This window comes from Entelurus aequoreus, linkage group LG11 (genome assembly GCF_033978785.1).
Source record: "Entelurus aequoreus isolate RoL-2023_Sb linkage group LG11, RoL_Eaeq_v1.1, whole genome shotgun sequence".
Lineage (NCBI taxonomy): Eukaryota > Metazoa > Chordata > Actinopteri > Syngnathiformes > Syngnathidae > Entelurus > Entelurus aequoreus.
Genome location: NC_084741.1, coordinates 42,043,654 through 42,183,653, shown reverse-complemented (window position 1 = coordinate 42,183,653; position 140,000 = coordinate 42,043,654). Strand labels below are relative to the sequence as shown.

The window sequence follows — 140,000 nt, the reverse complement described above, 5'->3', positions numbered from 1 at the left end:
ATTTTATATTGTTTTATATATTGGTTTTATATGTAATTGTTTTTTCTTTTTATTCAGTCATTGGTGGAGCTAAGGATAATATTTGAATATTGTTTCTAATATTGTTGTTCAGCACTTTGGAAACATTTTGTTGTTTAAATGTGCTATATAAATAAAGTGGATTGGTTTGTCACACCTGCCAGCTTGTCCCATTTCAGTCCTAACATGTCCAAACACGCATTTACCTATGTGAACAAGTCATTACCTGTGGTTGTCTCTTTAATTGACTGCATGGCTGCCAGCTACTCCGTGATTTGAAAGTCTGCAGTTATCCCACGTAAGAAGAAGAGCAGTTGGGCGGTGTCACATACATCACAGCTCTCATCCAAAGTTAGCGAAAAACAGTCCATGTCTCCGGGCATATCAGCGCAACAGAGTCCAATAAGCACTCCTTAATAAACTCTCCGTCAGAAAACGCCTTACTTTTTCTGGGGCTTTTGTGAGAAATGACGATACTTGTCCTGATGGCTGCATCTCTGGGGGTGTGAAATTTGGCTAAAAGTCCTTGTTGGGTTTGCAGTTTTACATCAGCCTCCCTTGCGCGAGCTTCATCAGACACATTCCGGTATTTTCCCTCGTGTTTCTTCGTGTAGTGGCGATTAAAATGATATTCTTTAAACACAGCAACCTGTGTACCACACATTAAGCACACGGCTTTACCATTAATTTATGTAAAGAAATACTTGGCATTCCCTGTCTTGTTGAAAACACGCCATTCGTCATCAACTTTTCTTTTTTTAGCGTCTCATCACTTGTCTCTATGCACCTTCACTCACAGGTTCCCCCCGGACATACGGCATAAATAACACATTTCAAAATAAAAGCAGCACAGTTGTATTGCGCGCACGACATAGATGTTTTTTAAACTTTATTTTGTAATTTGTGATTGCGCCGTTCAATTCACTCACAATCGCAGACGCGCATACGTCCACACGGAAGTAATACAAATAACGCTTTTCAAAACAAAAGCAGCACCGTTGTATTGCACACTCGACATAGATACTTTTTGAAATTTATTTTGTAATTTATGATTGGCCTCACGCGGGCCGGACAGGGATGCGCAAAGGGCCGGATGCGGCCCGCGGGCCGTACAATGCCCAGGTCTGGGCTAGAGTATACAAATGAGTTTTAATATGGGACTTAATGCTTCTACTGAGGTAGCATCTCTAACTGTTACTGGGAGGGTATTCCATAGTACTGGAGCCCGAATAGAAAACGCTCTATAGCCCGCAGACTTTTTTTGGGCTCTGGGAATCACTAATAAGCCGGAGTTCTTTGAACGCAGATTTCTTGCCAAGACATATGGTACAATACAATCGGCAATATAGGATGGAGCGAGACCGTGTAGTATTTTATACGTAAGTAGTAAAACCTTAAAGTCACATCTTAAGTGCACAGGAAGCCAGTGCAGGTGAGCCAGTATAGGCGTAATATGATCAAACTTTCTTGTTCTTGTCAAAAGTCTAGCAGCCGCATTTTGTACCAACTGTAATCTTTTAATGCTAGACATAGGGAGACCCGAAAATAATACGTTACAGTAATCGAGACGAGACGTAACGAACGCATGGATAATGATAATAACTGACACATAAGAATGATGCCTCCTTTGACAAAGGTGTAAAGCTGCAATGTTTACTAGGACTTCCTTCAATAAGTTTTAGGGCACATTGCAACAAACCTGTTTGTAAAACGGGCTGCAAAAAGTAGGAATGTCAGGACTACTTAAAAACATAAGAATGACTTGTTTGTATAAGCAAACACATACGAATGATGCCTCCTTTGACAAAGGTGTAAAGCTGCAATGTTTACCAGGACTGCCTTTAAGAAGTTTTAGGGCACATTGCAACAATGTTTCTCATTGTCATCCCACTGGGTTGAGTTTTTCCTTGCCCTGATGTGGGATCTGAACCGAGGATGCAGCCCTTTGAGACACTTGTGATTTAGGGCTATATAAATAAACATTGATTGATTGACTACTTCAAAACATGAGAATGACTTGTTTGTATAAGCAAACACATAACCTCAATCAAGTCCCCAAGACAGAAACAGGTTTTCTATCACAGCAAAGCATACCACACCATTAACTTTATTAGCCACTTTTATTCACTCACAAATCAAGTGCTGTGTAAGTTTAGTAACACTTCTTCCTTGGTTAATGTAAAAATGTGTCATCATATAAAGATGAAAATCTGCATTTATGAAACAATTTGACGTTTAGTAGTGCAGCAGTGAACCTTCCTCATAATGACTAAAGAGTTTGGATTTAGTCGTGTTCTGATTGGCTGGCGAATGACAGGCTCCAGTGTCACGCGTTCTGATTGGCTGATCGCCACAGATTGACACTGGGTGCTGACCAATGGCAGGCTGCCACACTGTGGTAAGGCGTAGTTCTCGCATCTCTTCCGCCTTCTCTGTGCTTTTTGCTGTCGATCCTCAGCGGCTTGCGCTTCATCTCCGCCGAGGAACAGTCGCCCTGTGTCCGACACGCACTTGTTTTTTTCCCCTTCAGGTTCACCCGAGGACGTTGTAAGCGGAGCCGAGTGCGATGCTGAGGCTGCTCTTCCTGGTTGCGCTCGCCGGGTTCGCCCGAGCGAGCGACGTGCTCGACTATACGGACGACGACTTCGAAACCAAAATTGGAAGCCACGACCTCGCCCTCGTCGAGTTTTTTGCGCCGTGGTGAGTCGTTAACTCTTAAGTTTAATTCCCACACATCTTACTTCTACTCTTATCGCACATTAGTTTTGCTCGCAAATTCCAGTTATACGCGGCTAATGGGAAAATGTTAGCATGCTACTAGCTAGCACGACGATAAAATGCACAATGTCTCGTATATATTAATATTCAATTTAGCTCAGGATAGAAATGAAAGCTGTTTTGTTTTTACATGTAAGCATTTGATGTCATTCCGCGTCATTTTCACTTTATAATGCGCTGTTTAGCACGTATTTCATTGAAACAACCAGCGATGAAGGAAGTTGGGAGGCGGGACCTTTACCTGTTGTCACGTTCTGATTGGACGGGGGAACTTGGTCGCGTTCTGATTGGACGGGGGAACTTAGTTGTCCGCCGCTGATTGGCTGACGTGAACTGTTGGGTGCTTTTCGCATGTACCGAAACTTAAATGCGTTGCAAGTGAAACAAAAAGCATCTTTAAGGAAACGCCACGCATCAGTAAAAAATACAGGCCTTGTTAAATGCGCAGTATGTTTTTGTCGGTGATGGTTTTTTTGATTGATTGATTGAAACTTTTATTAGTAGGTTGCACAGTGAAGTACATATTCCGTACAATTGACCACTAAATGGTAACACCCGAATAAGTTTTTCAACTTGTTTAAGTCGGGGTCCACTTAAATTGATTCATGATACAGATATATAATATCAAATACTATCAAATATATACTAACATCATAATACAGTCATCACACAAGATAATCATCAGAGTATAAACATTGAATTATTTACAATCCGTGGTGTGGGATATGGAAGGGGGGGGGGGGGTAGGTTTGGTTGGTATCAACACTTCAGACATCAACAATCAACATCAAAACCGCAATAAAAGTTCACCTCCAGGCAGCTACAACCCTAAACTAACACCCTCCCCGGATTGCTAATAATCAAATGTAAACAATCAAATGCAGATACTTTTTCTTTTTCTTATGCCTTCTGATCTCTCTCTCTCTCTCTCTCTTATGTCCACTACTTGATGTCCATATCCCCTCCACACACCTGATTGTAAATAATGTAAATAATTCAATGTGATTATCTTGTGTGATGACTGTATTATGATGATAGTATATATGATAGTATATATCTGTATCATGAATCAATTTAAGTGGACCCCGACTTAAACAAGTTGAAAAACTTATTCGGGTGTTACCATTTAGTGGTCAATTGTACGGAATATGTACTTCACTGTGCAACCTACTAATAAAAGTCTCAATCAATCAAAAAGCATCAACAATTGCATCATCAGAGAAATGGATATTGAAACAGTGTAGGACTGACTTGGTAGGATATATATAGCAAGTAGTGGTGCGGCTTATTAGTTAGCTAATACATAATTATCAACTCAGTGGCCTAGTGGTTAGAGTGTCCGCCCTGAGATGTCTAGGTTGTGCGTTCAAACCCCGGCCGAGTCATACCAAAGACTATAAAAATGGGACCCGTTGCCTCCCTGCTTGGCACTCAGCATCAAGAGTTGGAATTGGGGGTTAAATCACCAAAAATGATTCCCGGGCGCGGCCACAGCTGCTGCTCACTGCTCCCCTCACCTCCCAGGGGGTGATCAAGGGTGATGGGTCAAATGCAGAGAATAATTTCGCCACACCTAGTGTGTGTGTGACAATCATTGGTACTTTTACTTTTTAACTTAAATATTTTGACTTTACTTTGCGGCAGAAAAACCCATCCACTGTCTATGCCAGGCCTGGGCAATTATTTGACTCGGGGGGGCCACATTTAGAGAAAAAAATGTGTCTGGGGGCCGGTATATCTATTTTTAGGAACACTAATACAAAACCTGACAATAATGTTTGATTGAATGCTAAAAACTTAATGACAGACCGCCTTAAAAAACATAATGGAATTTTAAATTTTTCTATGAACGATAAAACACTGAATATTGACAAAATATGAATGTCACACCCCCTTTCGATCGACATATTTTACAATCAAGTGAAACGCAACAAAAATGCAACAAACAGTAAAATATGAACGCGGAGGGTACAAAATAAACCAACCTACAATCTGATATATCTGATACATCACTAAGCTTTAGAACTTTGTTGTGAAAATGTCCTGGAAACGCTTCCCGCCCACACTCACAGCAGCTCGTCTGAGCTGCTGTGACGTCGATTACCATAGTAACTAATTAGATTACCATAGTAACTAGTATATCATCCAAAAGCGCAGATTCCAACTATTGAAATACTTAGTATAGTGCAGAACATCACTGCACATCATAATGGCAGCTACACTTTCCATCTTAAACATCTAAAAAAAATTATTTGGGAATGTCCGGCGGGCCAGATTGAAAAGCTTAACGGGCGGCATGTGGCCCCCGGGCCTTAATTTGCCCAGGTCTGGTCTATGCAATGTCGTTAGCTAATCAAAAGAGTAAATAATACATTTAACGCCCATGACTGCAGAGAAAGTAATGTGTATTCACTCCTGTACAGCTATCTAAATATTCCCAGCCAAGCAAATACTTCCTTTAGTCTATTTGTCTTTCTAAAGTCTTTGGTCCCTTTTAGGTGTGGCCATTGTAAACGTCTTGCTCCAGAGTACGAGGTAGCGGCCACGCGCCTGAAAGGCCTCGTCGCTCTGGTCAAGGTACTTAACGGGACACGTATATCTTTGACGTGTTCTTTTTTTCAGATCGTAAACGTTGTTTACATTCCTTCCAGGTCGACTGCACAGCCAACAGCCAAATCTGCGGCAAATATGGAGTCAACGGCTACCCCACCCTGAAGATCTTCAGGGAAGGAGACGTCTCCGGCCCCTATGAGGGTCCCAGAATTGCAGGTACTTGGTTTTAGCTTAGAAATCCAGACCACGGGTGTATGGGTGTCAACAGTAGTTTACTGGTCTCTTGTAGACGGGATTGTCAGTTTCCTGAAAAAGCAGGCTGGCCCCGCCTCTGTGGAGCTCAAGACCGAGGCGGAGTTTGAGAAGTTTATCGCAGACAAAGACGCAAGTGTTGTTGGTAAGTTGACTTTATTCATTATTCTTGATTGGTATGAACGGTGTTTGATGTTCAGGCAGATATTTTTGAACTTATTCCATGCACAACCGCATAGGTAAAATAGTGAAGGAATTGCTCAAAAAGGTTAATTGTCTTCTTATTCATATACTTTTAAAATGTTATTGTAATCAGACAATATTTTCGGTATATTAGATAAAATTACAATAACATTTGAAAATTATATTGTATTGACTTACCACATTTTTGCTCAGCAAAATGTAAAAATGAATGGAAAGTAGTTCAAGAACTGAAGCAGTGACATAGCATACATAAAAAAAACTGCAAAACCTGGACATGATGCACCCAACACATATTTTTCTATCATTAAAAAACATAAACACTCAAGTTAAAATAATATGGCTCCTAAGTAGCCAGAACAACTTTATTATAAAATGTTTCCTCTGCCAAGAAAGTATATTGTGTGGGTACCGTATTTTTCGGAGTATAAGTCACTCCGGAGTAGAAGTCGCACCGGCCGAAAATGCATAATAAAGAAGGAAAAAAACATATGTCGAACTGGAGTATAAGTCGCATTTTTGGGGGAAATTTATTTGATAAAACCCAACACCAAGAATAGACATTTGAAAGGCAATTTAAAATAAAAAAAGATTAGTGAACAACAGGCTGAATAAGTGTGCGTTATATGACGCATAAATAACCAACTGAGAACGTGCCTGGTATGTTAACGTAACATATTATGGTAAGAGTCATTCAAATAACTATAACATATAGAACATGCTATACGTTTACCAAACAATCTGTCACTCCTAATCGCTAAATCCCATGAAATCTTATACGTCTAGTCCCTTACGTGAATGAGCTAAATAATATTACTTGATATTTTACGGTAATATGTTAATAATTCCACACATAAGTCGCTCCTGAGTATAAATCGCACCCCCGGCCAAACTATGAAAAAAACTGCGACTTATAGTCCGAAAAATACGGTATATATTGTATTTCATTTTTTAAAAAAATCATATTTGGTTATAAGTGTTTGAGTAATTTTTGAGCACATTTACCAACACTGTTATAATAATAACGTGATCATTTTGGTGACAATAACCATGATATTAAAAATCGGTACGTCCTTACTGTAGATAGAACCAAGCATTATTTTAGGGGTATCCCGATCCGATATAATCAGCAAAACAATTATATCCGCTTACATCTAAAATGTTTGCTACAAACAGTCCTGCGGCCTGTTTACTTGTGCAAAGCTGGACAGCCAGTTAACATCTAAATGTCCTCCAATAAGCACACAAAGTGGGTCTTTTATTGTGTTTGTCATTTACAAAGGTAAACATGGTAGGCTGTAGGGTACTAGCAGCTACACAACAGCACACAAGCTAGACATACGTGTCCTTGATTGAACAATATTGCAGCATTAAACAGCACATTTGTCAATATAAAGAAGTATCAGATAATTATAGTTGCATATTACTTACACATACAAAATGTCTAATCCAGAAGCCTATTAGAAAGAATCCATTAACAAACTTGTCCGCCTCATTCATCGCTTTAGGTGTCACCAAAAAACAATTATTCAACTTAAAGACAGCATATGTCTACTCCAGTCGGTTTATGATAAATCAAGCAATGGTAGGTATAAAAAAAACACTAACCTTTGACATATTTTACTTGATCAAACCTTTTACCATACCATATCAACTTTATTTATAAAGCCCTTTAAAAACAACCACAGTTGAAGAACAAAGGGCTGTACACCACAAAGAAATAGAGGCAAGGGACAGACTACAAAATAACATTTAAAACAGAAGTAAAAAACACATTGACAAAGCAAATACAAATTACCCTAAGAACAATTTGTTAGATAAAAAGCAGTTACAAAGTTAAAAACAGTTAAAAAAGTTAAAAACAGTTTAAAGTCTCATGCTGGGTTAAAAGCCTGTGAATAAAAATTGATTTTAAGAAGGGTCTTAAAAGTAGCCAAAGAAGGGGCCTGTCTCACATGGAGAGGGAGATCGTTCCAGAGTTTGGGACCCGCAACAGAGAAGGCTCTAACATTCCATACTACAAAATAAAAGTATGTGATTCCTGCTGATAATGAATCAATATTAGTATCGGCCAATTGTCTTGGCTCCAATATCAGTATCCAATGTAAAAAATTAAAATAAAAAATAGAATCAGGACACCACTTACTGATTTTGTTGAAACAGTCAACAAAAGCAACTTGGTCTGGCTATAGATTCCATTTCCTGGTGTGAACATGGTCCTCTTTTCTTGCCAGGGTTCTTTGCCGACCACGAGAGTGCCGCAAACACAGAGTTCCAGAAGGCCGCCAGCACCCTGAGGGAGAACTTCCGCTTCGCCCACACCTTCTCCGAGGCGCTCCTCAAGAGCAAGGACGTCGACCAAGAGTGAGCGGCGCGTCCTTTCTCTCTTTTCGCTCTTTCAGAAGATCACTGCCAACACTTTTCACTTTAAAAAAATTTTTTTTGTTATCTTCCAGTGGCGTCATCCTGTTCCGCCCGGCCAGACTCAGCAACAAGTTTGAAGACTGCTCGGTCAGATTCAGCGAAGAAAAATTCACCAGCAACAAAATCAAGAGATTCGTTCAGGACAGCGTGTACGTGTTTCTGTTATCATTTAGGGTGGGGGTGACAGCAGGGGTGTCCAAACTATTTCCACTGAGGGCTGCACACTGAAAATAAAAGCATGCGGGGGCCATGTTAAAGTTTCTATTTTTAAAACGAATACAAAATAAGTTTTTTTTTCTCCCCTTTTAGAGCACTTAAGTGTTGTCCCAAGGACCTGGAAGGGTTTCATTCATAAAAATTTTAAAAATAGGTCTTATACTATTTAATTTATTTATTCAACGCTTAAGTCTGTAGATCAACTTAAGGTCTATTGACATAAGTAAAACCATGTTTTATGCCCTTTCAGTCCAAACCCTGTTTTTTATGACCAACACAAAATTTGCAATATTTTCCCCAAAGTGAAATATTTGATGTGAAGTAATTGGATTAAATAATCCATAACACCATTGACTTTATTCATTATTTTTTGAGCAATGAGTTTAAAGTAAAAAAAGAAAAAAATCCACATTCTTAGGGTTCCAAAAGAGCCCCACTCATTAATGTTAAAATGTCATACATGTTTTTTTTACTTTTTTTTTTTTTTTTTTTTTTACTTTACATCAAGTTCAGATCTATCCATTCATTATAAAAAAATTTTGTTTTTTATACGGCCAAACGGTGCAATATTTTCCTCCCAAAATATTTCAAAATGCAATATTTGATGTGAAGTAATTGAAGCCTTGAATCGGTCAATAATTCTTAACATTGATTTTGATTCATTATTTTTTTTTAAGCAATGACAGTTGGGGGAAAAAAAAACAGCCTGCATGGGAGCTGTGTGTTATTAGTGTCAACATTTCACCTGTTTTCACTTTCGTTCCACTTTTCATGTTTTTTTTTTTTAATAGTATTTGTAAAGTGCGCCACAGGCCATCAAAAAATTAGCTGTTAGAGATTTTGATCCGTCATCACCTTTAGCGTGATTATTTTGAAGAGTTGTGTGCGTTTTTTGCTAAATATTGTGCAAACGGTCTCTGCTCAGATTTGGAATCTGCCCTCACATGACCGACGACAACAAAGACCAGCTGAAAGGGAAAGACCTGCTGGTGGCCTATTATGACGTAGACTACGACAAAAACCCCAAAGGCTCCAACTACTGGAGGAACAGGTACCACACCAAGGCCTACCGGGCTGGTTTTTCTGTGGGTAAAAAGCTGACTCGGTATTTACGAGGTGTGCGTGTCTTCGCAGGGTGATGAAGGTGGCCAAGACCTTCCTGGACCAGGGCAAGCAGCTCAGCTTCACCGTGGCCAACAAGTTCTCCTTCACCCACGACCTGTCCGAGTTTGGCTTTGACAACAAAGACGGAGAGCTCCCCCTGGTGGCCATCCGCACCACTAAGGGAGACAAATACGTCATGGCCGAGGAGTTCTCGTACGTTCACACTTTCAGTCAAAAATGTTTTCCCAAGTCGAGCTTAAATTTCCTGCGGATTACTTCAAACTTTCTTTTGTTTCTCCTCCACAAACAGCCGTGACGGAAAAGCCCTGGAGCGTTTCCTGCAGGACTTCTTTGATGGCAAGTTGAAGCGCTACCTCAAGTCTGAGCCCATCCCCGAGAACAACGACGGGCCCGTCAAGGTGAGATGAACACCCAACACACCTTACACCTTCATAATAAAAGCACCGCGTTGCCGCTCGTCAGTCACCACCCCGCCTGCGCTTGTCTTCAGGTTTTGGTGGCCGAGAACTTTGATGCCATCGTCAATGACGACAGCAAAGACGTGCTCATCGAGTTCTACGCCCCATGGTGCGGACACTGCAAGAGCCTGGAGCCCAAATACATCGAACTTGGAGAGAAGGTGAGCCGAATTAGGGATGTCCCGATATATTTAATTGAATATTAGTCCACTATCTGAAAAAAAAACTATCGAATAATATCGGCTTGCATGTAAAATCTCCACTATAAGCTGTGATACAAGCAATCCTTTATCGTGTTTGCTTGTGCGAAGCTGGACAGCCAGTTAACATAGAAAATATTTCAGTATCCTCCAAGTGTGGCCACAAATGAACGGCCTCGTGCTGCGTAGGAGTTCCCGTTTTTGCAAACAGGAACGCTGCGTTCCTGTCCAGTTTCAAAATAAGATCTGCAGCCTGTGTGTTTAGACAAGCAGATGTGTGTATGTGCGGAAGTTAAATAACGTTGCTAGCTTCGGACAATATAGATCAGGGGTGTTCAAACTTTTTGACTGCTGCATTGGGCGGAAAAAAATTTGGCTGGGGTCCGAAAGCCGACTGCATGTGAAGTGTAAATATACATACACAAATATATGTTCATAAAGGATATATAATTAATAATCAATATACCGTATTTTTCGGACTATAAGTCGCTCTGTATTATACGTCGCACCGGCCGAAAATGCACAATAAAGAAGGAAAAAAACATATATGTCGCACTAGAGTGTAAGTCACATTTTTGGGGGAAATTTATTTGATAAAATCCAACACCAAGAATAGACATTTGAAAGGCAATTTAAAATAAATAAAGAATAGTGAACAGGCTGAATAAGTGTACGCCATATGACGCACAAATAACCAACTTGAGAACGTGGCTGGTATGTTAACGCAACACATCATGGCAAGAGTCATTCAAATAACTATAACATATAGAACATGCTATACGTTTACCAAACAATCTGTCACTCCCGATCGCTAAATCCCATGAAATCTTCCTCCCCGGTGTCGCCTCTGGTATGCGCCGTTTCCTTTCTTTCTGCTGCTCGATCGCCGTTTTCTGCTGCATATTTCACTACGTCCGGCTTGTAATCTGCAGTATATGATTTCCTTTTCGGTGCCATTTTAGTTCAGCCCTTCTCAGTTTTTATAAGTTACCGCCAATGTTGAAATAAACAATTTTAATAGCTACGGATGTAGCAGCAGTTAGCATCCCATGACCCACAATGCACTTCTGCCATGACCCGCCCCCGCCGAATTCTTATTGGTTGACGTGTGTGACGATTGCGGACATTTGCTTCGTTTCTTACGCGAATGAGATAAATATTATTATTTGATATTTTACGGTAATGTGTTAATAATTCATAACATACGTCGCTCCGGAGTATATGTGGCACCCCCGGCCAAACTATGAAAAAAACTGCGACTTATAATCTGGAAAACACGGTAAGTGGATATTAAGAGTATGTGAAAGTTTGACTGCTACCATGTTTACTTCTGTGACGACCTCCTTTTTAAAGTTTTGTAATCAAGCAGATAAAATGCGCCAAACATGGATTAGTGTGGAGAGTGTTTTGCGTTTTTCCCATCATGCATTGTAATCGATTGGTGCAACTTTTTATAGTGCTTGATCTTTTTTTTTTTTAATAACGGTTCAGTGAGCAAGTTGTGTGACCACATCTGTTGACTTTTTGTTGCTTGCAATTTTTTTGGGCCCATGACTAGGGAAGGTTGTTTGGATTGGGTGATAAGTAAATACTGTGCTGTTGATTTTTTTTTTAACATACAATTCATGGTCATTGACCTCATTTACTCATGTTGTTCACAATATGGCGGCAAATATGCAACAATCAGATTGTCAGATATTTAAAAGCCAGATTCCTGATTTACACTCACGTCTCCCAGGCCAAACTGAATACACGAGCGGGCTGTGTTTTGGGCACCCCTGACATAGATGAGTAGAACAATAATTCATAGGTGAGTTCCTTGAAATAAAGGAAACGGCTCAATGCAGTAGTCTAGGTTTAAGGTTACATCGTGCATCTGCTTATATATTAAAATAAAAGTATGAACACAACATGACAGTACTTTGACAGGCTGCCTGGGACCAGGACCAGGCAAAGAAGAAAGACAAAGTCAGTTAATAAAAGACAGTAATATTAAACTCCCATGAATTCATAATTATATGCAGTATAGCTACAATTAGTTTGAAAGAATAATGAAGTCTTGAATATGAATAGATTTAAAGTAATTTGTTGTAAAAGGGAGGGAGGTAAGATTGTACCATTGCTCTTTGAGTAATTTCACTTAATCGTACCTTTTTAACATTCCACATTAAAATAAATAAACATAAAAGTACCGTATTTTTCGGACTGTAAGTCAGTTTTTTTCATAGTTTGGCCGGGGGTGCGACTTATACTCAGGAGCGACTTATGTGTGAAATGATTAACACATTACCGTAAAATATCAAATAATATTATTTAGCTCATTCACGTAAGAGACTAGACGTATAAGATTTCATGGGATTTAGCGATTAGGAGTGACAGATTGTTTGGTAAACGTATAGCATGTTCTATATGTTCTAGTTATTTGAATGACTCTTACCATAATATGTTACGTTAACATACCAGGCACGTTCTCAGTTGGTTATTTATGCGTCATATAACGTACACTTATTCAGCCTGTTGTTCACTATTCTTTATTTATTTTAAATTGCATTTCAAATGTCTATTCTTGGTGTTAGGTTTTATCAAGTAAATTTCCCCAAAAAATGCGACTTATACTGCAGTGCGACTTATATATGTTTTTTTCCTTCTTTATTATGCATTATCGGCCGGTGCGACTTATACTCCGGAGCGACTTATAGTCCGAAAAATACGGTATGTAAGATTTGTGCTCATATTGTGTAGGGTTAATATCGGTATCGGCCAATACTCAACTCCAATATCGGTATTGTATCGGATTTGGAAAAAGTTGAACAATGACTTAAAAAGAACTACGCTGATTAATTGTGCAAATGTTGAAGTTTATTTTTGTTTTGTTTTTACCCGCAAAGCTCGCCATGGATCCTAACATAGTCATCGCCAAGATGGACGCCACAGCCAACGACGTGCCGTCACCTTACGAAGTCTCTGGGTGAGTCGGGGCAAGATATTGCTGCTTGTTCGTCTTCTTTTTGCAAATGAAAGCGAAGGTCTAAAAAGCCTTTTTTTTCTTTCCTCCACCCAGATTCCCCACAATCTACTTCTCGCCGGCCGGCCAGAAGACGAAGCCAAAGAAGTACGAGGTAAGTATCGCCCCGACGACGATGTGCGCTGGCGACCGATCGCGAGGCTGACGTTATCGCTCTTCCCGCCTTGCAGGGAGGTCGCGAGGTGAGCGACTTCATCGCCTACCTGAAGAAGGAGGCGGCCAACCCCTTGGAGGTGCAGGAGGAGCCGAAGAAAAAGAAGGATCCCAAGATCGACCTATAAAAAGTCCAATGAGAAGACGGGAGGCACCACGGCATCCCTGCCACCATTTTGGGGGAATCCACAGAACTCAATTCTATTCCTCTGTTAGTGAACTACAGAATGCTCTGAAGCCAAGTTGAAAGGCAATTTGGTCCTCTGCTGCTTTGGAAATACCGTGGAAGAAGCAGGGGATATTTTTTCTTTTTTTTTTTTTTTAGCAAAAGGGGACGGCTTTTCAAAATTCCTGCGATTTTTTTGTTTTGTTTTGTTAAGAGATTTCCAGTCCTGGCGGATGCACTTGGATATCCGACAGCAGTGGAGAGCGTCAGGATGTTGGTGAATTGTTTCTTTCTGTTTTTGTACATTTGGAAGGATTGTGAAATAATAAAAAAAAAAAAGGCCCACAAGAACCAAAACTAATATCTGAACCTTTATTGACTGCGTCACACTGCCGTGAGAGTTTGTTTTGCAACATAAAATGCAGATAAGATTAAAGTACCAATGATTGTCACACACACACTAGATGTGGTGATAGAAGCTTGTGTAAAGTCCTTTCAACTAGGGATGTCCGATAATGGCTTTTTGCCGATATCCGATATTCCGGTATTGTCCAACTCTTAATTACCTATACCGATATATACAGTCGTGGAATTAACACATTATTATGCCTAATTTTGACAACCAGGTATGGTGAAGATACGGTCCTTTTAAAAAAATTTTATAAAATAAGATAAATTTAAAAAAATTTCTTGAATAAAAAATAAAGTAAAACAATATAAAAACAGTTACATAGAAACTAGTAATTAATGAAAATCAGTCAAATTAACTGTTAAAGGTTAGTACTATTAATGGACCAGCAGCACGCACAATCATGTGAGCTTACGGACTGTTGATCTATATTGATATATAATGTAGGAACCAGAATATTAATAACAGAAAGAAACAACCCTTTTGTTTGAATGAGTGTAAATGGGGGAGGGAGGTTTTTTGGGTTGGTGCACTAATTGTAAGTGTATTTTGCGTTTTTTGATGTTGATTTAATAAAATAAAAACGATACCGATAATAAAAAAAACTATACGGATAATTTCATCTCTACTTTCAACGCTAACGTTTTCATTTCAACATCGGAGGTGTCCAAAGTGTGGTTCGCAGCTCATTTGTAACGACCCCGCGGCACATGAGTGGAACAAAAGAGTTAGCAGGTGTGATGTAACAAGAAAATGTTGCAATACTGACTAACAAGTCGGTTAAAAAGGCGATTATTGAATGACTCATGATTCCTATTTGCAACGATTCTTAATCAATTTGTGTAATATGTCCCGTACAGCCCCTCAAGCAACTCACATTGTTGCTGTAGATCATATCTGCTGTATAGGTTAACTTAGAAAGAGGAACTGCATTAATTTTTTAAAATGTTGCCTAGTCATCATTAAATGGCCCTGATATGTCAAAAGGCATTAATAAATCATGTTCTTTTTTAATACCTCTATAACTGATATAACAGTAGTTCAGTTGGGTTATGCTCATTTCAAAATGAGATTTACAGCCCCGAAATATTTTCATTTCTATGCCCCGCCCACCTTTTGACCAATTAGAAAGTCTGAGTGTCACATCCAGCTTGCCAGTTACGCACCGCCATCTTCGTAAAGTTACTAAACATGTCAGACCTTAGTAAATCTATAAGGCGTCGTTACGATTCTCAACTTATTCATGACAAAGCCAGGAACAAAACTAGGATTTCTATCGGGGAGGCTTTTGAAAGATGGAGACCATTAAGGCGGAGAATATTTTTTCATCTGACGCCAAACTTGCTATCCTTGATAGGTAAGTCAGGCATTTACCTTTTCTTATTACTTGTAATAAATGGAAGTAGACATTTGGTGTGAAAACTATATTGTCCAATACAGTCTATGACCTTGTCTAAAAAAGCTAGTATGTTCGTGGAACAAATGCTTAGTCACACTTGTGTAGCTTAGCATGCTAGCCCGGTCAATGACACATCGACATAGGCTAACTGGGGGAAATATAACATAACCAGTTTTCTTTGAAGTAATATACAAACCCCGTTTCCATATGAGTTGGGAAATTGTGTTAGATGTATATATAAACGGAATACAATGATTTGCAATTAATTTTCAACCCATATTCAGTTGAATATGCTACAAAGACAACATATTTGATGTTCAAACTGATAAACATTTTTTGTTGTTGCAAATAATCATTAACTTTAGAATTTGATGCCAGCAACACGTGACAAAGAAGTTGGGAAAGGTGGCAATAAATACTGATAAAGTTGAGGAATGCTCATCAAACATCCCACAGGTGAACAGGCAAATTGGGAACAGGTGGGTGCCATGATTGGGTATAAAAGTAGATTCCATGAAATGCTCAGTCATTCACAAACAAGGATGGGGCGAGGGTCACCACTTTGTCAACAAATGTGTGAGCAAATTGTTGAACAGTTTAAGAAAAACCTTTCTCAACCAGTTATTGCAAGGAATTTGGGGATTTCACCATCTACGGTCCGTAATATCATCAAAGGGTTCAGAGAATCTGGAGAAATCACTGCACGTAAGCAGCTAAGCCCGTGACCTTCGATCCCTCAGGCTGTACTGCATCAGCAAGCGACATCAGTGTGTAAAGGATATCACCACATGGGCTCAGGAACACTTCAGAAACCCACTGTCAGTAACTACAGTTGGTCGCTACATCTGTAAGTGCAAGTTAAAACTCTCCTATGCAAGGCGAAAACCGTTTATCAACAACACCCAGAAACCTCAGTCGGTTTCCTACTTATTTCAGCAAGACAATGCCAAGCCACGTGTTACATCAACGTGGCTTCATAGTAAAAGAGTGCGGGTACTAGACTGGCCTGCCTGTAGTCCAGACCTGTCTCCCATTGAAAATGTGTGGCGCAGTATGAAGCCTAAAATACCACAACGGAGACCCCCGGACTGTTGAACAACTTAAGCTGTACATCAAGCAAGAATAGGAAAGAATTCCACCTGAGAAGCTTCAAAAATGTGTCTCCTCAGTTCCCAAACGAGTGTTGTTAAAAGGAAAGGCCATGTAACACAGTGGTGAACATGCACTTTCCCAACTACTTTGGCCATGAAATTATAAGTTAATTATTATTTGCAAAAAAAAAAAACGTTTATGAGTTTGAACATCAAATATCTTGTCTTTGTAATGCATTCAATTGAATATGGGTTGAAAAGGATTTGCAAATCATTGTATTCCGTTTATATTTACATCTAACACAATTTCCCAACTCATATGGAAACAGGGTTTGTACTAAGACCCTGTACGTATAATATACATGTCCATAAATATATTATGGACATGTATATTTAAAAATACATGTTCATAATCTATTTTTACAGTTTGATTGACATTTTATTTTTCTCAGACCACAATAAAGTGCTTACTTTTTGGGGTTTGTTTTTATTAAGCAATTGAACACACAATGTATATTCACAATGTACGGCACTTCCAATACATTTCAATATTTTCAAACTTTCTTATACAAACATGTTAAAAGTTCAAGTAAGTTACAATAAAATAAATAATTAAAAAAAACAACTTAAATCAATCCAAAAAAGACATTATTGTTAACTATTTTTGGGTTTCACCTCTAAAAAATTTGACTTTTATGTATGAAAAATGTAGCTTGTGTCATAACAATTTTAATAGATTAATATAATTCATAAATATGCCAGGTATAGCATTCCAAAAATAAATGATTGGCATTTTCTATAGTATTACAGGTTTGTCAACCATAGTGTGCAATACATTTTCATAACATGGTCACTACTGCCTAGTTTCTCTTGTTATATTCTTATTTTTACTGTTATATTTTTATTCTTCCATCCATCCATCCATTTTCTCCCCCTTGTCCAAAAATGGGGTCGTGGGGGGGTGCTGGAGCCTATCTCAGCTGCATTCGGGCGGAAGGCGGGGTACACCCTGGACAAGTCGCCACCTCATCGCAGGGCCAACACAGATAGACAGACAACATTCACACTCACATTCACACACTAGGGCCAATTTAGTGTTGCCAATCAACCTATCCCCAGGTGCATGTCTTTGGAGGTGGGAGGAAGCCGGAGTACCCGGAGGGAACCCACGCAGTCACGGGGAGAACATGCAAACTCCACACAGAAAGATCCCGAGCCCGGGATTGAACCCAGGACTGCTCAGGACCTTCATATTGTGAGGCACATGCACTAACCCCTGTTTCACCGTGCTGCCTATTTTTATTCTTAATGTAATATTTTCTATTTTATTTCCATTTATACCGCCATTATTTACTTTTTACTTTTTAAATTCGATCTCAATTCTGTACACTGCTGCTGGAATTTTAATTTTCCTGAGGGAACTCCCCTGAAGGAATCAATAAAGTACTATCTATCTATCGATCTAATGTAAAAAAAAAAAAAGGTTTAAACTCATTAACAGGATATCTTCCATTGATGATCAAAACAATTGTTTTTCAATAACTAATATAGATTAAAATAATCAAAAAAAATAAAGGGGAGCTGGAAATCCGGCATAAATATAAAAACAGCACGCGTCTGGTTGTGATTGGCTGGGAAAAAAAGCCATGCGTCATGACGTCACGTCCCCGTGACCTCGCAGGCAGACGCTGAACCCGCCACGGCAGCCAGACAGACTCCTCCCCGAACATCGTGCACCTTCCCCCCGCTACGTTATAAAGCGACCAGCGCCGGCTTGACGCTCCCTGGCCGCTAGTCTTTTCGTTGATGGTTAGACTCTGCGAGAGGAGGATGAAGTTCCTTGTGGCAGCCACCATCATCGTGGGTTCCGTGATTTTCCTCGCCTTTCCCGGCGGTTCGTCCGCGGACGGGAAGAAGTTGGGCCCTAAAGTAACCGCTAAGGTATGTTAGCATCACAGCTTAAAGAACTAATGCGAAAGCTAATGCTAACAGCCACGTCACATCCAAGCTAGCTAGCTAATGCTAACATTCCTTAGCATTAGCTTAACATTTTAGCCTAATTGAACATTTAGACAGCAGGTATGCAGTTGTCATTAATCGTGCCTTGTTTACATTTCTGTTCTTGTTTTCCTACATGTAATACAATGTCATTATGACCACTTTAAGATTTAATACTGGTTACTACCCAGCTTTAACAATCTCCCTTTGTTAGTGCCAGTGTTGCATTCATGGCTGCTGGGAAATTGGACGCATTTTCTTTGGATGTGACGAGGCATTACTTCAATGCTCCCAGTCAAATGAAAACTGTTAAGCCTTATCTTTTTGGCAGCATAATACAAATATATGGAGTTTAATTTGTTTATTTATCACGAAAGCTTTATTTTTGACACTCTGTGAAGGGATTTCTTTACATCAAATTGTAGGTATATTAAATGGTAAATGGGTTATACTTGTATAGCGCTTTTCTACCCTCGAGGTACTCAAAGCACTTTGACACTATTTCCACATTCACACACTGATGGCGGGAGCTGCCAACCACGACCCATCAGGAGCAAGGGTGAAGTGTCTTGCTCAAGGACACAACGGGCATGACATGGTTGGTAGAAGGTGGGGATCGAACCAGGAACCCTCAGTTTGCTGGCACGGCCACTCTCCCAACGGCGCCACGCTGTCCCGTACTTTAAATAGTCTCTTAGAATTCAGTGCATAAATATTTGTTGCTTCAAGACTCACAAATATTTCTCCACTGATTTTTTTTTAACATTGATATATATATATATATATATATATATATATATATATATATATATATTGCATTGCTATGAAAGGGAAATTCAGTTCACAAAATTAAGTAGCAAAAAAGATTATTTAAATTAATTCCACATACAAAGCATGTTATTATGCCGCTTAGTGGCTGGGAGGTGTCATTTTTAGTCATTTTCAACTTTTGAGTGTTGACTCCACCTTGCCAACAGGTCTACTTTGATATGAGGATCGGGGAGGAGGACGTCGGGAGGGTCGTCATTGGGTTGTTCGGAAAGACCGTCCCCAAAACGGTGGAGAACTTTGTCGCCTTGGCAACTGGAGAGGTGAGAAATGTTTCTTTCAAATTCCAGGGGTTGTTCAAAAGACTTAAGTTTCCTATTATTCTTGCAAATAAATGTGGTCTTTTTTTGACAAGCAAAAACATGCCAATACAATGGACAGCCAAAACAAATGGCATGTAGCTAAGGTTGTTGTTGTTGTTCATGTGGGGTATCCAATGTGTGTTTTTTATTGGCCTGCGGACAAAATTAAACACCGCCTTACTCAAACTGCCCCTAAAACAGCACCTGCAAACCAAAATGGCCGCTGACCTGCACCTTATTTTCAAAGACTCTTTATCGGCAATCATTCCATACATGGTCTTTGATGTTTTTTTAGGCATGGAAGAATTGTTTATTACCTTCTAAACACTTAAATATAATTACAAACCTCTAAACAAAAAATAACACCTATATAGTCACCTTTTGGCAGTCACCTGGCCACTACCTGGAAATACTTAGTCACATCCTGGGTAATTCCTGTAAGTTAGTACTGGGCTTTTTTGCCCTGAAACCACGGGCGTAAGTTGTTTTGCCAAAAATTGGTCATCATGACGATGATTAGCAGTGTTATTAGCATTGCATGTCACATGTCGGTGTTCCGTATTGTTCACGTCAGAGGTTCACCAATGTCATGTAAAGCTGATGTCGAAGATGAAGAGTTTACTAGGGCTGGATGATTATGGCCAATATAATAATCACAATTATTTTGATTGATATTGTAATCACCATTAATTGTACGATTATTCATTTTGAAAACAAGACTATTTATTGTACCACCAAAACTCAACTTCAAATATAGTTAAACGGATATGAATTAGTAATGAATAAACTAATAAAGGAAAACAATAGTAATAATATATCTAAATAACAATAGCAACATAAAAAAACAATATAATTCAGATTTTACATTAAAAAAAATTTATTTCCCTTTTTTACTTTTTACACTTATTTTACCACCGTATTATGTATGGTGTGTGCTTTTTGTGTCAAATAAAATTTTATAAAATGTTTAATTAAATGCTAAATCTTTCAAATTTAATGGTGCAATACATCTTTGGACATTTTTTACCAGTATTTTAGATCAAAGCATAATTGTGTAAATGTATCAATAAGTGCAATAATTTAATTACATTGTGCTTGTGCAAGGTAAATTTTTGAAACCTTTAATTTGTTAGCGCAGTCAGACCGGATGTGGCACACAGCGCTATTATTGTGAAGGAGTGAAGTGGGTTGCTGTTCTCAGCTAGACGTGTGGAGGCGACTTGAAGCTGTTTGAAAAAAGAGAGCGCCTCCCAAGTTGCGACCGCTGTTGTGTTTGTAAGTTGATGTGACATCGATGATGTCGTTCACAACAACACAAGCAGATGAGATGAGATGTGTTGTGGGTGTATGGATTGTTCTTGCTAGCTTTAGATTCCTAGTTTAGTCGCCTCGACATCAAGGTGGTTGCAAGTTTAGGGGATGAATGAGTCGTCCCCAATAATATTAGTAAATATTATTTGTAAATTATAATTAATATTGGTTATAATAATAATAGTGTAAATGGTAATACATATTAATTAATAATAATAATGTAAATAATACAAAAATATTAATAGAAGTTACAGTATATAATACAATTCTCAAATAAAAATAAGTAATTAGTAAATAATATTATTGGCAAATAGTGAATGATAACAGTAGTAGTAAATACCATTTATAGTGTTAATAATAGCAGATAGTTGTAAATAATAGTAAATAACACTTGGTGGTGGTAAAGAATAATGTTAGTAAGTAAAAGTTTTCATAAATAATACAATTAGTGTACAAAAATGGTGAGTTAGAATAACATTTTTAAACATTGTTTTGGTAAATATTTATGATAGTAACAAATTATAATAATAAAAGTAAAGCGAAACATTTTGGAGAGGTTTACTTGTCACTTATTTCTCAAAGCTGAGTTTTCTGGTTCTTTTATTCACATTTCATATTTTTGCATATCTTTTGACCCACGTTGTATTGTCGTTAGTGTGTTTAGCACATTAAATCTATTGTTATTAAAATCTTCAGTTTTGGTTTGGCGGCCCCAAGTGTTGCAGAAGATCATGGCGGTTGTGTTTTTGTTTCCATCCCCACAGAAAGGATTTGGCTACAAAGGCAGCAAGTTCCACCGCGTGATTAAGCAGTTCATGATCCAGGGAGGAGACTTCACCAAAGGAGACGGAACTGGAGGTGTGTCTTCATCCTTCCTCGTGCTAACTGGCGATACTCGGTCGTGCTAATCTTTCGTCTGCGTGTGTCCGTGTAAAGGCAAGAGCATCTACGGCGACCGCTTCCCCGACGAGAACTTCAAGCTGAAGCACCACGGCCCCGGCTGGCTCAGCATGGCCAACGCCGGCAAAGACACCAACGGCTCGCAGTTCTTCATCACCACCGTGCAGACAACCTGGCTGGACGGCAAACACGTGGTCTTTGGCAAAGTGCTGGAGGGAATGGTGAGTCTGAAACATGTCACTCGTCCATGCCGCTGTCCTCCTTTTCATTCCTGCCAAATACATATTTATTCAAATATGTATAGGATGGATGCAACTATCCATTTTAGTGATCAAGGAATCTATCCAACACACTTTATAGCTTTGATGCATATTTTCAAGGGAAAATAGTTAAAATAAACTGATTTTTGTACTTGCCATACTCTTAATTACCTTCTTTGGTTGTTTTTTACCTTCTATTTAACTTTAACTTTTTATTTACCCCCTTCTGTGTAACTAATTTTACCTTGTTAATTCCTTTCTTACCTTTTTATACACTCTATTCAACTTTTACCTTTTGATTTACCATCTTATACTGTTTCTTACCTTGTTTTATCTTCTTTAACCTTCTATATTCCCTCTTTTACCTTTTATGTACCTTCTATTTAACTTATTTGATGTCTTTTACCTTGTTTTACATTCTACAATTCTATTTAAAGTACCAGTAAAGTGGAAAAACAAGTTGACTTTATATGCGCATTTGTTTTTCATTGTATCCATTAAACCATATCCAATTGGGGCGATGTAGCTCGGTTGGTAGAGTGGCCGTGCCAGCAACTTGAGAATTCCAGGTTCGATCCCCGCTTCCGCCATCCTAGTCACTGCCGTTGTGTTCTTGGGCAAGACACTTTACCCACCTGCTCCCAGTGCCACCCACACAGGTTTAAATGTAACCTAGATATTGGGTTTCACTATGTAAAAGCGCTTTGAGTCACTAGAGAAAAGCGCTATATAAATATAATTAAACTTCACTTCAATTGTATTTACAATCTGCAAAGTATGTGAAAACACTGTTTAAACATCACAAAATGCTACAAATTTAGTCAGCCATTTTGAATATTGCACTGTGAATACCATTTGGCTATTTTCGGAGATTTACATCACAGTAGTAACGCTTCTGCACTCTGACCATATTATTAGATCAGTCATACTGGAAACACGCAAAACCTGAAAAAGCTGTTTATCATTCACAATCTTTATGTAAGACAGGAACACATATATGCTTGGCTTTTTTTATGTGTTCAAAATCGTACATAAATAGCTAACAGTTGAGTCAACAGATGGAGGGTCCTCTGTTGCGCTCATTATACTATTTATAAAAACATCCAGAAAGCGCCAACAATATTCCATTTACATATCATGACCTGAAAATTAACCAAATATGAGTGATATTGTTATTATAAGCACCAACAGACTATTTTAGCATTTTGAAGCTATTGTTGACACACCGACGGCTGCTTCTGCTTCATTTCAAACTTGCTGAAAGTAAATTCTAGATTATAAATTCATGCATCGCTCACCTGGCAGTAGACAAATGTGGCCATGGACCAACAGGTTCGTTCACTTTAACATTCCCCGATGTCAAAAAGACGGTAGTGGCATCTTTTTTTTTTTTAACCCTTTGTGAGGATTGTGATTGATTCTTAATCTAAACGGGATTATGTGAGCGTCCCGTCGGTCGGCATCCCAGCGAGAGTGAAAATAATACACAAAGTTTTTGTTTTATTATAGTTAGTTTGTATGTTTAGCACCTGGCAATGCTGCGGATGCTATAGTGTCACAATGAAACTGCATCCATCACTCAGTTTCTGAAATGTATTGTTCATCCTCTGTGTCCAGGCTCAAAAATATAAGGATCTTGATCATAATTTTTTTCCAAAGTAATCGTCAGCTCTCATAAAGTCTGCATGATTGGCATTGTTGTTGATGGGGAAGGGATCTGCAGTTCCTAACTCTACGTCACGGATCACGTGACTGGCTTCCTCATTATCTCTCAAAATGGATCGGCAATCTCCGTGAGATTAATACTAATTTGATCATATCTATTTTTTTCGCAAACTTCGGAAGTCTTTTGGTGTCATAAATAAGACATATGATAATAGCTTCAATATAGACAACTTGTTTTTCCACTCTACTGGTACCTGAACTATCCATCCATCTTCTTCCGCTTATCCGAGGTCGGGTCGCGGGGGCAGCAGCTTAAGCAGGGAAGCCCAGACTTCCCTCTCCCCAGCCACTTCGTCCCGAGGCGTTCCCAGGCCAGCCGGGAGACATAGTCTTCCCAACGTGTCCTGGGTCTTCCCCGTGGCCTCCTACCGGTCGGACGTGCCCTAAACACCTCCTTAGGGAGGCGTTCGGGTGGCATCCTGCCCGAACCACCTCATCTGGCTCCTCTCGATGTGGAGGAGCAGCGGCTTTACTTTGAGCTCCCCCCGGATGGCAGAGATTCTCACCCTATCTCTAAGGGAGAGCCCCGCCACCCGGTGGAGGAAACTCATTTCGGCCGCTTGTACCCGTGATCTTGTCCTTTCGGTCATAACCCAAAGCTCATGGTACCTGAACTTATTTTACCTTATTTATTCCTTTTTTACCCTTTATGTACTTTCTATTTACCTTCCTTGACCGTCTCTTACCTTGTTTTATCTTTGTAAACCTTCTATTTTCATTCTATTTAACCTATTTTACCTTTTATTTAACTTATTTGATGCATTTTACCTTGTTTTACCTTCTATATTCCTTTTTTTACCTTCTATTTAACGTTTATTTAACTTGTCTTGCCTCTAACCTATTTTACCTTTTATTTACCTTGTTTTATTGTCTTTTACCTTCTGAATTCCTTTTGACCTTTTTTCTACCGTATATTACAATTTTTACCTTCTATGTAGCTTGTTTTGCCTTCGTTTACCTTCTATTTGACTCATTTGAGCTTTTATCTTCTTTTTCCTTTTACCATATATTCAACTTATTATACCTTCTATATTCATATTTACCTTTTTGTTACTACTTTTACCTTATTTTACATCTATTCGTCATTTTACCTTCTATTTAACTTTTTTGTAGTTTACTTTGTATTTACACTTTTTACCTTCTATTTACCTTTTCAATTACTTTTTTGTTTCCCTCTAATTTACTTCTATTACCTTCTGTGTATTTACTGTATTTTACCTTTTTATACCATCTTTTAATTTCTATGCAACTTGTTCTACCTTCTTTTATGCGGTCTGGATTTTATAAAAACATTTTAGTTCCACTCATTCGACTAATTGAAGCAACTGATTTATAAGTCAAAGCTTTTTTCTAATGGGTTTCATGTATTAATGGCTGCAGCTCGAGATGAAACATTGCATTAGTGAGATATTTTTAATGGACTAAAGTGGTGCAATGAGGCAAGACGCATGCTAACGTGCTGTCGTTTTAGGATGTGGTGAGGAAGATTGAGGACACCAAAACAGACGGCCGCGACAAGCCTCTCAAAGACGTCGTTGTCCACGATTGCGGCAAGTTGGACGTGGACGTACCTTTCGCTGTGCCCAAAGAATAGATGACTTGGAACAGCAGACTGCTTTTGGGGGGTGGGGGGGGGGGGGGCAAAGGAGTAAACGTGCAGGCCACCTTGTTTTTGTGACCTTCTGTCCTGGAGAAGATGCACTGGACCACAAGTAACACTCACCATCGAGCATTCCAAGGTACATGTCATCTTTTGTTTTTGTAAAGAACAAATAAAGTTTCCAGGTTTTCTTAAACCCTTGTAGGGTTTTCATTTCAACTGGTTAATAGATGCCCTTTTTCTATTTTTAACAGTCAACCAATAACTAAAGAAAGTTTATACATGTGAAATTAAGCTTTAAAGGCCTACTGAAACCCACTACTACCGACCACGCAGTCTGATAGTTTATATATCAATGATGAAATCTTAACATTATAACACATGCCAATACGGCCGGGTTAACTTATAAAGTGACATTTTAAATTTGCCGCTAAACTTCCGGTTCGAAACGCCTCTGAGGATGACGTATGCGCGTGACGTAGCCCGACGAACACGGGTATGCCTTCCACATTGAAGCCAATATGAAAAAGCTCTGTTTTCATTTCATAATTCCACAGTATTCTGGACATCTGTGTTCGTGAATCTGTTTCAATCATGTTCATTGCATTATGGAGAAGGAAGCCAAGCAAGCAAAGAAGAAAGTTGTCGGTGCGAAATGGACGTATTTTTCGAACGTAGTCAGCCACAACAGTACACAGCCGGCGCTTCTTTGTTTACATTCCCGAAAGATGCAGTCAAGATGGAAGAACTCGGATAACAGAGACTCTAACCAGGAGGACTTTTGATTTGGATACACAGACGCCTGTAGAGAACTGGGACAACACAGACTCTTACCAGGATTACTTTGATTTGGATGACAAAGACGCAGACGTGCTACTGTGAGTATGCAGCTTTGGCTTTTTTTTGCGTATGTACGTAACTTTTTTAAAATATATAAGCTTTATGAACCTTGGGTTAGGTGAACGGTCTTTTGGGCTGAGTGATTGTGTGTGTTGATCATGTGTTTGAATTGTATTGGCGTGTTCTATGGAGCTAGGAGCTAGCAGAGGAGCTAGGAGCTAGCATAACACGTACCGTACCGTAAGTGCGCGTCACGTACGTAACTTTTTAAAAATATATAAGCTTTATGAACCTTGGGTTAGGTGAACGGTCTTTTGGGCTGAGTGATTGTGTGTGTTGATCGGGTGTTTGAATTGTATTGGCGTGTTCTATGGAGCTAGGAGCTAGCAGAGGAGCTAGGAGCTAGCATAACAAACACGCAGGTGTTATTATGCAGGATTAATTTGTGGCATATTAAATATAAGCCTGGTTGTGTTGTGGCTAATAGAGTATATATATGTCTTGTGTTTATTTACTGTTGTAGTCATTCCCAGCTGAATATCAGGTACCGTGAGTATGCAGCCTTGGCTGCTAAACATTCGATAACTTGACCGTATGTGCGCGTCACGTACGTAACTTTTTAAAAATATATAAGCTTTATGAACCTTGGGTTAGGTAAACGGTCTTTTGGGCTGAGTGATTGTGTGTGTTGATCAGGTGTTTGAATTGTATTGGCGTGTTCTATGGAGCTAGGAGCTAGCAGAGGAGCTAGGAGCTAGCATAACAAACACGCAGGTGTTTTTATGCAGGATTAATTTGTGGCATATTAAATATAAGCCTGGTTGTGTTGTGGCTAATAGAGTATATATATGTCTTGTGTTTATTTACTGTTGTAGTCATTCCCAGCTGAATATCAGGTCACCCCCGGCTCTCACAGCATCTTCCCTATCTGAATAGCTTCAACTCCCCACTAGTCCTTCACTTGCACTTTACTCATCCACAAATCTTTCATCCTCGCTCAAATTAATGGGGAAATTGTCGCTTTCTCGGTCCGAATCTCTCTCACTTCATGCGGCCATCATTGTAAACAATAGGGAACTTTGCGTATATGTTCAACTGACTACGTCACGCTACTTCCGGTAGGTGCAAGCCTTTTTTTTATCAGATACCAAAAGTTGCAATCTTTATCGTCGTTGTTCTATACTAAATCCTTTCAGCAAAAATATGGCAATATCGCGAAATGATCAAGTATGACACATAGAATAGATCTGCTATCCCCGTTTAAATAAAAAAAATTCATTTCAGTAGGCCTTTAAATACTCTGGGAACCATACTTTGGGATGAGCCTTAAAAATAATGGAAGCCCATGTTTGATCACAAGGGGGCGACATTGTGCCGTGACTTCGTGCCTCCAGAGGTATAACTAAAACATGTTGTACATGAAAGTTAACACAGACGACGTGACATTGCGGTGGTATTTTTGTGGCATTGTTGCATGATAGTTGGGGACATTAAAGTGATCTAGTGTGTTTTTTTGTGCTGCTCGATGTCAGTAAAAAAAAAAAAAAAAAATCTTTTCAAGTGAACATTGCGTTGATTTGCAACATCATGCAACTTCCTTCCTTTGTGTGTTCTTCCTGGCTCGCCCTTGCAGCATATATCCATACTCATTTTGGTGCTTTAATAAATGTTTTATGTCTTCCTGAAAGCAATATACAATATATTAGCTGAATATGACATGGTGCATGGATGAACCAATGAAAACTGCACATTTTCAAAATTTGGTCTTAAAGTCAAGAGACCACTGCCTTGGGTATAAAGTATGTCTTGTTTAGCTACATTTTACGACTGTGCAGATAACGGTATGTATCATACATATGACAACATTATTGAATGTATGTGCTTTTCCATTTCTGTTACAATTTACTTATTTGACAATGTTTCTTATTTTTTGCTTTTTTAATTTATTTTATTTTTGTATTTGACAAGTGTTTTTTTTCTTTTATAAACCTTTTATTTATAAACTGCAACATTTACAAACAATCGAGAAATAATAATAATCAAAATAAATACCAAAAACAGTACAAATCTTGTTCACGAGTGAGGGAAGAGTGGATCGTGAGGTCGACAGGCGGATCGGTGCGGCGTCTTCATTAATGCGGACGCTGTATCGATCCCTTGTGGTGAACGAGGAGCTGAGCCGGAAGGCAAAGCTCTCAATTTACCGATCAATCTACATTCCCATCCTCTATGGTCATGAGCTTTGGGTTATGACCGAAAGGACAAGATCACGGGTACGAGCGAAAAGTAAAGCCGCTGCTCCTCATCGAGAGGAGCCAGATGAGGTGGTTTCCGGCATCTGGTCAGGATGCCACCCGAACGCCTCCCTAGGGAGGTGTTTCGGGCACGTCCGACCGCTAGGAGGCCACGGGGAAGACCCAGGACACGTTGGGAAGACTATGTCTCCCGGCTGGCCTGGGAAGAGCTGGACGAAGTGGCTGGGGAGAGGGAAGTCTGGGCTTCCCTGCTTAGGCTGCTGCCCCCGCGACCCGACCTCGGATAGGCGGAAGAAGATGGATGGAGTACAAATCAGCGCCAGGGGGTTGCAAACTCAAAGTAACTAAAATAGAATGCGATATATATATTGTGCAAAGCCATAGGCTCACACAAGTTCAGTAAATAATTTGGAACACAGCATCATCGTTTTCACAGCTTTTTGGTTGTTAGAGGTAGAGAGTGTTTTAACGTAGAGTTCTAATTCTTTTTTAAAGGCACAAAAACCAGGTCGAGTATTGAGAAACGTACATTTATGAATATAAAACTTAGCCAATAGTATAATGAGGTTGCAAATGTAAAATTCATTTTTAAAAAAGTTTTCATACAAATTTGACAAGATTTTATTTCTAGGAAGCATCGTCGCTACTCGTCACGTTTTGTTTTTTTTCCCCGCCAGCCAATGGCTGCAAGAATTACTTCGATGTCGCACGCCAATCACAAACCGAAGAAAGCGGTGGCGTTGATTGGTTGTCGGTGTGAGACGCCAAAAAAATCAGGAAGTAAGATACGTGGTACAAACAAAAGCATAGCTTCGACGACATGAGTGACTTTCTTGACTAAGTTGTCATGGGTATAAATGACAAACCTTTTAATTAACTTTTCTAGTTATGTCAGAATGTATTTTTGACTTATTTCTAGTAAGTATTATCGCTACTCGTTCCCCTTTTCGTTGTATCTCAGCAGCCAATGGGTGCACGAAGTACATCGACGCCGCGCGCCAATCAACAAACTGAAGAGGAAGGTGGCGACGTGTGATTGGTTGTTGCTGTGAGGCGCCAATGTAAACAGGAAGTACGCTACAATGTTCAGGTAAAATTACGTCTTCGACAACATGAATGCTTTTCAACTAAGTTATTTTGTATATTGAGCATGAGTCGCCGAGTTGTTAAATATTAAACTTGTTCTGTAGTGGCTGCTAAGCGTTAAAGATAAGTCAAATCCCTCTTTTTTCAATTTGGTAGACAGTGTGTGTAGTATGTCGAAGTGAGGCTACATAAACTTATCCTTTAAAACATGTTATATATTTTTTACTTGCACATTTACTTTCTTAATTTAGTATCAAAGAAATACCAAACAAATGGAAGGATCATTAAAATATATTTTTTATTTTGACTTCAATATGTGGTTATAGACTTAGACTTGCATTTTATTGTCATTCAAATTTGAACTTTACAGCACAGATAAGAACAACATTTCGTTACATAAGCTCATGGTAGTATGAGTAATAATTGTAATAATAGTAATAATGGTAGTATGATTTATAATGTGAATAAAATGCAGGAAAACAAACACATCTTTGTGCCGAAATGACATTGGTCTGAGAAGACACGCACAGCCCAGGTAACGTGATGTCTTATTGTTGTCTTCACCGTTTGTCCTGTATGAACTGCAGCAGCAAGGAGAAGTGAAGCACGTCCACAAAGATAAGGACGGACAAAGACATTGTGACAGAACAGAAAATAACAGAGAGCTGCAGCGTGGGAAAGGTCACTGTGGGAACTCGGCCTTTTTTTTTTTTTACAATTTCTGGGCCACAACAAACGTGTCCGTACGTCGCCATTGTTCTCTCGTTTCCTCTCCGCTTTCTTTTCCGTCTTTTGCCGCGCACTTTGTCAAGTTGAGAAGTTCCCACGCTCTCCTGGAGGTCTTCATGCAGGCCTGTTGGACCTCTCCGTTGTCGTCATAGTCCTTGGCCGTGGGAATCACAATGTTGACTCGTCCAAACCAAGGTTAGGATTTTCCATTCAAGACTTCCGCTGAGAAAAAAATCAGACTTTTTTTTTTTTTTACATTTAATGTTTAGTTTTTGCTCTGCTTCCCATTTAGGAAGGGACTGTTCCCTGTCCACCAATCAACACACTGCACTCTGCCTAGCTCCGCCCCTTAAGTCATGGCCTTACTGTGACTGGTATGTGATGTGTCTTTAGTGAGAACTCAAAAGTCATGTGATATTGTGCAAATACAGTGAAACCTTCGTAAGTACAAAAGTTCATATAGTGAAGCAAACTTCTCGATAAGAAACAATGTAAATATGAATATTGGGATCCAGCTTTGGCAAAAGCCCCTATTTTAGTTAGGGTTTGTACACTTTGAACACAATTAGGGCTGCAACAACTAATCGATTAAATTTGATTATAAAAATAGTTGGCGATTAATTTAGTCATCGATTCGTTGGATCTATGCTATGCGCATGCGCAGAAGCAATTTTTAATTTTTTAATTTTTTTTTATAAACCTTTATTTATAAACTGCAACATGTACAAACAGCTGAGAAACAATAATCAAAATAAGTATGGTGCCAGTATACTGTTTTTTTTTCCCAATAAAATACTGGAAAGGATAGAAATGTAGTTTGTCTCTTTTATCCGATTATTAATCGAAGTAATAATCGACAGATTAATCGATTATCAAATTAATCGTTAGTTGCAACCCTAAACACAATACAAAGTGCTATACAGTACTATCAAATAAACATAAGCTGGTGAGGATTAAACTTCGTCTTTATCAACAAGCCAAAGCAACAACAATGACAAGCTGAACTGTTTTGTATGCGCTGCTCTGCCAACAGTCGCGCACACACACTGAAGTCCCTTTGGCGGCTTCACAAACTATCAGAAATCACAAAAGTCCTTAACTTTGAATGAATGAATTTATTTATTTCGGCAGACAGACGTATATAGCAACACTTCATTGCTCTTTGTAGTTTGACAGACATGCAACGGCACCCACTGAAAAGGGATACGGGAAAAAAAGTGAGAATGCTTATCCATGTCCCGCCCCTAATTTACAAACAACTCATATGTTGGTTATATAGTCCAAGTTTCAACAGCAGATTTGATGGATACATGACCATTTCAGAACAAGTATAACATATGATAATGGATGATAATGACAAGTCAGTATACATACACCAATTAAATAGGAAGTTCATCTGGAGATTTAGGACTTAAAAAAAAAATGTAAACACATTTTGATCCCTGAGAATTTCAGTGGGATTTTTTTTAAACTGTCATTGCTCAGAACATTCTAATTAGTCAAAATCAATGTTATGAATTATTGAAACAATTTAAGGCTCCAATTACTTCACAATAGGTCTGCAACTAACGATTAATTTGATAATCGATTAATCTGTCGATTATTACTTCGATTAATAATCGGATACAAGAGACAAACTACATTTCTATCCTTTCCAGTATTTTATTGAAAAAAAACCCCAGCATACTGGCACCATACTTGTTTTGATTATTGTTTCTCAGCTGTTTGTACATGTTGCAGTTTATAAATAAAGGTTTATTAAAAAAAAAAAACAATCCAAAAAATAAAATAATAATTGCCTCTGCGCATAGCATAGATCCAACAAATCGATGACTAAATTAATCGCCAACTATTTTTATAATCGATTTAATCGATTAGTTGTTGCAGCCCTACTTCACAATACATCAAATATTCCACTTTGAAATATTTTCTGGAGAAAATATATTGCATATTTAGTGTGTTTGCCATAATAAAAAAAAACAAAGTTTTATTTCACAAAAAAGGGCATTAAACAAACAAAAACATACATTTTTTTTTATAAAAACAGATAAGAGACATACTTGTTGAAAGTAAAAAACAAAAAATGTGTGAAATATTTTTAACACTTTTGTGAGTGGGGCCCTTTTGTATCCCCAATATTTATTTTTTTTAAACCGTCATTGCTCAAAAAATAATGAATTAAAATCAATGTTGTTATAAATGATTGACCTATCTACGGTTCCAATTATGTAACATCAAATATCCCACTTTGAAATAATTTTGTGGAAAATATTGCATGTTTTGTGTTTTTTCCATTTAAAAACAAAAAGGTTTTTGACATAAATAACATAAAACAACAACAAAAAAACATATCGGCAGATAGACCTGAAGATGATCAAGAAATTAAAGCATAAAAAAAAATTACTTATTTTAAAATTTTTAAGACTGAGATTGGGGCCCTGAAGGTAAAAAAAATAAATCTAAATATTGTATCTGTTTTGAAAATGAAAAATATAAAAACGGTCCCCGCATGCTTTGATTTTTCAGTGTGCGGCCCCCAGTGGAAAAAGTTTGGACATGCATGAGTACGACTGCATGCATGCATGTCATTGTCTTGCATAATGTGGTGGCTAAATCTTAATGGAGACTATTTTAAGCTCACCTTCCTGACATTACTCAGCAACGCTTTGCTCTTCGGGAGAAGCCATTAAAAGGATAAAGTGGAGTTAGTAAGTCCGACCACAGGGGAAGGGAGGACAGAAGCTAATTGGAGTCGCTTCCTGCAGAACTATGACAACTAAAACGTGCTGACTGGGCGGTTTCAGGCGGGTACAAGCAGATGTGAAGTACTTATTTTTCATTTAAATATTGGTGTTAGTCCACGTCCAACATCATGCGTTAAAAGCCCTTGTGGACCCTTCAGTGCGTTGCTGGTGGAAATGTTGGCGTTACGTAACAAAGTGCCAGCTGGGGGTCAAGATGAGCTTCTTTTAGAAACCCTGCTAGCCTCTGAAATGAACAGATTAACTGACAGATTATTCCTATTTCCATCATTTCCTACTGGGAAACTTGTTTTTCCGCCCATAAGACGCCATTATTCATCAGATGACGGGGACAATACCACAAATATAGGAGACTTTTGTGATGTTTTAAAGGGAAATTGCACTTTTTGGGGGAATATTGCCTATCGTTCACAATCTATATGAGAGACATTGCGACCAATGTTCCCTCTAATTTTTCATGTGTGTGAGCAAACGCAAAAACTCCCTGAGCATTCAGCGGAGCCCATGTGAGCAACATCAGACGTGCACACTGTGGCTACACCAGCAGCACACCTGTCCCAAACCTGACTAAATAACAAGTTAAATCTCCATCCATCCATCCATTTTCTACCGCTTGTCCCTTTCGGGGTCGCGGGGGGTGCTGGAGCCAATCTCAGCTGCATTCAGGCGGAAGGCGGGGTACACCCTGGACAAGTCCCCACCTCATCGCAGGGCCAACACAGATAGACAGACAACATTCTCTTATTATTATAATCAAATGACAGCAGTCATTTCCATGAGGTTATTTTCTAATATAAGTGTTTAGGCCCACTTACAATGACAATAACAAAAAATATTGTTTTTCATGAACTGTGTACTTGTATTGTTTGTCTGGGTGGAGGTCCTGCTTTGGAAATAATTTGTACCCCTTTCAGACATTGCATTTAGTTCCCATTAAAACATTCACATGTTGCACAATGAGATGTAAGCAGGGGATCATGTGTACATTCCTGCAACTTCCTGTTTGTAAAAAATATTTTTTAATTAGTATTTATTTAATATACTTACAGCATTTCATGATTAATATTTATAAATTAAGATTCCTAATAAATGACACTAGAATAAGCACACATTTGATTGGTAAATCATAGTGTAACGACCTGGAATGGCACTTTATGTGTGGTGTTGGAGTTGTCCGACTTTTTGTGTGGCTGTAAACGCATCACTGGCTAAGTGCCATATGTGCATGTGTTGGCGCAAGTGAGAAAGAGCGAGCGGCTGCTGTTGATCTAACAAAGTTGCTTTTGGTCTGGTTTGTACTGCAGAAAATGACCACTTTTGCTAGATATACTTTTTTTTTACTAATGTTTTGGTGATGTGTTTATGGCCGACAATAAAGAGTTTTGCTCAGTAAAGTGATGGATGGAATTCATGTCCTCAAAGCGTATCGACAGACGTTACAATATTTGAACATTGATGACGAAAACTGTTTTCTCTGTCGTGTCCGTGTCGTGTCGAAAAGTGTTATGCGCTTATTTTTTTATTTGATTTTGTGCGTGGCTTAGATTTGCTGTGCGCAGAGGATGCTTGAGCAGTGCGCAATTGCACAGGCGCGCACCTTAGAGGGAACATTGATTGCGACGGATGTATTTTTTTTTAATGCATTGTAACTCGTAAATAAAAGTCAAATGGAAGGTGCCCTATTCCGCCGATAGAGCCCAATAAAAAAAAATCCAAAAAGCGGCAACAATACTCCATTTACATTTTGTGACTTGAATATTAACCAAGTATTAGTGATATTGTTATTATAAGCGCTAACGCAGACAAACTATTTATGGCGGCACCGTGAACACAAGCTTGTGTAGTGACATCATCGAGTGCTAAAATGCTTCCTTGCTTGTGGAAGATGATAAATCATGCCTCTCACATGGATACTAGAAGGATGAAGACATATTGGCACACTTTGACAGCCAATTTAGACACAAAAGATGCTTGGTTCCATCCCCCTTTTCTTCGAGGGGTTTATGAGTCACTCTTCATCTAAACAGGGATATAACAAGATTCTGTCAGTCGGCATCCAAATGACAGCAGACATTGTACAGTAAGTGATGTTTTATTATGTTTGTTGGCTCTCATAGTCTGCAGTGACTAGTAATCAGTGATGTTTTTAAAAAAAAACGCTGTGGTGCTTTTTTTTTTTTTTTTAAATCAATGGGTCATGTATGCTTAAAATAAGGAAAATACGTAAATATTAAATGTTATTATAAATGTGCTACATTACATACATACTTACAGCATGTATATAAAACCTTAAAGGCCTACTGAAATGAAATGTTTTTATTCAAACGGGGATAGCAGATCCATTCTATGTGTCATACTTGATCATTTCGCGATATTGCCATATTTTTGCTGAAAGGATTTAGTAGAGAACATCGACGATAAAGTTCGCAACTTTTGGTCGCTGATAAAGAAAAAGCCTTGCCTGTACCGGAAGTAGCGTGATGTCACAGGTTGAAAGGCTCCTCACATTTCCCCATTGTTTACACCAGCAGCGAGAGCGATTCGGACAGAGAAAGCGACAATTACCCCATTAATTTGAGCCAGGATGAAAGATTCGTGGATGAGGAACATGAGAGTGAAGGACTAGAGTGCAGTGCAGGACGCATCTTTTTTTGCTCTGACCTTAACTTAGGTACAAGCTGGCTCATTGGATTCCACACTCTCTCCTTTTTCTATTGTGGATCACGGATTTGTATTTTAAACCACCTCGGATACTATATCCTCTTGAAAATGAGAGTCCAGAACGCGAAATGGACATTCACAGTGACTTTTATCTCCACGACAATACATCGGCAAAGCACTTTAGCTACGGAGCTAACGTGATAGCATCGGGCTTAACTGCAGATAGAAACAAAATAAATAAACCCCTGACTGGAAGGATAGACAGAAAATCAACAATACTATTAAACCCTGGACATGTAAATACACGGTTAATGCTTTCCAGCCTGGCGAAGCTTAACAATGCTGTTGCTAACGACGCCATTGAAGCTAACTTAGCTACGGGACCTCACAGAGCTATGCTAAAAACATTAGCTATCCACCTACGCCAGCCAGCCCTCATCTGCTCATCAACACCCGTGCTCACCTGCGTTCCAGCGATCGACGGAGCGGCGGAGGACTTCACCCGATCATAGATGCGGTCGGCGGCTAGCGTCAGATAGCGCGTCTGCTATCCAAGTCAAAGTCCTCCTGGTTGTGTTCCTGCAGCCAGCCGCTAATACACCGATCCCACCTAAAGCTTTCTTCTTTGCAGTCTTCATTGTTCATTAAACAAATTGCAAAAGATTCACCAACACAGATGTCCAGAATACTGTGGAATTTTGCGATGAAAACAGAGCTTTTTGTATTGGATTCAATGTGTCCGAATACTTCCGTTTCAACGATTGACGTCACGCGCATATGTCATCATACATAGATGTTTTCAACCGGAAGTTTAGCGGGAAATTTAAAATTGCACTTTATAAGTTAACCCGGCCGTATTGGCATGTGTTGCAATGTTAAGATTTCATCATTGATGTATAAACTATCAGACTGCGTGGTCGGTAGTAGTGGCTTTCAGTAGGCCTTTAATGGAGGTGTTTGGATGTTTTTTTAAGGGCTTTTATCGGCAGAATAGAGCGACTCTCATCGGCTCTATTGTAAGCTGACTTTTGATCGCATTCATTTACTATTTCGAATTCATTAAAAAAAAAAAGAAAACGGTAAGTTTTCTTGTATTACATAAGATTGTGAATAAGCAAAATTCCAAAAAAAAAGTGCAATTCCCCTTTAAATAAAATACGAGAAATTCATGTCAGTTATGTTATTGTTCATGCTAAATGTATTCTAACGTGAACTAAAAGAACATTTATTCATTGAAAATACAGTGGAACTTATACAATGGTACTTTATTTTTTTTAATTTTGTCATAAAGAAATACAATCATGTGTGCTTACGGACTGTATCCCTGCAGACCGTATTGATCTATATTGATATATAATGTATATATTGTGTTTTTTATGTTGATTTAATAAAAAATAAAACAATTTTTAACATTTTTAAAAATTTGTTGTGCGGCCCGGTACCAATCGGTCCACGGACCGGTACCGGGCCGCAGCCCGGTGGTTGGGGACCACTGGCCTAGAGTACATCGCATCCATTACTCTGTCGCCACTTCTCAGCGCTTCACCGTGTTTTTTTTCTTTTTCTTTTCTCGCCATTGACTGAGTTTTGTCTACTTTGATAGGTCCAAAAAGAGCCTACAAACCAGCCTGGAAAGAACGAGGGAATTGTTGTGGACTTAGACTTAGAGAGGAGAGGAAACCCACACCCACTCTTGTCTTTGCCCCCACTCTCTTCTCCATCTCGTGTCTTCGCCCTTTGCTGACGGCAAGGTAAACATTATTGAACTTTTTTTGATTAGTGTCGCAACTTGGTTGTTAACGTTTTTGAGAGCACCAAAGGGACAGTTCAAGTTGCCGTTGTTGTTGTGTTATTTTGGTCGGTCTTTTACTAAAAGAGGGACTTTTGTCGAGGCCAGAACCAATTAATTATGTTCACATTGTTTCTTATGGGAAACTTTGCTTCACGAGCCATGTTCAAAAACCAATAAAGTTCATAAAGTGAGGTTCCACTGTACAATGGTAGCTTGGTTTTTATAAGCAAAAGGTCGGATGTACATGGAATCGTACCAAAACTGACGCAATTTTTCCCCATAAGAAATAAGATGAATCAAATTAATTCATACCAGACACCCAAACATATGAACACAAAACATGTTTATAGTTTTAAATGTAGAAAATAATTTTGAAATACATATAAATGAAGAATTAACATTTAACTTAACTTTTGCTGTAATTAAATACGTTTGGTGGCAAAGATGTTTTGTTTTTTCTTCAATTGGAATGTGTTTCTCACCTTCTTTATCAAAGCGCTGACACGCACAACTTTCTTTGGCTCCACGGTGGCTTATTTTGCAGACGTACTCAATAAAAAGTATACAGAGACTGAGTCAGCAACAGGTAAGATTCTTTGGGCACTTGATTCCGCGGAAAGATGGACAAGTTTGTTAGGCGCAAAGTTTAGCCGTTTCAGAAAACCGGTGCAAGGTTTCGACGGAAAAGCAAGACATATACAAAGTGGGTCATACAAAGACCAAGGTAACCCTGTAATACAAAACAGAATGTCTAATTAGCGTTCTTGCAAAGTTTTTTTTAGCTTTATATAGCAATTTTATAGTAAAAAAATCCAACATTTTCCAAACTTGTTTTACATAAATAATAGAAGAACTATAGTAAGACCAAATTAATTGTTATATTTGACACCTGTGGCAGTTCCTCTGCCGTGGGTTCCCCTGACCACCACACACTGCACAAGTATTCTGGATTCAATAATGTTTTTATTTAGTCCACTCTGCGGCAAACGCGCTCGACTTTTCAGCCTCAGTCTCTCTCGCTCTCTCCCTTGTGCTCTCCAGCGTGTGTCTTTTTCTCTCTCCAACTCAAACAACGTGTCTCGGTCCGGCTGCTGCTAATAAGGGCGACAGGTGATTAGATAGCCTGTCCCAGCTAGGCAATCCACTCACCTGCCGCTGGCTTCAAGGCCGGTTCTTACACACCCCGCTCCACGGCAGGCCCGCAGACCACGCCCCCCTCCACAACACCTTATCAAAGCATTAGAGTTGTTAAATATATTCAAAAATTAATTTTAACGGGGGTGGATAAATACGATACTAAAAGTTAGTTTACCTGACAACACAGTAGGATTGTCCCACTACCGATATTTTGGTACTGGTACCAAAATGTATTCCGATACTTTTCAAAATGAAGGAGACCACAAAAACATTTCATTATTGGCTTTATTTTTTTAATTTTAAACTTTATTGTTAGTTTTTAAGCTAAATGCGTCCATTCTTCCATTTTTTTTTTCTCCACACTGTTTCTGTTTGCGTTTCCTCTGCTCGTTTTACCAGCAATGTCACGTCGTGTCCGGTGGGAAAAAAAAGTACTGGTGTTTTTCAGAAGCAGTATAGTACCGTTTTAATTAATTAGTACCGCAGTACTTTATTAGTACTGGTCTACCGTACAACCCTACGACACAGATATTTTTTGGAAGCCATATTGGTTATGACAGCCTCTCTAAAATGTTTCCGATATGTCAATTATATATTGATTAGAGTGTTTTGAGGGGTTTGGCAGCAAAAGGAAGGAATGAAGAGTGGGTCAATGGTGTTGGTCTCAAACAACACGGTGATGACCGCTTGAAACACGAGAGATGTGCTTTTGTTGTTGTTTGTCTCGTGTGCAGGTGGACTCTTTGTCCCCCCCCCCCACCACCACCCAGGTCACATGAGCTCAGGTGACCCTAATATCGTAGGACATAACAAGAGACTGCGTGCTTTTTCAAACAGTTGGCATTTAAGCAAGCTAGCAGGTGCAGCAATCGATCAAACACGATTGATCGTATTATTTTTCCTGATCATGTTTGTGATAGTTCTTGTTGCTAGGCAGCGCGCCATTATAACGGCCCTGTAGGCCAATGAAAAAACGGGCCTTAGTATAGTACCACACCATCAGCCATATTAGTGATAATAAAATGCACATATTCCTTATAAAAAGTAAATATTTAATAAAAGCACCGTCTACTAACTGCAGTTTTGCTTGATTTAAAATAATTATTGAATATCCAAACAACTTTTTTTTTCTTCTGGTCTTTTTTTTAATATATATATATATATATATATATATACCTAATCACTTGGCCCGGTGTATAAAATCAAGCACTTAGGCATGGAGACTGTTTCTACAAACATTTGTGAAAGAATGGGCCGCTCTCAGGGATTTCCAGCGTGGAACTGTCAAAGGATGCTATCTGTGCAATAAATCCAGTCGTGAAATTTCCTCGCTCCTAAATATTCCAAAGTCAAGATTATTATAAGAAAAGTGAAGAGTTTGGGAATAACAGCAATTTAGCCACCAAGTGGTAGGCCACGTAAACTGACAGAGAGGAGTCAGCGGATGCTGAAGCGCATAGTGCAAAGACTTTCTGCACAGTCAGTTGCTACAGACCTCCAAACTTCATGTTACCTTCCTATTAGCCCACGTACAGTACACAGAGAGCTCCATGGAATGGGTTTCCATGGCCGAGCAGCTGCATGCAGTGGTGTAAAGCACGTCGCCACTGGACTCTAGAGCAGTGGAGATGACTTCTCTGGACTGATGAGTCACGCTTTTCCATCTGGCAATCTGATGGACCAGTCTGGGTTTGGAGGTTGCCAGGAGAACGCTACATTTCGGACTGCATTGTGCCGAGTGTGAAATTTGGTGGAGGAGGAATTATGGTGTGGGGTTGTTTTTCAGGAGTTGGGCTTGGCCCCTTAGTTCCAGTGAAAGGAACTTTGAATGCTCCAGGATACCAAAACATTTTTGGACAATTCCATGGGATGGCACTTTAAGTTCATATGTGAGTAAAGGCAGATGGCCAAATACTTTTGGCAATATAGTGTATATATATATATATATATATATATATATATATATATATATATATATATATATATATATATATATATATATATATATATACCCCACGGGCCAACAAAAGTACAAAAACAAGCTGCGTAGCACAAATGACCCCCCAGTCTGGACTCTCAACGATCTTATTTCATTTTCGTAAAATCTGGGATAGGCTCCAGCCCCCCCCCCGTGACTCCAAAATGGAGAGGCGGTAAAAAATTGAATGGGTGCAAATCTCTGTATTAGAAAATGCGGCGGGAAAAAATGGCATCAGCATCAGCCAGTCCCTGTGGGGCACTGCCTGCCTTGCCCGTACCGCAGTTGCTGTTGCTGTGAAGCACAAGGACACAGCAGTAATCTGCAACACTTGTGATGTAATCCGTCACAAATGAGGGCACTGGAGCAACTTTGTATTTCAAATAATGAGGTCAAATATTTAAGGTGTGCCGCTGTGCTTGCTCAGTGGGTCTCGAGTAAACACAAATGAGAACATTGCAACACTCTAGCAGTGCTTTTTTTTTCTGTGGCGTGAACACACGTAACATATTTTTATGTCTTTAATGCAACGGTGCACAACTGCACTGCTGTTGTAAAATACATGTCATATTTGGGCCCGCTCATGTCCGAGCTAAAGTGTACGCGCCGCCATCTTTGCTGACATGACATGACCTGAGCAGCTCTGTCACGATGCGAGTGAATTTCCACAGTGCCCGCAGCATGGCGAGAGAAATGCAGTCAAGTAGCCGCGACGCTATCTCGTTACTAATCACATAATCTGTTTGGCACAAACACGCTTTTCCATTCCACCTTACATAACGAGGGGTCTATGTGCACTCCTGTTCTGGCTTGTTGCTAATATTTTCTATAGAGCAGGGGTGTCAAAGTCAAGAAGGAATTATCTATGGCCCCCGGGATGATATTTAATTAGTAGTAGAACCAGCCCGCAGGCCATCGCCCGCCTGCTGCTGTTTTGCACGCACCAATACTCCATCAGTGTTGGTGGTAGGAATTTTCAAAACGGGGTTCCAGGGACCCCATCAAGTCATAAAAATGGGGTCCCGCTGTCAGGTTCAAACACTGATGACATCTATTAAACAGGACAAGAAGCAAAGAATCAAACAGAGACAGAATTAAATGTGGCTCAATTTGAGGAGAAACGTCTGGTCTGTACTCTTGTACAGTCTCCAGCACGCTCTGCCAAAAGATTGCACGCCTCCTTCTTCTATTTCAGGGGTGGGCAATTAATTTTTACCGGGGGCCGCATGAGAAACCCGAGCACTGCTGGAGGGCCACATCGACAATATTTCAATTAAATTTTGCTCAATATTATTTTTGATATATACCGTAAGATAAATAATAATAATAATAATAATAATTAATAATAATAGTAATACTTCAACATAGTGTATGTAACAGCATTCCATGACTAATATAAATAAATTAACATTAATAATAAATGACAGTAAAATAAGCACACGTATGACTGAGGAGTCATAGTGTAACTTTGTGTGATGTTTGAGTTGTCCGACTTTTTGTGTGGCCATAAACGCACCAGTGGTTTAGTGCTATGCGTGTTGGTGACAGATGACAAGTTGGTTTTGGTCTGGTTTGTACGGCAGAAAATGACTAGTTTTTCGAGATAGAAGTGTTTTACTTATGTTTTTGGTGTGGTTATGTCCGAATATAAACAGTTTTGCTCAATAAAGTGATCGATATAATTCCTGGCCTCGAAGCATCTCGATAGACGTTACAATAATTGAACGGTGTTCAATTGAACGGTGTTGACGAACACCGTTAGGGCCGCTTGTTGTCACTGTCACTCAAAGTTGCATTGCAAAATTACATAGAATAAATATGTTTATTTTGTTTAGAATTCAGATGGGATTTGATTTGGTGCGCGGCATATATTTGCTGTGCGCAGCAGACGCTTGAGCAGTGCGCAATTGCGCAGGCACGCACCTTACAGGGGACGTTGCTTTGCAGTTCATGTCTTTTTGAAAACACGCCATTCCTCATCAACTTTTCTCTTTTTAGCGTCTCGGGTGTAAACCGTGCATCACTTGTCGCTGCATGTGCACCTTCACTCGCAGGTTACACACTGACACACGCCCATAAATAATACTTTTCAAAATAAAAGCAGCACAGTTGTATTGCGCGCACGACATAGATGTTTTTTCAACTTTATTTCGTAATTAATGATTGCAGCTGTTCACATTCACTCACAATCACGCACACGCATACGTCCACACGGAAGTAATACAAATAACGATTTTCAAAACAAAAGCAGCACCGTTGTATTGCACACTCGACATAGATACTTTTTAAAATGTATTTTGTAATTTATAATTGGCCTCACGCGGGCCGGACAGGGACGCACAAAGGGCCGGATGCGGCCCGCGGGCCGCAGAATGCCCAGGTCTGCTCTTCTTCTATTTGGTCCTTCCCTGACCACATGGCCACAGCTGTTTCTAAGGGACGAGGGTCGTAAACAGTTCACAGAAAAGGTCGGTTCAAAAAAGAGGACGTAAAAGAGTTCAAAAAGAGGTTCGTAAAACAGTTCAAAAAGGAGGTTCAAAAAGAGGTAGTCTGGAACTTGGGCAGATTTGGGCATTCTATATTGTGTTTTGGGAAAAGGTTGTCATAAACGTTATTTAATTCATTAAAAAAATATATACAAAAGAAAACAAATGTTTCTGCATATATGTATTCAATTATAAACATTTATTCACTCTCTTCTTCCCTTCACGGATCTAAACTTTACCACTGGCGGTATTTTTTCCTATATTTTTATTGTATAATTTTCAGAATGTGTTTGTTCTATTTTTGGCCAAAGTAAGACAAAGAAAACAATCTGAAGTTGTCTTTAATTTTTTGTTTTAAGGCCATGATTTTAATAATCCGGCCCGCGTGTGCACAGATTTTCCTCCATGCGGCCCCTGAGCTAAAATGAGTTTGACACCCCTGCTATAGAGGCTCACTCGGCGTCATATATTGGGAGGCATTAGAGTTTTTTATTTTTTTGTTTTTTTTTATTTTTATTTTTTAAATAATTTATTAATCAATCAAACAAAACAATACACAACAATACCATAATAATGCAATCCAATTCCAAAACCAAACCCGACCCAGCAACATTCAGAATAGCAATAAACAGAGCAATTGAGAGGACACACAAACATGGCACAGAACAATCTAAAAGTAGTGAAACAAAAAATTATATTATCAACAACAGTGTCAATATTAGTAACAATTTCAATATAACGGTGATTAAAAATCCCTCATTTACATTATCCTTACAGACATGAATAAAATAATAAAAAATAAAAAAAGAACAATAGTGTCACAGTGGCTTACACTTGCATCGCATCTCATAAACTTGACAATACATTGTGTCCAATATTTTCCACAAAGATGTAATAAGTCATATTTTTGGTTCATTTAATAGTTAAAACAAATTTAAATAATAGATCCCATATTCCAATATATGACTCATTATTATCTAAACTAAATGCAGTTTTTTCTACTGATATCATCTCCATAGCTTGTGTATACCAGTCAGAATGTGTTGGACTATCAACATCTATCAATTTTTTTAATATTACCCTTTTTGTTATTATGCATATTGAAAGAAATGCATTTTTACTCTTTGATGACACGTTACTAAATTGATGGAGATCCCCAAGAATACAAGTTTGCAGTGTCATTGGGATGTTTATATTAAGGAATGTGATTGATTACACACAAACTGTATACACATACTGTACATATACATTCACTGTACAAACACACATATACACATGCTGTACATATACATTCACTGTACAAGCACACATATACACATACTGTACATATACAAGTACATATGCACACATACACTCATGCACATAATCACGTTTCATCAAACATATATTAACGTTGTTGCCCTAGGGCAGGGGTCGGCAACCCAAAATGTTGAAAGAGCCATATTGGACCAAAAATACAAAAACAAATCTGTCTGGAGCCGCAAAAAATTAAAAGCCATATTACATACAGATAGTGTGTCATGAGATATAAATTGAATTAAGATGACTTAAAGGAAACTAAATGAGCTCAAATATAGCTACAAATGAGGCATAATGCTGCAATGTGTACATATAGCTAGCCTAAATAGCATGTTAGCATCGATTAGCTTGCAGTCATGCACTGACCAAATATGTCTGACTAGCACTCCACACAAGTCAATAACATCAACAAAACTCACCTTTGTGCATTCACGCACAACGTTAAAAGTGTGGTGGACAGAATGAGACAGAAAAAGAAGTGGCATAAAACACGTCCTAGAAAGTCGGAGAAAGTTATACTTGTAAACAAACTACGGTGAGTTCAAGGACCGCCAAAATTAGTAGGACAAAACGGCGCTCGCCAAATACTCGAATCAGTGAAGCATGTTTAATATAAACAGTGTGCTTTATAACAATTAGGGAGGTTTGCGTCATGTTTGTCCTCCTACGGAAACCATATTAAAACAAAAACTTTTTTTTTTCCTCATCTTTTTCCATTTTTCATACATTTTTAAAAAAGCTCCTGAGAGCCACTAGGGCGGCGCTAAAGAGCCGCATGCGGCTCTAGAGCCGCGGGTTGCCGACCCCTGCCCTAGGGTAAACTGGGTATAACACATGGCACACTGACAAAGCTTAACCTATTGTTACTATAACAATCTACAAGGTTAATGTAGGTTGTTTCTCTTTCTTCCCCTCCATTTTTCTGCATTCTTTCGTATCTCACGTTATCATTACGTATATGTATTGTTGCATTTGAGCAATTGTATTGTTGATAATAAAGGAAAAGTATTGGTATTGTTTATTATCAATAGCACTATTTCTATTGGTATTCATATTGCTCCATTTTTAGTGTAATAATGCTCATTGTCATTTCTGTATTATTTTTTATTTTCGCTAACTGCTTATTTGCTATTACTTTTACCATCAAATTTGTACATGTCGTATTTGCTGATGTTGCTCTGTTGTTGTTGTTGTTGTGTTTGCTGTTGTTGTTTTTGTCTCTCTGTCTAATCCCCCTCTTGTCCCCACAATTCCCCCCTCTGTCTTCCTTTTTTTCTCTTTCTATCCCCTCCTGCTCCGGCCCGGCTGCACCAAATGATAATATAAATACATTTAATAAAGTCAAAATACAAATAAGGCAACAAGAGAAGTATCCTACACTTCTCTTTTTTAAAGTAAATCTGAACAGCCGATATGGGCATCTACATCTGCTATATGATTTGCCTGAGAAGCTGGGCAGGACAAAAAAAAAAGAAAAAAAAAAAAGGAATGTGATTGCTTCTTTTGTTGTTTTCAACCATAACTCTTTTATTCTCTGACATTCCCGGTTGTTGGGGTTTAAGGAAGTATACTTCGTGGGCTGAAGCAAATATACATAATTTTAGAACAGTGTAGCCGGGGAAAAAAAAGTAGCTTCAAAGTCTGCATTTCCAACGATGACTTGTACTTTAGTAGTAATGGTAGAAATCTGCAAACTTATCCTGGATCAGTCATTTAGAGTTGAAAAAAAAGCTCAGGAAAAGTAGGTCAATCCCTCGGGACAAAGCAGCACTCGCGTATGAATCAAGAAGCGTAGAGCTTGCTATGAATGAACGCTTTCATGTTACGTAGAAACGTGGCGGTCTGCTGTTTGCTTAATTTTTCAGACAAATTGCACATTAGAGATGCAATCCCAAAAGTAGTTATTAGTATTGGATCAAAACCAATGTGATAAAACTGATATTTCTGATGAGATTGATAATTTACAGTTTATTTTCTCCTATGGAGGTTTTTCAAAATTGTTATATTTACAGTCAAGCCACAGATTTTGACTTCAATTTTTTTACATTTAAAACACTTCCTTGTGGTACATAACATATAATGCTGTTTTTTGGTCAAAATGTTGCATAGAATATGATTTGCAGACCATCTCTAAACGGCGGCCTTATTTACGTGCCTCCGCTTTGACTGCGTCTTCTCCCCGCCATCTTTTGTTGTAGTTTTTAAGCACTTCCATAGCCAGTCTACTGACAGATATAAGTTAGAACAATACGCTACTTTGTGTTTGAAATGGCAACAGCGGAGGATGCACGTGCACGTACGAGCCAGTCCGCCCCACAACAAGAGGATAGCGCAAAAGGAGATTATTGACTACAATGGCGGATCTCCATTGGGTAAATTTAGACCACATAGGGATAATTCGCTGACCTCATCAATCTGGCAAATTCCAAACGGCTCGTTTCCCGGAAGTATGAAGCAAGGCAAGATTGTTTTATAAATATCTCTTCGATACCTCCACGGTTCGATTTAAAATTTTCGGGACTTATGGTGCGTTCCATTTAAGTTAAGTTAAAGTACCAATGATTGTCATTGAAATTTGTCCTCTGCGTTTGACCCATCCCCTTGTTCACCCACTGGGAGGTGAGGGGAGCAGTGGGCAGCAGTGGGCAGCAGTGGTAGCCGCGCCCGGGAATCATTTTTGGTGATTTAACCCCTAATTCCAACCCTTGATGCTGAGTGCCAAGCAGGGAGGTAATGGGTCCCATTTTTATAGTCTTTGGTATGACTCGGCCAGGGTTTGAACTCACAACCTACCGATCTCAGGGCGGACACTCTAACCCAGGGGTCACCAACGCGGTGCCCGCGGGCACCAGGTAGCCCGTAAGGACCAGATGAGTAGCCCGCTGGCCTGTTCTAAAAATAGCTCAAATAGCAGCACTTACCAGTGAGCTGCCTCTATTTTTTAAATTTTATTTATTTACTAGGAAGCTGGTCTCGCTTTGCCCGACATTTTTAATTCTAAGAGAGACAAAACTCAAATAGAATTTGAAAATCCAAGAAAATATTTTAAAGACTTGGTCTTCACTTGTTTAAATAAATTCATAATTTTTTTTACTTTGCTTCTTATAACTTTCAGAAAGATAATTTTAGAGAAAAAATACAACCTTAAAAATGATTTTAGGATTTTTAAACACATATACCTTTTAAATTCCTTCCTCTTCTTTCCTGACAATTTAAATCAATGTTCAAGTAAAAACATTTTTTTTATTGTAAAGAATAATAAATACATTTTAATTTAATTCTTCATTTTAGCTTCTGTTTTTTCGACGGAGAATATTTGTGAAATATTTCTTCAAACTTATTATGATTAAAATTTAAAAAAAAAATTCTGGCAAATCTAGAAAATCTGTAGAATCAAATTGAAATCTTATTTCAAAGTCTTTTGAATTTCTTTTAAAATGTTTGTTCTGGAAAATCTAGAAGAAATAATGATTTGTCTTTGTTAGAAATATAGCTTGGTCCAATTTGTTATATATTCTAACAAAGTGTAGATTGGATTTTAACCTATTTAAAACATGTCATCAAAATTCTAAAATTAATCTTAATCAAAAAAAATTACTAATGATGTTCCATAAATTCTATTTTTAATTTTTTCAAAAAGATTCGAATTAGCTAGTTTTTCTCTTCTTTTTTTCGGTTGAATTTTGAATTTTAAAGAGTCGAAATTGAAGATAAACTATGTTTCAAAATTTAATTGTCTTTTTTTTTTTCGTGTTTTCTCCTGTTTTAAACTGTTCAATTAAGTGTAAATATCTTTAATTATTAATAATATCATAGAGTTAAAAGGTAAATTGAGCAAATTGGCTATTTCTGGCAATTTATTGAAGTGTGTATCAAACTGGTAGCCCTTCGCATTAATCACTACCCAAGAAGTAGCTCTTGCTTTCAAAAAGGTTGGTGACCCCTGCTCTAACCACTAGGCCACTGAGTAGGTACTAGGAAGTCCAAATTCTGAGTCGGAATTTCAACTGGAACGCCCCTCGCGGTCGGAGCACTCTCACCAAAGGGTGGCTGCTCTGGATGTAAACAATAATATAGTCTCCTGTAATATCCATTATTAACATTTTTGATTCGTTTTTGTCGCACTAAGTCAGCCACATACGACGTGATCTGTTTTTATATGATAACGTTACTGTAGTGTAAATTCCGTTTTTTTTTTTCCATTTTCCATTTCCGCTACAACGTTCTACGCTGCTAGCAATAGCGTCCGTGTTTCCTCTTAATCCGCCGTGTTTGAATGTTGCAGAAGGAGTGCATATTTTCCCATAAGTTGTTTACGTTTGGACAAGGCCAGCACAAAAAAAAAGCTTTGGCGGCTGTAGCCATCATGATTTCAGACCTCGTAACTAGAACGCTCACAACGTCATTCCCAGCTCCGACTTCCAACTTCCCAGGTAAATGGAAGGCACCATTATGCGGATCCCAAATACACGACAGCAGGTACCAATAGGTAAGAAAAGTTGGTTTTGCATAATAACAGGTCCCCCTTTTTGTAATCAGCAAGTTTTTTCTTGATTGGAAATGACACTGTACAATAGGGGTGTGGGGAAAAATCGATTCGAATTCGAATCGCGATTCTCACGTTGTGCGATTCAGAATCGATTCTCATTTTTAAAAAAATCAATTTTTTAAATGATTATTTAAAAACATTTAAAAAAAATTTTTTTAATTAATCAATCCAACAAAACAATACACAGCAATACCATAACAATGCAATCCAATTCCAAAACCAAACCCGACCCAGCAACATTCAGAATAGCAATAAACAGAGCAATTGAGAGGAGACACAAACATGACACAGAACAATCTAAAAGTAGTGAAACAAAAATGAATATTATCAACAACAGTGTCAATATTAGTAACAATTTCAACATAGCAGTGATTAGAAATCCCTCATTGACATTATCCTTACAGACATGAATAAAATAATAAAAAAGAAAAAAAGAACAATAGTGTCACAGTGGCTTACACTTGCATCGCATCTCATAAGCGTGACAACACACTGTGTCCAATATTTTCACAAAGATAAAATAAGTCATATTTTTGGTTCATTTAAAAGTTAAAACAAATTTACATTATTGCAATCAGTTGATAAAACATTGTCCTTTACAATTATAAAAGCTTTTTACAAAAATCTACTACTCTGCTTGCATGTCAGCAGACTGGGGTAGATCCTGCTGAAATCCTATGTATTGAATGAATAGAGAATTGTTTTGAATCGGGAAAAAAATCGATTTTGAATCGAGAATCGTGTTGAATTAAAAAAAAAAATCGATTTTGAATCGAATCGTGACCCCAAGAATCGATATTGAATCGAATCGTGGGACACCCAAAGATTCACAGCCCTACTGTACAATGTAAAAACTGTCATGATCCGTGGCCGGGTCATGTTTTGTTTAGTTATGTTCTGTTAGTTTTGGACTCTCTGAGTTCCTGTTTTGTGCACCTCTGGGTTTGTTTTGGTTTCCATGGGGATTAATTGGGTTCACCTGCCTCTGGTTAGTGGTCAGCATGCTCACCTGCTGTCGACCACTAATCAGAGAGCTATTTATTCGTGTTGCTCGTCACACTCGGTCTGGCTTCATTGTTTGCTACACGCAACATGTTACGTTGGTATTTCTTGTCTCCTAGCTTCTATGATTCCTGTGCGATCGGGACGCATCCCTTTTGTTTTTGCCTGTTTGTATCTTCGGTGTATGATTTATGAGAAATAAATCACCTCCTACCTCACGCTGTCGTCCGGAGTTGTCCGTCTGCATCTGGGAGGAAGGACCCCGTAGTAAGTTGCGACCCCCAAGAGACACAAACGGGATCATTGTGGAAAGAATTGTCTTCGCTTTAGTTTGCATAACAACAAAAACTTTAAAGAGGTCATTTGATTTTTTTATAATTTTTTTTTTTTACATTAAAAATACTTCCTTTGTGGTCTACATAACTTGTAATGCTCAAAATGTTGCACAGATTGTTTTACAGACCATCTTCAAGCCGCCTTCTGATTGTGTCTTCGGAATGCAATGTTTTGTGGGCGGTCCTTTTGATTGATTGATTGATTGAGAAGTTTATTGACATCTTAAAGAATTGAATACATGTAATGCTTTAAAAAGGCAAATGGATGGCACAAAAAGCCAAAAGGCTTGTTTCCATTGTGGTCCATTAAATATTCATCACATTTGATACATTCAATAATAGAACATATATAACCTGTAACATGTATATAAAAAAATAACGTTACATTTTTTAAAATAAATTATGTACATATATACACAGTATACATGTCAGGTGATTTGAAAAACAATATATACAAAAAATAGGGGGTGGGGGGGGGGGGGGTTATATACACTATGTACATGACACTATGTACATGACTATGCACATGTTGACTCCAAGAGTGTGCAAAACAGAATGAGAAAATATATATACACTATAACCACATATACACCTGTTTGATGCTTCGAAGAGTTGCTGGGGATCCATTTTGGTTCGGATCAGGTAGAGGTTGAGCTGAGCCATGATTTTATGGTTTTAAAATTCAGTAGGGAAGTTCGAATTTTATGGTCTGTTGGCAGTGCATTCCACTGGGTGGTGGCAAAATAGTAGAATGCATTTTTTCCCATGAGAGTCTTGAATTTGGGTGGGGGCGAGGTCTGAGGAACTCCCTCTCGTGTAGTACCTGTGAGCATCACTTACTCTGGTGGTCCCAAATTACGTGCCGAAGTCCTCCTCCAGGCCTTAGACTGCATCTTCTCCCCCCGTCAGCCATGTTGTAGTTTTTAGCGCTAACAGAAAAAGTTCAAACTATACGCTACTTTTTATTACAAAACCCAAAACCAGTGAAGTTGGCACGTTGTGTAAATGGTAAATAAAAACAGAATACAATGATTCGCTAATCCTTTTCAACCTATAATCAATTGAATAGACTGCAAAGACAAGATATTTAACATTCAAACTGAAAACATTGTTATTTTTTGCAAATATTAGCTCATTTGGAATTTGATGCCTGCAACATGTTTCAAAAAAGCTGGCACAAGTGGCACAAAAGACTGAGAAAGTTGAGGAATGCTCATCAAACACTTATTTGGAACATCCCACAGGTGGACAGGCTAATTGGGAACAGGTGGGTGCCATGATTGGGTATAAAAGCAGCTTCTATGAAATGCTCAGTCATTCACCAACAAGGATGGGGTGAGGGTCACCACTTTGTGAACAAGTGCATGAGCAAATTGTCGAACAGTTTAAGAACAACATTTCTCAACGAGCTATTGCAAGACATATAGGGATTTCACCATCTACGGTCCGTAATATCATCAAAAGATTCAGAGAATCCGGAGAAATCACTGCACGTAAGCGATAATATTATGGACCTTTGATCCCTCAGGCGGTACTGCATCAAAAAGCGACATCAGAGTGTAAAGGATATCACCACATGGGCTCAGGAACACTTCAGAAAACCACTGTCAGTAGCTACAGTTGGTCGCTACATCTGTAAGTGCAAGTTAAAACTCTACGATGCAAAGCCAAAGCCATTTATCAACAACACCCAGAAACGCTGTGCCAACTTTTTTGCAATGTGTTGCTGCCATTAAATTCTAATGATTCATTGCAACAACAACAAAAACAAAAAGTTTCTCAGTTTGAACATTAAATATCTTGTCTTTGCAGTCTATTAAATTGAATATAAGTTGAAAAGGATTTCCAAATCATTGTATTCTGTTTTTATTTACCATTTACACAACGTGTCGACTTCACTGGTTTGGGGTTTTGTAGAATTGGCAACAGTGGAGAATGCATGTGCATGAATGAACCAGTCTGTCCCACAACAAGAGGATGGAGAAAAAGAAGGAACTTATTGACTTCAACTGGATAACAAATGGCGGACTCGCACAAAGCTCTGACGTACCTAAATTAAAAATACATCACTAAAGTCTCAAATTCCGAGTGGCTTGTTTGGAGAAACTATGAAGGAAGGCAAGATTGTTTAAAAAATATCTCCGCCATACCTCCATGGTTTGATCTAAAATTGTCAAATCAAACCATGGAGCCATGACAAAGACATGTATGAAACAATATTGCCTTTTTTCGTACTTCCTTCAAACGAAACCATCTGGAATGTTCCCTAATTCTGACGTTTTCCCCCAAGTGTGACGTCAGTGGATTATCCATATATGGTGGAAATTTACCCAAAGTGATTTGCGCACGTCGGCGCTGTACAAGTAAATTGAATTATTGTGTTGATTTTGTCAGTGAAATAGCAAAGAATTCTATTATCTTGAACATTTTCATATAAAACGTATAGCCTACTAGCGGTTTACTTGGTCTGATGGATGCCATACCGTGTTGTATCTTCCACTTATAATTAAATGTGTCAGAGTAAATCATCAAAACAATAGTTTCATAGATAGTAAAATAAAAATGTTATTTTTGGATAGTCTTACTATGTACTGTATGTATGTACATGTATTTATATACAGTATGTATATATATATATATATATATGTGTGTGTGTGTGTATATATACTAGGGGTGTAACGATACGTGTATTTGTATTGAACCGTTTCGGTACGGGGGTTTCGGTTCGGTTCGGAGGTGTACCGAACGAGTTTCCACACGAACACATTAAGTAGCCGCCTCCGCCTCATAAACTTTATTTTATTTTTTGCAAATAATAATTAACTTAGAATTTCATGGCTGCAACACGTGCCAAAGTAGTTGGGAAAGGGCATGTTCACCACTGTGTTACATGGCCTTTTCTTTTAACAACACTCAATAAACGATTGGGAACTGAGGCAACTAATTGTTGAAGCTTTGAAAGTGGAATTCTTTCCCATTCTTGTTTTATGTAGAGCTTAAGTCGTTCAACAGTCCGGGGGTCTCCGCTGTCGTATTTTACGCTTCATAATGCGCCACACATTTTCAATGGGAGACAGGTCTGGACTGCAGGCGGGACCAGGAAAGTACCCGCACTCTTTTTTTACGAAGCCACGCTGTTGTAACACGTGCTGAATGTGGCTTGGCATTGTCTTGCTGAAATAAGCAGGGGCGTCCATGAAAAAGACGGCGCTTAGATGGCAGCATATGTCGTTCCAAAACCGGTATGTACCTTTCAGCATTAATGGCGCCTTCACAGATGTGTAAGTTACCCATGCCTTGGGCACTAATGCACCCTCATACCATCACAGATGCTGGCTTTTCAACTTTGCGTCGATAACAGTCTGGATGGTTCGCTTCCCCTTTGGTCCGGATGACACGATGTCGAATATTTCCAAAAACAATTTGAAATGTGGACTCGTCAGACCACAGAACACTTTTCCACTTTGCATGAGTCCATCTTAGATGATTTCGGGCCCAGAGAAACCGGCGGCGTTTCTGGGTGTTGTTGATAAATGGCTTTTGCTTTGCATAGTAGAGCTTTAACTTGCACTTACAGATGTAGCGATGAACTGTATTTAGTGACAGTAGTTTTCTGAAGTGTTCCTGAGCCCATGTGGTGATATCCTTCAGAGATTGATGTCGGTTTTTGATACAGTGCCGTCTGAGGGATCGAAGGTCACGGTCATTCAATGTTGGTTTCCGGCCATGCTGCTTACGTGCAGTGATTTCTCCAGATTCTCTGAACCTTTTGATGATATTATGGACCGTAGATGGTGAAATCCCTAAATTTCTTGCAATTGCACTTTGAGAAACGTTGTTCTTAAACGGTTTGACTATTTGCTCACGCAGTTGTGGACAAAGGGGTGTACCTCGCCCCATCCTTTCTTGTGAAAGACTGAGCATTTTTTTGGGAAGCTGTTTTTATACCCAATCATGGCACCCGCCTGTTCCCAATTAGCCTGCACACCTGTGGGATGTTCCAAATAAGTGTTTGATGAGCATTCCTCAACTTTATCAGTATTTATTGCCACCTTTCCCAACTTCTTTGTCACGTGTTGCTGGCATCAAATTCTAAAGTTAATGATTATTTGCAACAAAAAAAAAAAGTTTATCAGTTTGAACATCAAATATGTTGTCTTTGCAGCATATTCAACAGAATATGGGTTGAAAATTATTTGCAAATCATTGTATTCCGTTTATATTTACATCTAACACGATTTCCCAACTCATATGGAAACGGGGTGTGTAATATTATTATTTAGGAACAAGTCAATACAACCAGTATTTGCAGTTTCGTGCAAACGCATTGAATGAGAAGGTGTGTATGTATATATATACGTATATACATATATATTTATACCTTCATTGAATGAGGAGAAGGTGTGTCCAAACTTTTGGCCTATATTATTTAGGAACAAGTATTTGCAGTTTCGTGCGTGGAGCGAGTGTACTACCCACAATGCATTGCGGCGGCTCCTGCCATTTAAATAGCGCCTCTTACCACTCAGATCAGCAGATTCCCAGCGGCAGTCAAGCGATGATCATAGCCAACTTTGTACCTGTTTTTAAAAAAGACAAAAATAAACGAACAGCCAAAGACTCTGCTTCAAGGGTTTCGCTTCTTCCTGCCGGATGGTGAACTTTCCTGAGCGTCTTTTTTGTTAAAAGATTTTCCAAGGACGTGAAAAGGCTGTCATGTTGAAAACAGAGCAAAGGTAGGAAGCCTCATGTTTTCATGCTAATTGTAGCACTCTTTTAGCTTCGTGCGTCTCCGTCTTTACCTGGAAAAAACATCCCCCCTTGTTAATGTCGCTAAATATTAAGCTCAGGCTGAGCAACGACCGTTTAAACGCAATGCAAACAATTATTGGGTGTTTTTAAATATTAGGTAACGTGACTTCCGGTTGATGTCGAGCACATTGAATGTTTCCAACTTTAACTCGTTTCAATTGTTCAGCAGTTGTGAAAGTGAATGTTTCGTCATCTGTGTTATTTAATGTGTTTTATGACGACATGACTTACATTATGTTTTGGATTGTAGGCAGAATAAGAGCTAACTTTGGATGTGTTTTATATTCTAATAACATATATGCATGCCATGATTAGCATGTTTCTACGGTTCTCAAAACATCTACGGTGGCCGACAGGGTTGATTGAGTCTTAAAGCGCCTGCGCACAGAAATTAATCAGAAGCTCACAAACACCGTAAATCAAATGCAACCGGAAGATCCTGCAACTTTAATAAAACTGAAAGCACGTCAACCCTGCCAGATAAAAAAAAAAAAAAAAAAAAATTCTGTTTGGCATTTAAAGCGAAACTGCATTTTTAAAAAATTGTGCCTAACATTCACAATCCTTATGTAAGACAAGCACACATGTTTTTAATTTTTATTATGCATTGTAACTTGTAAATAAACGCCAGCAAAAAGTCAGCTAGGCCTTTTTCCACCACAGGACCTTTCCCACTTACCCAGGTAAATTAAGTTCTCCCTGTGTTTCCACCAAAAACTACCCAGGTGGATTTTTAGTTCTTCAGGAGCCTTTTCGGAGTTCCTCCTCGCTCGGTGGGACTTTTCGAAGCGACCCTGAAGCCTTTCGGGGGGCTTTACTGTCAAACGCTGATTGGTTGATCACAGATGGGAGCGTTCCTAAAACTTATTTTTTAAACACACCACCACCACGAGGATGACTTGTTTATTTCTTGTGTATTTCTATCACAACAAATGGAGATAAAGAAGAACGAAAGGAGCTTTCGACTTGCAGCAACTTTTGTGGGGCGTCTTTGTGCTGAAGAGCGCTGATCAGTGGAACTATCACCTCCTGGGAGGCGAGGGGAGAAGTGAGCAGCAGCGGTGGCCGTGCCCGGGAAATAATTTTTGGTGATTTAACCCCCAATTCCAACCCTTGATGCTGAGTGCCAAGCAGGGAGGTAATGGGTCCCATTTTTATAGTCTTTGGTATGACTCGGCCAGGGTCCGGACTTACGACCTACCGATCTCAGGGCGGTGATGGGTCAAATGCAGAGGATAATTTCACCACACTTAGTGTGTGTGACAACCATTGGTACACACACATCTTGCAGTGTTTTTATGCCGCTGTATTCTTTAAACAATATACAATGTAGCTGCTGACAGAAGCACATTGTATTATATGTTATATAATTTCATAGTTGGTTAGAGTAAATAAATACAATGTATAAATATAAGTTCATATTTACATATAATGTGATTTAAAAATATGTATTTTCTTTGGTAATTTCATGCAAGTATATGTTAACTTTATTTTTGTTACAAAACTCATGTAAATTGGAGAGGACCATATTTTTTGTTCCGGTTTGGTCACATGGTTGGGGGGACAATTTATATGTGACGGAATAAGGGAAGCAGCATGAGACAGCAAACATTTGATGGAAGAGGTTAATAGAGTCTCGGCTTCAAAATAAACTTTATTCCCTCTGAGTTTGTGAGGCCAATGAGGTATGATTCTTTCTGATAATGCATGTGAAATCAATGTTTTCTTTTATTTGATGTCAGACTAATTGTAAGTTCTGTTTTTCTTATTAGTTCTGACGGCATTATTTTGGCATTGTGTTGGCATTTTGTTGGCATCGTTAACGAGAAGAAGGCGTGGCTGAAATAAATGTCTGTGAGGAAAAACGAACAATTTGAGCCTTGATTAAGACCTCGGAGGGAGTAACATGCAGTTTAATGTTTGTATTTACAAGCTTCATTTTGATACACAAAGCTACGAGAAGTGGACACTCTTTTAAACGTTTTTACGGAAGAGTATGAAGCCGGACTCGAAGCAACGACCTAAGCTGCTTTTTAGTCTGACTTTGTTGGATAAATGTGAAATAAAGCAGGCAGCACACGAGTGGAACAAAGGTAAATAACATCAAATGTGAACTATTTACCTTAATACATGTTGTAAAAGTAGTCAGTGACAGTCCATTTGTGTAGTTATTAGCCTCAACTTGAGTGAACAGAATGCTAACAATAAATTCGAAGTGTTTGCGTTGACATTTATTATTTATATATTATTTACAGATGAAATGGACTAAAATGAATTGTCTGACCCTAAGGAATTCATAATTTACTGAGAGGACGATTGACTTTCTGAGTGTTGGACAATGCGGACAAATGTCTGACTTTTTATGAACAATTCGGCACATTTTATTTTTCAAAATATATCGTTTTTTTTGTATATTATTGCTTTGTATTTCATTTACGTTTAGTAAAAGAACTTTGACCTAATATTGTCTGTTTACATGGTATCAGTGTAGAAATATACTAAATCACTCCTCCATATGACTTCAGCCTGATTTGTAGAAACTGCCCTGAACTGTGAAATGCGGTGGAAACGCAAACCACACACTTCTACAGGAACCCAAGCTTCCTGGACATTTGGTGGAAAAGGGCCTAATGGCAGTCGCTCTATTCCGCTTATAAATCCATCAACATTTTATATGCATGAGTTTGATCCTGGGCTCGGGATCTTTCTGTGTGGAGTTTGCATGTTTTCCCTGTGACTGCGTGGGTTCCCTCCGGGTACTCCGGCTTCCTCCCACCTCCAAAGAAAATGAAATGGGCATAGGTTGATTGGCAACACTAAATTGGCCCTAGTGTGAGAATGTGAGTGTGAATGTTGTCTATCTGTGTTGGCGACTTGTCCAGGGTGTACCCTGCCTACAGCCCGAATGCAGCTGAGATAGGCAACCCCGAAAGGGACAAGCGGTAGAAAATGGATGGATGAAGGCTTATTGATTTTACGGACTCATCACAACGTTTGCTATTCCCTTCAATAACAATACTACTAATCATGATAATCCAAAATCTTATTTTTTAACCTGAATATATTGACAAACTACAAGTTTTAGAAGCTGTGTGCTAAACAGAACCAGCTTTAATGAAACACTAAGCATCATGTAGCAGTATTGCTAAGTGCTAAACAAGAAATACAAACTGCGAACATAATAAAACCCTTACTGTACAATGTTTGCACTTACTGGGATGACAACTGATAGGGGACGGCGTGGCGAAGTTGGTAGAGTGGCTGTGCCAGCAATCGGAGTGTTGCTGGTTACTGGGGTTCAATTCCCACCTTCTACCTTCCTAGTCACGTCCGTTGTGTCCTTGGGCAAGACACTTCACCCTTTGCCTCTGATGGCTGCTGGTTAGCGCCTTGCATGGCAGCTCCTGCCATCAGTGTGTCACACACACATTTACCCATTCACACAATGGGTAAATGTGGAAATACTGTCAAAGCGCTTTGAGTACCTTGAAGGTAGAAAAGCGCTATACAAGTATAACCCATTTATCATTTATTTATTTATGTTCACATGTTCTCGTTGAGATGAAGAATCAATCAAAATCCACCCGGAGGTTTAAAAAAAAAAAAGTGGCCGTAAACGAGTGTCTTTCTCACAAGTTGAATGTCAAAGTTGACCATCTTCTCTGTTTATGGCCACATCCTTCTACTATCCAGGTAAGAGGCATGATTTATAATCTAGAGTAATTTTCACCAGCTCAGTAGCGATGCAGCCGCTCACCAAGTTTTTTGGGGGGTTTGTGTGTGTTTGGCATTTGCAGCATTGTTTTATTTCATAGCATTTGTTTAGCAGAGTTAATGTGATTGCTGCTTCTTTATTTAGCATTTTCCCATTGCATTTTGTTTGACATAATTATCATTCGTGTACACTCCTGTCAGTCACTGTAAAAACCAAGAAAAACAACCCGGTTTACAAAGTACTGTGCAGTGATGCAAATATAGCACTGGGCTAGCAACAGCATTAGATCATATATTTCCTTGATTCTTGGATCTTTGTTGCTCTGCATGAATTCAGCCATTAAAATAATAATAAAATGAACATACTGTTGCTGTTCTCTATATGTGAATTATCTTTGTAAACTGCTGTTCTGTATTATTAGATTGCATTAGATTGTGCAGGTGTACCTAACGCTGTGACCTGTGATTGTGTGTGCTTGCGGTATAACAAGGGTTTACAGGAGGTGTCCATTTGTACGTTCGAATATATAAAACAGTGATAAAAAGTGGTACAAGCTAGGCCTGGGTGATATGGCTAAAAACTATAACGGTATGTGTTTTTTGTATAGGTCGATATTGAAAAATTCTATGTTTTTATCACCTGCTTTGCAACTTCTGTTTTTTTTCCGACTGAGAAGAAAAAAATATTGAACGTTTGATTGATTGCATTTTTTATTGATATCGATTGTGTCTATAGTAATACATATTGATATTGTTTTATTGCCTAGTCGTAGTACAAACTTAAGTCATTGATGTGAGTATTTTGTCAGCACAAAAGCCGTAAACCGACAATCACAAACAATATTGTGTTTGTTGTCAGTATTGATATTTTTAGGCATGGTGTTGGTTGTGTGTCCGCGGGCAGTGAGCCATTAGTGTTGTGTGCCTGGGTCATGAGTCTAGTAGGCACAGTGCTTTCACTGTGGTTGCAGAATGGCGCTCTGAAATCAGCGTTCCGATGGTGAATAATAAATATGTAGACTGCCCGAGATGAATAAAGCCAGTTTTAGCGTCTGTTGTGTTGTCGTGTCATCTAACGCTCGTGTTGGCTGTGAGAGTTGTTGCCATGTCAGCAAAAAGGCATCGGCTGGCCTACATCTGGTCTTATGTAACCACTTATACATATGCATGCGAACAGTACCAGAGACTTTATTATCTAACCTCCTCGACCATAACTAAACGAATCCCTTTGCTGGGTTTTCTGGAAGGTTCTGGTTCTGAGTGGCTGTAAGATTTTCCGTTACATCAGCCAAACATCCCAACTGCGTTCCAGCGTTCATCAACGCTTTGGAGGCCTCGGTTTCACTCCAGGCGAGCGTTTATCTGCAAGAGGCTAACAGGCTTGAGCGTATCACACTGTCAGCTTTAAGTGCTGCTTTTAGCTTGACGTCAGCATGCCAACACGCTCGCGTTTGTTGTTGATTGGCGCCTTTCAACAGAACGCGGACCATTAATCCTTTGTACTCTGGTGACGTATGCTGAGGTTTCGTTTTAACGGCCTGCATGTTCTACCAATCTGTTTGTCTGGGTTGGGATGTTTGCACAATTGGCTATGACGCAGTTGTAAAAGCAAAAAAAAAAAAAGACCTAAAAGGGGGAGTGTTTGGCCACCTCACGGTTCGATTTGATGATTCACTTCAGAATGGTTTTCGATTTCAACACAATTTCTGATTCAAACCGCTTCTCACAATGTATTTGGTATAATTATAAGAAAACCTTTTCAAAACAGGTCACAGGTTACAATATCTCCTTTTTTGGTTGCGGATGTATTATCAAATACACATGGCATACAGACAACAGTTTTTTTTAAGAATCAATCTTTAAAAATATTTGATAATCATGAATTGTGTCGGCCCTGTGATGAGGTAGCGACTCGTCCAGGGTGTACACTCCCTTCTGCCCGAATGCAGCTGAGATAGGCTCTAGCACCCCCCGCGACTCCGAAAGGGTCAAGCGGTAGAAAATGGATGGAATTGATTTTAGTATCGGCATGAATAAGAATCGCTATGCGGATGTGAATGAATTTTTTTTACGCACCCCCTCTTTAGAAATATTGTACCAAATTGCCAATATTGTGTCATTATTTGCATAATATGCGAGGATGCATACATTTTCTTTAAAAAGGCCAAAAACAAGTTATACATACATTTAAAAACAAATCTGTGTTCATTTGTATTAATAACTTATTTTTATATATCGTTTGCTCTATTTTTCGATTGTTGCTGCTTATTGTACAATATTTTGTTAAGAATTTTTTAAGTTTCCTGTGACTTCTACAATCCTTTCAGTGACTTTCTTTATCAAAAACAACTAGCAACAAATTTAGCATCTTTTTCTGGTGTTATTGGAGGTTGTACTTGTGTTTGGAGACTCTTTACTTCTGTCGCTCGATGTCCGCGACAAACAGAGAGAGCTGCAGCGAGCCTGACATCGCACTTGCGTTGTGCTGCCGCGCCAGCCTTTTTCTCCTTTTAAAAGCCACCACTGTTCTCTTACTATTGCTCATTGCACATTTTGTAGATCGCTGTCCGTGGGTATTTCTCGGATGTTTTAAAGCAGTGCTCCCCAACCACCGGGCTGCGGCCCGGGACCGGTCCGTGGATCGATTGGTACCGAGCCACAAAAAAAAAAAAAAAATCTTTTAATTTTTTTTATTTTTATTAAATCAACATAAAAAACACACGATACACTTACAATTAGTGCACCAACCCAAAAACCTCCCTCCCACATTTACACTCATTCACACTCATTCACTTATTTCTTTCTGTTATTATTTCTGGTCCCTACATTATAGATCAATACAGTCTGTAAGCACACATGATTGTATTTCTTTGACAAAAAACCCCAAATTAAACATTTAAGTTGTGTGCCCTTTTTGTCAAAGAAAACCCTGTTTTTTTATGGAAAAAATACCAAATATGCAATATTTTCTCCCAATGAAATTTTAAAGTGGAATATTTGAGATTATAAAATAATTGGAGCCTTAAAAAGGTCAATAACTCATAACAACATTGATTTTAATTCATTATTATTTTTTGAGCAATGACACACACAAAAAAAATCCCACTAAAATTATTTAACATCAAAGTGTTAAAAAATATATTATACATTTTTTATACGGTTTACTTTTAACACAATAATCTCGAGATCAGCTTCAGATCTATCCGTCAATTATAAGTTGTATTGTTGTTCGTGTTTTTTTTGTTTGTTTTATGCCCTTTGAAAAAAAAAAACAGCTCAGTTTTTGATATGGCAAACACAAAATATGCAACATTTTCCCCAAAAAATATCTCAGAACTCGCTAAGTTGGCAACACTGATCCCTCCTGCTTCGTTGTCTTATTCTCTGGCAGACCAGGTGCGTTATGTGGTAATGAGCAAGAGGGAACAGGTTGTGATGAATCTATTTGTAATGGGCCGCCACAAATAAGAGAATGTATTGGAAACACTTGCAAAACACATGGACTTGTGCTGTATTGCAAAGGCTTCGCCACGTAAGTTACGTTTTACAAACTTTCATCACAGAAAGACAAAACTACACCTGGTATCTGATGTGTTATGCTCTTGGTTCTTTTTTTTGCAACGTATAAATGTTTAAATGAGGCCAACAGCAGAGTAGTTTAACATTTCATCCTTGCACCACCCACAAGGTTTTATAGAGGCCATGCCAACACACACCCTTCCACAGAAGGCCTCTTTTGTTTACTGCACAGTGACACAGGAACTGCATGCTGAAAAATGAGACCGCATCTCGAATTTGCACACTTCTGTGATTGTCTGTAATAGGGATGGTGTTAATGACAACATTGATAAAAGTTTTATGTGGCAAATTCAAATTAGCAAAAAAACTTAATTGATAACTGCACTTTGATAAACTCACAAACAGACCGGCCTAGCTTGCTGGCTTAAATGCTAACGTGGAAACAAGAGATTTTACCGTCTTTCCCCATCATGAAATTATATATCCCAATCTAAACTTGTATTAAAAAAATGACTGTCTGAGCAACTAAAATATTCAACTGTGCACATTAAACCTACAAGATGTGCGTCTATACTCTGAGGAATATGACAGTCAGTAAGTGTCACTGAGGCGAGAGAGACGTGCGCGAACGTTCAGGGAACGGAACAATGTTTTTTTGTTTTTTTTTGATGACGAGCAGCTGATCAAACGGTATCGTTTAGACAGAGCGGATATTATTTTTGTCACAGATTTAATACTTTTCGATTCCTTGTTGATTTCTGCATGTGTCTGCAGTGGGCTAGTATATATAGAGCCACCCACACCAGTTTCAAATTAGTTGCCTAATTAATGAATTGGAAAGAAAATGTTATGACAGTAGCGTATGTGTGTGGCTGTGAGGTGAGTGACGTCAGTGAGTGTGTCAAGTCAAGTCAACTTTATTTATATAGCACATTTTCAACAACTTTTTAGATTGCACCAAAGTGCTTTACAGGTTAAAAAAGCATGGAGCAAACAAAAAAAAAACAAAAAAAAACAAAAACAACAACAAAAAAAACAACTAAGCAAAACAAAAAAAAACAAACAAAGAACATAAACAATGAGTGTGCTAAACAAGATAATGCAATTGCAATACGGTAAAAGGGGTCGAATAAAAAGTTTTAAAAAATTAGCAGAATAAAAAAATAAAAATAAAAGTGCTACAAATTGAAAAATACAACTAAAGCGAAGGGGTGGGAGGGGGGGGACTAGAAATGGTGGCCTAGTGGGCGGACTCAGCTCGGGTCAAAGGCCAGCGAGAAGAGGTAGGTCTTAAGGAGGGTTTTGAAGACCCCCAGGCTCCGGGCTGACCTAATGTGGAGGGGAAGGCTGTGGGCGATAGAAGAGAGGGAGCGACTAGTTTGTTTTGGAGGGAGGACTAGTTTGTTTTGTATTATTTTGTAGTTTATTGTCAAAATATACACTCCCATTGTCCACTTAAATATTTCCAAGATATTTCTTTATTCTTAGACTACGGATTCCCTTCCGTGATTGGTCATTTCTATGGACACAGAAATGACGTCACCTAAAATTCCGTTTACGGCACATAGTAATGTCGTAATTCAGCTCTGAGTGTGACACTTAAGATTCAGTCCTACACTTCGCTGAAAGTGTGAGTAAGACGCTTGATAACTAACTTTTAAGTGCAGCTTTCAGCGAAGAATTTATTTACTCTTAAGTCAACTCTTAGCAGACTTCTTAGGAGTAATTCTAAGAAGCTTGATAAGTACGGCCCCAGATCTCTCGAGGGGTTGTGTGCGGCCGGAGAGGACCCCAGTCTCAATGTGCGGGATTGTCATGAATTGGAGGCTGTTCATTTTCTTCATAAATGAAAAGAACATAACATTTTAAAGGGCATCGATGGTTTAAAAAGAAAAAAGAAACATTTATTTAGGAGCTAAGGGAATGCTGGTTTAATTTGGACTCTCAAATTAAAAGAATCTGGTATACTAAAGGCGAATAATAAAGCGTACACAAACCTCTTCACTCTGCATTTGTGCACTCCAAACTGATTAACTTTCCGCAGAATTTGCAAGACCGTCCAGAACCTTCCTCTGGAACCGTATCAGTCGTGGCACAAACAGCCTTTTCATTTGGATTTTAAGCTCCTTCCATGAATCCACAGAGCCTTGTGAATAAACTCCGAGACATTCAAATGTTTTGTTTCTCTGATTCTGCGTCTGAAAATGATTTTGAAAAAACTCTTCTGCCCATCTTTCTTTGCACCGGACCGGTATCCGGCCTAATACATTCTTGGTAGTAGCGTCATGTTCGTAGCGCAATCCAAGATAATTTCTTGATGCTGTCTATTTAAAATCAACATAGCCATTAGAGATGCACTATTTATAATCTGTTTCTATATTACAGCGGACATCAATTAAAACAAGTTGTAAAGATCCGCAATGCCTAGTTTGACGTCATAGGTCAACTGTAAAAGCAATACTAGTGAAAGCCGGGACAAAGTTGATCCTTGTTTTTCTTTTTTGTCTCCTCAGACAAAACTTCGTATTTTTGGTTGTTTTGGAGCTTCGGCCATGATAGCAGTAATTGCACGTAGGCCTTCTTCTTTTTGTTTCCTGGCGGCACGCAGGCGATCACATCGACTTCCATCTTTTTAACGAATGGGGAAAGCGGGGAGTGACCTATGCCGTAAAGCAAGTCGGCACATTTGTAGTTTTTTGCGTGGCAGGGTTCCTGCCACCCTCCTCAAAGTTGCTAAGTGTCAGTAAAAGCAATTCAGACCCCCTCAGGCCATGACAGAGGTGTCATTCCACTAGTTGTATCATCCCAAACGTCATGAAAATATTTTATGAAGGTTAAAAAGTTACTTAGTGCTGCTTTAATCCTACCTCTTTTCCATTTCACAGTAATTACTCACTGCCTGTGCACAGTTTGTAACACCGATGACAAAGTTCCCATGAATAGGTGGTTGAAAAAATGTGATTTACATGAGATGAAAAAGATTATCTATTTGTTTATCAAAAATGTTCTTCCTTGTACTTTATAAACACTTTTAAGTTCAAACAGTGGTCGCAACCAACAGCGTAAAACTGTGATTTGAACATCAGTGTAGGAGTGGAAGTCTTACAGCCATCATTGCATTACACTTCCTGCTAGAAAGGAGCCAGGAATAAACAACAAACTAACATTGGGCGGGTTTAGCATGTGGCGAATGAGGGTGTTTCCACAAGCGCTTCTACTTTTGATGTTTGTTTACTTGAACCGCTTGTGCACTATTTCTCTGCGCTCACAAAACCGGAATGCACTGTCACGTATTGTATAATCCATAATATACTTACATAATGGTTCTCAATGAAAGATGACGGCAATAGAAGTGTTAAGCAGTATGTCAGTCTTGGCATAGGCTGGTCCAGATTGTCCAAAGTCGATATTTGAACTACTTCGGGTGCTTTGTTACAGTCATAGTTTGGCCTTGAGGTTCAGTGCCACTTGTTTTGACACATTTTGTCACATCAATATGTTTTAGCAGACGATTGTACTATTTGATAGTGGTGATGAAAAAAATCAATTCACATTCGAATCATGATTCCTATTATTGTTATTTTAAACCAAGTCATAATTTTCAATATTCGAAAAAAGAATCAAGAACACTTTCTTTTTTTAGCCATCAACGCGATAACTGTAATTTAAGGTTTATAAGCCACTACTTTTTGAACCATGCGCTCTATACAATCTTGTTATGTTGCTAATTTATGGATTATTCTGGCGTGACAGAGCAGTCTGTCCTTGAAGAGCATCTATCACTACTTGATGATCCCATTGAACTTCCTGGACTTGCAATATTTTTGTGATGTTTGGTATAAAACGAATAGCTTACATAGCAGTAGTGAATCAAACAATGTTGATTTTTTTGTCTTTTTAAACAAGGTACTTAACTTAAATCTATCTGCAGCCTAACAAAAAGTAGACTTATAAATTGTCAGTATTGTGATTTGATGTCAATAATGTAGTTTCAATACGGATCCGTACGGTTTAAAAAAAATACTGAATTCATAAATAACCTTTTTGTACGTATTGTATATGACATTGTTACTGAAAAAAAGGCGACAAAATAAAACCATGGTAACAGTTAGGGCTGATTCTTTGGGCGCCACATGATTCGATTCGATTTTTGGGGGTAATTATTAGGGCTGCGAATCTTTGGGTGTCCCACGATTCGATTCAATATATCGATTCTTGGGGTCACGATTCGATTCAAAATCGTTTTTTTCCGATTCAACGCGATTCTCGATTCAAAAACGATATTTTCCCGATTCAAAACGATTCTCTATTCATTCAATGCATAGGATTTCAGCAGGATCTACCCCAGTCTGCTGACATGCAAGCAGAGTAGTAGATTTTTGTAAAAAGCTTTTATAATTGTAAAGGACAATGTTTTATCAACTGATTGCAATAATGTCAATTTCTTTTAACTATTAAAAGAACCAAAAATACGACTTATTTTATCTTTGTGAAAATATTGGACACAGTGTGTTGTCAAGCTTATGAGATGCGATGCAAGTGTAAGCCACTGTGACACTATTGTTCTTTTTTTTTTAAATTTAATAAATATCTAATGTCAAAGAGCGATTTTTAATCACTGCTATGTTGAAATTGTAACTAACATTGATACTGTTGTTGATAATATTCATTTTTGTTTCACTACTTTTGGTTTGTTCTGTGTCGTGTTTGTGTCTCCTCAGATGCTCTGTTTATTGCAGTTCTGAGTGTTGCTTGGTCGGGTTTTTTTTGGAATTGGATTGCATTGTTATGGTATTGCTGTGTATTGTTTTGTTGGATTGATTAACTAAAAAAAATATATATATATATATATATATATATATAAATAAATAAATAAAAAAAGCGATTTTTAAAAAATGAGAATCTATTCTGAATCGCACAACGTGAGAATCGCGATTCGAATTCTAATACATTTTTCCCCACACCCTAGTAATTATTAAATTCAGAATCAATTCTTGATTCAAATACAATACTTTTTGTGGATTAAATAGGAAGTCACCTGTACATTATGGCAGTTTTAGGTAAATAAAAATTTAAACGGAGTTACTAACCGTCTGGAATTTTACTGCTGTCTATCATTATACCGTTTATCGTTACATACCTACTCCATTAACAAGTAAAAAGTCAAAGGCGGTCACGGCATTCCAGACAGTTAGTAACACCGTTTACATTTTTATTTACCAAAAATCCGTCATTTAGTAATGCATTTTAGGCAACTGCTTACTTCCTGAATACTGAAGCGCCGCAGAGTCTGCGCATGTGCACTTGAGCCGTTCGGCTCGGGAAACATGGCGGCGGCGACTCCATGGACTTTGTTTTGAAAATGTTCCCTCCGAGCTATCGGAGCAGATCTCTTTGTTTCAACCGCTTCTACTTCTGTGGAGTCTCTGTGTGCGATTAAAAGCACAAGGAGGAGAACAATATTTGATGTTGCAGTTTAATTTTGAACGCGCAGCTGGCGTCCTTCCGTCAGCTGCTGGGACTGAGAGTTACCACACATAAGGCGATGTGTCGGGAACGTAGTCACAACTTGTTTATAAAGTTTGTAGTTTTACTCTTTACATCTTCAAGATGGCGGCGCATTGCTATGCAGCAGCTTGAAGACGCTCTTGGGAGTGTAGAGCGATTTGATTTCTGTCAATTTCATGGCTGGCTCAAAGCGTGAACACTCTGTGATCACATACGACCGACAGACAATTCTGGATGTTGATGGATCGGGTCGTTATAGACTGAAAGATGCATGTACGGTGGACCTCCTCGCTAGCATGGGAATACTTCGCGGGCTACATCGAGCGGCCTTTGTAGCAGCGGAGTCAAGTGCTAGCGGTGACCGCCAATGGAGACGACGTGAGCGGAAGCAGAAGCGGGGATGCCGAGCGGGGCTAACAACAAAGGGAAAAGCTAACCAAAGAAGCGTGGAGTGTCCGGGTAAGAAGCCATTTAAACTAGAACTAGCCGGCGCCAGGCTGAATAATCCCTGCACACATAGCAATTCTCTTACAATAAAACACAACTCACATAATGTTTTTTCTTTTGTGACCGTGTCAGAGGCAGACATGCAATCTACTGAGGTGGCTAACTATGATGCGTTCAGTTTATCGCAACATCTAGCAAACAATCGGACAATTCCCGTCGTATCAATTCCTAGATATGGTCGAAACTATTTAAAGTGCACTACGCATAATAAACGCAACATTATTAATATTGCTACTTCGGATAATTTCAACAAACAATCCTCAAAACAGCCCACTACCTATAATATGGGCTTTTTAAACATAAGATCATTATCTTCCGAGACGTTATTAGTTAATGAGGTCATTAGAGACAACAAACTTGACGTCGTTGGTCTCGCCGAGACCTGGCTCAAACCAGACGATTTTTTTGCGCTAAATGAGGCATCTCCTCCTAACTATACCAATGCACATGTTGCCCGTCCTCTTAAAAGGGGAGGGGGTGTCGCACTAATATACAATGAAAGCTATAATTTTACACCTAACCTAAATAATAAATATAACTCGTTTGAGGTGCTCACTTTGCGGTTTGTCACACCGCTGCCTCTCCACTGGCTGTTATCTACCGCCCCCCTGGGCCCTATTCGGACTTCATCAGTGAATTCTCAGTTTGTTGCTGATTTAGTGACGCACGCCGACAATATAATCATAATGGGGGACTTTAATATCCATATGAATACCCCATCGGACCCTCCATGCGTGGCGCTCCAGACTATAATTGATAGCTGTGGTCTTACACAAATAATAAATGAACCCACGCATTGCAACGGTAATACGATAGATCTAGTGCTTGTCAGGGGTGTCACCACCTCTAAAGTTACGATACTCCCGTACACTAAAGTAATGTCCGATCATTACCTTATAAAATTCGAAGTTCTGACTCATTGTCAACAAACTAATAATAATAATAATAACTACTATAGCAGCCGCAACATTAATGCTGCCACAACGACGACTCTTACTGACCTACTGCCTTCGGTAATGGCACCATTCCCAAATTATGTGGGCTCTATTGATAACCTCACTAACAACTTTAACGACGCCCTGCGCGACACCATTGATAGTGTAGCACCGCTAAAGCTAAAAAGGGCCCCTAAAAGGCGTACCCCATGGTTTACAGAAGAAACTAAAGCCCAGAAATTATCATGTAGAAAGCTGGAACGCAAATGGCGTGCGACTAAACTTGAGGTTTTCCATCAAGCATGGTGTGATAGTTTAATAACTTATAAACGCATGCTTACCTCAGCTAAAGCTAAATATCACTCAAATCTCATCCACCTCAACAAAAATGATCCTAAATTTTTGTTTAGTACAGTAGCATCGCTAACCCAACAAAGGACTCCTCCCAGTAGCTCCACCCACTCAGCAGATGACTTTATGAATTTCTTTAATAAGAAAATTGAAGTCATTAGAAAAGAGATTAAAGACAATGCATCTCAGCTACAACTGGGTTCTATTAACACAGATACGACTGTATATACGACGGACATTGCCCTCCAAAATAGTTTCTCTCTCTTTGATGAAATAACATTGGAGGAATTGTCAAAATGTGTAAATGGGACAAAACAAACATGTTTACTTGACCCAATTCCTGGGAAACTTATCAAGGAGCTTTTTGTATTATTAGGTCCATCAGTGTTAAATATTATAAACTTATCACTTTCCTCTGGCACTGTTCCCCTAGCATTCAAAAAAGCGGTTATTCATCCTCTACTCAAAAGACCTAACCTCGATCCTGACCTCATGGTAAACTACCGGCCGGTGTCCCACCTTCCGTTTATCTCGAAAATCCTCGAAAAAATTGTCGCACAGCAGCTAAATGAACATTTAGCGTCTAACAATCTCTGTGAACCTTTTCAATCCGGTTTCAGGGCAAATCACTCTACGGAGACAGCCCTCGCAAAAATGACTAATGATCTATTGCTAACGATGGATTCTGATGCTTCATCTATGTTGCTGCTTCTTGATCTTAGCGCCGCTTTCGATACTGTTGATCATAATATTTTATTAGAGCGTATCAAAACGCATATTGGGATGTCAGACTTAGCCTTGTCTTGGTTTAACTCTTATCTTACTGACAGGATGCAGTGTGTCTCCCATAACAATGTGACCTCGGACTATGTTAAGGTAACGTGCGGAGTTCCCCAGGGTTTGGTTCTTGGCCCTGCACTCTTTAGTATTTACATGCTGCCGCTAGGTGACATCATACGCAAATACGGTGTTAGCTTTCACTGTTATGCTGATGACACTCAACTCTACATGCCCCTAAAGTTGACCAACACGCCGGACTGTAGTCAGCTGGAGGCGTGTCTTAATGAAATTAAACAATGGATGTCCGCTAACTTTTTGCAACTCAACGCTAAGAAAACGGAAATGCTGATTATCGGTCCTGCTCAACACCGACATCTATTTAATAATACCACCTTAACATTTGACAACCAAACAATTAAACAAGGCGACTCGGTAAAGAATCTGGGTATTATCTTCGACCCAACTCTCTCGTTTGAGTCACACATTAAGAGTGTTACTAAAACGGCCTTCTTTCATCTCCGTAATATCGCTAAAATTCGTTCCATTTTGTCCACAAGCGATGCTGAGATCATTATCCATGCGTTCGCTACATCTCGTCTCGATTACTGTAACGTTTTATTTTCGGGCCTCCCTATGTCTAGCATTAAAAGATTACAGATGGTACAAAATGCGGCTGCTAGACTTTTGACAAAAACAAGAAAGTTTGATCATATTACGCCTATACTGGCTCACATTCACTGGCTTCCTGTGCACCTAAGATGCGACTTTAAGGTTTTACTACTTACGTATAAAATACTACACGGTCAAGCTCCTGCCTATCTTGCCGATTGTATTGTACCATATGTCCCGGCAAGAAATCTGCGTTCAAAGAACCGGCTTATTAGTGATTCCCAGAGCCCAAAAAAAGTCTGCGGGCTATAGAGCGTTTTCTATTCGGGCTCCAATACTATGGAATACCCTCCCGGTAAAAGTTAGAGATACTACCTCAGTAGAAGCATTTAAGTCTCATCTTAAAACTCATTTGTATACTCTAGCCTTTAAATAGACTCCCTTTTTAGACCAGTTGATCTGCCGTTTCTTTTCTTTTCTTTTCTACTCTGCTCCCAACCCGGGGTGGACCGCTAGCCTGTCCATCGGATGGGGACATCTCTACGCTGCTGACCCGTCTCCGCTCGGGATGGTTCCTGCTGGCCCCACTATGGACTGGACGTTCGCTGATGTGTTGGACTTTCACAATATTATGTCAGACCCACTCGACATCCATTGCTTTCGGTCTCCCCTAGAGGGGGGGGTTACCCACATATGCGGTCCTCTCCAAGGTTTCTCATAGTCATTCACATTGACGTCCCACTGGGGTGAGTTTTCCTTGCCCGTATGTGGGCTCTGTACCGAGGATGTCGTTGTGGCTTGTACAGCCCTTTGAGACACTTGTGATTTAGGGCTATATAAATAAACATTGATTGATTTATTGATTGATTGATTGATTGATACTGGGATGTATTTAACTGCTAACTTTGTTAGTCTTCAAATAACATCAATACTAGCTAAAATATTTTGTCATCTCATCGAATTGAACGCTGGCTGAGTTGTCCGTGTGGCACAAAGAGTGTGTGTTAGACATGAGGTATCACTCTTTATTTTTGTTGGCCAAACCATTACACAGAAGTACATGGTTGTTGTTGAACAAAGCTTGTTTATGTGACTATCTTCATTAGCCAAACTGCTTTCTTTTATATTAATATCAAAAAGTAAACTATGTTTTTCTTACATTACTTTTTTTTTTTTTATTATTCCACAAAGTAATTACTTTAATAACCATTCATGTGACATAGCATTTTGTTAATGTTTTATGGTGTATAATTCCTATATGACTTATTGCTACTCAAACTCTAAATGGAGCTGTCCTGATACAGCTCCATTGACACATTAGTACATGTAAATGTACATAACTTAAAAAATACCTCTATGAAAATGTAAAACTAGAGATAAAGGCATCATGTAATAAAAAAAAAAAATCTCACACGCTGATACTACTAATGAAGAAAAACACAAATTTGTCTTTAAATATATAGATCCAGAATGTAGAGCATTTTATTAGATATTACAAATTACATGATGGCGTCGTGTTCACAATCCAACACTGCTTTACCAAACATAGTGAATAGTCATGATTAATAATCGTGATTTCAATATTGATAAAAATCATCTTAATTATTATTTTGTCCATAATCGTGCAGTCTTAGGTATAAGACTTGACCTCATATATTAACACTATTTTTATCTATATGGACAAAGTGCAGTTACGTCTTCTTATATCCATAAGGTGCCATCCTGCGAATTTTTCATTTATTTTTAGTTATTTATAGTATTACTTTGTTTATAATGCTTGTGTTGCGTTCTTCTGCACATTCAGCTTTCTACTTGAGGTACATGTATACATTTTGAATGTGTGTTTTAAAAAAATAAATTTGGTTAAAGGATTTCAGTACAAGTAGTTTTTGAAAATAAGCCCCTGCCTCGAAAGAAAATGTTTGCCTTGGTGCCCTAAAATATGGGCCCTCCTTTAAGGCAACACTTACCTTGACCTTAAAAAGCTAAAATTCGAGGCCTGCAAATGTACACTTCAGATTCTACAATTTCCTGGTAAGAAAGAGCATACCATGGCATTTTTAATGTCGTTATTTTACGATTACTGCACCCACCACGCCTGTGTGTGTGTGTGTCTTAGTGACACTCAATTGAGCTTACATGAGATTCCCTCCAAAAATGAGGCGTTATCACTTCTTTAATGTTTAGTATCAAATGTATGTCATGTGTGACCAACAAAGTACAACATATTGAAACTGTAGAATCAGATTGGGATATGTATTCAGGCATGTCCTGTCATGTTTACAACGTCCCGCACACATCTGGGTATCCCGACATGATTGCAGCATCATACATGTGTGTGCACGTTATATTTAACTGGACGAGTGTGCTGCAGTACATAACTTGCCAAATATGTTAAATATTTCAAGTCAGTTAAGATACAAACATGTTCAAATTCTTTCCATATGCTGAAATCTACAAGTGTTGAAAATTCCATTGAGTTCCATTGGGAGCGATACAAAGGTTTGCATTCTGCCTCGCACCTTTGGCTTATGTGTTTACAATTTTACGATTACTTGATTGAACCTTTTGATAAGATGCATTTTCTTGAACAAAATTACTTTCTCAGCGGTTTGTCTAACTCAGTATTTCTTAACCGTAGGGCCCACAGTTTTCCAACAGCGGTTGTAATACACTTTCCCCCTACTTATGGCAGTAATGACAATCTTAATTAAACCGAAGAAGTCTGGAGCTAAAGTTTCTTAAGCTGACTGAAGTGGTGAAGCTGTATTTTTATTTGCAGTTTTAATTTTGACAGTTTAGGTAAGAAATTCTCTATTTAATTTAGTTTATTGGTTTTAGCACATAAATATATGTACATTTATTTTTGTCAGTTATTTGAGTCTCTTCCTTATGCAGTGTCTTTGGTTAATATTTATTTTTCTAATTAGCCTGACCTAAGCCTAAGGTTTGTGTTAAATAAAGAATATTTTTTGTGATTAACACATGGTTTCTTATCATTTGATAAGGTTGTAAACTGAAAGTAGGTTGGATATGATTATTGGAATATTAACATCTACAGTCAGATTATTAATTCAGTGTTAATATTTGAGTCGGCCTCGGGCCCCTCTGCATTGGAAAAGTTGGGCCCCAAAATCAAAAAAGCTAACAACTCCTGGTCTAGCTCCAGCTTATAGATGTCTTCCTAAATACTAAGAGTATTGTCTGTTATTCGAAAAGTGGTTTAAATAGATTCTGAATGGAACCGTCACACAAAGAATCGGGATTGAGTCGTGAGTTGCTGAAAAATTGACATTCCTAACAAATAAAGGGACTAATGTCCTTCCACAGTGCAAAGCCACTTCTACTGTAAGTCAGTAATGCTCACCGCCACGGCAGCAAATCATCATCATCCCTGAAGGACGAGGATTAATTAAACATGCTACACTACATGCCGCGAAGAAGATATGCTAACCGCGAACTAGAGCTCCTGAATGTAAACAAGGTGGGTGGATCATTTAAAAAGAAAGTGTCTTCTTTGTTATTGTTTACCAACTCAGGAAAAAAGTCCCTGGATGTAGGAGGACTGTAAGGACAAACACCAAAGAATTGATATCAGAGCCAATAGTAGGAAATGATGTAATTATTTAATTGGTATTGTTTCACTGCCATCTTGTGTTTTTGTCTGATTATAATTGGCATCAAATTTTAAAAATCCTTCAATTATCTTGAAAATGTAAAGTGTTAGCATTGGTATGAGCAATACTCCCCCGGAAACTACTTGGTATTGGATCGAGGCCCAAAACAAATGTATTGGAGCCAAAAAACAGAAGAATAAGTGCTTATTACATTATAAAAGAAGTGTGGATACAACAGTTAATTACCAAGTAGAATAATAATAGTTTTGACAAAATTAATACAAAAGGAAATGTGCTATTACGCCATATGTCCGCAGTAAAATTAGAAGCCTTTGTAACCCATTTTTTTATCGCAGAAGGCTGCAATATATCATTAGTTACCGCGTGTCGATTTGATCCTTTAACACTCAGGTGTCAAACTCAAGGCCCAAAAATACATGTATTGCATGAAATTGCTTATTTTTTTTACTTTTATAGTATCCAATGTTGCAACAAATATTATATTATGTTTTCCAAACAATTTTTTGTCAACATACATATTTAAAAATCTGCTTACTTACGATTTCAAAGTAAGATATCCATCGATTTGTACACTATTAAAAATTACAATGATTTTACGGTAACATTTACTGTAGTTTTTACAGCATATCACTGAAAATTGCAAAAACGACCACTGTTTTTTACGGTAAAATTCTGTCCACTGAGCTGCCAGTTTGTTTGTTTTTATCTTAAAAACTAAAGTTGTTGTTTTAATGGTGTATTACTGTAAATGGAAAAATGGTACTACATTTTTTTGCAGTGGGAAAAAACTGGCACCTCAGTTGCCAGAATTTAAAAAACAAAGATTGGCACTGTTTTTTCCATTTGCATTAATACACTGTAAAAACAATTGTAGATTTTATGGTAAACTGGCAGCTCAGTTGCCAAAATTTACAAAACAATGGTACTCTTTTTCCATTCGTTGTAATATGTTGTAATAAAAAAAAAAACACCATTAATTTTGCAGTAAAATTCTGGCGACTAAACTGCCATTTTTTTCCCATAAAACAGTCGTACTGTTTTTCCATTTGCTGTGATGTTTAAAAAAAAAATTCATGCATTTTAAAAAGCTGATTTTATGCAATAATTCAATTTTGAGTTGAATATTTCCAAGCTATTCAGAATTGTTTCTGGTCGTCTTGAAGTATCCGGCGCGGTCCTTCCTGTTTGGATCTGTGTGAGTCTCTTGGCTGTCTTCCAAACTCTCAATGTTCTAAACAATTCTTCTGATTCACTTCATGTCTTGACGCCAGGAAGGATGGCGTTCGCCGGTGGTAACCCCACCTTACCTTTTTGTCGTCCTCAAATGAGGCTTTGCATGTGTCCTAACCTACAGTATATTCTGTTTTTAGAATGACCTGCTCACCTATTCTGTTGGGGTGCAGTGGCGGGGGGCGGGTTCTAAATGTCAAGAGGATGAGTGTTGCCTTTCAAAACAAGATGGCGAGTCTGTCAGTCTCAGGCTTTTGTGTCTGCCAGTGGAAAAGAAGAAGCAGCTCTTGCTATGTTGGCAAGCGTCTTTATTCCTTCCGCCATCTGTGTCCTGCCCGTCCGATTCTCCTTGTCGGCTGCTTTTGTATTTCAACATTCATCACACTGCACATCTTTTGTTTCATTTTCGACTTTGCAGAGAGATGAGTTGTCACAACAATAACATTGTCAGGGTGTGAACAGAATATTGCTGTGGACTTTTACAAAGTTACTTAAAGTACTTGTAGTTTTTTGTAGTACTTGTCTTGTAGCAGGGCTCCAAGCATGTCCGTTATAGGTTTTGGTGAGAGAAACATGACAAAGTAGAGGTATGTCTATGGATGGACACAAAGTAGAACGTTTGCACGTCCATATTTGACGGTGAGGCTACTATTGTCAACATTTCTCCACCAACAATTCACTTTATGACAAACATCCATTATGCTGTCATGTGACCACATCACATTCCACTTGACGGTCAGACTTCAGATTGTACCAGTGTTAATGTCACGGCTGGTTACACCAGTCCTTGCCTTTATGTTGGGTTTTGTTGGTGGTAGTGTTGTCCTGATACCAATATTTTGGTACCGGTACCAAAATGTATTTCGGTACTTTTCTAAATAAAGGGGACCACAAAAAATTGCATTATTGGCTTTATTTTAACAACAAATCTTACGGTACATTAAACATATGTTTCTTATTGAAAGTTTGTCCTTAAATAAAATAGTGAACATACTAGACAACTTGTCTTTTATTAGTAAGTAAGCAAACAAAGGCTTCTAATGAGTCTGCTGACATATGCAGTTACATATTGTCATTTTCCATTCTATTATTTTGTCAAAATTATTAAGGACAAGTGATAGAAAATGAATTATTAATCTACTTTTTCATTTACTGTTTATCTGCTTACTTTTATTTTAACATGTTCTATCTACACTTCTGTCAAAATGTAATAATCATTTATTATTCTGTTGTTTGGATACTTTACATTAGTTTTGGATGATACCACAAATTTAGGTATCAATCTAATACCAAGTAGTTAGAGGATCATACATTGGTCATATTCAAAGTCCTCATTTGTCCAGGGACATATTTCCTGAGTATATAAACATAATATAAATAAGCGGCACTCACCTTTTTGTTTGTTTTTGAGCTACATTAAATACTTTTACCTAAAATTTAAAATTTTGGCGACTAAACTGCCATTGTTTTCCATAAAAACAGTTGTAGTGTTTTTCCATTTACTGTCATGTTTAAAATAAATAAATAAATACAATTTTTACGTTAAAATTTTGACTGAGCTGCCAGTTTTTAGTGTAAAATCTAGTTTGTATGTTGTATAGTAATAATGAAAATGGAAAAATAGTACCACATTTTTAACAGTAAAAAAAGTGGCTCCTCAATTACCACAGTTTAAAAAAAATACTAAAACAGTGGTACAGTTTTTCCATTTGCAGTACTGGTAATGTGTAGATTTAATACTGTAGATTTTACAGTAATCTTCTAGTGACTGATTGCCAGGTTTTTAAATGTGAAATCAATTTTTTTTTTGCAGTGTACATTAAAAATATATATAATAATGAAATTGCATAGGCAAATTCATACACAGTACTATTTGCTATTACAATCGGCCCTTTGAGGGCAGCCATAGCTGCGATGTGGCCCTCAATAAAAACAAGACACCCCTGCTTTATCTAATTTAAGTATTGACATGCATTTTAAAAAGCTGATTTTATGCAATAATTCAATTTTGAGTTGAATGTTTCCAAGCTATTCAGAATTGTTTCTGGTCGTCTTGAAGTATCTGACGCGGTCCTTCTTGTTTGGATCTGTGTGAGTCTCTTGGCTGTCTTCCAAACTCTCAATGTTCTAAACAATTCTTCTGATTCACTTCATGTCTTGACGCCAGGAAGGATGGCGTTTGCCGGTGGTGACCCCACCTTACCTTTTTGTCGTCCTCAAACGAGGCCTTGCATGTGTCCTAACCTTTATTCTGTTTTTAGAATGACCTGCTCACCTATTCTGTTGGGGTGCAATGGCGGCGGGGGGGCGGGTTCTAAATGTCAAGAGGACGAGTGTTGCCTTTCAAAACAAGATGGCGAGTCTGTCAGTCTCAGGCTCTTGGGTCTGCCAGTGGGAAAAGAAGAAGCAGCTCTTGCTATGTTGGCAAGCGTCTTTATCCCTTCCGCCATCTGTATCCTACCCGTCCGTTTCTCCTCGTCGGCTCCTTTTGTATTTCAACATTCATCACACTGCACATCTTTTTTCATTTTCTACTTGGCAGAGAGATGAGTTGCTTGTCATTGGGAGTGTCACAACAATAACATCGTCAGGGTGTGAACAGAATTTTGCTATGGACTCTTACAAAGTTTCTTAAAGTACTTGTAGTTTTTTGTAGTACTTGTCTTGTAGTTGGTCAGCAGGGCTCCAAGCATGTCCATTATCAGTTTTGGTGAGAGAAACATGACAAAGTAGAACGTTTGCACGTCCATATTTGACAGTGAGGCTACTGTTGTCAACATTGTCAACAATTCACTTGGTGAGAAACATCCATTATGCTGTCATGTGACCACATCACATTCCACTTGTGTTATGTGAGACATTCAGGTGTTGACTGTCTGACTTCAGATTGTACCCGTTTTAAAATCTAGTATTAGTCAGTCTTTTGTTGAAAATGTACTTTAGATTGTATAATTTTAGGCATCTGAATTGATTTAGTTTTAGTCAATGGAATTACAGCATTTTAGTCAACTAAAATGACAGCAAATTTAGTCGACTAAAGTATAAAGGAGAAGGCCTATTTAAATATTTTTTTGAAAGCACCTTAATTTAGACTACCTGCCAATAATTAAACACAAAAATAGCATGATCTGGTCAGGAGTGATGAAGTTAGTCCTTTTTTGCTCCACATGTCAAAGCTAATAGATATCTTTCAGGCCCTTTTTCCATATTTTTTTTTGCTACATCTCGGTTAGAGGAGGTGTGTGTGTGTGCGTGTGTGTGCGTGTGCTGTGAACACAGTTACGATGCATCCTTTCATCATAATTTCAGTTCAGTTTATTTCGAACATGTTTACGATACAATGTAATGCATCACATATTTCCAGTAGTTTAATTACAGCACGTCCGAAAAGGAGGAAGAAGCTGAGCTTACGTAATCCTACCCCTTTTCATACCATAGCAAGTTTATTCCATTTCCTTGTTCTCTGTAACAGAACAGTGAATAAATAAATATACCATTATCTTAAAAAAATAAAGGGTTCCAGATGTTCATCTTAATTATTGTTCTGTTTACTTTATAAACACTTGTAGTTTGAACAGTCTCATAAACTGAATCATATTGGTAGGGTTGGGTATCGAGTATCGATTGGAACCGGGACTAGCTTTCCGATTCTCCCGGAATCGTTCAAAAGTTTAAATTTCGATTCCTAGTTTCGATACTCAGTCCGCCGACCGGAAAAAAATATGTCCGCCGACCGGAAGAAGAAGCCGCTGAACACCAACGAAGAAGCGCCCACCGCCGGAAGTGTTAGCATAGCCGAGCGAGTCAGTCAAGCTCAAGCATGGATAGCGGGCGTCGGCGGTCGAAAGTGTGGCTTTACTTTACAAAAAAAAATGGAATAACCGGGAAATAACAGAGCTCCATGTCCATCAAGAAACGAGTGGAGAGAGAGCTGCAGATGTACCAGGACGTTCCACCGATACTTATGTCTGACGACCCTGCTGCATGGTGGTGGAACCAACAAAAGACTTATCCTTTGCTGTCAGATCTCGCCTTCTCCTATTTATGCGTTCAAGCTTCTTCCACACCCAGCGAACGTGTATTTTCCACAGCAGGAGACACTATCTGTCCAGAACGCTCACGCATCCTGCCTGAGAAGGCGGATATGGTCATTTTCCTAAACAAGAACTGTCTCTGATTTTATACTGTACCTGCTGCTAATCTGGACTGGGTTTTGCAAGTTGTTTCTTATTGTTTATTTGCTTTTCTGCACCAGGTTAGCCCATCAGTGGGAGCACGGTAACATTTTTAAGTACCTGCAGCATCATACACTTGTGTGTGTAAATGTGTTTTCATGAGGTTTCCTGCAGCATCATACACTTGTGTGTGTAAATGTGTTTTCATGAGGTTTCCTGCAGCATCATACACTTGTGTGTAAAGGTGTTTTCATGAGGTTTTCAAAAATAAAGCTCTCTTGAGGAAAGTGTACCCCTGGAAAATGTATTCATAATTTATAATATTTATATTCAAGTTCATAGATTTGATATTTATATTTTAGTTAAAAACAGCCCTGTGAGGAATTTATAGTAAAGTTCATAAAAAGTTAATAGAATTAAAATTGATGGAGAATGTCAGACTATTTCATTCAGAAAGACTGTAGGTTAGCTAGCTCATTTTAAAATATCCTAAACTTTTTTTTGACCCTGCCTCTTAAAAGAATCGGAATCGAAACAAGGAATCGGAATCGTTCGAATTCAAACGATACCCAACCCTACATATTGGTGCCTTGTTTGATTTCTTTGGTTAATCCATTCCATAAATTGATTCCACATACTGATATGCTAAAGGTTTTAAGTTCTCGTACGAGCATACAAATGCTTTAAATTAGATTTTCCTCTAAGGTTATATTTCTCCTCTTTTGTTGAGAAGAATTGTTGTACATTCTTGGGTAGCAGGTTATACTTTGCTTTGTACATCATTTTAAGTGTTTGCAAATGCACCAAATTGTTGAATTTCACTATTTGTGATTCAATAAGTAAAGTGTTTGTATGTCCTCTATATCCAACATTATGTATTATTCTGTTTATGAACCAGAAGAAGCAAATACATCTTTAGCTTACAGTTGTGTAGATGTCACAATTGATTTATAGAGCACAATTGGTACACAAGGCAATTTAAAGTGCAGAAAAAAAGGAAAAATAATTAAAATCAGAAAATACAATCATACTGACCTAAAATCATTCAAAGGCTGTAGATAAAATACTTTCAGTTGTCGTATGCATAATTAAATAAGAGTGTTTTCTGTCCTCATGAAGTCCCTCATGATCCGTGGCATGTTTATCTACAATAAGCACAGGGGAGGTTTATGACAGACTTACACACATGTAGGAGAAAGGAGCGCTTGATTTGCTCACCCTAACCCACCAAAAGCACAGTACGGGTAATCTCCGCTTATTTGGAATGTTAAGTTTTTTTATCGGATATCAGAGCAATTTTTAATGTTATTGTTTAATTAGTGTGACGTTATTATTGCTTTTATCAGGCACGTCCAACCCATTTAACTCAGTTTTGTCTGTTGGCCATCGTAAGTAAACTAAACTTAAGTAAGGCCCATCAGGGACAAACTAATGTTCACGCTGATGTTCAGGTGATCCAGATATGTCACAAGCAAACAAGTCTGTCAACCAGCTGTTTTGACGACTCTCGTTTCAGTGGCAGAGTTGAACTGAGCTTGTAAGTCTGCGCCGCACGCCGCCACCATGTCTTGAACACCACTGCAACTCAAGCCTGGCGGGCTATTTGCAGAGGTGTCACCCCACCATGTGCTCCTTTGGGGTGTTTTTGCGCGTTACCCGTCATCAGGACGTTCCTCCGAGACCGCTGCAAATCACAGATGTGGTTCCTCCAAAACCTTGTTGTTGTTTGTCTCTTTCTGGCCGACCTCGTTTCTGCTTGAACTTTGCTTTACAAGAATTTATTTGGGGAAAAAAGCCTGACCAGACCGGAGTTTCAGGTTCAGCACACGTTTTAATTGGTCTGGCCTTGTCAAGAATGAACAGCAGTTTGACTTTTTACTGTACTTGAAGAATTTGACCTACGTAACGCAAGCAGTGACACTTTGTGTAGTTTTCTTTAAACGCCAACCAGCAGGCTGAAAGACCAAGGGTGCTCAGATTGAATTTATTAAAGTAATTTAACAGAAATGTTTATTCTAGTGTAGGGGTGCAACTAGGGCTGGGCGATATATCGAATATACTCGATATATCGCGGGTTTGTCTCTGTGCGATATAGAAAATGACTATATCGGGATATTCGAGTATATGTTCTCACCCAGTTGCTTTTAGCTGCGGGCATTAAACTACAGGCTCTTCTCACTCTTTCTTGTCTCTCCTTCTCACAGAGACATAAAACAAGCGCACCTTCTTACATACTGTCGCGCGTGCAACGTCATACGCTCTCGCCGAGCAGAGAGGTAGCGGCATGGGTAACATTAGCTGTGATGCTAGCGGAGCCGTGCGAGTGGTAATACGAGAGAAAGAAGGTGCGAGTCTGGTAACAAATGAAGGAATAATTAATTCCAAGAAAAACAGCAGGGGGTCCATCGCCTGGCGGGGGTTCGGCTTCAAGCGGGAAGATGTTGAACAGACAACCGTAATATGTCAAGTATGCGGCAAAAGCGTTGCTACCAAAAGTAGCAGCACTGCTAGTGTGTAGCATCATTTGAAAAGTCACCCGCCAGAGAATGAAGAGTGCTTGAAACTCCGCATGTCAACATCTCTGCCGGTGCCACACCAACAAAATGCCCAAGCAACCATTTCCAGATCAACGCCGTATGAAAAAAATAGTCAAAAACAGGAGATAAAGTTCGCAGTAACCTACCACATAGTGAAGGATATACACTATTTGATTTCCAATTATGCAGCTCATTTTTATTTGACACTTATTGAAATATCTTGCGTTTGATTGATTGAAACTTTTATTAGTAGATTGCACAGTACAGTACATATTCCGTACAATTGACCACTAAATGGTAACACCCGAATAAGTTTTTCAACTTGTTTAAGTCGGGGTCCACGTTAATCAATTCATGGTAAAGTGTGACATCATGCACAAAAGTGCACTTTATATGTTTTAAACTATTGTAGTGGCGTCCTGTACAAAAAGTGCACTTTAATTTAGTGTTGTTTTGATATGTCATCTTAGTGACATCATGCACAAAAGTGCACTAATAGCTTGTTTTAAAATGTCTCTTGACAATCTTGCACTTTCTGTTTTGGAAATGACATGAATGTTTGTGCCACTGCTTAATAACTGTTTAATAAATACAGTGTTGGTCAATTGACTTAGTTGCGATTTCCCTCTCTGCATGAAAGTTTAAAATGAGCATATATTAATGCAGTATGAAGAAGAATGTTTTAATGTAGACACATAGAATCATCATACTGCTGTTATTATATGCATCAAGTGTTCATTCAAGGCTAAGGCAAAAATATCGAGATATATATATCGTGTATCGTGACATGGCCTAAAAATATCGAGATATTAATAAAAGGCCATATCGCCCAGCCCTAGATGCAACAATAAGAACATATCCTATCACGGTTATTGTGACATCAGGTATGGTTGAATGTGCTCATAACTTATTTATATATAAACTGAAATCTTTTAACCAAGTTTTAAATAAAAAAATATCTGCCCTGAATTGTAGAGATGTTCTGATCAGGGATTTATGCTGCCAATTGTGGTACCGGGAAATAACTATTTTAGTTGACACCGACTCACTAGCGCCCCCTCCTGGTCTGTCCTTGTCTCTGCAGCTCCTGGTTGTCGGGGTCGTGGTTGCCCAGCTCCATCCCTCAGCCTCCGGGGCCTCAGTGGTGCTCCTGATGCCCCTCACCCACAGCTAAAGATCCCGAGTGGGCGAGGGACGGTCAGGGATCACTCTCTCGACGTGCTGCTACACAAGGTGACTCATCAGAAGTTGTACTTGCATTGTGTGACAAATTCATGTGGCAATGATTTCAAGGACAATTCTGTGTTACCTGTGAGCATTTTTTTATGCTAACAGTTCGGGATTGTTAAAAAAATGATCTAGTTTACGTTGAGTTTTCTTCCCATCATATCCGCATGCCAACTATTATATAATGATATGGTAATTTGTAAATAGTTAGTTTTAATGTGACACACTGTAGGGTTGGACGGTACACCGCTACTAATAAATTAGCGTGGTACTAGTGAATAAAATTTTTTACTATACTACTTTTTGAAAAATACTGGTGCAATTGCGGGTAATTTGAGCAGAGGCCCCTGTGAGTCAACACACACGCAGAGCACTTGCAAGCAGAAACAGTGTGGAGACCAAAGGAGAATAGGCATACTATACTTTGGCTTCAAAACTAACAATAAATGTGGAGCAATGCACTGCAGAGTCCTCGCTAGCTAGAGGCTAACGTCCCTCCGCTGTGTTTTAGCTACTTTTGAATCGCTAATCCTCGCCTCCATGGCCACAAATAAACTGTTTCTTACAAGTAGGAAGAGGAATACCTAAACATGCTTCATGACACATCGTAGGGGGATACAGTAGCTAACCGCTAACAGCGAGCTAGCGCTCCTGAATGTAAACAAATAGGGTGTATCTATACAAACATCTATTGTAACGATACCAAGCACAAGAGCCGTATGTAATCGATACTACAATGATTACGTCAATATTTTTTATTATCACCAAATCTTGTCATTCTTATTTATAAACTCATAAGGACTTTAATCCACCTTTTTTATTGGCATTTTCAAATAGACAGAAAAAAGTGCAAGTCGAAACAGTACAATTTTAAAGTCAGTAGATTATTAACACCCTTTCCCTTTAAAACCCAAACCACCCAACCACCCTCCCACCCCACTCAGGTCACACCAACAAGGGACATATGGCACAAACATATAACAAGTAAGACGACAAAGACAGACACATTCACACACACACACACACACACACACACACACACACACACACACACACACACACACACACACATACGTGGCCAGAGACAGACAGGCTAAAAGGAGAGAGAGAAAAAAATATAAAAGTAATAATAATAAATAAAAGGGAGATTATTCCTCATCTGCGTAACTCATAAGGACTTTAAATATGACCAATGTATGATCCTGTAATTACTTGGTATTGGATCGATACCAAAATTTGTAGTATCACCCAAAACTAATGTAAAGTATCAAACAGAAGAATAAGTGATTATTACATTTTAACAGAAGTGTAGATGGAGCATGTTAAAACAGAAAGTAAGCAGATGTTACCAGTAAATGAACAAGTAGATTAATAATAGTACAACTAAAAAAAAATTTAAAAAAAAATTCTACCGCTTGTCCTTCATAATGTTGACAAAATAATAGAATGATAAATGACACAATATGTTACTGCATATGTCAGCAGCTAAATTAGGAGCCTTTTGTTTGCTTACTTACTAATAAAAGACAAGTTGTCTAGTATGTTCACTATTTTATTTAAGGACAAAATTGATAAGAAACATATGTTTAATGTACCCTAACATTTTCTGTTAGAATAAAGCCAATATTGGCATTTTTTGTGGTCCCCTTTATTTTGAAAAGTATCGAAATACAATTACAACGCACTGTGTCACAGCCCTGACTTGAGGGTGTGAGGTATTTGCGAGCGGCCATACTCCACAATTTAATCGAGATAAACCAGCAGAGGAGCCGTTACCGTGGAAACAATCTAAAACTTTAAATTGACCGCCGCTCTGAGTTATCGAACCGTTGTTGGTATTAGAATAGAGCAGGAGTTTGTGTTGTTGTGTGAAAAGGTGCCGCAGACATGTGACTGATTAGCGGTTGTGGGATCAGACGAGATAAACCAGTTATTGTGCGGATTTATCAGATACCAAGAAGAAAACACCATCAGCCGTGCGAGAACTTTGAAAATTATTCATTGTTCATTGACGTCAACATGTTCAGTTTTCATAAACTAACTTGATTATTTACCCTGGCGCAGATATAATATTTATTAGAGATGTCCGATAATATCGGACTGCCGATATTATCGGACGATAAATGCTTTAAAATGTAATATCGGAAATGATCAGTTTCAAAAAGTGAAATTTATGACTTTTTAAAATGCCGCTGTGTACACGGACGTAGGGAGAAGTACAGAGCGCCAATAAACCTTAAAGGCACTTCCTTTGCGTGCCGGCCCAGTCACATAATATCTACGGCTTTTCACACACACAAGTGAATGCAATGCATACTTGGTCAACAGCCATACAGGTCACACTGAGGGTGACCGTATAAACAACTTTAACACTGTTACAAATATGCGCCACACTGTGAACCCACACCAAACAAGAATGACAAACACATTTCGCGAGAACATCCGCACCGTAACACAACATAAACACAACAGAACAAATACCCAGAACCCCTTGCAGCACTAACTCTTCCGGGACGCTACAATATACACCCCCGCCCACCCCACCTCAACCTCCTCATGCTCTCTCAGATTCCAAAGCTGCTGTTTTGAGGCATCTTAAAAAAAATAATGCACTTTGTGACTTCAGTAATAAATACGGCAGTGCCATGTTGGCATTTTTTTCCATAACTTGAGTTGATTAATTTTGGAAAACCTTGTTACATTGTTTAATGCATCCAGCGGGGCATCACAACAAAATTAGGCATAATAATGTGTTAATTCCACGACTGTATATATCGGTATCGGTTGATATTGGAATCGGTAATTAAGAGTTGGACAATATCGGAATATCGGATATCGGCAAAAAAGCCATTATTCGGACATCTCTTCTTCTTCTTCTTCTTCTTCTTATTATTATTATAGTGCTACAGGAAAGTACTGGTTGCATGTGGTGGGACAGGATGCTCCGTTATCCGTCTTAAAGCGCTCAGGTGACTCACACTAAATCTTGTGTCCATCAGGATGAGAAGTTGACCGTGACACAAACCGCGGAGGTGAACGGGAACCCCCAACTCCTTCACTTCCACTACCAGCTGAGCGAGCGCCGCTCGGCCTTCTGGGAGAGCGCCTTGTCGGAGGACAGCCTCTTCCTGGAGATCCCCGCTGGGTCGCTGGCCGAGGGAAGCAAGGAAGGGTAAACGTTCTTCTCTTGCCTCACACGTCCACCATGGAGCACAGAACCCATGGATTGTTTATTTAAAGGGACAGTGCACGCGAGTCAACACCGCAACACAAAGATGTCGTGTACATCTGCCAGATTTGAGCAAAGTTCATTTCCGTCCGCCGTCCCTCAACATAAAAACAGCGAATTAATTATGCATATGACAACTTAAAGTATTTTATCTACAGTCTTTGAATGATTTTAAGTCAGTATGATTGTATTTTCTGATTTTAATTATTTTTCCTTTTTTTTTCTGCACTTTAAAATAGAGTAAAAGAAAAACATCCAACATATAGCAACAGTAGTTATGAAGTAGTTCAAACATGTCTGCGTGATTGGTTTGCTTGTCACTTGATATAGATCAACTGTGCATTGGAATTTTTGTGCGTTCCTCCCTGAGGCAGCTTCTGCAAAAAAAAAAGTTAATTACAGTCTATATACAGTAAATCCCGACCTGTAAGTCAACACTTTTTTTCCTTTGCTTTGAACCCTGGCGCGCCTAGTTTAAAAAATAGTTTTTAAAAAGCAAAGATACTGACATGGTGTGTTGTTTGTGCTATGGAGTACTGTTCCGTCTTCTAGCCTTCCATAGCGTTTCTACTTGTATGGATTCTTCATTCATCACTCCAAGCAACATTGGTAATTTTTACAATATATATATATATTTTTTTTAAAATTTTAATTTTTTTCCTGTCCAGCTTCTCAGGCAAATCATATAGTTGATGTTGGGGTACCTTGAAGGTAGAAAAATCGCTATAGAAGTATAACCCATTTACCATGAGTTTTTATTGTCCCACCACCATAAAATGGTCCACATTAAAAAAGTCTTGTGTGCTTCTTTCAGACTCACTGCCCTGCTGGAGTTTGCAGAGGAGCAGCTGAAGGCCAACTTTGTCTTCGTGTGGTTCCGCAAAGGCCGAGAAGATCGACGTAAGTCAACTCCTCTCATTGTGTGTAAAAACATTGTAACTGCGCTTTCAAACTTACTGTTTGTTTGCCTTCCAGAGGCCATCATCCGGACGTTCCACTACATGGGCTTTGAGATGGTGAAGCCGGGCGACCCCTCGGTCCCGGCCCGGCCCGACTTGGCCTTCATGGTTTACTCTCTGGACAACAGCAGCTCAGACGAGGAGTGACCCCTGACCCCTGACCCCGCCCGCCTCGTCTTGCTTCGGGATAGTCGCCCACCCAACCCCCGGATGAGAGGCTATAGAACAATAATCTTTTTATAGACGGTCATGTTTCCCCTTTCTATCAATAAAATGCTACCTTGACCGCGTAGAAGACAAACTTCCTGTTGTCCATTCCAGAACGTGTCCCTCAGAAGTCTTGGGTCAGTCTAGCCTGCAAAATATTCCTGCACTCTAACGAGGCTTCTTGTGCCTAACCAGGAGAGTTGTTACTCTTCAGTCTTATGGTGTGTGTGTCCAGAAAGACCACTTCAGGGTATGACCATATATATATGCAATTACATGCAGGAGGTGTCCTGCAGACTTTTCATTTAGCACTTTGATCACGACGCCAAAGAACCCAGTGTACCCTCACTTGTTGTTGTCGGAGCGCCACGTTGATCCAAACCTTCTCCCGCTATTTTTAGCTGCACGTTGGCTCGGGCAGGCTGCTTCTAGTTTCTGCATGTCTTCCAGGTGTGATTGATTGACCTTCATTAATATGACGTTTTTATTTATTGTTTCATCCAATCCACGCTTGTGCGTTGTGTACATGCCTTCCTTGGTGCAGGGAATGTTGAAATAATAAAAACACCATGGGAAAAACTGTGTCAAGTTGTCATCCATTAGAGATAAGCACAGAAAATAATTGGCTCTCCACGTATCACCATAATGACCAACATTTAAGTACAGTAGCACAGTAGGCCCGAGTACTCATTAAAAACAGCATCGAGGTTTTATGCAACAAGTATATTTTTGGGGTTATTAACTTTACACACAGCTTGAACAGTAACACTGTTTAAATATAGGAAACTAAAACGAGTGGTTATTTGGTGTACCACTAGATGGAGCTTATGTACCGCTTTTTGAGAATCTGATCTAACAAAAAATTGTAATATAAAAATGTTTTTTTTTGTTGCAAAAGTCACATTTTTAATGAGTGGATGTCAATGTTCACACAAACCAAAATAAACATTGGACAAAATATATTATGGCTTTAGGTGCTTTTTTTTTTTTTTTTTAAATGAAATTTACAGAAAGTGCGTTTGATTGCTAACTCGAGAGGTCGAAATGAGCCCAACAAATTGAACAAAAACTTGAAAAGGAATTTTACCTTTGCAACCTCATTATACTATTGGCTAAGTTTTATATTCATAAATGTAAGTTTCTCAATACCCGACCTGTCTTTTGTGCCTTAAGAATTAGAACTCTACATTAAAACACTTTCTACCCCTAACAACCAAAAAGCTGTGAAAACGGTGATGCTGTGTTCCAAATTTAAGTTATTTACTGAAATTGAGTGAGCCTATGGCTTGGCACTTTATTTTATATATATATATATATATTTTGCATTCTATGTTAGTTACTTTTAACTTATAACCCCCTGGTGCTGTTTTGTACTCTTTTAGTACTGTTTGTACTATTTGTTGTACTTATTTTGATTATTGTTTATCTGTTTGTAAATGTTGAAATTTATAAATAAAAGTTTAAAAGAAATAAAAAAATAAATAAAAAACGAGCCCAACAAATGCGACTTTCGCCTGAAACATGGTGTCTTGACAAATCACCTCGTCACTACTCGATTGGTACCGGAAACCCCGATAGTGCAGGCGTAGAGGCCACGTCACTTCCTGTCAACTTGTTTTACGGAAGTTTGAATGCTTCTGAGATATGCTCCAGCACCCCCCGCGACCCCAAAGGAGACAAACGGTAAAACATGGATGGATGGATGGATGTTCATGCACCATGGTTTTCTTTTTGTATTATTTTTTCTAAATGTACCGTAATTTTCGGACTATAAGTCGCAGTTTTTTTTCATAGTTTAGCCGGGGGTGCGATTTATACTCAGGAGCGATTTATGTGTGAAATTATTAACACATTACCGTAAAATATCAAATAATATTATGTAGCTCATTCACGTAAGAGACTAGACGTATAAGATTTCATGGGATTTAGCGATTAGGAGTGACAGATTGTTTGGTAAACGTATAGCATGTTCTATATGTTATAGTTATTTGAATGACTCTTACCATAATATGTTACGTTAACATACCAGGCACGTTCTCAGTTGGTTATTTATGCCTCATATAACGTACACTTATTCAGCCTGTTGTTCACTATTCTTTATTTATTTTAAATTGCCTTTCAAATGTCTATTCTTGGTGTTGGGTTTTATCAAATAAATTTCCCCCAAAAATGCGACTTATACTCCAGTGCGACTTATATGTGTTTTTTTCCTTCTTTATTATGCATTTCCGGGCGGTGCGACTTATACTCCGGAGCGACCTATGGGTGAGGGCGGACCTACGTCACTTCCGCCTACCAATCCCCTAGCAACCGGGAATTCGTTGAAAACAAACCAGCTCACAGCGAACACAGCATTGACAGAAAAAGCATTTAACGAGCGTTGTGGCTTGGAAGTCGGCGTTAAATCCTTCATTTACGCATTTTTACTTATTCGCATATCGTGTGAAAAAACGAAAATGTATTATTTGCGTCAGACTCGTCTCAGTGAACTTTAAAGCTTCTCAGGCTTAGCTTGCTAGTTAGCTTAGCCTGCGCGCTGCTAAGAAAGACGCGGAAGTTATCAACAACAAGATCAAGTGTTAGTGTATACAATATTGAGAGATTTGAGGGCTACATGTATTGAATGGCAACATGAAAATTATAGGGTTTATTGGTTTTTAAAAACCCAACTGTTAAGTGCAAATTTAAACAAAACCGGTTTTCGAAAATAGCTAGCTAGGCTATAGACTATATAGTATATTACTTACTTAACTTAATCCTCTTCTTCCCGGATGGGAAATAAGGCTTCGACGACTCGACGCCATTCATCTCGCTGCTGTGCTCGTCTCTGTGCCTCGCCCCATGTAAGCTTCATCTCTTTCAGCTCCCCTTCAACTGTTCTTCGCCAGGTGTTCTTTGGCCGCCCTGGCTTACGTTTTCCCGGTGGTGTCCATCTTAACGCTGCCTTTGGTATCCTCTCGTTGTCCGGTTTTCGAAAATAGCTAGCTAGGCTATAGACTATATAGTATATACCGCATGTTATTTTTGTACAACAACAACTTCAGCTGTCGAACGTTATAAGGTACAAATTCAACAAGTACAACATTAGCACGGACGTATAGCCAAGTTGTGGTTAAGAAGGTGGATTTTTGTTCCTTATTTTTACCAGAAACGAAGTGATCCTAACACACGACCCGGGACTTTGGGGGACTCCAGTGAGATCCGTCCTCGTTTTCCCAGTGTAAAGCTGCAAGCCATTTGTCTCGTCTCTGTGGGCTTTTAGCACGCTTTGGCAGAACAAAATACAATCTTTGTTTTCCCTGTTTCCAGTTGTGGTTAGCACAACCAAAAACAACACAGTTTTTCGGCATTTTGGAGGCAGAATGACGGGTTTAACCAGCGTAGGTCGACAGGTTAAAGAGTAATGGCAACGGTTTGTTTTCAACGCCAGTCTGGTTGCTATGGCTCGAAGAACCCGTATGTAGCTCAGTTGCCCGGATGTCGGCCCTCACCCATACTCCGAAAAATAGGGTAATTAAAATAGTAAATATAAAACAAAACTAACTTTATTCAAGAATACAATATTTATTTGGAAACCATACATGCCTTAAATGGCAAATAAATCGATCTATTTTAGTACGGAATTATTTATGCACGTTTAAGACGGTGAAATCACGGTTATAAAAACGATTGTGCGATGATGTCATATGTCTCACGAGGGATATGATTAATTTGACTACGAGAGGTCTGCATCCTCGTTAGTATAGTGGACAGTATCTCCGCCTGTCACGCGGAAGACCGGGGTTCGATTCCCCGACGGGGAGGTTTTTTTTTCTGAAATTCCACATTGAGTAACTATTACGTTCATGTTACGGTCGAAACAAACATCTTGCTGTATTGCCTTTTTCTGTGTGTTTTAATAGTTTTCCCAATAAAACGCCAATGCTCAAAAGCGGCAGTTCTCAACTGGTTTGGCTGCGGGATCCACCATCACCAAAGAATCAAGCAGCGACACACATTGCGGACATTTTTCTAGACAAATTCCTCAAAAACTTTTAATTATATTTTTATTTACACCACATTAAACAACTCAATGAACATCCTCCAAGTCTGCTGATTCCATCATTTTTGCCGGGGGTTGTAAGAGTGCCCGCCTAACATGTACAATGTTTCAATAGTTAAATATGAAATACGTTATAGTGGACAATATCTCCGCCTGTCACGCGGAAGACAGGGGATCGATTCCCCGACGGAGAGATTTTTTCTGACCGTCAATTATTTAATGTCTTACATGTATAGAATAAATCATTTAAAAAAATGTGATCTTTAAAGTTTGACGCACTGTGACGCTACAAAAATCAATAAGAAGACCAGGGCAGCTTTTTTAAAGTTGTATTTCTTAAAGGCCTACTGAAATGAATTTTTTTTATTTAAACGGGGATAGCAGATCTATTCTATGTGTCATACTTGATCATTTCGCGATATTGCCATATTTTTGCTGAAAGGATTTAGTATAGAACAACGACGATAAAGATTGCAACTTTTGGTATCTGATAAAAAAAAGGCTTGCACCTACCGGAAGTAGCGTGACGTAGTCAGTTGAACATATACGCAAAGTTCCCTATTGTTTACAATGATGGCCGCATGAAGTGAGAGAGATTCGGACCGAGAAAGCGACAATTTCCCCATTAATTTGAGCGAGGATGAAAGATTTGTGGATGAGTAAAGTGCAAGTGAAGGACTAGTGGGGAGTTGAAGCTATTCAGATAGGGAAGATGCTGTGAGAGCCGGGGGTGACCTGATATTCAGCTGGGAATGACTACAACAGTAAATAAACACAAGACATATATATACTCTATTAGCCACAACACAACCAGGCTTATATTTAATATGCCACAAATTAATCCTGCATAAAAACACCTGCGTGTTTGTTATGCTAGCTCCTAGCTCCTCTGCTAGCTCCTAGCTCCATAGAACACGCCAATACAATTCAAACACCTGATCAACACACACAATCACTCAGCCCAAAAGACCGTTTACCTAACCCAAGGTTCATAAAGCTTATATATTTTTAAAAAGTTACGTACGTGACGCGCACATACGGTCAAGTTATCGAATGTTTAGCAGCCAAGGCTGCATACTCACGGTACCTGATATTCAGCTGGGAATGACTACAACAGTAAATAAACACAAGACATATATATACTCTATTAGCCACAACACAACCAGGCTTATATTTAATATGCCACAAATTAATCCTGCATAATAACACCTGCGTGTTTGTTATGCTAGCTCCTAGCTCCTCTGCTAGCTCCTAGCTCCATAGAACACGCCAATACAATTCAAACACCCGATCAACACACACAATCACTCAGCCCAAAAGACCGTTCACCTAACCCAAGGTTCATAAAGCTTATATATTTTTAAAAAGTTACGTACGTGACGCGCACTTACGGTACGGTACGTGTTATGCTAGCTCCTAGCTCCTCTGCTAGCTCCTAGCTCCATAGAACACGCCAATACAATTCAAACACATGATCAACACACACAATCACTCAGCCCAAAAGACCGTTCACCTAACCCAAGGTTCATAAAGCTTATATATTTTAAAAAAGTTACGTACATACGCAAAAAAAAGCCAAAGCTGCATACTCACAGTAGCACGTCTGCGTCTTTGTCATCCAAATCAAAGTAATCCTGGTAAGAGTCTGTGTTGTCCCAGTTCTCTACAGGCGTCTGTGTATCCAAATCAAAAGTCCTCCTGGTTAGAGTCTCTGTTATCCGAGTTCTTCCATCTTGACTGCATCTTTCGGGAATGTAAACAAAGAAGCGCCGGCTGTGTACTGTTGTGGCTGACTACGTTCGAAAAATACGTCCATTTCGCACCGACAACTTTCTTCTTTGCTTGCTTGGCTTCCTTCTCCATAATGCAATGAACATGATTGAAACAGATTCACGAACACAGATGTCCAGAATACTGTGGAATTATGAAATGAAAACAGAGCTTTTTCGTACCGGCTTCAATGTGGAAGGCATACCCGTGTTCGTCGGGCTACGTCACGCGCATACGTCATCCTCAGAGGCGTTTCGAACCGGAAGTTTAGCGGCAAATTTAAAATGTCACTTTATAAGTTAACCCGGCCGTATTGGCATGTGTTATAATGTTAAGATTTCATCATTGATATATAAACTATCAGACTGCGTGGTCGGTAGTAGTGGGTTTCAGTAGGCCTTTAAGCCAAAAATTTAAAGGAAAAACACAGACTATAAATATGTTTAACAGAAACATGTCTCGTCTTTACGCCTCCCAATCACAAGTTCTACTTTGGAAAACACTTCCAATTAATATTACCATAACACACGTCACTGTTTTCCACGGAAGTTATGTTTGCGCACTGTTCCCGTGGTTTTCTTTTTGTATTATTTTTTCTAAATGTAATTAAAATAGTAAATATAAAACAAAACAAACTTAATTCAAGAATACAATATTTATTTTGAAACCATACATGCCTTAAATGGCAAATTAAATTTTACTACTGAAGTATTTATTCACGTTTAACGCGGTGAAATCACGGTTATAAAAAATTGTGCGATGATGTCATATGTCTGACGGGAGATATCATTAATTTTAATAGAGGTAAATGGCATCCTCGTTAGTATAGTGGACAGTATCTCCGCCTGTCACGCGGAAGACCGGGGTTCGATTCCCCGACGGGGAGATTTTTTCTTACCGGTAATTATTTCATGTCTTACATGTATAGAATACATTATATACATTTTTTTAAAGATAAAACACAGACTATAAATGTGTCTAACAAAAATATGTCTCGTCTTTACTCATTCATAATACACATCACTGATATTACACATCCTCGTTATTATAGTTGACAGTATCTCTGCCTGTCACGCGGAAGACCGTGGTTCGATTCCCCGACGGGGAGATTTCTTTTTTTTAACCATAATTATTTCATGTCTTACATGTATAGAATAAATAATATACATTTTTTTAAGATAAAACACAGACTATAAATATGTCCAACAAAAATATGTCCCGTCTTTCCTCATCCATAATACACATCGCTCTCCTAACACATCCTCGTTAGTATAGTGGACAGTATCTCCGCCTGTCACGCGGAAGACCGGGGTTCGATTCCCCGACGGGGAGATTCTTTCTTACCGGTAATTATTTCATGTCTTACATGTATAGAATAAATAATATGAAATTTTTTTAAGATAAAACACAGACTATAAATATGTCCAACAAAAATATGTCCCGTCTTTCCTCATCCATAATACACATCGCTCTCCTAACACATCCTCGTTAGTATAGTGGACAGTATCTCCGCCTGTCACGCGGAAGACCGGGGTTCGATTCCCCGACGGGGAGATTCTTTCTTACCGGTAATTATTTCATGTCTTACATGTATAGAATAAATAATATAAACTTTTATTAAGGTAAAAAACAGACTATAAATATGTCCAACAAAAATATGTCTCGTCTTTCCTCATCCATAATACCCATCTGTGATTTAACACATCCTCGTTAGTATAGTGGACAGTATCTCCGCCTGTCACGCGGAAGACCGGGGTTCGATTCCCCGACGGGGAGGTTTTTTCTTACTGGTAATTATTTCATGTCTTACATGTATAGAATAAATAATATAAACATTTATTAAGGTAAAACACAGACTATAAATATGTCCAACAAAAATATGTCTCGTCTTTCCTCATCCATAATACCCATCGGTGATTTAACACATCCTCGTTAGTATAGTGGACAGTATCTCCGCCTGTCACGTGGAAGACCGGGGTTCGATTCCCCGACGGGGAGATTCTTTCTTACCGGCAATTATTTCATGTCTTACATGTATAGAATAAATAATATAAACATTTTTTAAGATAAAACACAGACTATAAATATGTCCAACAAAAATATGTCTCGTCTTTCCTCATACATAATACCCATCGGTGATTTATCACATCCTCGTTAGTATAGTGGACAGTATCTCCGCCTGTCACGTGGAAGACCAGGGTTCGATTCCCCGACGGGGAGATTCTTTCTTACCGGCAATTATTTCATGTCTTACATGTATAGAATAAATAATATAAACATTTTTTAAGATAAAACACAGACTATAAATATGTCCAACAAAAATATGTCTCGTCTTTCCTCATCCATAATACCCATCAGTGATTTAACACATCCTCGTTAGTATAGTGGACAGTATCTCCGCCTGTCACGCGGAAGACCGGGGTTCGATTCCCCGACGGGGAGTATTTTTCTATCCGTCAATCCGTCATGTCTTGCATGTATAGCAAAAATAAACAATCTTTGATCCTTAAAGTTTGACACACTGTGATGACAAGAATTAATAAAAACACCAGAATTTGGTGGCTTGCCTGGGCCACTTAAACAGGGTGCTGATTTAAAAACGCTGTTTGCAACTTGCTTGAAGTTTAATTTCTTAAACCAAAAATATAAGCAAAAAACACACTATGAATATGTTTAACAGAAACATGTCTCGTCTTTATTCGTCACATAATTACAAGTTCAGCTTTGGAATTTATGAATGTAAGGCCTACATTTTCTAATTGGCTTAATGGTTTACAACTATCAATCAAACCCTGGAGAATTATTAAGAGTACAAAAGCCCTTAAATTGATATATTTGTTAAAATAATTTAAAGTTATTTAGGTAGCCCTTTTGGTCTTTTAGTGTCCGTCCTGAAATCGGTAGGTTGTGAGTTCAAACCCCGGCCGAGTCATACCAAAAAGGGGCAATAGAAGACAAAAGCACAATATTATTATCTTATTTTTGAAAACAAAAACAACCCCAGGCCCGCGTTGATGCTGAGTCAGTAATCTGTCGGCCATTTTGTGCGTTGTTTTGTTGACAATATCACAATAAAATGGCTCTCAGGAGGTTACGTAATCCAGGGGTTCTTAACCTTCAATAATTATATCTAACCTACTTACAGTTTGACAGATAAACCTTGTCAGATTATTTTAAAGAATGTGTTAATCACAAAGATTATTATCAAAGCTTAGCTCAAGAATTAATACTAATTAAATGTACTTTTGAAAAAAATAACAATAAAAACTGATGACTAATACATTCACATACAATTAAGCAATGCTAAATTAAATCAATTCTAACTATATAATAATATTAGTAATAAAAATATGTTTCCTTAATTAAAGTGTGAATGAAAACAGCTTCACCACTTTAGTCATAATTTTAGCGCTTAAGAAACTTCTTCTGTTTGTTTGATATTTTCATTACTGCCACAAGTGGTGGAAAGGTGTATTACAACCGAGTATCCCTGCAGAAACAGAGATTTGGACCCCGGCCCTATGGTTAAGAACCACTGACGTATTCCAACAATGTTTGTTGTTTTTAAAGTGGTGCGTTGCTAAAAAAGCGCATCAGAGCAACACGTACGTCCTCGCCTTCTTCCTCGTCGTCGCTTGCCGGCGTTCGCGCAGGAGCGGGCGCGGTCACGTGAGCGTCCCATTCTTGGCGGTACTCCTCCTCGCGGCGCTCGCACAGGTTGTGCAGCGCGCAGCAAGTCAGCACCATGGACTTCACCACTTCGATGTCGCTGTCGTTGCGCTTGGTCAGGCATCGCCACCTGCCTCGCAGTCGGGAGAAGGCGCCGGTGGCCATCGTTTGCGCCTTACACACCTTCTCGTTGTACGTCTGCTGCGCCGCCGTCAGCTGCCCATCGTCGTCGAGGAACGGCCTCAGGAGCCAACTCTTTGACGGGTAGGCGGCGTCTCCCAGGATGTAGTAGCCCGCGGTCACGCCGGCGCCGTTCCTTGCGCACGGCGGGGAAAAGGTCCCTTGCTCGGCCACCTGCCACAAGGACGACATCCTCAGCGCTTCTTCCTCGTCCAAACTCCCCGCTGTGCCGACGCAAGCGCTCCAAAACCGCCCTCGTCCGTCCACGACGCCTTGGAGGATGATGGAATGCCAGCCTCCCTCGTTGACATAGTCGCCGTGCCTCTCCGTAGGAGCTATGATGGGAATGTGGGCGGCGTCGATGGCGCCGATGCACCGCGGAAGCCCCCAGCTCTGTTCCACGCCGGCCGCCATTTCTCGGAGCTCGTCCGCGTTGGGGAAGCGGATCTGCTGCGGCAGCAACAGCGCGCACGCGGCCGAGCAGAATTCCCGCACGCAGCGGCACACTGTCGTCTTGCTGACGCCAAAAAGATGGCTGATGCTCTTGAACTCGCTGTTTGTGGCCAGCTTCCACAGAGCGATGGCCACTCTCTTCTTCACGGGGACGCACACGCGGAAGTTGGTGTCCCGCTTCTGCATGGCGGGACGCAGCTCGGCACAGATGTGGAGGAAGGTCTCTTCCGACATCCTGAAGTGGTGCACCCAGTCCGTGCGCGTGAAGCCCGGCACCACCTGGTCCCACCACTCGTTGGAGCGACGGACGGCCCAGATGCTCGGTCTGCGCCGGCTCTTTAGCAGCATCGGCAGCATCTGGAAGACAACATGTTTTTAAGAGCAGGCTTAAGACCCACCTTTTTGATTTGGCTTTTACCTGATATTAATTATTTTATTGAAGTCATTTGTATTTTACTTTTTATCCTATTAGTTATGCAAGATTTGATTTATTTACTGTATATATATATATTTTTTCTTTTCTTCTTCTTCTATTAATCTTCATATGTTTTACTTGTATTTTATTCTTTATCTCTACAGACGGTTCTTACTATTTTACAAGTTTTATTATTTTTATTTTCCAACGTTCCTCAGATGAGCCTTCTGCCTCAGGGGTTATTGGCCGCGCTTTTGTGTCAGCGTCCTGGTGGCCATGGTCTGATGACTACCTGGTGCAGACGGCTCCTGTGATAGTGTTTACGCACCAAGGTTTCTCATTGTCATCCCATTAGGTTGAGTTTTTTCTTGCTCTGATGTGGGATCTGAGCCGAGGATGTCGTTGTGGCTTGTGCAGCCCTTTGAGACACTCGTGATTTAGGGCTATATTGATTGATTGATTGATTGATCGATGAAGTAAATGTTTATTTATCTATCTGTATGTGTCAAAGAATGCACTGTTGCCTCTCACGCCCCCCTCCAATGTTTAGTCTGGTAAATAATATTATTGAATAATAGTATTCAAACACGATTTAATAAAAAAAAAAGAAGTTATCCTACCCTTTTCCGCCGCTTTCTTTTCCTTGTAAATGTTTCTTCTTCCATCAAATCCAAAAGTCTCCTCATTTTCTCCGCAGTGTTTCTCCGCGCGGCCTGCAGTCTACTCTCGAACAAAGCTTGTCTTCTTCTAGTAATATGAAGCCACATGGCTAAAAGAAAGAATACCATATGGTGGTTATCCTCCATTGTTGGCGGTTTTTTTTTCACTTTACTTCTCCGGCCTGCTTATTACCTTGTTATTGTTGTTACTGGTGCGACGCAGCGTGTCGCACCGTTGTGACGTCGACTGAAGTTGCCATACCTACGATACTATTTGTCATATTTGTATTATCATTTCTAAAACTGCACTATAATATATGTTATAATATATGCTATAAAAGGTATGTGAAAATGTTCTACTAGTACACATGGTCCCAATGTGCGATTAAATTTCCTCAAAACGTGTTTATTTAAAGCTTCCGGTACGCTGTTGTCATTTCCCATTTGGCAACGCAGCTCCCAAGATCCTTTGCGCGCACGGCTTTAAAAGATGTATCAGCACCGCACAGTAATAACACAAAGCGACCTAAAATGTAAGTAAAGCGGTTTTACTTATTAAAAACAGCCAACTAGAGATCTGTAAAGGTTGGTGTGACATTTGTAACTTACATTTCTGTTCAAATAAAAGCCTTCTACTGTCTTAATGTTGATCCACATCCATGCCTCTGTTAACACTTTTGAGCAAACTGATTCACCTGCGCAGCTTTTTTAATTAAAAAAATATATTTTACTTTTATACATGGCTTCTTGTTAATGCGATTGTGGAGTAGTTTAGCTTTTATAAATGACCTATAATTAATATTACGTACAAACATGGACGAAGATTAAGTAGTTACCGGTAGTTTTTTGTTGACAATATGTCATCTAATTTCAAGGAAAACTACTTTTTTTTTTTTAAAGTATGCCCATAATTTTTAATTTTCCCATCATCCACGTTGTGCGGGCAGTTTAGCATTTAGCTCGCCTATAAAGTAGGACTGGGCGATTTGGCTAAAAACTGTATCACGATATAAGTGTTTTGTAGTGGTCGATATCGATAATTATTGATATTTTTATGATCTATCGAAAATATGGACGAGGAGAAAATTATAGACTCAACCTCTGGGCTGATGATTTTAGGTTGTCCTGAAGAATTTGGAGGTAATCCTCCTTTTTCATTGTCCCATTTACTCTCTGTAAAGCACCAGTTCCATTGGCAGCAAAACAGGCCCAGAGCATAATACTACCACCACCATGGTTGACGGTAGGATGGTGTTCCTGGGATTAAAGGCCTCACCTTTTCTCCTCCAAACATATTGCTGGGTATTGTGGGCAAACCGCTCAATTTTTGTTTCATCTGACCACAGAACTTTCCTCCAGAAGGTCTTATCTTTGTCCATGTGAAGTCAGATGTAACAAAAATTGAGCTGTTTGGCCACAATACCTGTAATATATTTATATTTTAGTCATTTTAATTATTCTTTCCTGAATAATTTTCTTTAGAAAACAGACAAAGGGCTCATGTGTGATCTTTTCTTGTGAATGATGGGCAAATTTCGAAAAAACATCTCTATTTTTTGTTTACATCTCTACAATTAATATCATCTTGTTTGCTTTTCTGTTTAGAATATTCCGCAGGCCAAGATTTCTTCTTACCCAGGAGACGTTTGAGGATGAATAATGGATATAGATTACTATGAAGCTGGTTCCATCATCTTCATCCTCATCCTCATCATTTCTTATTATTTCTTTCATAAAAATGCATATATACACGTCATGTACAGTTGACACTTTCATTGTTTTTTAGTTTCTTATACATTTCCATGATCAGAAACAGGTTCCAAGGAAGCACCTATGAGAAATCAGAGGCGATAAAAGCGTCAACTGCCGACCAATCAAAAATGGCGTCACCATTCATTGAGGATCCTGTAGATATCGGTGCGCAGATCGTGAGAGGGTCTTTGAGAAGAGCGAGAGTTTTCCGTGACCGACAAAACCCTCTGGCTTACCCGGAGGACTTCCTTTACGAACGATACCGATTCTCCTCGGAGGGTTTGGCGTACCTCTGCCACCTTCTGGGGCCGCACGTGTCCAACGACACGCGGCGAAGCGGCGCGCTTACCGTGCCACAGATGGTCTGCGTCGCGCTGCGCTTCTTCGCCACGGGAACCTTCCTGTACGCGGTGGGCGACGCCGAGCACATCAGTAAAAACACCGTGTGCAGAAGCATCCATCGTGTGGCGCACGCCCTGGTTCAACTGCTCAACGCCTTCGTGGTGTTCCCCGGACACATGCCCACGCAACGCATCAAGGATGGCTTCTTTGACATCGCAGGTACGCGCAAACAACGTTGCTGCAAAAAATAACTTGCTCACGTCGCGTTGTCGGATGTAACATGTTGTTTTTGACTCCTTCAGGATTCCCACAGGTGGTTGGTGTTATTGATTGCCTGCATGTTCCCCTCCAGTCCAGTCTGGGGGAAAACGTCCGGGATTTTTTAAACCGAAAATCCTTCCGTAGCCTCAATGTTCAGGTATTTGATTGATTTCTTTACCACATCACATTAATCAGTCTTTTTTTTTTTTTGGGGGGGGGGGGGGGGGGGTTGTGTGGCCTGATTTGTGGTTTATGTGAGGTTTATTTTCTAACATTGCATCAGCAATCAATGTGTGGCAGAAGGGGAATGCCCGAGGGCAGTGTCAAAATAATGCTATAATTGGCTTTTTTTAAAGGCTAAAATAATTGTTATACATATTAAAGATCAATCGATGGGACAATTATTGTTGCCGATATTTGGAATTATGACAGCCAGAAGGAGCTGAGCTGGAAGGCAAAGCTCTCAATTTACCGGTCGATCTACGTTCCCATCCTCACCTATGGTCATGAGCTTTGGGTTATGACCGAAAGGACAAGATCACGGGTACAAGCGGCCGAAATGAGTTTCCTCCGCCGGGTGGCGGGGCTCTCCCTTAGAGATAGGGTGAGAAGCTCTGCCATCCGGGGGGAGCTCAAAGTAAAGCCGCTGCTCCTCCACATGGAAAGGAGCCAGATGAGGTGGTTCGGGCATCTGGCCTCACTAGGGAGGTGTTTAGGGCACGTCCAACCGGTAGGAGGCCACAGGGAAGACCCAGGACACGTTGGGAAGACTATGTCTCCCGGCTGGCCTGGGAACGCCTCGGGATCCCCCGAGAAGAGCTGGGCGAAGTGGCTGGGGAGAGGAAAGTCTGGGCTTCCCTGCTTAGGCTGCTGCCCCCGCGACCCGACCTCGGATAAGCGGAAGAAGACGCGTGGATGGACAGCCTTTTTTTTTTTTTCGAAATCTGCCTCTTTTTTTCCCCCAACTACAATAGAACTACATTAGCAGATACAATATATACAGGGTTTTCCCCAAGATACCTGTGGTGGAGGGGGGGGGCGTGGTCATCGAGTAATTTGCATACTGTGCTATATAATAATCTCCTATTTGTCCAGATACTTACACAAAGTTATTGTCATGTTATTTAATTGAATCACGGAACATGAAACTCGTGGCGCTCCTTTAAAGAGCCCACACTGCGCGTGTCGCACTGGTACCAAAAAATTCTGGTACCCGGTATATCCCCAGTTATTAGTATCCCAATTTAATTAGTTTTTTCCTTTTCTTTACGTTTTTACCTTTTGTGTTTGATTATATTTCAACAATACACTGCAGGCCACAAAATTTGAGCTGTGGGCCACACTTCGGACAGTTGGCATGCGTGTTCGAGTGCTGCTCAGAAACAAATTCCACTGGGCGAAATGTGCGGGGATCGGACAACGTTGAGAGGGTCGCACGTTTGTTGCGTTTGCGTGAATTGTTGCGATCGTAATGAAATCCTGGAGGCAGTGTTATTTTTAACCACAGGTTTTCATTTCGATTGAGTCGTACTCTTTTGACGAAAATTTATTTTAGTTTGAGTAATATTAAATAGATTTTAGTCCACTGAAATTACAGTAAATGTTGTCGACTAAAGTAGAAAGGATAACGCATCTATGAATTGTCTTGAAACCACTTTTTTGTTTAATTGGTTAAGGTTGTAAGGGTATCTCGCTTATTAAATTGCCGGGTAAGCTCGCCCATGGTGTACAACAAAAGTAGTGGTAGCCAGAGGTGGGTAGTAACGCGCTACATTTACTCCGTTACATCTACTTGAGTAACTTTTGGGATAAATTGTACTTCTAAGAGTAGTTTTAATGCAACATACTTTTACTTTTACTTGAGTATATTTATAAAGAAGAAACGCTACTTTTACTCCACTCCATTTATCTACATTCAGCTCGCTACTCGCTACTGATTTTTATAGATCTGTTAATGCACGCTTTGTTTGTTTTGGTTTGTCAGACAGACCTTCAAAGTAGGATCTATCGCATGCCTGCGTTTCACCAATCAAATACAGTCACTGGTTGACGTTTGACTCCGTTTCACCAATCAAACCGAGCCACGCGGTCACATGATTAACAAGCTTAAGCTTACATGAACTCAACATCAAATTTGAGGAAGCACATCGCGATATTTTGGCTGTCACCGTAGGCTGATGTTAGCTTCCCTGCTATGAATCACTGTCAAATCAGCGTAAGCAGTCTTGCTCTACCGTCTTTGATAGTAACAGTAATTCAATACAGTATGAGTCATCCGGAAATATTAGATGTGGCTTAAGATGTCCCGAGGATTTAGCGCTTCAAGTTGGTTGTAATTTTGCCGGATAAAACGGGGCAACGGGGTTTATAACTTGTCTTGTTGTCTACCCCGGCAATGGTGAATTGCGTCCATATTAGGGATGTCCGATAATATCGGACTGCCGATATTATCGGCCGATAAATGCTTTAAAATGTAATATCGGAAATTATCGGTATCGGTTTTAAAATTATCGGTATCAAAAGCAAAATGTATGACTTTTAAAAACGCCGCTGTGTACACGGACGTCGGGAGAAATACAGAGCGCCAATAAACCTTTAAGCAGGGGTGTCCAAAGTGCGGCCCCGGGGGCCACTTGCGGCCCACAGGTCATTTTTTAACGGCCCCACGGCACATTTTAAAAATACGATTGAAAAAAATAAACATTAAAGGTGGTATTTAAAGAGCAAACAGGTGAAATGTAACAAGAAAATGTAGCAATGTTTACTCTAATCACACAAAGCTGCCATGTAGGCTGTTTCTTTCTTTAAAAAATAATAATGAATCAAAATCAATGTCATTATGAATTATTGACCTATTCAAGGCTCCAATTACGTCACATTAAATATTTTGAGATATTTTTTGGGGAAAATGTTGCATATTTTGTGTTTGCCATGTAAAAAAACAAGCTGTTTTTTTTTAAAGAAGGGCCTAAAACGAACAAACAAAAAACATAAACAACAATAAAAATTATAATTGACAGATAGATCTGAAGTTGATCTCGAGATTATTGTGTTAAAAGTAAACAGTAAAAAAAAAAAAATTATAATTTATTTTTTAACACTTTAATGAGTAGGACCCTTTTGGATCCCCTACAATTTTAGTGTGATTAGTTTTTATTTGTCATTGCTCAAAACATAATAATGAATTAAAATCAATGGTGTTATGAGTTATTGACCTTTTTAAGGCTCCAATTATCATATAATCTCAAATATCCCACTTAAAAATGTTATTGTGTAAAAATATTGCATATTTTGTGTTTTTTTCATTAAAAAAAAAAGGTTTTCTTTGACAAAAAGAGCATAACATTTAAATCTTTAAAAAATGTTATATTGACAGATAGACCTAATGTTGATCTAGAGATTTAAAAACTTGAATAATAACACAAATAATAATACTGAATAATGACACATTTTTTAAATTTTTTGGACCAAAACCCTTTGGGGTCCCCGGGATCAAGCCTGAGTGGAAGCCTAAATGTATATTTTTTATACATATATTGTATTGGTTTTTAAAATAAAAAATATCAAAATGGCCCCTGCTAGCTTTGATTTTTCAATGTGCGGCCCTCAGTGGGAAAAGTTTGGACACCCCCGCCTTAAAGGCACTGCCTTTGCGTCCCGGCCCAGTCACATAATATCTACGGCTTTTCACACACACAAGGGAATGCAAGGCATACCTGGTCAACAGCCATACAGGTCACTCTGAGGGTGGCCGTATAAACAACTTTAACACTGTTACAAATATGCGCCACACTGTGAACCCACACCAAACAAGAATGACAAACACATTTCGGGAGAACATCCGCACCGTAACACAACATAAACACAACACAACAAATACCCAGAACCCCTTGCAGCACTAACTCTTCCGGGACGCTACAATATACACCCCCCGCTACAATATCAGAATATCAGCAAAAAAGGCCATTATCGGACATCTCTAGTCCACTTGTCTTCTCTCTCTTGTTTTCAGGTGTATTGAGGTGTGTAACAACACAGTTATCTCAGTACAAACTTAAAACGCCACACCTTACAAAGAGGAGTTCTGATTGGATCCCCTCTGGGATTTAGTCCCCGCCCCTCTCCCACATGCAACTGTGATTGGATAACTTGTCCCACCCGCTTAAAGACGAAATTAAATATGATTGTATTTTGTCCCTGTTAGCATTTTCGTCTCGTTTTTATTCGTTGACTAAATTGACAATTAACGCTGTCGTTGTTTTAGTCAACGTGAATTTGTTTTGATTAGTTATCGTCCTTTTTTAGTCAGGGGAAAATAGGTTGTTGACGATAACTAAGACGATAATATTTTACGTACTTTCCGGGCTGTATTTAAGCTACTCACACATTTTTAAAAGAAATAAATATTTGTACATATATTAGCTGCACCGGACTGCAAACCGGTACGAAATATTTTTGTAAATGTTTATTTACATGCCTTAATTGTTTCCAAACGATGTCTGTAACACGGCAGTAAAACGGCTGATCAAACAAAACAGAAGCTAGCTCTCCACTCAGTTAAAGAGACTCAATAACTCCATGGTGACGTTTTGGTGAATTTACGAAACTGAAACAATACAAAAAGAATGCTATTGTGCGTGTAATAATACTAACAAAGACACTTGTAATTGTATTAGCATATTCGCTAATGCTATCCACCCTAGCTTGATTACATTAGGATAGCATGTACAAATATGCATGAAAACACTCCTACAGACATCACAAATTGTAAAACTTACAAACGTTGCTTGGAGTGATTAATGAAGAATCCTTTCGAGCCGGAACGCTATGAACGGTTACACTTCCAGTTCAAGGCACAAAACAGGAAGTACATTTTCAACCCGCACCACCTCAATACCTCGTCTAAAAAATGGCACCATAGCATGAACATCAACACACCTTTTCAGTGTCTCCGTCGGTGTTCTATGAAAACTTCTTGTTGAATACAAAACATCATGGGCGTTAGCAAAAAAAAATCCATAAATTAGCCGCACTGTTTTATAAGCCGACGTGTTCAAAGCGTAGGAAAAAAGTAGTCCGAAAAGTATGAGGTTCTGATTTTTTTGCTTTAATTGAAATGTTTTCAGATGACTTGTGACCATAACTGCCTCCTCACAAGCATGGATGCCAGGTGGCCAGGATCTGTGGAGGACCGCAGGATCTTCAGGGAATCCACGCTGTGCCAACGCCTCCAACAAGGTATGACCGTCCAAGTGTTTCAGCCGAATTATTCCACGACAGCGCGCTAAAGACCCTCCCCTTCGTCAGGCATGATTAGCGGCCTGCTGCTGGGTGATCGGGGCTACGCCTGCCAGCCCTTTTTGATGACGCCGCATCCCGACCCCGCGCTGGAGCCACAGAAGCGATTCAATGTGGCTTTAGCCAAAACCCGGTTCAGGATAGAAATGACGTTCGCCTCGCTGAAGGCCAGATTTTCATGCTTGCACGCATTAAGGGCGTCCCCGGAGCGGGCGAGCAAAACAATCGCTGCCTGCGCTGTGCTGCACAACATCGCAACTATTCGGAGAGAAAAAGCCCCCGATATCACCTTGCAGCCGCACGATGTTGTGGACTCCATGGCGTTGGATCACCCTGCCGGTTGTGCTGCCAGGGACGCAATAACGCAAACCTTTTTTTCTTAGTTTTCATGTCTTTTTACTCTATTGGACATTTGTTAAAAAAAAATTATTTTCTATTGCCTTATTTTCACATTTAATTTTTCCTCTTCTTTATACAATTTGTTTTTGTAAATATTCTCCTGTTTTTTTCATATTTAGTCAATGTTTTTATACAAACTCTTCACATTGTCAATGCCAATCTGAAACAAAGAATAAAATAAAGTTGTTCCTGCTTGACTTCTCTATTGCCTCTTTGCAGTGTCTATATGAGGGGTGCGGCTCGCAGCTCATTTTTTAATGGCTCACGGCACATTCTAAAATTAATATTACATTTTTTTTTTAAACAACTTAAAAAAGTGGACTAAAAGAGCAAACGGGTTTAATATAACAGGGAAAAGTTGCAATGTTAACTAATAAAGCAGAGCTGCCGTGCAGGCGGTTTCATTTTCTTTTGTCATTGCTCAAAAAATAATAATGAATCAAAATGAATGTTATGAATTATTGACCTATTCAATACTCCAATTACTTCACATTAAATATTCCACTTCGAAAAATGCTTTGGGGAAAATATTGCATATTTTGTGTGTTTGCCATAAAAATTAAGTTTTCTTTAACAAAGCAATAATAACAAGCAAAGAATAACAAACGTAAATATATTTATCTGAAGTTGATCTAGACAAGAGATTTAAGCGGAAGAAAATAAAAATAATTGTATGACTTATTTTCCACAATTTTATGAGTGGGACTTAGTGGATCCATGAGAATTAAAGTTGTTTTTTTTTTTTTAAATAAAAACTTGTTATCATTGCTCAAAAAATAATAATGAATCAAAATCAATGTTATGAATTATTGACCTATTCAATACTCCAATTACTTCACATCAAATATTCCACTTTGAAATAACATTTTGTGTGTTTTCCATAAAAAATAAGTTTTCTTTGACGAAAAAGGCATAAAACAAACAAAAAAAAAACATTAAAAAAATAACCAACTTATAATCGACCGATTATTATTGGTCTAGAGATATAAGTGTTGAAAGTGAATCAAAATTAATATTATGAATTATTGACCTATTCAATACTCCAATTATTTCACATTAGATATTCCACTTCGAAAAATGTTTTGGAGAAAATATTGCATATTTTGTGTGTTTGCCATAACAATTCAGTTTTCTTTGACGAAAAAGGCATAAAACAAACAAAAAAACATTACAAAGAATAACAAACGTATAATATATTGATCTGAAGTTGATCTAGACGACATTTAAGCGGAAGAAAATAAAAAATAATTGTATGACTTATTTTCCACAATTTTATGAGTGGGACTTAGTGGATCCATGAGAATTAAAAGGTTTTTTTGGTTTTTTTTTTTTTTAAAACTTCGCTATCATTGCTCAAAAAATAATAATGAATCAAAATCAATGTTGTTATGATTTATTGACCTATTCAATACTCCAATTACTTCACATCAAATATTCCACTTTAAAATAATTTTTGGGGAAAATATTGCATATTTTGTGGGTTTTCCATAAAAATTAAGTTTTCTTTGACGAAAGTCAACACTTTTTTTCCTTTGCTTTGAACCCTGGCGCGCCTAGTTTAAAAAATAGTTTTTAAAAAGCAAAGATACTGACATGGTGTGTTGTTTGTGCTATGGAGTACTGTTCCGTCTTCTAGCCTTCCATAGCGTTTCTACTTGTATGGATTCTTCATTCATCACTCCAAGCAACATTGGTAATTTTTACAATATATATATATATTTTTTTTAAAATTTTAATTTTTTTCCTGTCCAGCTTCTCAGGCAAATCATATAGTTGATGTTGGGGTACCTTGAAGGTAGAAAAATCGCTATAGAAGTATAACCCATTTACCATGAGTTTTTATTGTCCCACCACCATAAAATGGTCCACATTAAAAAAGTCTTGTGTGCTTCTTTCAGACTCACTGCCCTGCTGGAGTTTGCAGAGGAGCAGCTGAAGGCCAACTTTGTCTTCGTGTGGTTCCGCAAAGGCCGAGAAGATCGACGTAAGTCAACTCCTCTCATTGTGTGTAAAAACATTGTAACTGCGCTTTCAAACTTACTGTTTGTTTGCCTTCCAGAGGCCATCATCCGGACGTTCCACTACATGGGCTTTGAGATGGTGAAGCCGGGCGACCCCTCGGTCCCGGCCCGGCCCGACTTGGCCTTCATGGTTTACTCTCTGGACAACAGCAGCTCAGACGAGGAGTGACCCCTGACCCCTGACCCCGCCCGCCTCGTCTTGCTTCGGGATAGTCGCCCACCCAACCCCCGGATGAGAGGCTATAGAACAATAATCTTTTTATAGACGGTCATGTTTCCCCTTTCTATCAATAAAATGCTACCTTGACCGCGTAGAAGACAAACTTCCTGTTGTCCATTCCAGAACGTGTCCCTCAGAAGTCTTGGGTCAGTCTAGCCTGCAAAATATTCCTGCACTCTAACGAGGCTTCTTGTGCCTAACCAGGAGAGTTGTTACTCTTCAGTCTTATGGTGTGTGTGTCCAGAAAGACCACTTCAGGGTATGACCATATATATATGCAATTACATGCAGGAGGTGTCCTGCAGACTTTTCATTTAGCACTTTGATCACGACGCCAAAGAACCCAGTGTACCCTCACTTGTTGTTGTCGGAGCGCCACGTTGATCCAAACCTTCTCCCGCTATTTTTAGCTGCACGTTGGCTCGGGCAGGCTGCTTCTAGTTTCTGCATGTCTTCCAGGTGTGATTGATTGACCTTCATTAATATGACGTTTTTATTTATTGTTTCATCCAATCCACGCTTGTGCGTTGTGTACATGCCTTCCTTGGTGCAGGGAATGTTGAAATAATAAAAACACCATGGGAAAAACTGTGTCAAGTTGTCATCCATTAGAGATAAGCACAGAAAATAATTGGCTCTCCACGTATCACCATAATGACCAACATTTAAGTACAGTAGCACAGTAGGCCCGAGTACTCATTAAAAACAGCATCGAGGTTTTATGCAACAAGTATATTTTTGGGGTTATTAACTTTACACACAGCTTGAACAGTAACACTGTTTAAATATAGGAAACTAAAACGAGTGGTTATTTGGTGTACCACTAGATGGAGCTTATGTACCGCTTTTTGAGAATCTGATCTAACAAAAAATTGTAATATAAAAATGTTTTTTTTTGTTGCAAAAGTCACATTTTTAATGAGTGGATGTCAATGTTCACACAAACCAAAATAAACATTGGACAAAATATATTATGGCTTTAGGTGCTTTTTTTTTTTTTTTTTAAATGAAATTTACAGAAAGTGCGTTTGATTGCTAACTCGAGAGGTCGAAATGAGCCCAACAAATTGAACAAAAACTTGAAAAGGAATTTTACCTTTGCAACCTCATTATACTATTGGCTAAGTTTTATATTCATAAATGTAAGTTTCTCAATACCCGACCTGTCTTTTGTGCCTTAAGAATTAGAACTCTACATTAAAACACTTTCTACCCCTAACAACCAAAAAGCTGTGAAAACGGTGATGCTGTGTTCCAAATTTAAGTTATTTACTGAAATTGAGTGAGCCTATGGCTTGGCACTTTATTTTATATATATATATATATATTTTGCATTCTATGTTAGTTACTTTTAACTTATAACCCCCTGGTGCTGTTTTGTACTCTTTTAGTACTGTTTGTACTATTTGTTGTACTTATTTTGATTATTGTTTATCTGTTTGTAAATGTTGAAATTTATAAATAAAAGTTTAAAAGAAATAAAAAAATAAATAAAAAACGAGCCCAACAAATGCGACTTTCGCCTGAAACATGGTGTCTTGACAAATCACCTCGTCACTACTCGATTGGTACCGGAAACCCCGATAGTGCAGGCGTAGAGGCCACGTCACTTCCTGTCAACTTGTTTTACGGAAGTTTGAATGCTTCTGAGATATGCTCCAGCACCCCCCGCGACCCCAAAGGAGACAAACGGTAAAACATGGATGGATGGATGGATGTTCATGCACCATGGTTTTCTTTTTGTATTATTTTTTCTAAATGTACCGTAATTTTCGGACTATAAGTCGCAGTTTTTTTTCATAGTTTAGCCGGGGGTGCGATTTATACTCAGGAGCGATTTATGTGTGAAATTATTAACACATTACCGTAAAATATCAAATAATATTATGTAGCTCATTCACGTAAGAGACTAGACGTATAAGATTTCATGGGATTTAGCGATTAGGAGTGACAGATTGTTTGGTAAACGTATAGCATGTTCTATATGTTATAGTTATTTGAATGACTCTTACCATAATATGTTACGTTAACATACCAGGCACGTTCTCAGTTGGTTATTTATGCCTCATATAACGTACACTTATTCAGCCTGTTGTTCACTATTCTTTATTTATTTTAAATTGCCTTTCAAATGTCTATTCTTGGTGTTGGGTTTTATCAAATAAATTTCCCCCAAAAATGCGACTTATACTCCAGTGCGACTTATATGTGTTTTTTTCCTTCTTTATTATGCATTTCCGGGCGGTGCGACTTATACTCCGGAGCGACCTATGGGTGAGGGCGGACCTACGTCACTTCCGCCTACCAATCCCCTAGCAACCGGGAATTCGTTGAAAACAAACCAGCTCACAGCGAACACAGCATTGACAGAAAAAGCATTTAACGAGCGTTGTGGCTTGGAAGTCGGCGTTAAATCCTTCATTTACGCATTTTTACTTATTCGCATATCGTGTGAAAAAACGAAAATGTATTATTTGCGTCAGACTCGTCTCAGTGAACTTTAAAGCTTCTCAGGCTTAGCTTGCTAGTTAGCTTAGCCTGCGCGCTGCTAAGAAAGACGCGGAAGTTATCAACAACAAGATCAAGTGTTAGTGTATACAATATTGAGAGATTTGAGGGCTACATGTATTGAATGGCAACATGAAAATTATAGGGTTTATTGGTTTTTAAAAACCCAACTGTTAAGTGCAAATTTAAACAAAACCGGTTTTCGAAAATAGCTAGCTAGGCTATAGACTATATAGTATATTACTTACTTAACTTAATCCTCTTCTTCCCGGATGGGAAATAAGGCTTCGACGACTCGACGCCATTCATCTCGCTGCTGTGCTCGTCTCTGTGCCTCGCCCCATGTAAGCTTCATCTCTTTCAGCTCCCCTTCAACTGTTCTTCGCCAGGTGTTCTTTGGCCGCCCTGGCTTACGTTTTCCCGGTGGTGTCCATCTTAACGCTGCCTTTGGTATCCTCTCGTTGTCCGGTTTTCGAAAATAGCTAGCTAGGCTATAGACTATATAGTATATACCGCATGTTATTTTTGTACAACAACAACTTCAGCTGTCGAACGTTATAAGGTACAAATTCAACAAGTACAACATTAGCACGGACGTATAGCCAAGTTGTGGTTAAGAAGGTGGATTTTTGTTCCTTATTTTTACCAGAAACGAAGTGATCCTAACACACGACCCGGGACTTTGGGGGACTCCAGTGAGATCCGTCCTCGTTTTCCCAGTGTAAAGCTGCAAGCCATTTGTCTCGTCTCTGTGGGCTTTTAGCACGCTTTGGCAGAACAAAATACAATCTTTGTTTTCCCTGTTTCCAGTTGTGGTTAGCACAACCAAAAACAACACAGTTTTTCGGCATTTTGGAGGCAGAATGACGGGTTTAACCAGCGTAGGTCGACAGGTTAAAGAGTAATGGCAACGGTTTGTTTTCAACGCCAGTCTGGTTGCTATGGCTCGAAGAACCCGTATGTAGCTCAGTTGCCCGGATGTCGGCCCTCACCCATACTCCGAAAAATAGGGTAATTAAAATAGTAAATATAAAACAAAACTAACTTTATTCAAGAATACAATATTTATTTGGAAACCATACATGCCTTAAATGGCAAATAAATCGATCTATTTTAGTACGGAATTATTTATGCACGTTTAAGACGGTGAAATCACGGTTATAAAAACGATTGTGCGATGATGTCATATGTCTCACGAGGGATATGATTAATTTGACTACGAGAGGTCTGCATCCTCGTTAGTATAGTGGACAGTATCTCCGCCTGTCACGCGGAAGACCGGGGTTCGATTCCCCGACGGGGAGGTTTTTTTTTCTGAAATTCCACATTGAGTAACTATTACGTTCATGTTACGGTCGAAACAAACATCTTGCTGTATTGCCTTTTTCTGTGTGTTTTAATAGTTTTCCCAATAAAACGCCAATGCTCAAAAGCGGCAGTTCTCAACTGGTTTGGCTGCGGGATCCACCATCACCAAAGAATCAAGCAGCGACACACATTGCGGACATTTTTCTAGACAAATTCCTCAAAAACTTTTAATTATATTTTTATTTACACCACATTAAACAACTCAATGAACATCCTCCAAGTCTGCTGATTCCATCATTTTTGCCGGGGGTTGTAAGAGTGCCCGCCTAACATGTACAATGTTTCAATAGTTAAATATGAAATACGTTATAGTGGACAATATCTCCGCCTGTCACGCGGAAGACAGGGGATCGATTCCCCGACGGAGAGATTTTTTCTGACCGTCAATTATTTAATGTCTTACATGTATAGAATAAATCATTTAAAAAAATGTGATCTTTAAAGTTTGACGCACTGTGACGCTACAAAAATCAATAAGAAGACCAGGGCAGCTTTTTTAAAGTTGTATTTCTTAAAGGCCTACTGAAATGAATTTTTTTTATTTAAACGGGGATAGCAGATCTATTCTATGTGTCATACTTGATCATTTCGCGATATTGCCATATTTTTGCTGAAAGGATTTAGTATAGAACAACGACGATAAAGATTGCAACTTTTGGTATCTGATAAAAAAAAGGCTTGCACCTACCGGAAGTAGCGTGACGTAGTCAGTTGAACATATACGCAAAGTTCCCTATTGTTTACAATGATGGCCGCATGAAGTGAGAGAGATTCGGACCGAGAAAGCGACAATTTCCCCATTAATTTGAGCGAGGATGAAAGATTTGTGGATGAGTAAAGTGCAAGTGAAGGACTAGTGGGGAGTTGAAGCTATTCAGATAGGGAAGATGCTGTGAGAGCCGGGGGTGACCTGATATTCAGCTGGGAATGACTACAACAGTAAATAAACACAAGACATATATATACTCTATTAGCCACAACACAACCAGGCTTATATTTAATATGCCACAAATTAATCCTGCATAAAAACACCTGCGTGTTTGTTATGCTAGCTCCTAGCTCCTCTGCTAGCTCCTAGCTCCATAGAACACGCCAATACAATTCAAACACCTGATCAACACACACAATCACTCAGCCCAAAAGACCGTTTACCTAACCCAAGGTTCATAAAGCTTATATATTTTTAAAAAGTTACGTACGTGACGCGCACATACGGTCAAGTTATCGAATGTTTAGCAGCCAAGGCTGCATACTCACGGTACCTGATATTCAGCTGGGAATGACTACAACAGTAAATAAACACAAGACATATATATACTCTATTAGCCACAACACAACCAGGCTTATATTTAATATGCCACAAATTAATCCTGCATAATAACACCTGCGTGTTTGTTATGCTAGCTCCTAGCTCCTCTGCTAGCTCCTAGCTCCATAGAACACGCCAATACAATTCAAACACCCGATCAACACACACAATCACTCAGCCCAAAAGACCGTTCACCTAACCCAAGGTTCATAAAGCTTATATATTTTTAAAAAGTTACGTACGTGACGCGCACTTACGGTACGGTACGTGTTATGCTAGCTCCTAGCTCCTCTGCTAGCTCCTAGCTCCATAGAACACGCCAATACAATTCAAACACATGATCAACACACACAATCACTCAGCCCAAAAGACCGTTCACCTAACCCAAGGTTCATAAAGCTTATATATTTTAAAAAAGTTACGTACATACGCAAAAAAAAGCCAAAGCTGCATACTCACAGTAGCACGTCTGCGTCTTTGTCATCCAAATCAAAGTAATCCTGGTAAGAGTCTGTGTTGTCCCAGTTCTCTACAGGCGTCTGTGTATCCAAATCAAAAGTCCTCCTGGTTAGAGTCTCTGTTATCCGAGTTCTTCCATCTTGACTGCATCTTTCGGGAATGTAAACAAAGAAGCGCCGGCTGTGTACTGTTGTGGCTGACTACGTTCGAAAAATACGTCCATTTCGCACCGACAACTTTCTTCTTTGCTTGCTTGGCTTCCTTCTCCATAATGCAATGAACATGATTGAAACAGATTCACGAACACAGATGTCCAGAATACTGTGGAATTATGAAATGAAAACAGAGCTTTTTCGTACCGGCTTCAATGTGGAAGGCATACCCGTGTTCGTCGGGCTACGTCACGCGCATACGTCATCCTCAGAGGCGTTTCGAACCGGAAGTTTAGCGGCAAATTTAAAATGTCACTTTATAAGTTAACCCGGCCGTATTGGCATGTGTTATAATGTTAAGATTTCATCATTGATATATAAACTATCAGACTGCGTGGTCGGTAGTAGTGGGTTTCAGTAGGCCTTTAAGCCAAAAATTTAAAGGAAAAACACAGACTATAAATATGTTTAACAGAAACATGTCTCGTCTTTACGCCTCCCAATCACAAGTTCTACTTTGGAAAACACTTCCAATTAATATTACCATAACACACGTCACTGTTTTCCACGGAAGTTATGTTTGCGCACTGTTCCCGTGGTTTTCTTTTTGTATTATTTTTTCTAAATGTAATTAAAATAGTAAATATAAAACAAAACAAACTTAATTCAAGAATACAATATTTATTTTGAAACCATACATGCCTTAAATGGCAAATTAAATTTTACTACTGAAGTATTTATTCACGTTTAACGCGGTGAAATCACGGTTATAAAAAATTGTGCGATGATGTCATATGTCTGACGGGAGATATCATTAATTTTAATAGAGGTAAATGGCATCCTCGTTAGTATAGTGGACAGTATCTCCGCCTGTCACGCGGAAGACCGGGGTTCGATTCCCCGACGGGGAGATTTTTTCTTACCGGTAATTATTTCATGTCTTACATGTATAGAATACATTATATACATTTTTTTAAAGATAAAACACAGACTATAAATGTGTCTAACAAAAATATGTCTCGTCTTTACTCATTCATAATACACATCACTGATATTACACATCCTCGTTATTATAGTTGACAGTATCTCTGCCTGTCACGCGGAAGACCGTGGTTCGATTCCCCGACGGGGAGATTTCTTTTTTTTAACCATAATTATTTCATGTCTTACATGTATAGAATAAATAATATACATTTTTTTAAGATAAAACACAGACTATAAATATGTCCAACAAAAATATGTCCCGTCTTTCCTCATCCATAATACACATCGCTCTCCTAACACATCCTCGTTAGTATAGTGGACAGTATCTCCGCCTGTCACGCGGAAGACCGGGGTTCGATTCCCCGACGGGGAGATTCTTTCTTACCGGTAATTATTTCATGTCTTACATGTATAGAATAAATAATATGAAATTTTTTTAAGATAAAACACAGACTATAAATATGTCCAACAAAAATATGTCCCGTCTTTCCTCATCCATAATACACATCGCTCTCCTAACACATCCTCGTTAGTATAGTGGACAGTATCTCCGCCTGTCACGCGGAAGACCGGGGTTCGATTCCCCGACGGGGAGATTCTTTCTTACCGGTAATTATTTCATGTCTTACATGTATAGAATAAATAATATAAACTTTTATTAAGGTAAAAAACAGACTATAAATATGTCCAACAAAAATATGTCTCGTCTTTCCTCATCCATAATACCCATCTGTGATTTAACACATCCTCGTTAGTATAGTGGACAGTATCTCCGCCTGTCACGCGGAAGACCGGGGTTCGATTCCCCGACGGGGAGGTTTTTTCTTACTGGTAATTATTTCATGTCTTACATGTATAGAATAAATAATATAAACATTTATTAAGGTAAAACACAGACTATAAATATGTCCAACAAAAATATGTCTCGTCTTTCCTCATCCATAATACCCATCGGTGATTTAACACATCCTCGTTAGTATAGTGGACAGTATCTCCGCCTGTCACGTGGAAGACCGGGGTTCGATTCCCCGACGGGGAGATTCTTTCTTACCGGCAATTATTTCATGTCTTACATGTATAGAATAAATAATATAAACATTTTTTAAGATAAAACACAGACTATAAATATGTCCAACAAAAATATGTCTCGTCTTTCCTCATACATAATACCCATCGGTGATTTATCACATCCTCGTTAGTATAGTGGACAGTATCTCCGCCTGTCACGTGGAAGACCAGGGTTCGATTCCCCGACGGGGAGATTCTTTCTTACCGGCAATTATTTCATGTCTTACATGTATAGAATAAATAATATAAACATTTTTTAAGATAAAACACAGACTATAAATATGTCCAACAAAAATATGTCTCGTCTTTCCTCATCCATAATACCCATCAGTGATTTAACACATCCTCGTTAGTATAGTGGACAGTATCTCCGCCTGTCACGCGGAAGACCGGGGTTCGATTCCCCGACGGGGAGTATTTTTCTATCCGTCAATCCGTCATGTCTTGCATGTATAGCAAAAATAAACAATCTTTGATCCTTAAAGTTTGACACACTGTGATGACAAGAATTAATAAAAACACCAGAATTTGGTGGCTTGCCTGGGCCACTTAAACAGGGTGCTGATTTAAAAACGCTGTTTGCAACTTGCTTGAAGTTTAATTTCTTAAACCAAAAATATAAGCAAAAAACACACTATGAATATGTTTAACAGAAACATGTCTCGTCTTTATTCGTCACATAATTACAAGTTCAGCTTTGGAATTTATGAATGTAAGGCCTACATTTTCTAATTGGCTTAATGGTTTACAACTATCAATCAAACCCTGGAGAATTATTAAGAGTACAAAAGCCCTTAAATTGATATATTTGTTAAAATAATTTAAAGTTATTTAGGTAGCCCTTTTGGTCTTTTAGTGTCCGTCCTGAAATCGGTAGGTTGTGAGTTCAAACCCCGGCCGAGTCATACCAAAAAGGGGCAATAGAAGACAAAAGCACAATATTATTATCTTATTTTTGAAAACAAAAACAACCCCAGGCCCGCGTTGATGCTGAGTCAGTAATCTGTCGGCCATTTTGTGCGTTGTTTTGTTGACAATATCACAATAAAATGGCTCTCAGGAGGTTACGTAATCCAGGGGTTCTTAACCTTCAATAATTATATCTAACCTACTTACAGTTTGACAGATAAACCTTGTCAGATTATTTTAAAGAATGTGTTAATCACAAAGATTATTATCAAAGCTTAGCTCAAGAATTAATACTAATTAAATGTACTTTTGAAAAAAATAACAATAAAAACTGATGACTAATACATTCACATACAATTAAGCAATGCTAAATTAAATCAATTCTAACTATATAATAATATTAGTAATAAAAATATGTTTCCTTAATTAAAGTGTGAATGAAAACAGCTTCACCACTTTAGTCATAATTTTAGCGCTTAAGAAACTTCTTCTGTTTGTTTGATATTTTCATTACTGCCACAAGTGGTGGAAAGGTGTATTACAACCGAGTATCCCTGCAGAAACAGAGATTTGGACCCCGGCCCTATGGTTAAGAACCACTGACGTATTCCAACAATGTTTGTTGTTTTTAAAGTGGTGCGTTGCTAAAAAAGCGCATCAGAGCAACACGTACGTCCTCGCCTTCTTCCTCGTCGTCGCTTGCCGGCGTTCGCGCAGGAGCGGGCGCGGTCACGTGAGCGTCCCATTCTTGGCGGTACTCCTCCTCGCGGCGCTCGCACAGGTTGTGCAGCGCGCAGCAAGTCAGCACCATGGACTTCACCACTTCGATGTCGCTGTCGTTGCGCTTGGTCAGGCATCGCCACCTGCCTCGCAGTCGGGAGAAGGCGCCGGTGGCCATCGTTTGCGCCTTACACACCTTCTCGTTGTACGTCTGCTGCGCCGCCGTCAGCTGCCCATCGTCGTCGAGGAACGGCCTCAGGAGCCAACTCTTTGACGGGTAGGCGGCGTCTCCCAGGATGTAGTAGCCCGCGGTCACGCCGGCGCCGTTCCTTGCGCACGGCGGGGAAAAGGTCCCTTGCTCGGCCACCTGCCACAAGGACGACATCCTCAGCGCTTCTTCCTCGTCCAAACTCCCCGCTGTGCCGACGCAAGCGCTCCAAAACCGCCCTCGTCCGTCCACGACGCCTTGGAGGATGATGGAATGCCAGCCTCCCTCGTTGACATAGTCGCCGTGCCTCTCCGTAGGAGCTATGATGGGAATGTGGGCGGCGTCGATGGCGCCGATGCACCGCGGAAGCCCCCAGCTCTGTTCCACGCCGGCCGCCATTTCTCGGAGCTCGTCCGCGTTGGGGAAGCGGATCTGCTGCGGCAGCAACAGCGCGCACGCGGCCGAGCAGAATTCCCGCACGCAGCGGCACACTGTCGTCTTGCTGACGCCAAAAAGATGGCTGATGCTCTTGAACTCGCTGTTTGTGGCCAGCTTCCACAGAGCGATGGCCACTCTCTTCTTCACGGGGACGCACACGCGGAAGTTGGTGTCCCGCTTCTGCATGGCGGGACGCAGCTCGGCACAGATGTGGAGGAAGGTCTCTTCCGACATCCTGAAGTGGTGCACCCAGTCCGTGCGCGTGAAGCCCGGCACCACCTGGTCCCACCACTCGTTGGAGCGACGGACGGCCCAGATGCTCGGTCTGCGCCGGCTCTTTAGCAGCATCGGCAGCATCTGGAAGACAACATGTTTTTAAGAGCAGGCTTAAGACCCACCTTTTTGATTTGGCTTTTACCTGATATTAATTATTTTATTGAAGTCATTTGTATTTTACTTTTTATCCTATTAGTTATGCAAGATTTGATTTATTTACTGTATATATATATATTTTTTCTTTTCTTCTTCTTCTATTAATCTTCATATGTTTTACTTGTATTTTATTCTTTATCTCTACAGACGGTTCTTACTATTTTACAAGTTTTATTATTTTTATTTTCCAACGTTCCTCAGATGAGCCTTCTGCCTCAGGGGTTATTGGCCGCGCTTTTGTGTCAGCGTCCTGGTGGCCATGGTCTGATGACTACCTGGTGCAGACGGCTCCTGTGATAGTGTTTACGCACCAAGGTTTCTCATTGTCATCCCATTAGGTTGAGTTTTTTCTTGCTCTGATGTGGGATCTGAGCCGAGGATGTCGTTGTGGCTTGTGCAGCCCTTTGAGACACTCGTGATTTAGGGCTATATTGATTGATTGATTGATTGATCGATGAAGTAAATGTTTATTTATCTATCTGTATGTGTCAAAGAATGCACTGTTGCCTCTCACGCCCCCCTCCAATGTTTAGTCTGGTAAATAATATTATTGAATAATAGTATTCAAACACGATTTAATAAAAAAAAAAGAAGTTATCCTACCCTTTTCCGCCGCTTTCTTTTCCTTGTAAATGTTTCTTCTTCCATCAAATCCAAAAGTCTCCTCATTTTCTCCGCAGTGTTTCTCCGCGCGGCCTGCAGTCTACTCTCGAACAAAGCTTGTCTTCTTCTAGTAATATGAAGCCACATGGCTAAAAGAAAGAATACCATATGGTGGTTATCCTCCATTGTTGGCGGTTTTTTTTTCACTTTACTTCTCCGGCCTGCTTATTACCTTGTTATTGTTGTTACTGGTGCGACGCAGCGTGTCGCACCGTTGTGACGTCGACTGAAGTTGCCATACCTACGATACTATTTGTCATATTTGTATTATCATTTCTAAAACTGCACTATAATATATGTTATAATATATGCTATAAAAGGTATGTGAAAATGTTCTACTAGTACACATGGTCCCAATGTGCGATTAAATTTCCTCAAAACGTGTTTATTTAAAGCTTCCGGTACGCTGTTGTCATTTCCCATTTGGCAACGCAGCTCCCAAGATCCTTTGCGCGCACGGCTTTAAAAGATGTATCAGCACCGCACAGTAATAACACAAAGCGACCTAAAATGTAAGTAAAGCGGTTTTACTTATTAAAAACAGCCAACTAGAGATCTGTAAAGGTTGGTGTGACATTTGTAACTTACATTTCTGTTCAAATAAAAGCCTTCTACTGTCTTAATGTTGATCCACATCCATGCCTCTGTTAACACTTTTGAGCAAACTGATTCACCTGCGCAGCTTTTTTAATTAAAAAAATATATTTTACTTTTATACATGGCTTCTTGTTAATGCGATTGTGGAGTAGTTTAGCTTTTATAAATGACCTATAATTAATATTACGTACAAACATGGACGAAGATTAAGTAGTTACCGGTAGTTTTTTGTTGACAATATGTCATCTAATTTCAAGGAAAACTACTTTTTTTTTTTTAAAGTATGCCCATAATTTTTAATTTTCCCATCATCCACGTTGTGCGGGCAGTTTAGCATTTAGCTCGCCTATAAAGTAGGACTGGGCGATTTGGCTAAAAACTGTATCACGATATAAGTGTTTTGTAGTGGTCGATATCGATAATTATTGATATTTTTATGATCTATCGAAAATATGGACGAGGAGAAAATTATAGACTCAACCTCTGGGCTGATGATTTTAGGTTGTCCTGAAGAATTTGGAGGTAATCCTCCTTTTTCATTGTCGTAAAGCACCAGTTCCATTGGCAGCAAAACAGGCCCAGAGCATAATACTACCACCACCATGGTTGACGGTAGGTATGGTGTTCCTGGGATTAAAGGCCTCACCTTTTCTCCTCCAAACATATTGCTGGGTATTGTGGGCAAACCGCTCAATTTTTGTTTCATCTGACCACAGAACTTTCCTCCAGAAGGTCTTATCTTTGTCCATGTGAAGTCAGATGTAACAAAAATTGAGCTGTTTGGCCACAATACCTGTAATATATTTATATTTTAGTCATTTTAATTATTCTTTCCTGAATAATTTTCTTCAGAAAACAGACAAAGGGCAAATATGTGTGATCTTTTCTTGTGAATGATGGGCAAATTTCGAAAAAACATCTCTATTTTTTGTTTACATCTCTACAATTAATATCATCTTGTTTGCTTTTCTGTTTAGAATATTCCGCAGGCCAAGATTTCTTCTTACCCAGGAGACGTTTGAGGATGAATAATGGATATAGATTACTATGAAGCTGGTTCCATCATCTTCATCCTCATCCTCATCATTTCTTATTATTTCTTTCATAAAAATGCATATATACACGTCATGTACAGTTGACACTTTCATTGTTTTTTAGTTTCTTATACATTTCCATGATCAGAAACAGGTTCCATGGAAGCACCTATGAGAAATCAGAGGCGATAAAAGCGTCAACTGCCGACCAATCAAAAATGGCGTCACCATTCATTGAGGATCCTGTAGATATCGGTGCGCAGATCGTGAGAGGGTCTTTGAGAAGAGCGAGAGTTTTCCGTGACCGACAAAACCCTCTGGCTTACCCGGAGGACTTCCTTTACGAACGATACCGATTCTCCTCGGAGGGTTTGGCGTACCTCTGCCACCTTCTGGGGCCGCACGTGTCCAACGACACGCGGCGAAGCGGCGCGCTTACCGTGCCACAGATGGTCTGCGTCGCGCTGCGCTTCTTCGCCACGGGAACCTTCCTGTACGCGGTGGGCGACGCCGAGCACATCAGTAAAAACACCGTGTGCAGAAGCATCCGTCGCGTGGCGCACGCCCTGGTTCAACTGCTCAACGCCTTCGTGGTGTTCCCCGGACACATGCCCCCGCAATGCATCAAGGATGGCTTCTTTGACATCGCAGGTACGCGCAAACAACGTTGCTGCAAAAAATGACTTGCTCACGTCGCGTTGTCGGATGTAACATGTTGTTTTTGACTCCTTCAGGATTCCCACAGGTGGTTGGTGTTATTGATTGCCTGCATGTTCCCCTCCAGTCCAGTCTGGGGGAAAACGTCCGGGATTTTTTAAACCGAAAATCCTTCCGTAGCCTCAATGTTCAGGTATTTGATTGATTTCTTTACCACATCACATTAATCAGTCTTTTTTTGGGGGGGATTGTGTGGCCTTAAATGCCTGATTTGTGGTTTATGTGAGGTTTATTTTCTAACATTGCATCAGCAATCAATGTGTGGCAGAAGGGGAATGCCCGAGGGCAGTGTCAAAATAATGCTTTAATTGGCTTTTTTTAAAGGCTAAAATAATTGTTATACATATTAAAGATCAATCGATGGGACAATTATTGTTGCCGATATTTGGAATTATGACAGCCAGAAGGAGCTGAGTTGGAAGGCAAAGCTCTCAATTTACCGGTCGATCTACGTTCCCATCCTCACCTATGGTCATGAGCTTTGGGTTATGACCGAAAGGACAAGATTACGGGTACAAGCGGCCGAAATGAGTTTCCTTCGCCGGGTGGCGGGGCTCTCCCTTAGAGATAGGGTGAGAAGCTCTGCCATCCGGGGGGAGCTCAAAGTAAAGCCGCTGCTCCTCCACATGGAGAGGAGCCAGATGAGGTGGTTCGGGCATCTGGTCAGGATGCCACCCAAAGGCCTCACTAGGGAGGTGTTTAGGGCACGTCCAACCGGTAGGAGGCCACAGGGAAGACCCAGGACACGTTGGGAAGACTATGTCTCCCGGCTGGCCTGGGAACGCCTCGGGATCCCCCGAGAAGAGCTGGACGAAGTGGCTGGGGAGAGGAAAGTCTGGGCTTCCCTGCTTAGGCTGCTGCCCCCGCGACCCGGCCTCGGATAAGCGGAAGAAGATGCGTGGATGGACAGCCTTTTTTTTTTTTCGAAATCTGCGTCTTTTTTTCCCCCAACTACAATAGAACTACATTAGCAGATACAATATATACAGGGTTTTCCCCAAGATACCTGTGGTGGAGGGGGGGGGGGGCGTGGTCATCGAGTAATTTGCATACTGTGCTATATAATAATCTCCTATTTGTCCAGATACTTACACAAAGTTATTGTCATGTTATTTAATTGAATCACGGAACATGAAACTCGTGGCGCTCCTTTAAAGAGCCCACATTGCGCGTGTCGCACTGGTACCAAAAAATTCTGGTACCCGGTATATCCCCAGTTATTAGTATCCCAATTTAATTATTTTTTTCCTTTTCTTTACGTTTTTACCTTTTGTGTTTGATTATATTTCAACAATACACTGAAACCTCAAAATTTGAGCTGTGGGCCACACTTCGGACAGTTGGCATGCGTGTTGGAGTGCTGCTCAGAAACAAATTCCACTGGGCGAAATGTGCGGGGATCGGACAACGTTGAGAGGTCGCACGTTTGTTGCGTTTGCGTGAATTGTTGCGATCGTAATGAAATCCTGGAGGCAGTGTTATTTTTAACCACAGGTTTTCATTTCGATTGAGTCGTACTCTTTTGACGAAAATTTCTTTTAGTTTGAGTCATATTAAATAGATTTTAGTCCACTGAAATTACAGTAAATGTTGTCGACTAAAGTAGAAAGGATAACGCATCTATGAATTGTCTTGAAACCACTTTTTTTTTTAATTAGTTAAGGTTGTAAGGGTATCTCGCTTATTAAATTGGCGGGTAAGCTCGCCCATGGTGTACAACAAAAGTAGTGGTAGCCAGAGGTGGGTAGTAACGCGCGACATTTACTCCGTTACATCTACTTGAGTAACTTTTGGGATAAATTGTACTTCTAAGAGTAGTTTTAATGCAACATACTTTTACTTTTACTTGAGTATATTTATAGAGAAGAAACGCTACTTTTACTCCACTCCATTTATCTACATTCAGCTCGCTACTCGCTACTGATTTTTATAGATCTGTTAATGCACGCTTTGTTTGTTTTGGTTTGTCAGACAGACCTTCAAAGTAGGATCTATCGCACGCCTGCGTTTCACCAATCAAATACAGTCACTGGTTGACGTTTGACTCCGTTTCACCAATCAAACCGAGCCACGCGGTCACATGATTAACAAGCTTAAGCTTACATGAACTCAACATCAAATTTGAGGAAGCACATCGCGATATTTTGGCTGTCACCGTAGGCTGATGTTAGCTTCCCTGCTATGAATCACTGTCAAATCAGCGTAAGCAGTCTTGCTCTACCGTCTTTGATAGTAACAGTAATTCAATACAGTATGAGTCATCCGGAAATATTAGATGTGGCTTAAGATGTCCCGAGGATTTAGCGCTTCAAGTTGGTTGTAATTTTGCCGGATAAAACGGGGCAACGGGGTTTATAACTTGTCTTGTTGTCTACCCCGGCAATGGTGAAATGCGTCCATATTAGGGATGTCCGATAATATCGGACTGCCGATATTATCGGCCGATAAATGCTTTAAAATGTAATATCGGAAATTATCGGTATCGGTTTTAAAATTATCGGTATCAAAAGCAAAATTTATGACTTTTAAAAACGCCGCTGTGTACACGGACGTCGGGAGAAATACAGAGCGCCAATAAACCTTTAAGCAGGGGTGTCCAAAGTGCGGCCCCGGGGGCCACTTGCGGCCCACAGGTCATTTTTTAACGGCCCCACGGCACATTTTAAAAATACGATTGAAAAAAATAAACATTAAAGGTGGTATTTAAAGAGCAAACAGGTGAAATGTAACAAGAAAATGTAGCAATGTTTACTCTAATCACACAAAGCTGCCATGTAGGCTGTTTCTTTCTTTAAAAAATAATAATGAATCAAAATCAATGTCATTATGAATTATTGACCTATTCAAGGCTCCAATTACGTCACATTAAATATTTTGAGATATTTTTGGGGGAAAATGTTGCATATTTTGTGTTTGCCATGTAAAAAAACAAGCTGTTTTTTTTTAAAGAAGGGCCTAAAACGAACAAACAAAAAACATAAACAACAATAAAAATTATAATTGACAGATAGATCTGAAGTTGATCTCGAGATTATTGTGTTAAAAGTAAACAGTAAAAAAAAAAAAAATTATAATTTATTTTTTAACACTTTAATGAGTAGGACCCTTTTGGATCCCCTACAATTTTAGTGTGATTACTTTTTAAGTGTCATTGCTCAAAACATAATAATGAATTAAAATCAATGGTGTTATGAGTTATTGACCTTTTTAAGGCTCCAATTATCATATAATCTCAAATATCCCACTTAAAAATTTAATTGTGTAAAAATATTGCATATTTTGTGTTTTTTTCATTAAAAAAAAAAGGTTTTCTTTGACAAAAAGAGCATAAAATTTAAATCTTTAAAAAATGTTATATTGACAGATAGACCTAATGTTGATCTAGAGATTTAAAAACTTGAATAATGACACAAATAATAATACTGAATAATGACACATTTTTTAAATTTTTTGGACCAAAACCCTTTGGGGTCCCCGGGATCAAGCCTGAGTGGAAGCCTAAATGTATGTTTTTTATACATATATTGTATTGGTTTTTAAAATAAAAAATATCAAAATGGCCCCTGCTAGCTTTGATTTTTCAATGTGCGGCCCTCAGTGGGAAAAGTTTGGACACCCCTGCCTTAAAGGCACTGCCTTTGCGTGCCGGCCCAGTCACATAATATCTACGGCTTTTCACACACACAAGGGAATGCAAGGCATACCTGGTCAACAGCCATACAGGTCACTCTGAGGGTGGCCGTATAAACAACTTTAACACTGTTACAAATATGCGCCACACTGTGAACCCACACCAAACAAGAATGACAAACACATTTCGGGAGAACATCCGCACCGTAACACAACATAAACACAACAGAACAAATACCCAGAACCCCTTGCAGCACTAACTCTTCCGGGACGCTACAATATACACCCCCCGCTACAATATCGGAATATCAGCAAAAAAGGCCATTATCGGACATCTCCAGTCCACTTGTCTTCTCTCTCTTGTTTTCAGGTGTATTGAGGTGTGTAACAACACAGTTCTCTCAGTACAAACTTAAAACGCCACACCTTACAAAGAGGAGTTCTGATTGGATCCCCTCTGGGATTTAGTCCCCGCCCCTCTCCCACATGCAACTGTGATTGGATAACTTGTCCCACCCGCTTAAAGACGAAATTAAATATGATTGGATTTTGTCCCTGTTAGCATTTTCGTCTCGTTTTTATTCGTTGACTAAATTGACAATTAATGCTGTCGTTGTTTTAGTCAACGTGAATTTGTTTTGATTAGTTATCGTCCTTTTTTAGTCAGGGGAAAATAGGTTGTTGACGATAACTAAGACGATAATATTTTACGTACTTTCCGGGTTGTATTTAAGCTACTCACACATTTTTAAAAGAAATAAATATTTTTACATATATTAGCCGCACCGGACTGCAAGCCGGTACGAAATATTTTGTAAATGTTTATTGTTTCCAAACCATGTCTGTAACACGACAGTAAAACGGCTGATCAAACAAAACAGAAGCTAGCTCTCCACTCAGTTAAAGAGACTCAATAACTCCGTGGTGATGTTTTGGTGAATTTACGAAACTGGAACAATACAAAAAGAATGCTATTGTGCGTTTAATAATACTAACAAAGACACTTGTAATTGTATTAGCATATTCGCTAATGCTATCCACCCTAGCTTGATTACATTAGGATAGCACGTACAAATATGCATGAAAACACTCCTACAGACATCACAAATTGTAAAACTTACAAACGTTGCTTGGAGTGATTAATGAAGAATCCTTTCGAGCCGGAACGCTATGAACGGTTACACTTCCGGTTCAAGGCACAAAACAGGAAGTACATTTTCAACCCGCACCACCTCAATGCCTCGTCTAAAAAATGGCACCATAGCATGAACATCAACACACCTTTTCAGTGTCTCCGTCGGTGTTCTATGAAAACCTCTTGTTGAATACAAAACATCATGGGCGTTAGCAAAAAAAAATCCATAAATTAGCCGCACTGTTTTATAAGCCGACGTGTGTAAAGCGTAGGAAAAAAGTAGTCCGAAAAGTATGAGGTTCTGATTTTTTTGCTTTAATTGAAATGTTTTCAGATGACTTGTGACCATAACTGCCTCCTCACAAGCATGGATGCCAGGTGGCCAGGATCTGTGGAGGACTGCAGGATCTTCAGGGAATCCACGCTGTGCCAACGCTTCCAACAAGGTATGACCGTCCAAGTGTTTCAGCCAAATTATTCCACGACAGCGCGCTAAAGACCCTCCCCTTCGTCAGGCATGATTAGCGGCCTGCTGCTGGGTGATCGGGGCTACGCCTGCCAGCCCTTTTTGATGACGCCGCATCCCGACCCCGCGCTGGAGCCACAGAAGCGATTCAATGTGGCTTTAGCCAAAACCCGGTTCAGGATAGAAATGACGTTCGCCTCGCTAAAGGCCAGATTTTCATGCTTGCACGCATTAAGGGCGTCCCCGGAGCGGGCGAGCAAAACAATCGCTGCCTGCGCTGTGCTGCACAACATCGCAAGTATTCGGAGAGAAAAAGCCCCCGATATCACCTTGCAGCCGCACGATGTTGTGGACTCCATGGCGTTGGATCACCCTGCCGGTTGTGCTGCCAGGGACGCAATAACGCAAACCTTTTTTTCTTAGTTTTCATGTCTTTTTACTCTATTGGACATTTGTTAAAAAAAAAAAAAATTCTATTGCCTTATTTTCACATTTAATTTTTCCTCTTCTTTATACAATTTGTTTTTGTAAATATTCTCCTGTTTTTTTCATATTTAGTCAATTTTTTTATACAAACTCTTCACATTGTCAATGCCAACCTGAAACAAAGAATAAAATAAAGTTGTTCCTGCTTGACTTCTCTATTGGCTCTTTGCAGTGTCTATATGAGGGGTGCGGCTCGCAGCTCATTTTTTAATGGCTCATGGCACATTCTAAAATTAATATTACATTTTTTTTAAAACAACTTAAAAAAGTGGACTAAAAGAGCAAACGGGTTTAATATAACAAGGAAAAGTTGCAATGTTAACTAATAAAGCAGAGCTGCCGTGCAGGCGGTTTCATTTTCTTTTGTCATTGCTCAAAAAATAATAATGAATCAAAATGAATGTTATGAATTATTGACCTATTCAATACTCCAATTACTTCACATTAAATATTCCACTTCGAAAAATGTTTTGGGGAAAATATTGCATATTTTGTGTGTTTGACATAGAAATTAAGTTTTCTTTAACAAAGCAATAATAACAAGCAAAGAATAACAAATGTAAATATATTTATCTGAAGTTGATCTAGACAAGAGATTTAAGCGGAAGAAAATAAAAATAATTGTATGACTTATTTTCCACAATTTTATGAGTGGGACTTAGTGGATCCATGAGAATTAAAGTTTTGTTGTTTTTTTTTAATAAAAACTTATCATTGCTCAAAAAATAATAATGAATCAAAATCAATGTTATGAATTATTGACCTATTCAATACTCCAATTACTTCACATCAAATATTCCACTTTGAAATAATATTTTGTGTGTTTTCCATAAAAATTAAGTTTTCTTTGACGAAAAAGGCATAAAACAAACAAAAAAAAAACATTAAAAAAATAACCAACTTATAATCGACCGATTATTATTGGTCTAGAGATATAAGTGTTGAAAGTGAATCAAAATTAATATTATGAATTATTGACCTATTCAATAATCCAATTATTTCACATTAGATACTCCACTTCGAAAAATGTTTTGGAGAAAATATTGCATATTTTGTGTGTTTGCCATAACAATTCAGTTTTCTTTGACGAAAAAGGCATAAAACAAACAAAAAAACATTACAAAGAATAACAAACGTATAATATATTGATCTGAAGTTGATCTAGACGAGATTTAAGCGGAAGAAAATAAAAAATAATTGTATGACTTATTTTCCACAATTTTATGAGTGGGACTTAGTGGATCCATGAGAATTAAAGGTTTTTTTTTTTTTTTTTTTTTTTTTTAAACTTCGCTATCATTGCTCAAAAAATAATAATGAATCAAAATCAATGTTGTTATGATTTATTGACCTATTCAATACTCCAATTACTTCACATCAAATATTCCACTTTAAAATAATTTTTGGGGAAAATATTGCATATTTTGTGGGTTTTCCATAAAAATTAAGTTTTCTTTGACGAAAAAGGCATAAAACAAACAAAAAAAATAACAAACTTATAATCGACCGATATCTCTGAGGTTGGTTAAAGTGTTGAAAGTGAAAGAAAAAGTGTGACCTATTTTTTGCACTTTTATGAGTGGGACCTTTGTGGATCATTGAGAATTTTAGTGTTTTTTGTTTTTTTTTAAACTGTCATCGATCAAAAAATAAAATAGAAATGTAAAATAAATGTTATGAATTGTTGACCTATTTAAGGCTCCAATTACCTCACATCAAATATTTCACTTATAATATTTTGCTGGAGAAATATTGCATATTTTGTGTTTTGGCCTTAAAAACAAGGTTGTCTTTGACAAAAAGAGCATAAAACATTAAAAAATAATGTTTATTTTGAACTTTACAGAGACCCTGAAGTTGATCTAGAGCAGTTATTCTCAAACTGTGGCACGTGTACCACGAGTGGTACGTAGGCTCCATCTTGTGTTAAGCCAAATAACTTATTTAAAGTACAGTGTTTTATTTTCCTATATTCAAACACAGTGTTACTGTTCAAACTGTGTGTAATGTTCCAGTAGCCAAAATAGCAAATAAATAATAAAACAACCTTGTTTTTAATGAATACCTAAGCCTACTATGCTACTGTATTTTAATTGTTGGTCATTATGGTGGTACTTGGTGAGCCAAGTGTTTTCTGAGGTGGTACTTGTTGAAATAAGTTTGAAAAACCACTGACCTTGAGATTTACTTTAAGCGTTGAATAAATAAAATACAATAAATATGTCTTATTTTTAAGATTTTATGACTGAGACCCTTGTGGGTCCCCAGGGCCAAACTTACAAGTTACAAGTGATGCTTTTTTAAAATGTTGTTTTCCCATTCTGCAAAGAGATGTAACATACGCGATTGAATCAAGTCTTCTGAACCGCTCTTAAGTGAACCATGAGAACCGATTGCCAGTTGTGAGTTGTTCGTTTGGGAACCGTTTTGCCCACTCTGCTCACGCGTGCCACCCGACTGGCAAGTGGACTAGAAAAGGAGTCAAAAGTTGAAAGAAATTCAGCAACCTTTGGATTAATTAACTTTTTTTTTCATGAAAAAATATATATATATATTTTTGCATGTAAAAATAAATACATATTTTTAATCTATTATAATCTCTTAAATTGTATTTATTTTTTTAATGTATACATTTTTAGTTGGAATCACTTTTTGGGTTCATAATTTTAAAGGGTTGCAGCAACATATTTTCGTATAGGCAGAATTTTTGACATACTAGGTTTTGCTCTTACACAATCGTATTAATAATATTTTTATTCTATTCTTACATGAGGAAAAAAAACAATAACAATTTAAGAAAAAAGAGCAAAAAAAATCAGTATATAATGAGAAATAGCTGAAATGTTCTAACTAATAAATGACAATAATATACTTAGTCGCCAATAATACAAAGCTGATACAATATCTGTTTTTAGAGCTTAAATAAAAGAATATACGCATACTTTGACTTTTTAGTATGCCGCCCCTGAACAAAAGTATCGATAGTTTGATTTGAGAATGGATATCAGAGCATCATGATCTGGTATTGGTGGTATCGATATTTCAGTATTGATCTGCACATCACTAGTTCCATACTTCAATCAAATACCAACGCGACAGAGATAGATGGACATGAAGACGACAGAAAAGACACCTCTGCCAAGAATCCAAACTTTGTGTAAACATCTAGACAAATAAGAGACTTATTATATAAGTAAAGAAGAGCAGGCAGCAGCTCACACATTCTCATACTTTCTATAACAACCAGGAAGAAATGTCAGCCAGCTTGAAAAATTCAGATATTCAGAAAAATATATCCCAATTTGTGCTGTAGTTTCATTCATACTTCTTATATCCATTAATGCATTTTCCTTCTACCTATAATTTGTGTATTTTTTTCCATCTTGTTAAATTGCTACACATTTTTTGGCGTAGGATCAGAATCAGAATCAGATATTCAAGTAGTTCCCATAAATAATTTCTAGCATTTGCAAAACCTCAACTATCACAAGTACTTCAATGTCTGACTAAGGACAACTATTTCATTGACGCTTTTGGTACAATCATTATTTAATTATTCTTAAAATGGTGTTTAAAACGCAGGTTTTATTTGTATTTACAATGGTTTAGTTGTGTTGTAATACACGTTTTGACCACACGGGGGACACGTTGTCTTATATACTGTATGTGATGAGTCTGACAACGACACAGGTAATGGATTGTGACGTCACTGTAATGGACTTTGGAGAGGAAACTGTTTTACAAAGGAGCAGACAATATTACAATTTTGAGGAAAACCATAAATGTATTTACTGGTATTAAGTTTGATTGTTGGTGAATTCATGTTTCTTTGCCCGTTTTGTTTGAATAAAGACTATTATCTACTCCACATCGAACAGACTTGTTGACAGTTGATGAAAAAAAGTTCCCTCTGTTACTAAAATAACATTTAAAAAAATTTAAATACGGAAAAAGAATAACCTCCCCGTCGGGGAATCGAACCCCGGTCTTCCGCGTGACAGGCGGAGATACTGTCCACTATACTAACGAGGATGAGTTATGCAGTTTATATAATGTTATATAAAGTGTATTGTAAATACGTATGATACGTGACGTTGTAATCACTTAAAGATACACTGACGGCCATTGGATAAATGCTTTGTCCCGCCCATCAGAGGGCTCGGCCTCGGCTAGAATGGACGCTGAGCTTCCGCATGGTGATTGGATGATCTGAATCCTCTTTTTGATTGACAGTAAAATGAGCGAATCAGCGCTCTTCAAATACAGCGCAACGTCAGAGCATTTTTCAAATTTTTTTCGCTTTTACGATTTGATATTCCACAGTTACCTTTTCTTTGTAATATCTAGCATTTTTAATATCTATTATCTGTCAATGGAGAATGTATTCGTATTATATATATAAATAAATATATTATATATATACTGCATATATTATATATGTAAAATACACATAGTATATATATATATATATATATATATATATATATATATATATATATATATATATATATATATATATATATATATATATATATATATATATATATATATATATATATACAGCATTTCTTTCCGGTTGCATCGATTAATCGTTAAATGATTGTAACTAATATAAATTAGGGATTTCCGATGATGACTTTTTGCCGATATCCGATATTCTGATATTGTCCAACTCTTAATTACCGATAACAATATCAACCGATACCAATATCAACCGATACCGATATCAACCAATACCGCTATATATACAGTCGTGGAATTAACACATTATTATGCCTAATTTGGACAACCAGGTATGGTGAAGATAAGGTCCTTTTTTTAAAAAAAAATTAATAAAATAAAATAAGATAAATAAATTAAAAACATTTTCTTGAACAAAAAAGAAAGTAAAACAATATAAAAACAGTTACATAGAAACTAGTAATTAATGAAAATGAGTAAAATTAACTGTTAAAGGTTAGTACTATTAGTGGACCAGCAGCACGCACAATCATGTGTGCTTACGGACTGTATCCCTTGCAGACTGTATTGATATATAATGTAGGAACCAGAATATTAATAACAGAAAGAAACAACCCTTTTGTGTGAATGACTGTAAATGGGGGAGGGAGGTTTTTTGGGTTGGTGTACCAATTGTAAGTGTATCTTGTGTTTTTTATGTTGATTTAATAAAAAAAATAAAATAAAAAAATAAAAAACTATACCGATAATTTAAAAAAACGATACCGATAATTTCCGATATTACATTTTAAAGCATTTAAATCTCTAATATAAATGTATCAAATCTAGACCACATGGAGTGCCCGGAACTTAACACCCTTGTGGGGTGTTCATATTGTTGTTACTCAGCCAGTGTTCGTGGGTCTGATGGACCCGATGCATTTTGTGGCTTTTAATGCCTCACAATCAAACATTTTTATGTTAAAATACTGACTTATCCCAAAAAACATCTGTAATGAAGTGCTTTGAGAGGCTGGTAAAGGAATACATCGTCTCCAGACTTCCCCCCACATTCGACCCATACCAGTTTGCTTATCGCCCTAACCGCTCCACAGAGGACGTCATCTCCTCTGCACTCCACCTGAGCTTAGAACATCTGGAAGGAAAGGACACACACGTGCGGATGTTGTTTCTGGACTTCAACTCGGCATTCAACACCATCGTCCCGCAGCACTTGGTGAGCAAACTGGGCCCCCTTGGATTCAGTACCCCCCTATGCAACTGGCTGCTTGACTTCCTCACAGACAGACCCCAATCTGTGAGAGTAGGCAACAACACCTCCAGTGCCATCTCCCTGAGCACCGGCTCCCCCCAGGGCTGCATCCTGAGTCCGCTGCTGTTCACGTTGATGACTCATGACTGCTGCGCCAGGTCCGATACTAACCACATTGTGAAGTAGACAACAGTAGTGGGCCTCATCCGTGACAACAACGACATGGACTACAGGGAGGAGGTGAAACATCTGGTTGACTGGTGCAGAACCAACAACCTGGTCCTGAACGTCGACAAGACCAAGGAGATCATTGTCGACTTCAGGAAGCACCAGTCCAGCCACACTCCACTCTTCATCAACGGCACAGCGGTGGAGATGGTAAGCAGCACCAAGTTCCTGGGGGTGCAGATAACTGACAATATGACCTGGTCCCTACACACCGGAGCTCTTGTAAAAAGAGCTCAGCAGCGCATGCACTTTTTGCGTCGGATGAAAAGAGCACAGCTCCCTCCCCCCCATTCTCACCACATTCTACAGAGAGAGAGCCTACTGACCAATTGCATCTCTGTCTGGACTGGAGCCTGCAGTGCCTCAGACTGGAAGTCTCTCCAGAGAGTGGTGAGGACGGCGGAAAAGATCATCAGGACTCCTCTTCCTCCTATCCAGGATATTGCAAAAAGCCGCTGCCTGACCAGGGCTCAGAAAATCTGCAGAGACTCCTCCCACCCCCACCAAGGACTGTTTTCACTGCTGGACTCTAGAAAGAGGTTCCGCAGCCTCCGTAGCAGAACCTCTAGGTTCTGTGACAGCTTCTTCCCTCAGGCCGTAAGACTCTTGAACGCATCATAATAATCCCCTCAATTCCCCCCAAAAATGTATGAACTCGCTGGAATATAAAGACAATATAACATACATCCACAAACGTAGATGCATATGCAAAAGTGCAATATATTTATCTGTACAGTATTCTATTTATTTATATCTGCACCTTATTGCTTTTTTATCCTGCACTGCCAACCAGCTAATGCGACGAAATTCCGTTCCTATCTGTACTGTAAAGTTCAAATTTGAACGACAATAAAAAGTACGTCTATGTCTAAGACCCACAAACACTGGCTGAGTAACAACAACACGAACGTCGCATTGAAATTCCTCTGCCAGTTTCAGCATCCCACAGGGATTCTTCTTTTGTGTTTCTGCACGTGCGCTTCCCACACAAGGTTGCAACATTGTTTGTCAACACTGTCTGCGCTCATTTTGTAGCACATTTGACCCTCTGATGTTCTGTGTACCTACACTCTGTCCTCCTCCTGTCTAGGCCTGCTGTGTGTGTGTGTGTGTGTGTGTGTGTGTGTGTGTGTGTGTGTGTGTGTGTGTGTGTGTGTGTGTGTGTGTGTGTGTGTGTGTGTGTGTGTGTGGGCGTGTGGTACACAGAACATACATTTCCACACTTCTATTAGCCCAGGGTCCAGTGGACCCCGGACATCTTATATGTAATATAAATGTGTAGGGGGGGGTGTATGGTGTGTGTTCATTAAATATGTATTCTGATATATGTTCTTCACAGAAAATGAGCCAAAGCCAGTGAGTCTCAGTTTGAAAAATTAATTAATTGTATCATTTTTCTTTTAATAAAAATCGAAAACGGGTCCCACAGACCCGAACACCACACAAGGGTTAAATACTCGATCGCAACTGGACTGTTATGTTTGTCTTTTTAAAAAATGGTCTTTCCCAAAAAACCCAACATGTACATACATACATACATGCAGTGCACATGAGAGCAGTGGTGTGTGGGTTCCATGATATGTCTGGCAGTTTTTTTATTGTTTATTCCATTTTTGCTGATGAACACATATTAAAAGTACACTTAAATGTTTACAAGGAGATGTACAGTCTCTCTCCATACTGTAATAGATAATACTGGTTTATCACTACACTAAACACCTTTATTTGTTTATAGTGTACATTTAAGTTGTATTTACTTATAATCTCTTGGACTTGTTATTTGTCCCATTCTATTGCTGTTGTTGCTATATTGTTCGCAGAAAACACTTGGATCTCCAAGTAGCACCCTAAAGACCGATATTAAAATACAGCAGCGTAGTAGGCCTAAGTATTCATTAAAAACAAGGCAAAGGTTTTATTTAATAAGTAGATTTAATATTTTTGGCCACTGCCATAGTAAGATAAAACATTGGTTTTATCTTACTATGGTAAGATAAAACTTACCACAGTCACAATCCCTGTACTATCGCTTTTGTATTGTTGGTATTGCCCACTACATTTTTATATGTCTTTTTTTTCCTCCTTTTTGTGAGTGTTTTAGTTTTCCTTTCCTCTTGTAATTGAGCTACTGTGTCAAACTATTTCCCTTAGGTAGCAGTCTAGTAGGAGTCGAAGTCCAAGCCGCGGGCGTCAAACTCAAGGCCTGGCCTGGGGACCACATTTGGCTCGCCACATCATTTAATGTGGCCCACGGAAGCCTGGAAGTAAAGTACTTAAGCTTGTCATACTAAATGTATATATTCTTTTCATTCTGCTAGAAAAAAAAAATACATATACCGCATATAACTGCATATCTGTTTACCTTTAATATCATCTAATAATGCCATAAATATCATAAATTCCAACATTGTTCATTGTTAACTTAAAAGTAAATAATTACCTGCTTGACTTGTGATGGTAAAACAAGCTATCCATCAAATTGTACACTGCAACAACAACAGTAGATTTGACGTAATCATATCATTAGGAGAATCTTCATATATTTATATTCATAAATTATTCATTGTTACATGCGGCTCCCTGAGGGCAGCCATAACTGCAATATGGCCCTTGATGAAAACGAGTTTGACACCCCTGCTCTAACCGATCCAGCTTTATTCATCTTGATTTGTCAATCTATACATTTTTGTATCTATTTATAAAATATTGATATATATAACACTTCCATTAATCTAATATCTGCAGTATCGCAGTGGTTCTCAAACTTTTTTCCATCAAATACCACTTCAGAAAACACTTGGCTCTCCATGAACCACCATAATGACCAACTCTGAAATACAGTAGCGTAGTAGGCCTAAGTATTCATGACAAATACAGTGTTTCCCATAAACTGCCAAGATACCTGTGGCGGTGGGGGCTTAGCTATGGGCGTGGCTATGGGTGTGGTCACAATGACATCATCGAGTAATTTGCATAATTTACTACAATGATATGATTTTCTCTAAAAAGGCTCAAAAAATGTATACTTACTAATTAATAATAACAGTTTTGTTTTAAACGTCCATCCATCCATCCATCCCTCCATTTTACAATATAATTACAACACTTTATGTACATATTTATATACAGATTTGAACAATAAGTTATTCACTGAAATATATTTATTAATTGTGGTTCTTACAAAAAATATATCTTATTAAATATAAAAGCTAAAATGTCTCTTAAAGCTCTGCCCCTTTAATTAGTGCATACTAAATAATTTAACTTTAGCCTACTACTACAACCATATTATTTACCAGCAACATAAAGTGAAACAGAGGCAGAGGTGTCCTGCCACAGTCAGTAACAAATAAACAGAAAACAGTAGTGGTCAAATACAAATAAGGCAACAAGAGAAGTATCCTACACTTCTCTTTTGTAAAGTAAATCTGAACAGCCTATATGGGCATCTACATCAACTATATGATTTTCCTGAGAAGCTGGACAGGCCAAACAAACAAAAAAAATAAAAAAAATAAAATAATAATAATAATTTATTTTTGTTTTTTATTTTTTTAAATTTGTGGCGGACGTAATTCTTTCGTGGCGGGCCGCCACAAATAAATGATTGTGTGGGAAACACTGAAATAAGGCAGAGGATTGATTTAACAAGTATATTGAATGTTTTTGGCCACTGGAACATTACACACAGTCTGAACAGTAAAACTGTGTTTGAATTTAGGAAAATAAAACACTGTACTTTAATGAAGTGATCCTTTGGCTTACCCCTATATGAAGCCTGCATACCAACAGTTTTAGAATCACTGGACTATTTAATAGACCATGGGTATCCAAACGTTATCCAACGAGGGCCGCGTTCAGTACCATTTTGTACATTAAAGATGCTAAAAGCAAACCGATGTACGTCAATGTATGCTAAGCCAGCTGAACAAGACATCAATGTTAGCTTTGTGTTATAGGTGACTAAGAAAATTGGTGTAATCTAATGACTAGGGCTGTCAAAAATAACAAGTTAACTCACGCGATTAATCACAAAAAATATTGCATTAATCACATATATACGCCGATTAATCACACAACTTATTTGGCTATTTCACCTTCAATGGATTCTAACAATAAAAATGCATTTGTGACCAAGTATCGGGGTCTCTTTTAATTGATTTGAAATTGCTAAGTTAATTGAAATCATGCAAGTGAGTTTACGCTACTAGAAATATTTGTGATTAATCATGATTAGTCCAATTTCAAAAGTGTGATTAATCTGATTTTCTCAAATGTATCGTTTGACAGCATTACAAAGAACATCTCGATAATAATGAATTCATTTAAGGTTTACTATCTGCTGTGAGGGCCAATAAAAAACGAGCGGCCGGCCAAAATTGGCCCCCGGGCCGCACTTTGGACACCCGCTGTCATGGACATCTAACTGGCACAGGGGTGCACAAACGTTTTGCTCCCAAGGGTCGAATTAAAATGTGCCAGTGTCAGCAATTTTTACCATGCAACAGCACCACGAGCCAGGAATTTAGCCTCATATCGCCATTTATAAATAATACAGTTAGATTGTCAGGTTCAACAGATGACAACTAGTTAGCCTGTAAAAAAATAATTATCAGGTTATTTTGGAAAAAAAACTGGCAGCTCAGTCACTAGAACTTTACTGTCAAATTGACGGGGTTTTTAACTCTCTGAAAACTCTACCAATGTTTTTTCTATGTTAAAATTCTGGTGAATGAGCTGCCTTTTTTTTTTTTTACCGTAAAATATATACTACAAACTTGTTTTACAATGCATTACTGTAAATTACCAAAAGGTACCACGATTGTTTTTATGGTAAAATTTTGCTGACTCAGCCGCCATTTTTTGTGTGTTTTTTTACAGAAAAATCTACGGTAAATATTTTTACAGTGAAATGAAAAAACAGTACAACTGTTGTTTTTTATGTTACAATGCTGGTGACTGAGCTGCCTGTTTTTTAATGTAAAATCTACTGCAAGTTGGTTTTTTTTGTTTATTTTTTTATTTTTTTTTTTTACAGTGAATTAAAAAACACCA

General features: G+C 38.9%; 8 protein-coding genes, 1 long non-coding RNA gene and 13 other non-coding genes across 23 annotated transcripts; 19 read left to right on the top strand and 3 right to left on the bottom strand.

The window, feature by feature from the left end:
* The first annotated feature begins 2,443 nt into the window (after window positions 1-2,443).
* On the top strand, window positions 2,444-13,930 carry pdia3 (protein disulfide isomerase family A, member 3). The gene is made up of 13 exons (XM_062063312.1): window positions 2,444-2,718; window positions 5,295-5,373; window positions 5,448-5,565; window positions 5,639-5,746; window positions 8,037-8,166; window positions 8,259-8,375; window positions 9,368-9,493; window positions 9,577-9,759; window positions 9,857-9,965; window positions 10,058-10,186; window positions 13,114-13,193; window positions 13,287-13,344; window positions 13,421-13,930. Exons 1-13 carry the CDS (start codon window positions 2,585-2,587, stop codon window positions 13,529-13,531), a joined length of 1,482 nt encoding a protein of 493 aa, XP_061919296.1. The 5' UTR covers window positions 2,444-2,584; the 3' UTR covers window positions 13,532-13,930.
* Window positions 13,931-18,167: 4,237 nt separating this feature from the next.
* On the top strand, window positions 18,168-25,430 carry ppib (peptidylprolyl isomerase B (cyclophilin B)). The gene is made up of 5 exons (XM_062063315.1): window positions 18,168-18,409; window positions 19,444-19,557; window positions 21,672-21,765; window positions 21,844-22,028; window positions 25,264-25,430. The coding sequence occupies exons 1-5, from the start codon at window positions 18,275-18,277 to the stop codon at window positions 25,384-25,386; spliced, it is 651 nt and encodes a 216-aa protein (XP_061919299.1). The 5' UTR covers window positions 18,168-18,274; the 3' UTR covers window positions 25,387-25,430.
* A 3,879-nt stretch (window positions 25,431-29,309) lies between these two features.
* LOC133660683 (uncharacterized) lies at window positions 29,310-37,931 on the top strand. 2 transcript variants are annotated; one of them, XR_009827865.1, is made up of 4 exons: window positions 29,310-29,577; window positions 30,161-30,497; window positions 30,595-30,676; window positions 37,329-37,931. It is a non-coding gene; the product is annotated as an uncharacterized LOC133660683 (long non-coding RNA). The 2 variants fall into 2 exon arrangements; XR_009827864.1 differs by having other exon boundaries at window positions 30,164-30,497; window positions 37,329-37,930.
* A 43,593-nt stretch (window positions 37,932-81,524) lies between these two features.
* LOC133659653 (ornithine decarboxylase antizyme 2-like) lies at window positions 81,525-88,820 on the top strand. Its single transcript, XM_062062237.1, is given in 6 exon segments — window positions 81,525-81,532; window positions 83,703-83,769; window positions 83,771-83,851; window positions 86,845-87,017; window positions 87,889-87,974; window positions 88,050-88,820. Coding segments are annotated over 6 exon segments (546 nt in total). The 3' UTR covers window positions 88,181-88,820.
* A 3,151-nt stretch (window positions 88,821-91,971) lies between these two features.
* trnad-guc (transfer RNA aspartic acid (anticodon GUC)) lies at window positions 91,972-92,043 on the top strand. The gene has a single exon. It is a non-coding gene; the product is annotated as a tRNA-Asp (tRNA).
* A 2,823-nt stretch (window positions 92,044-94,866) lies between these two features.
* Window positions 94,867-94,938, top strand: trnad-guc (transfer RNA aspartic acid (anticodon GUC)). The gene has a single exon. It is a non-coding gene; the product is annotated as a tRNA-Asp (tRNA).
* A 374-nt stretch (window positions 94,939-95,312) lies between these two features.
* Window positions 95,313-95,384, top strand: trnad-guc (transfer RNA aspartic acid (anticodon GUC)). The gene has a single exon. It is a non-coding gene; the product is annotated as a tRNA-Asp (tRNA).
* A 150-nt stretch (window positions 95,385-95,534) lies between these two features.
* Window positions 95,535-95,606, top strand: trnad-guc (transfer RNA aspartic acid (anticodon GUC)). Its single transcript has one exon. It is a non-coding gene; the product is annotated as a tRNA-Asp (tRNA).
* A 150-nt stretch (window positions 95,607-95,756) lies between these two features.
* Window positions 95,757-95,828, top strand: trnad-guc (transfer RNA aspartic acid (anticodon GUC)). Its single transcript has one exon. It is a non-coding gene; the product is annotated as a tRNA-Asp (tRNA).
* A 594-nt stretch (window positions 95,829-96,422) lies between these two features.
* Window positions 96,423-96,494, top strand: trnad-guc (transfer RNA aspartic acid (anticodon GUC)). Its single transcript has one exon. It is a non-coding gene; the product is annotated as a tRNA-Asp (tRNA).
* Window positions 96,495-96,744: 250 nt separating this feature from the next.
* Window positions 96,745-99,688, bottom strand: LOC133660136 (uncharacterized). The gene is made up of 2 exons (XM_062063313.1): window positions 99,390-99,688; window positions 96,745-98,711 (listed from the first exon to the last, which is right to left on the bottom strand). Exons 1-2 carry the CDS (start codon window positions 99,573-99,575, stop codon window positions 97,617-97,619), a joined length of 1,281 nt encoding a protein of 426 aa, XP_061919297.1. The 5' UTR covers window positions 99,576-99,688; the 3' UTR covers window positions 96,745-97,616.
* Window positions 99,689-99,886: 198 nt separating this feature from the next.
* On the top strand, window positions 99,887-107,677 carry LOC133660137 (putative nuclease HARBI1). The gene is made up of 5 exons (XM_062063314.1): window positions 99,887-99,961; window positions 101,034-101,741; window positions 101,825-101,940; window positions 106,910-107,021; window positions 107,091-107,677. Exons 2-5 carry the CDS (start codon window positions 101,231-101,233, stop codon window positions 107,462-107,464), a joined length of 1,113 nt encoding a protein of 370 aa, XP_061919298.1. The 5' UTR covers window positions 99,887-99,961; window positions 101,034-101,230; the 3' UTR covers window positions 107,465-107,677.
* A 1,625-nt stretch (window positions 107,678-109,302) lies between these two features.
* LOC133660682 (ornithine decarboxylase antizyme 2-like) lies at window positions 109,303-110,310 on the top strand. The gene is made up of 2 exons (XM_062064258.1): window positions 109,303-109,464; window positions 109,540-110,310. The coding sequence occupies exons 1-2, from the start codon at window positions 109,341-109,343 to the stop codon at window positions 109,668-109,670; spliced, it is 255 nt and encodes an 84-aa protein (XP_061920242.1). The 5' UTR covers window positions 109,303-109,340; the 3' UTR covers window positions 109,671-110,310.
* Window positions 110,311-113,461: 3,151 nt separating this feature from the next.
* trnad-guc (transfer RNA aspartic acid (anticodon GUC)) lies at window positions 113,462-113,533 on the top strand. The gene has a single exon. It is a non-coding gene; the product is annotated as a tRNA-Asp (tRNA).
* Window positions 113,534-116,356: 2,823 nt separating this feature from the next.
* On the top strand, window positions 116,357-116,428 carry trnad-guc (transfer RNA aspartic acid (anticodon GUC)). The gene has a single exon. It is a non-coding gene; the product is annotated as a tRNA-Asp (tRNA).
* Window positions 116,429-116,802: 374 nt separating this feature from the next.
* trnad-guc (transfer RNA aspartic acid (anticodon GUC)) lies at window positions 116,803-116,874 on the top strand. The gene has a single exon. It is a non-coding gene; the product is annotated as a tRNA-Asp (tRNA).
* A 150-nt stretch (window positions 116,875-117,024) lies between these two features.
* trnad-guc (transfer RNA aspartic acid (anticodon GUC)) lies at window positions 117,025-117,096 on the top strand. Its single transcript has one exon. It is a non-coding gene; the product is annotated as a tRNA-Asp (tRNA).
* A 150-nt stretch (window positions 117,097-117,246) lies between these two features.
* On the top strand, window positions 117,247-117,318 carry trnad-guc (transfer RNA aspartic acid (anticodon GUC)). The gene has a single exon. It is a non-coding gene; the product is annotated as a tRNA-Asp (tRNA).
* Window positions 117,319-117,912: 594 nt separating this feature from the next.
* Window positions 117,913-117,984, top strand: trnad-guc (transfer RNA aspartic acid (anticodon GUC)). The gene has a single exon. It is a non-coding gene; the product is annotated as a tRNA-Asp (tRNA).
* Window positions 117,985-118,234: 250 nt separating this feature from the next.
* On the bottom strand, window positions 118,235-121,178 carry LOC133660681 (uncharacterized). The gene is made up of 2 exons (XM_062064257.1): window positions 120,880-121,178; window positions 118,235-120,201 (listed from the first exon to the last, which is right to left on the bottom strand). The coding sequence occupies exons 1-2, from the start codon at window positions 121,063-121,065 to the stop codon at window positions 119,107-119,109; spliced, it is 1,281 nt and encodes a 426-aa protein (XP_061920241.1). The 5' UTR covers window positions 121,066-121,178; the 3' UTR covers window positions 118,235-119,106.
* A 198-nt stretch (window positions 121,179-121,376) lies between these two features.
* LOC133660134 (putative nuclease HARBI1) lies at window positions 121,377-129,154 on the top strand. Its single transcript, XM_062063311.1, has 5 exons — window positions 121,377-121,451; window positions 122,514-123,221; window positions 123,305-123,420; window positions 128,387-128,498; window positions 128,568-129,154. The coding sequence occupies exons 2-5, from the start codon at window positions 122,711-122,713 to the stop codon at window positions 128,939-128,941; spliced, it is 1,113 nt and encodes a 370-aa protein (XP_061919295.1). The 5' UTR covers window positions 121,377-121,451; window positions 122,514-122,710; the 3' UTR covers window positions 128,942-129,154.
* A 3,810-nt stretch (window positions 129,155-132,964) lies between these two features.
* trnad-guc (transfer RNA aspartic acid (anticodon GUC)) lies at window positions 132,965-133,036 on the bottom strand. Its single transcript has one exon. It is a non-coding gene; the product is annotated as a tRNA-Asp (tRNA).
* Window positions 133,037-140,000: the final 6,964 nt, after the last annotated feature.

What these genes read in the sequence shown, in the direction of transcription:
- pdia3 (XM_062063312.1), top strand. Translation starts at nt 2,585, where the DNA reads ATGCTGAGGCTGCTCTTCCTGGTTGCGCTCGCCGGGTTCGCCCGAGCG. An exon ending in AGATTCGTTCAGGACAGCGT is followed by an intron (nt 8,376 to 9,367) that starts GTACGTGTTTCT and finishes GTCTCTGCTCAG; the next exon opens with ATTTGGAATCTGCCCTCACA. An exon ending in ACATCGAACTTGGAGAGAAG is followed by an intron (nt 10,187 to 13,113) that starts GTGAGCCGAATT and finishes TTACCCGCAAAG; the next exon opens with CTCGCCATGGATCCTAACAT.
- ppib (XM_062063315.1), top strand. Translation starts at nt 18,275, where the DNA reads ATGGTTAGACTCTGCGAGAGGAGGATGAAGTTCCTTGTGGCAGCCACC. An exon ending in GCCCTAAAGTAACCGCTAAG is followed by an intron (nt 18,410 to 19,443) that starts GTATGTTAGCAT and finishes CCTTGCCAACAG; the next exon opens with GTCTACTTTGATATGAGGAT. An exon ending in GCAAAGTGCTGGAGGGAATG is followed by an intron (nt 22,029 to 25,263) that starts GTGAGTCTGAAA and finishes CTGTCGTTTTAG; the next exon opens with GATGTGGTGAGGAAGATTGA.
- LOC133660136 (XM_062063313.1), bottom strand. Translation starts at nt 99,575, where the DNA reads ATGGAGGATAACCACCATATGGTATTCTTTCTTTTAGCCATGTGGCTT. An exon ending in AAAGAAAGCGGCGGAAAAGG is followed by an intron (nt 98,712 to 99,389) that starts GTAGGATAACTT and finishes GTTGTCTTCCAG; the next exon opens with ATGCTGCCGATGCTGCTAAA.
- LOC133660137 (XM_062063314.1), top strand. Translation starts at nt 101,231, where the DNA reads ATGATCAGAAACAGGTTCCAAGGAAGCACCTATGAGAAATCAGAGGCG. An exon ending in TGGCTTCTTTGACATCGCAG is followed by an intron (nt 101,742 to 101,824) that starts GTACGCGCAAAC and finishes TGACTCCTTCAG; the next exon opens with GATTCCCACAGGTGGTTGGT. An exon ending in TCCGTAGCCTCAATGTTCAG is followed by an intron (nt 101,941 to 106,909) that starts GTATTTGATTGA and finishes AAATGTTTTCAG; the next exon opens with ATGACTTGTGACCATAACTG.
- LOC133660682 (XM_062064258.1), top strand. Translation starts at nt 109,341, where the DNA reads ATGGTCCACATTAAAAAAGTCTTGTGTGCTTCTTTCAGACTCACTGCC. An exon ending in CAAAGGCCGAGAAGATCGAC is followed by an intron (nt 109,465 to 109,539) that starts GTAAGTCAACTC and finishes TTTGCCTTCCAG; the next exon opens with AGGCCATCATCCGGACGTTC.
- LOC133660681 (XM_062064257.1), bottom strand. Translation starts at nt 121,065, where the DNA reads ATGGAGGATAACCACCATATGGTATTCTTTCTTTTAGCCATGTGGCTT. An exon ending in AAAGAAAGCGGCGGAAAAGG is followed by an intron (nt 120,202 to 120,879) that starts GTAGGATAACTT and finishes GTTGTCTTCCAG; the next exon opens with ATGCTGCCGATGCTGCTAAA.
- LOC133660134 (XM_062063311.1), top strand. Translation starts at nt 122,711, where the DNA reads ATGATCAGAAACAGGTTCCATGGAAGCACCTATGAGAAATCAGAGGCG. An exon ending in TCCGTAGCCTCAATGTTCAG is followed by an intron (nt 123,421 to 128,386) that starts GTATTTGATTGA and finishes AAATGTTTTCAG; the next exon opens with ATGACTTGTGACCATAACTG. An exon ending in GTGCCAACGCTTCCAACAAG is followed by an intron (nt 128,499 to 128,567) that starts GTATGACCGTCC and finishes CCCCTTCGTCAG; the next exon opens with GCATGATTAGCGGCCTGCTG.